Genomic DNA, 138,077 nt, shown 5'->3' with positions numbered 1-138,077 from the left:
TAACATCGGTTGAAGGCCCTGTGCGGTGAGGAGGTCTTGTTCAAACTTGTGCATGAAGATGTTGGCATATTGAGGTGCAAATTTGGTCCCATGGCTGTTCCATGTGTCTGGATAAAAAACTTATTGTCGAAAGTGAAGAAGTTGTGATCCAGAATGAAGCGGATGAGTTGCAGAATTGTGTCTGGAGATTGGCAGTTGTCGATGTTGAGTACTGAGGTTGTTGCAGCAATGCCGTCGTCATGGGGGATGCTGGTGTAGAGTGCCGAGACGTCCATTGTGACGAGGAATGTTCCTGGTTCAACTGGACCATGGGTGCTGAGTTTCCGTAAGAAGTCCATTGTGTTGCGACAGAAGTTTGGGACAAGCCCAGAACATGTAGGTGTGGTTGACCGGGCTTCTTTGGCACCTTTCACATTTATCCTCAACCTCCGGCAAGAACCTGTTCATTCGGGTTCTGGTTAGGTGTGCTCTGTGCACCACCTCAAACTGCATGAGGCTGAGTCTTGCGCAGGAGGAGGTGGAGTTAGCCCTGCTCAGTGCTTCGCTCCAGATACCCAGCCCACTTCTGTCCCCAGTTTGTCTCTCCATTTTCGTCTGGCTTCATGCAGTGGCTGTCTTGTCCTGTCCAGTAGCTTTCCGTAGATGTTCCCACAGTTCTCCCCTTCCTTACTATCCATGTTTATCAGGTCCTCTATTAATGTGGTTCTCAGGGCCCTTGGGTATCCTACTGTCTCCTTGCGGAGAAAGTGCTTTACCTGGAGGTGTCTAACTTCCTGATCTGTCGGTAGTTCCAGGTCTTCCGTCAGTTCGCTCAGTGTCGCTAGTCTGTCCCCCATGTAAAAGTCCCTGACTGTTAGCATCCCCCCGTCCTGTCTCCATTTTTTGAAAGCAGTGCCGAGCATGTGAAACCTGAGGAAGGAGCAGTGCTCCGAAAACTAGTGATTCGAAACAAACCTGTTGGACTTTAACCTGGTGTTGTAAGTCTTCTTACTATCTTGAGGTAGGCTGAGAGTCGACCAATAATTGGTCAACATAGCTGTCTGTCATTTAAAGTTGAGACAAATTCCTTCCAGTCCAGGCTAACAAGCCTGTGGCCTGAGAAGTAGGCAAGATTCTTATTCCCACAACATTTTAATAGTCTGTATTAATAATCAAGTGTTAATAATATGTTCATAATTATAACTGATAGAAACTTTTATGTTCCAAATTACATTTCCAGCCTTTCCGACATATCTTTAATGAATTATTTAAGGATGGCCCAGCGGTTAGTACTGCTGCCTCACAGCGCTGAGGACCCAGGTTCGATCCCAGCCCCAGGTCATTGTCCGTGTGGAGTTTGCACATTCTCCCATGCATGGGTGTCCACCCCCACAACCCAAAGATATGCAGTGGAGGTGAATTGGCCATGCTAAATTGCCCCTTAATTGGAAAAAAAAGAATTGGGTACTTTAAAATTTTTTAATTATTTATTCTCTAATTGTCTCACAATTGAGACTGTCTACTTAACTAATTTGGCCGGTTTCCAATAATACTGATTTAGTTTTTATGAAGATGGCTTCCTTCAATTTTAGCACAAAATGTTTAAGAACATAATAATACAGTGCAAAAATGATAGTTGCACTATAACTAGTGATTTTGAAACTACCAACAGTCCCCGGGGTTGAGGCTAAAATATATATTGTCATTATTGGATTGGATTTGTTTATTGTCACATGTACCGAGGTACAGTGAAAAGTATTTTTTTGCGAGCAGCTCAACAGATCATTAAGTACATGGGAAGAAAAGGGGATAAAAGAAAATACACAATAGGGCAACACAAGGTAAACAATGTAACTACATAAGCACCGGCATCGGATGAAGCATAGAGGGTGTAGTGTTAATGAGGTCAGTCCATAAGAGGGTCATTTCGGAGTCTGGTAACAGCGGGGAAGAAGCTGTTTTTGAGTCTGTTCGTGCGTGTTCTCAGACTTCTGTATCTCCTGCCCGATGGAGAAGTTGGAAGAGTGAGTAAGCCGGGTGGGAGGGGTCTTTGATTATGCTGCCCACTTTCCTCAGGCAGCTGGAGGCGTAGATGGAGTCAATGCTGTAGTTTTTCAATTCCTCCTTTCTCCTCAAACTAAAAAAAAAAGGGAGTTAGACAGTACTTTAGGTGAGCACCAGACCTGCGAGGGGCACTCTTCTGAGTGTGCATTCAAGAAGGCAGCTGATTGGTGACTATGCCCTTGTGAGTGTTTTTATTTTATTAAAGTAATTTCATATTTAAGAGAGTTGGTCATGACAATTGGTGGGCTTGCTGTTCTGCCTGCGACATGTGTTCAGTCATGAATGCTGATGACATCCCTGACAATTACATCTGTGGGAAGTGTATCCAACTGCACTTGCTGAATGAATGAATGGATTAGTTTGAGCAGCAGCTGGGGGTACTGAGAAGCAACCAAATGGCGGAAATGTGTCATAGATTTTTTTAAAAATTTTTTAAATTTAGATTACCCAATTATTTTTTCCAATTAAGGGGCAATTTAGCGTGGCCAATCCACCTACTCTGCACATTTTTGGGTTGTGGGGGCGAAACCCACGCAGACACGGGGAGAATGTGCAAACTCCACACAGACAGTGGAAATGTGTCATAGATAGAAGTTATAGAGACGTGGTCACTCCCAAGGTACAAGAAGAAAGATGGGTGACCGCTAGATGGGGCAGGCAGTCAGTACAGGAGTCCCCTGTGGCTGTGCCCCTCTCTAACAAGTATGCCTTTTTGGATACTGATGAGGGTGATGGCCCATCAGGTGACAGCAGTGGCACCATGGTTGGCACTACTGTACAGCGTGTTAAGGGATGGGTTAAGAGACATTCCAATTAAATGTCTCATTTATGTTAAGTAAGGGCAGCACGGTAGCATAGTGGTTAGCGCAATTGCTTTACAGCTCCAGGGTCCCAGGTTCAATTCCTGGCTTGGGTCACTGTCTGTGCGGAGTCTGCACGCTCTCCCCGTGTGTGCGTGGGTTTCCTCCGGGTGCTCCGCTTTCCTCCCACCGTCCAAAGATGTGCAGGTTAGGTGGATTGGCCATGCTAAATTGCCCTTGGTGTTGGGTGGGGTTACTGGGTTATGGGCATAGGGTGGAGGTGTGAGCTTGGGTAGGTGCTCTTTCCAAGAGCCGATGCAGACCCGATGGGCCAAATGGCCTCCTTATGCACTGTAAATTCTATGAACATCTATGAACTATCCAACAATTGACACTGATATGTAAAGAAGCTTCAGGTGGCCTTTGGGGCATATGATGTGACGATAGAGTTTTGTACAGAGTTGTGTTAAAGGAAAATAAAAGTGTTTGGGAGAAGGAGCAGAACTTTTGATTTTATACAAAAGCAGCTAAACGGCTAAGAGTGGTAGCAGAGGATGGTTGTGCAAATGTGAAGGGTTGAAAGATACAGCTTTTCCAGACCCAACCAAGGAGTGAGTGAGAAACAGAAAATATATATCTGGCTGAACCTAGGATAAAGATGGCTGGATCTGACTATCCCCCCTTATTTTCTGAAAGAGGATCATACAACCAATGGAGAAGTGCAGTAGTTATGTGGACTATGGTAACTGCCTTGGGAAAGAGGAAACAAGGTATGGCATTGGCTCGTTATCTTATGAGAGTAAAATCTGAAGCAAAGTGTTTTCTGAGCTGGAATTGGAAGTGTTAGACTCAGAAGAATGTCTGGAGACTCTATAATGTTATATGGATAAGATTTATCAAAAGGATGACTTGTTAAGTGTGTATGAAGCCTGGTCAGATTTTGATAGATTCCGGAAAACAGAGGATACCTCCATTAAAGACGATATAATGGAATTTAGCAGAATATATAAAAGGCTGCAGAAACACAGCCTGGAATTTACACAGGCTGTGTTGGCATTTAAATTACTGGACTGTGCTAGAGTGAGCAACATGGATAGTCTCCTGGTTTTGACAAGAGTTAAGTTTGCAGATAAGGATGCCTTATTCGATCAGATGACAGGCCTTCAAAAAGGTTTCTGGGCAAACATTCGTTTCCTATGGCTCTGATGACCCAAATGGGTCAGTCAGCAATAAAGCAGACTTTGGAAGATACACTACTGACAGGATGGCAAAATCGTACGGCTACAAACAGATTGCAAGAGTATGGAAGGAGATCGGGACCCGGAAATTATGAGGACAGAAACCCATTTAGAACCTATAATAGGAGGAGGGACATGGAGAATGGAAATAGGCAGATGAACCCCAAAAATGCCAGGGGTATGATTGATGTAATATCACTTACGATGAGACGAGAGTAGAGAGTAATCCAGGCTTTATTAAGCAGAGATGTATTGCCTCCTGCAGCTGCTGCCGAAATGGCTGTAGCTCGGTGAGCACTCACATTTATACTCCGCCTACTGGGCGGAGCCAGCAGGCAGGGCTCTACCCCCATATCTGTAGTACAGGAGCCTTACCGTATTACCTCTCATATACGCATTATACAAACCCCCTGTTAAAAAGGAGTCCAGCAGGGGTGGTGGAAAAACAATTTACATGGTAAGTGTACAGTTTGGTGAAAGTTCACAAATTTAGCCAGTAGGGTGCCTTGATCCTCTGTTGTGAGCACCGCAGTCCCGGTGGTGATGCAGGTGCCGGCTTGGTCGGGGGTGGGGAACCAGCTGGTGCCAGGTCCCTGAGGGAGACTGTGTCTTGGCGGCCGTCGGGGTGCGCCACGTAGGCGTACTGCGGGTTCACATGCAGCAGGTCCGCCTTGTGGAGTCGCATGTGCTTGCGGAGGAGAATGGGTCCTGGAGCTGCCAGCCACGTAGGGAGTGACACCCCGGAGATGGACTTCCTAGGGAAGACAAGGAGATGTTCATGGGGGGGGTATCGTTAGTCGCAGTGCAAAGTAGCGATCGGATGAAGTGGAGCACGTTGGGGAGGACCTCCGGCCAGCGGGAGACCAGGAGAATTTTAGACCGCAGGGCCAGCAGGACGGCCTTGCAGACCGTCCCGTTCTCCCTCTCCACCTGCCCGTTTCCCCGGTGGCTGTAGCTGGTCGTCCTGCTCGAGTCAATCTCCTTGCTGAGTAGGAACTGACGCAGCTCGTCACTCATAAAGGTGGATGTAAATGGGGAAACCAAACAGGGTGAAGATGCTATTGAGGGCTTTGATGACTGGCAGACGTCATATCGGGGCATGGGATGGCAAAGGGGAATCTGGAGTATTCATCGACCATGTTCAGGAAGTACGTGTTTCGGTCGGTGGAGTGGAGGGACCTTTTGAAATCCATGCTGAGGTGTTCAAAGGGGTGGGAGGCCTTCACCAGGTGCGCTTGGTCTGGCCGGTAGAAGTGCGGTTTGCACTCTGCGCAGACATGGCAGTCTCTGGTGATAGCCTGGCCTCCTCAATGGAGTAGGGCAGGTTGCGGGCCTTTATGAAGTGAAAGAACCGGGTGATGCCTGGGTGACGGAGACCATCGTGTGCGCTGGCACATGTACCTCGGTATAGGGCATCGGGGGGCTCGTGGAGCTTACCGGGGCAATACAAAATCTCGTAATTGTAGGTGGAGAGCTCGATCCTCCACCTCAAGATTTTATCATTTTTGATCTTGCCCCGCTGTGTATTATTGAACATGAAGGCTACCGAACATTGGTCAGTGAGGAGAGTGAATCTCCTGCTGACAGGTAATGCCTCCAATGCCACACAGCTTCTACGATGGCTTGTGCCTCCTTTTCGACAGAGGAGTGCCGAATTTCGGAGGCATGGAGGGTGCGGGGAAAGAATGCCACGGGTCTGCCTGCCTGGTTGAGGGTGGCGGCCAGAGCGATGTCCGATGCATCGCTCTCGACCTGAAAAGGGAGGGTCTCGTCAACCGCGTGCATCGTGGCCTTGATGCGGTTGAAGGCCTGGCGGGCCTCAGCCGTCAGGGGGAAAACTGTGGACTGACTGAGTGGGCGGCCTTGTCCGCATAGTTCGGGACCCACTGGGCATAATAGGAGAAAAACCCCAGGCATTGTATAAGGGCCTCGGGGGGGGGGGGGGGGGGGGGGGGGGGCGTGGAAGTTCCATGAGGAGGTGCATACGGTCGGGCCCGGGCCCTAGAACTCCATTTTGCACCACATAGCCAAGGATGGCCAAGCGGTTGGTGCTGAACACGCATTTCTCCCTGTTATACGTGAGTTCAGGTGTTTGGAGAAATTTGAAAAGGTTAGCGTCGTGGTCCTGCTGGTCGTGGCCGCAGATGGTGACGTTATCTAGGTACAGGAAGGTGGCCCGCAGCCTATACCGGTCAACCATTTGGTCCATCTCACGTTGAAACCTCACCGTATTACCTCTCGTACACGTATTGTACAAACAGTGGTGACTACCAGAATGATAAATCAATGTTTTCGGTGTGACTCAATACCATTATGCTTTCAACTGTCCAACACGTTATAATAGAGTGTTTGAAGCGACACATGACATAGAAGAGGAAAAAGATAGTGACCAGAAAGAAGGCGTTGTCCTATTGACAAGCAGTTTTACTCCGGTAATGAGGATGTTCGTTGCAGAATCCTTCAATTGTGCTGTATTGGACAGTGGCTGCACATCTACTGTGTGTGGAATTGACTGGTTAAAATTTTACCTGGACTCTTTGAATGCTGAAAATCATAACAAGGTTAAGGAATTTGAAAGTTCCACAAGTTTCAGGCTTGAAGATGATAATACTCTGACGTCGCTGAAAAGAGTGGTGATCCCTTGCAATATTGCCGGAGTGAATCATTTCATTAGCACGGATGTTGTATCAAGTGAGATACCTTTGCTTCTGAGCAGATAGTCGATGAAGAAAGCACACATGAAACTGGATATGGAACAGGATAAGGCAACAGTTTTTGGAAAGACGGTAGACTTACAGTTTACACTGTCGGGACACTATTGTATTCCATTACTGACAAATAATATTTCAGGTGCAGTTGTTGAGGATGTGTTAATGGCAGTGGGAAATGGGACTTTAGATGATAAAAAGCTTGTTGTATTAAAACTGCATAGGCAATTTGTGCATCCGTCTCCTCGGAGGCTGAAAAATTTATTAAAGGATGCAGGGGTAAGGGATGAAGACTATGCTAAGCTGATAGAACAAGTTAGTGATCGCTGTGAAGTTTGCAGGCAGTACAGAAGGACACCATCACAACCGATAGTAACCCTACCTTTGGCCAGGGATTTTAACAACATTGTGGCCATGGACCTTAAGATCTGGGATGAAGCTAATAATATATTTATTTTGCATTTTGTAGATTTAGCAACCAGATTTAGTCAATCAACTATTGTACGAAGTAAAGAAAAGAGAGTAATTCTGGATCAAATCGTGGAAAAATGGATAGGGACAGGAATGGCCCACAGTCCAAAGTTGTGCAGGTTAGTTGGATTGACCTTGCTAAATTGCCCCTTAGTGTCCAAATGTTAGGTGCGATTATAGGCTTACACGGATTGGGCCAGGGTAGGGGGCTCTTTCGGAGGATTGGTGCACACTTGATGGGCTGAATGGCCTCGTTCTGCACTGTGGGGATTCTCTGTTCTAATTATTGCATTTGAGTGAGAAATGTTCGGGTGAAATATGACCCTAGGTCACTGTCTACCTGCAGTGATTGTCCCCAACTACAGATTACCTCAATCAATAAAATTCCTTACAAAAGTATTACTAATTTGAAGTTACTTATCTATCAGTATTCAGGTTTTAACTATCAAATTAAATTAACTTAAAAGATCCCCCAGCTCTCTCTTTCTTGAAAACTATATCCAATTTGTGGATATTTCTTACTCCGAATCATTATTTCCAACCTTTATTTGTCCTAATCCAAAATTCATTTAACTTTAATTGACCCCCTCAGCAAGTATAGAGTATAAAATACCGATTATTTCTGATTATTTTAAAGACAGTTCCTCTAAGGAGTATATGTCACTGCCTCAATACTTTAAGGAACTTTGCCTCACTCTAGTGACTACATTGATCATTTCATGCCATTTGTCATGTAGTTGCACTTGACTGAGACCTGTCTTTCAATGCATTCGACTAATCTTTGAACCAGCCCATTTTTAAACTGATTTCCCACATATTCTATTGATTACTTCACACAAAAGACATTTTCACACTTGTCTCAATATCACATTCTTGACTCTCGGGTGATCTTTTCAAAAGATCTTGATCATTTGATCATTTCTCCGTGTGTATTCCCAATGCTTCCGATTAGGCCAGACTATCAAATTCAGTGCCCTTAAAAAAAAGTTTCAAGACAAAGACACAAATCACCAAGAGGAATCTGTTAATTTAACTTGTCTCATCTACACTTTCCTTTCACTATAATGTATATCAATATCAAATTGATATATTGGACTACACCCAATATAAATTATTCCACTTTAAGAGTCTGTATTAATAATCAAGTGTTAATAATATGTTCATAATTATAAAAGTTCTAAACTTTTGTGTTCCAAATTACATTTCCAGTCGTTCTAACTCATCTATTAATGAATTACTCATTCTTCAATTGTCTCACAATTAAGGCTGTCTACTTAACTAATCTGGCTGGTTTCCAAGAATACTGATTTAGTTTTTATGAAAATGGTTTCCATCGATTTTAGCAGAAAATGCTTAAGAAGACATGAATTCAAATTATAAAATGATAGACCACAAGACATAGGAGCAGAATTAGGCCACTCGGCCCATCGAGTCTGCTCTGCCATTTAATCATGGCTGATATTTTTCTCAACCCCATTCTTCTGCCTTCTCCCCATAACCCCTGATCTCCTTATTAAACAAGAACCTATCTATCTCTGCCTTAAAGACACCCAGAGATTTGACCTCACAGCCTTCTGCAGCAAAGCGATCCACAGATTCACCACCCTCTGGCTGAAGAAATTCCTCCTCATCTCTGTTTTAATGGATCGTCCCTTTAGTCTGAGATTGTGTCCTCTGCTTCTAGTTTTTCCTACAAGTGGAAACATCCTCTCCACGTCCACTCTATCCAGGCTCACAGTAACCTGTAAGTTTCAATGAGATCCCCCCTCATCCTTACAAATTCTAACGAGTACAGACCCAGAGTCCTCAACCATTCCACATATGAGAAGCTGTTCATTCCTGGGATCATTCTTGTGAACCTCCTCTGGACCCTTTCCAAGGCTAGCACATCCTTCCTTAGATACGGGGACCAAAACTGCTCACATTACTCCAAATGGGATCTGACCAGAGCCTTATACAGCCTCAGATGTAAATCCCTGGTCTTGTATTCTAGCCCTCCCGACAGGAATGCTAACATTGCCTTTGCCTTCCTAACTGCCGACTGAACCTGCACGTTAACCTTAAGAGAATCATGAACAAGAACTCCCAAGTCCATTTGTGCTTCTGATTTCCTAAGCATCTCCCATTTTGAGAATAGTCTATGCCTCCATTTCTCCTTCCAAAGTGCATAACCTCACACTTTTTCACATTGTATTCCATCTGCCACTTCTTTGCCCACTCCCCTAGCCTGTCCAAGTCCTTCTGCAGCTCGCCTGCTTCCTCAATACTACCTGCCCCTCTCCAGATCTTTGTATCATCTGCAAACTTAGCAACAGTGCCTTCAGTTCCTTCTTCCAGATCATTAATGGATATTGTGAAAAGTTGTGGTCTCAGCAAAGCACACCACTAGTCACCGGCTGCCATCCTGAAAAAGACCCCTTTATCTCTGCCTTCTGCCAGTCAGCCAAACCTCTATCCATGCCAAGATCTTACCCTTAACACCATGGACCCTTAACTTATTTAACAGTCTCCTATGTGGCACCTTGTCAAAGGACTTCTGGAAATCTGAATAAATCACGTCCACTGGTTTTCCTTTATCTCACTTCCTTTTGCCTCCTCAAAGAACAGATTTGTCAGACGTGACCTCCCTTTGACAAAGCTGTGCTGACTCAGTCCTATTTTATCATGCATTCCAAGTACTCCGAGATCTCATCTTTAATAATGGACTCTAAAATCTTACCAATGACTGAAGTCAAACTAACTGGCCTATAATTTCCCGTCTTTTGCCTTCCTCCCTTCTTAAACAGCGGTGTTACATTAGCCACTTTCCAGTCCTCTGGGACCCTTCCTGTCTCCAGTGATTCCTGAAAGATCACCACTAATGCGTCCACAATCTCCTCAGCTATCTCTTTTAGAACCCTGGGGTGTAGTTGCTCTAAAACTAGTGATTTTGATACTAACGACATTATGCTTTTTCTTAAAACCTGATACTATCTATAATTTTTTTCGTTACCACGGATGGTGCGCCTCCCTTTTGAATTTTTCTGTGAAGTACATATTCTCTGTATTCTGAAATATCCTCTTAAATTTCCACCACTGCATTTCTATTGACCTATCCCTTAACTTAATTTGCCAGTTCACTTTTGCAAGCTTTGCTTTCATGCCCTCATAATTGCCGTTATTTAAGTTAAAAGTACTACTGTTGGACCTACTCTTCTCTCCCTCAAATTTATTTTAAATTTGAATCATTATGCTACCCAGGGATGCCTTCACAATTAGGTCATTAATTAACACCACTCCCACAACTAACTTTATTATTTCTGATCTCTAACTAAACTGTTTCTACATTCTGCTTTCCTGAAGTTAGGTCATCTCTCGCTATTGTTGTAACACCATATTTAATTAACAGACCCTCCACCTTTTCCTGACTTCTTGTCCTGCCGAGATGTCACATACCCTTCAATATTCAGGTCTAAGTAATCCTGCAGCCGTGTCTCTGTGATTGCTATCAAATTGTATTTATTCCTATTTGTGCCCTCAGTTCATGGGCACGACCTAAAAGCTTCTAAGTGTGGTAACAAACGGCCAACCCAGCGAGGCCATCACTGGTATCTAATGTTAATTTGGGCACTTAATGATGCCCCACAGGTTTCACGCCGGAAAAGACTGTCCCGCCAGCTGATTCGCCTGGACCGTGTTCAGCATCTCCCTGCTAACGACGGGGAGCAGCTGTTAAACTGATCCTGCCGAACAAACCCCAGACAGTAAGCCGCTATGCCACTGCGCAGACCAGGCCCATGTCCCAGAGATGCCAACCTTGCCAGACTGCTGGATGTAGTGGAGTCAACACAGGATACTCTGTTCACCGAAGGGGATCGTAAGGTCAGCCACAGGGAAACCAGTGCCTGGGATGCAGTGGCAGTGGCTGTCAGTGCTGGGAGTGTCACCAGGAGGACCGCCACCCAGTGCTGTAAGAAGCTCATTGACCTCCACTGGACTGCACCGGGTGATTTTGCATCGGCTCCCTGGTACCATTCCCACACAGCGCCTCCCCGACGACACTGTAGTTGACACTGCACACTCCCAGCACAAACCGCACCCATGCTTCAGCACACCCTGGCACCAACCTGCGCACCCAACCCATGGCCCAACAGCGGTGTCCTTGCCTGACTCCCGCCATAGCCCTCCCGCCCCGTGATGCATGAAGCGTGCGGCTCACGATGTCCTCTCTCTGTCCCCGCAGGAGAGGTTGGCCCACAACAGATGGGAAAGGGCCGAGATGAGCAGCAGGGTACCGGACATCAGAATCCTCACCCCCTACAAGGAACGTGCTCTGGAGGTTGTGGGGGCTGCCAAGGACAAATCAGTCACCAACGTCGAGGTTGGCCTGCGCCAGAGGTGAGTACTCACCTGCCCCACCCAGATGACCTGATACATGTGTGTCCTTCATGCCAGACATAATGATCCTTCCCTCCCATTGCCAACATGTCTATTCTCCTGCAGAATCTCCATCCGATGGTGCCAGCTCATCCAGGATGAGCCCCCGCTGCCCATGATAACACTTCGGAATGAGAGCCCCACCCTCCACCAGTGCAGAGACACACACCTCGGTGGGACAATGTAGTAGACAGGGTTCTGTGGCACAATCTGGTGAGCACCACACAGTTGCTGTTGCACATCAGGTGGAGACAGGAACGTCCAGAGGGGACAGCAGTTGGAGGTCTGCTGGATCCAGGACCCAGCTGGGTTCCAGTCAGATGCTGTGCCTCTGAACCAGGTTATCCTGGGGCTGATGCAGTTACCAGGCTGTGGCTGCAATATTGAGAGGGGCATTCCAGCGGGTCCTTAGCTGATTGGAGGAGTCCCAAGGGCTACGGCCTCAGGAGATGGTGCCAGCAATGCATGGCCAACACTGCTCGGGTGGCGATCGCAATGGATAGCCTGGAGCACGACATAAGCACCATGAGTCGTGGTGTCCAAGGTATTGCTCACTCAGTGACAGCCCTGACCGCGGGCCTCAACTGCATGTCCCGGCTGCTGGGGAACGTTTCCCTGACGCAGGTGAACCATGCCGAGGCTGTGGAGCATGTCCCAGTCTCAGGTGGGCAATGCCGAGATGCTGCAGAGCATTTCCCAGGTCGCTGGGGGCCATGTCCCTGTCACAAGTGGACCTCGCTGTGTCGCATGTCCCAGTCTCAGGTGGGCATTGTCGGGGCACTGCAGGGCATGTTCCTTACATTGTGGGAGATCGGCGAGGCACTGCAGAGTGTCGCCCGATCACAGAGGGACATCGCTGATTCATTGACGTACCGTAAATTACCACGAGAAGAGAATGGTGAAACAATCGAGGCTTTATTGCACAAGATGCTGTGCCTCCCGCAGCTGGAACCAGAATGGAAGCAGCACAGGAGAACATACGCCTTTATACGCCGCCTGCTGGGAGGAGCCAGCAGGCAGGGATTTACCGTTGTACCTGTAATATACGGGCAGTGCCATAATACATACAATATATCACGAGTGGTATTTACCACATTCACCCCCTGTTAAAAAGAGTCTGGCGGGGGTGACGAAAACATTACAAATTAAGTCTGTCGGGGCCTTTGACCCTCCACGATTGCCTCAGTCCTGGTGGTGATGTGGACGACGACGTGGTCACCTGCGACTCCGTGAGCATGTTGTCCTCGTCTTCATCATCCCTGAGTGGATGCAGTGGGAGGACGGATCCTGCTGGGGTGGGTGCTGCGGTGAGATTCGCTGGAGGGAGGGTGAGTGGCGCAGATGTGAATGAGGCAACCGGGATGGGGGGGGGGGGGAAGCGGTGTCAGTTCGGGGGTCGTGGGTGGGGACCCAGCAGGTGCCAGGTCCCGGAGGGAGACTGTGTCTTTTCGCCCGTCGGGGTGTGCCACGTAGGCGTACTGCGGATTTGCCTGTAGGAGGTGGACTTTCTCGACCCGGGGTCCAATTTATGGCTCCGCACATGCTTCCGGAGGAGGACGGGTCCAGGAACTGTCAGCCATGTTGGGAGCGGGACCCCAGAGGTGAACCTCCTGGGGAAGGCAAACACACGTTTATGAGGGGTCTCGTTAGCCGCGGAACAGAGGAGCCACCGGATGGAGTGGAGCGCGTCGGGGAGGACCTCCTGCCAGCGGGAGACCGGGAGATCTTTAGACCGCAGGGCCAGCAGGACGGCCTTCCAGAGCGTCCCGTTCTCCCTCTCCACCTGCCCGTTTCCCCAGGGGTTGTAGCTGGTCGTCCTGCATGAGGCGATGCCCTTGCTGAGCAGTAACTGACTGTGGTGAATGTAACTCTATAATTCACACTGTGATATATATATGAGATTGTAAGTGCAGTTGCGTTGCCCGACCACTAGGGGGAGTAGCTCTGGGAATGCTTAGGAGTTTGTACAGAGCTCCACCCTTGGCTCCGCCCACGGCTCATCCCCCTGGACTGCTGTATAAATATCGATGCCCAGAGCCAGCCGACCAGTTCATCGAGAGTTCAGCGTGTAACAGGCTGGCTCTGTAGTAAGCAGATTAAAACCACTGTTCATATCTCAAAGCACGTGTCTAGTGAATTGATGGTCTCATCAATTTAATCTACTTAAGAAACAGTCAGGATCAATCATGGAATCAGCCCTCAAGCCTGAGCGACTGGAACTCGACCCACAGGATGCAGAGGCAAAAGAAATGTTTTCTCATTGGCTCCGGTGTTTTAAAGCCTACCTGGCAGAAGCAAGCACAGCTGAAACAACGGAGGAGCAGAAACTGAGCCTACTGCACGCGAGAGTGAGCCACAGAATCTCTACTCAACTAAACTGTGCCGGTTCGTATACTGAAGCCCTAGCGCTATTCGACAAAGTGTATGTGAGGCCTGTTCATGAAGTCTGAGCACGACACGTGATCACTGCTCGCCGCCAGCGGCCTACGGAATCGCTCGCAGAATTCCTGAGAGAGCTTAAAACTTTATCTAGTGACTGTAATTACCAGGCGGTTACCGCGGCAGAACATAGAGAACTTGCTGTACGCGATGCCTTTGTTGCGGGCCTTAGGTCAAATTACGTGCGCCAGCGACTGTTGGAAAAGGGGGCCCTAAATCTTGAAGCGACTGTTGAACTTGCTACCACTATGGAGGTCTCCTTCCGCAGCCTCACCTCGTACCCCGCGACCCCGTCATGGGCCCCCGACCAGCGACTCCCCCAGGCCTGCGCCGCGCGGCCGCCCAGCCGCAATGCTGCCCCAGCCTGCCACTTTTGCGGCCAGAATCAGCATGGTCGTAGACTATAGTCAGACCATTAATAGGTTTACGCTCCTCGACGCGTACCCCCTCCCCAGGATTGCAGACATGGTAAATCAGATCGCCCAGTATCGGCTCCTTTCCACGGTGGATCTGAAGTCTGCATACCACCAGCTCCCAATCCGCCCGGAGGACCACCACTACACGGCATTCAAGGCCGATGGCCGCCTCTTCCATTTCCTCTGGGTTCCCTGCGGCCTCACTAATGGGGATTCGGTGTTCCAACGAGCAATGGACCGAATGGTGGACCAGTACGGGCTGCGGGCCATGTTCCCGTACTTGGATAACGTTACCATCTGCGCCTATGACCAGCATGACCACGACGCCAACCTCTACCATTTTCTCCAGACAGCTCAGAAACTAAACCTCACCTATAACAAGGAGAAATGCGTTTTCCGCACGACCTGACTAGCTGGTAGTCCGACCCGGACCGTATGCGCCCCCTCTTAGAACTCCCTCCCCCTCATTGTCCCAAGGCCCTCAAACGGTGCTTGGGATTCTTTTCATACTACGCCCAGTGGGTCCCTCAATATGCGGACAAAGCCCGCCCACTCTTTAAGGCCACACTATTTCCCCTGTCAGCTGAGGCGCGCCAGGCCTTCAACTGCATCAAGGAGGACATCGCCAAAGCGGCCATGCGGGCGGTGGATGAATCCACCCCCTTTCAGGTTGAGAGCGACGCCTCAGAGGTAGCTCTTGCAGCCACTTTAAATCAGGCAGGGAGACCAATCGCATTCTTCTCCCGTACCCTCTCCGCTTCGGAACTCCGACACTCGGCAGTCGAAAAAGTAGCACAAGCCATTGTGGAGGCTATTCGTCACTGGAGGCACTACCTCGCAGGTAGGAGGTTCACCCTCATCACCGACCAAAGATCGGTTGCCTTCATGTTTGACAACTCGCAAAGGAGCAAAATTAAAAACGATAAAATTCTGCGGTGGAGGGCCGAACTCTCCACCTATAGCTACGATATTAAGTATCGACTGGGGAAGCTTAACGAGCCCCCAGATTCCCTATCCCGCGGGACGTGCACCAGCGCACAGAACGACCGTCTGAAAGTCATCCACAACGACCTCTGTCACCCGGGAGTCACCCGACTCGCCCACTACATCAAAGCCCGAAATCTGCCTTTCTCCACTGAGGAAGTAAAAGCTGTCACCAAAGACTGCCCGATCTGCGCGGAGTGCAAACCGCACTTCTATAGAGCAGACAGGGCCCACCTGGTCAAGGCTTCTAGACCCTTTGAACGCCTCACGATCGATTTCAAGGGGCCGCTCCCCTCAACTAACAGGAACGTTTACTTCCTAAACGTCATAGATGAGTTCTCCCGCTTCCCCTTTGCTATCCCGTGCCCCGATATGACCTCCCACACAATCATTAGGGCCCTGCATAGTATCTTCACCCTGTTTGGTTTCCCCAGCTACGTACACAGCGACCGGGGTTCGTCCTTCATGAGCGACGAGCTGCATCAGTACCTGCTCGACAAGGGCATCGCCTTGAGCAGGACTACCAGCTACAACCCCAGGAGGAACGGGCAGGTGGAGAGGGAGAATGCGACGGTCTGGAAGACCGTCCTACTGACCCTCCGGTCCAGGAATCTCCCAGTCTCCCATCGGCAGGATGTCCTCCCAGACGCGCTCCACGCTATTAGGTCACTCTTATGCACCGCGACCAACCAGACCCCTCACGAGAAGCTCTTTATCTTTTCCAGGGGCACTACCATGGGGGTCTCACTCCCGGCATGGCTGAAGACACCGGGCCCTGTACTTCTGAGGAAGCATGTCAGGACGCACAAAACTGACCCCCCTGTAGAGAAGGTGCGTCTGCTTCACTCAAACCCCCAGTACGCCTTCGTAGAGTTCCCTGACGGCCGTCAGGACACCGTATCCCTCCAGGACCTGGCACCCGCTGGATCCAGCATCCCCACTATCACTGCAGAGGTACCCCTCACTCTACACCCCACCCAGCCGCCCCCTCGCGCTCCTGAGCCCACTAGCTCGCTACATTTGTTTCGCGCACCCGCACAGGCTAACCCCCAGCGCCCACAGTCCCCAGTCGAACCAGACGGGTATGGAGCTCAGACAAAATCATCCCCGGAGTCCGCCATCGTACCCCAACCCACAACACCCATCCAGCCACCACAAGTTGCTGCAACCCCGGTGCTCCGCAGATCGCAGCAGACAACTCAACCACCGGACAGACTCAATTCATGAAGCACCACCCCCGCCGGATTTGATTTTTTTGTAGGGGGTGAATGTAACTCTGTAATTCACACTGTGATATATATATGAGACCGTACGATTGTAACCGCAGTTGCGTTGCCCGACCACTAGGGGGAGTAGCTCTGGGAATGCTTAGGAGTTTGTACAGGGCTCCATCTCTGGCTCCGCCCACGGCTCCTCCCCCTGGACTGTTGTATAAATATCGATGCCCAGAGCCAGCCAACCAGTTCATCAAGAGTTCAACGTGTAACAGGCTGGCTCTGTAGTAAGTAGATTAAAACCACTGTTCATATCTCAAAGCACGTGTCTAGTGAATTGATGGTCTCATCAATGACGCAACTCTTCGCTCGTGAAAGAGGATCCCCGATCGCTATGGATGTAGGTGGGGAAACAGAACAGAGTGAAGATGCTGTGCAAGGCTTTGATTACCGTGGCAGAAGTCATGTCGGGGCATGGGATGGCGAAAGGGAACCGGGAGTACTCATCAATCACGTTGAGGAAGTAAACGTTGCGGTCGGCGGAGGGGAGGGGCCCTTTAAAGTCCACGCTGAGGCGTTCAAAGGGGCGGGAGGCCTTTACCGGGTGTGCTCGATCTGGCCGGTAGAAGTGCGGCTTGCACTCTTCGCAGACTTGGCAGTCTCTGGTGACGGTCCTGACCTCCTCAATGGAGTAGGGCAGGTTGCGGGCCTTGACAAAATGGAAGAACCGGGTGACCCCCTGTTGGCAGAGGTCATAGTGGAGGGCCCGGAGTCGGTCCACCTGTGTGCTGGCACATGTACCGCGGGATAGGGCATCAGGGGGCTCATTGAGCTTCCCCGGGCGATACAAGATCTCATAGTTATAGGTGGAGAGCTCGATCCTCCACCTCAAGATCTTGTAATTTTTGATCTTGCCCCGCTGTGTATTATTAAACATGAAGGCAACCGACCGTTGGTCAGTGAAGAGAATGAATCTCCTGCCGGCCAGGTAATGCCTCCGATGTCGCACAGCTTCCACAATGGCTTGGGCCTCCTTTTCGACAGAGGAGTGCCGCATTTCAGAGACATGGAGCATGCGGGAAAAGAAGGCCACGGGTCTGCCCGCCTGGTTGAGGGTGGCGGCCAGAGCCACGTCCGATGCATCGCTCTTCACCTGGAAGGGGAGGGACTCGTCGACCGCATGCATCGTGGCCGTGGTGATGTCCGCATTGATGTGGTTGAAGGCCTGGTGGGCCTCAGCCGTCAGGGGAAAAACTGTGGACTTGATGAGTGAGCGGGCCTTGTCCGCATAATTAGGGACCCACTGGGCATAATACGAGAAAAGCCTCAGGCATTGTTTCAGGGCCTTGGGGTAGTGGGGGAGGGGGAGTTCCAGGAGGGACGCATGCGGTCGGGGTTGGGCCCTAGGACTCCATTTTCCACTACGGAGCCAAGGATGGTTGGTGTGGAACACGCATTTCTCCTTATTGTGTGTGAGGTTAAGGAGTTTGGCAGTATGGAGGAATTTTTGGAGGTTTGCGTCGTGGTCCTGCTGATTGTGGCCGCAGATGGTGGCTTTATCTAGGTACAGGAAGGTGGCCCGCAACCTGTACTGGTCAACCATTCAGTCGATCTCTCGCTGGAAGACCGAGACCCCATTGGTGACGCCGAAGGAAACTCTGAGGAAGTGATAGAGGCGGCCATCTGCTTCGAATGCAGTGTATTGGCGATCCTCCAGGCGGTTGGGGAGCTGGTGGTAGGCGGAAGTCTACTGTGGAAAAGACTCAATACTGCGCAATCTGATTGACCATGTCAGATATGCGTGGGAGGGGCTACGCGTTGAGCTGCGTGTTCCGGTTGATGGTCTGACTGTGTTCAATGATCATCCTGTGCTTCTCCACAGTCTTCACTACCACTGCTTGGGCTCTCCAGGGGCTGTTGCTGGCCTCAATGATCCCCTCCCGCAGAAGCCGTTGCACTTCCGACCCGATGAAGGTCCTGTCCTGCGCACTGTACCGTCTGCTCCTAGTGGCGACGGGTTTGCAGTCCGGGGTGAGGTTCGCAAACAGTGAAGGTGGATCGACCTTAAGGGTGGTGAGGCCGCAGACAGTGAGGGAGGCAGGGGTCCGCTGAATTTCAAAGCAAGGCTTTAGAGATGTCATTGAAAATCCAGGCCGAGCAACAGGGCAGCGCAGAGGTGGGGGAGGACGTAGAGCCTGAAGTTGCTGAACTCTACGCCCTGGACGGTGAGGGTCGCGATACAGTACCCTCGGATTTCAACGGAATAGGATCCGGAGGCCAGGGAGATTTTCTGGGTGACAGGGTGCACCGGGAGGGAGCAGCGCCTTACCATAGTGGGGTGGATGAAACTCTCTGTGCTCCCGGAGTCAAAGAGGCAAGTCGTCTCATGCCCGTTGATCTTCACCGTCGTCGTAGCGGTCGCAAGGTTGCGGGGCCGAGACTGATCCAGGGTGATGGAGGCGAGCTGCGGAAGATGTTGGGAGGTCCCGGGCTGATCAGCGGTGGCGGAGGTAGCAGTAGGCAGCAAACGGCCAGATGAGTAAGGGTCCTGAGGCGCGGTCCATAATGGCACCGAAGATGACGGTGCCCACGGGGCGCACATGGCGGGCAGCAACATAGATGCCGGTACCCACGGGCCGCACGTGGCTTGCAATGGGGAAGATGGCGGAAGCCACGGTCTGCACGTGGCTTGCGGAGGAGAAGATGGCGGCGTCCCTGGGTCGCACGTGGGGGGTGTAGAAATGCTGGGCCTTGAAACAGCAGCGACCGACCAGGCTTGACAAACAGAAACGAAGTGTCCTTTCTTCCCACACCCGTTGCAGATCACGCTCCGCGCCGGGAAGCGCTTCCTGGGGTGTTTGCTTTGTCCACAAAAATAACACTTGGGCCCCCCAGAGTTGGCTGGCTGCCGCGCGGCGCAAGCTTGCGGTGAGCTGGAGTCGGCAGCTGGTGGTCCCACGAGGGTGCCGAGCGGTCGGGGGTGTAGGACTCCAGGTTATGGGAGGCCACTTCTAGTGAATCAGCAAGCTGCCTAGTCTCCGCAAGATCGAGCGTACCCCCTTCCAATAGTCGCTGGCGGACGTACGTGGATTTCATGCCCGTGTCATAAGCGTCTCTAATTAATAGTTCGGTGTGTTGGACTGTCAAAACTGCCTGGCAGTCATACTTCCTACCGAGGATCTGTAGGTCCCGCAAGAAATTGTCCAGAGTCTCCCCAGGGAGTTGCCGACTCGTGGCCAGGAGGTGCCTGGCGTAAACTTGATTCACCGGTTTAATGTAATGTCCCTTTAGGGGCGTCATCGCTTTGAGTAGGTGGGCGCATCCCGGATGAGGGGAAAAATGTCAGGGCTCACCAGTGAGTAGAGGACTTGGAGCTTCTGTGGGTCCGAGGGTTTGAAGTTAAAAGCCAGGACAGACAGAATTGTCATCTCTGGTTTGTTGCCGGTGCCACGTGATAGCGAGGCTAGGAATAGGGAGAGAGTGCAGTTGAACACGTGGCTGCAGGAATGGTGTAGGAGGGAGGGCTTCAGGTATTTGGATAATTGGAGCTCATTCTGGGGAAAGTGGGACCTGTACAAGCAGGACGGGTTGCATCTGAACCAGAGGGGCACCAATATCTTGGGAGGGAGGTTTTCTAGTACTCTTCGGGAGGGTTTAAACTAATTTGGCTGGGGAATGGGAACCAGATTTGTAGTCCAGCAACTAAGGTAGCCGATATTCAGGATGCCAAAGCGTGTAGTGAGGCAGTGGGGAAGGTAACACTGACAAAGGAGAGTACTTGCAGGCACGGAGATGGGTTGAAGTGTGTATACTTCAACGCAAGAAGCATCAGGAATAAGGTGGGTGAATTTAAGGCATGAATCGGTACTTGGGACTACGATGTGGTGGTCATCACGGAAATTTGGATAGAAGAGGGGCAGAAATGTTTGTTGGAGGTCCCTTGTTATGGATGTTTCAATAAGATTAGGGAGGATGGTAAAGAGGTGGGGGGGTGGCATTGTTAACTGGAGATAGTATAACAGCTGCAGAAAGGCAGTTCGAGGAGGATCTGCCTACTGAGGTAGGGGCTGTTTAGCACAGGGCTAAATCTCTGGCTTTGAAAGCAGACCAAGGCAGGCCAGCAGCATGGTTCAATTCCCGTAACAGCCTCCCCGAACAGGCGCCGGAATGTGGCGACTAGGGGCTTTTCCCAGTAACTTCATTTGAAGCCTACTTGTGACAATAAGCGATTTTCATTTCACTCATGGGATGAAGTCAGAAATAGGAAAGGAGCAGTCACCTTGTTGGAAGTTTTCTATAGGCCCCCCAATAGCAGCAGAGATGTGGAGGAACAGATTGGGAAACAGATTTTGGAAAGGTGCAAAAGTCACAGGGTAGTAGTCATGGGTGACTTCAACTTCCCAAACATTGAGTGGAAACTCTTTAGATCAAATAGTTTGGATGGGGTGATGTTTGTGTAGTGTGTCCAGGAAGCATTTCGAACACAGTATGTAGATTGTCTGACCAGAGGGATTACTTGGTAATGAACCAGGGCAAGTGATAGATTTGTTAGTGGGGGAGCATTTTGGACATAGTGACCACAATTCTGTGACTTTCACTTTAGTAATGGAGAGGGATAGGTGCGTGCAACAGGGCACGGTTTACAATTGGGGGAAGGATAAATACGATGCTGTCAGACAAGAATTGAAGTGCATAAGTTGGGAACATAGGCTGTCAGGGAAGAACACAAGTGAAATGTGGAACTTGTTCAAGGAACAGGTACTACGAGTCCTTGATATGTATGTCCCTGTCAGGCAGGGAAGAGATGGTCGAGTGAGGGAACCATGGTTGACAAGAGAGGTTGAATGTCTTGTTAAGAGGAATAAGGAGACTTATGTAAGGCTGAGGAAACAAGGTTCAGACAGGGCGCTGGAGGGATACAAGATAGCCAGGAGGGAACTGAAGAAAGGGATTAGGAGAGCTAAGAGAGGGCATAAAAAATCTTTGGCAGGTGGGATCAAGGAAAATCCCAAGGCCTTTTACACATATGTGAGAAATATGAGAATGACTAGAGCGAGGGTAGGTCCGATCAAGGACAGTAGCGGGAGATTGTGTATTGAGTCTGAAGAGATAGGAGAGGTCTTGAACGAGTACTTTTCTTCAGTATTTACAAATGAGAGGGGCCATATTGTTGGAGAGGACAGTGTGAAACAGACTGGTAAGCTCGAGGAGATACTTGTCAGGAAGGAAGTTGTGTTGGGCATTTTGAAAAACTTTTTTTTAAAATAATTTTTATTAAGATTTTCACAAAATATAAACAACAAAACAATATTAACAGAATAACCATTGTAAAAACCCAAGAGCAACACCCACCCCCCTACAAAAACAACTACTAACTCGAAAACAAAACAAAAAGCAAACAACAGAAAGGAAAGAGATAACACCCGCCACATCCCACGAACCCATGTACACACTTCTCCCTCCCCCCCAAACCCACTCCGCCCCCTCCCCCTGCCCCCCTCAACCCCACACCCTCCCACATCCCGGGTTGCTGCTGCTGCCGCTGCCAGCCTATTTCCCTACCGTTCCGCCAGGAAATCGAGGAAAGGTTGCCACCGCCTAAAGAACCCCTGTACTGATCCCCTTGTGATGATATGATTTGCATACCTGTCTGGAATTGGGGCAGAACACCGGCTTACCATTGGCCCTGGTCAGTCATGTGCCTCTCGACCGATTGGCCAAGAGGCTGAGTTAACCACGCCTCCATTACCGAGGTATAAATAGACAAACGCCCGGCGATCGTCCATTCCATTGTAGATGATCGCAGAGCTGTGTTCTAGTTTATAAAAGCCTGACTTTTGTAAAGCACTCGCCTCTCGTACAATTGATGGCACATCAATTTAATAAACTACGACTTTGAAGATGGAGTTCCGGATCAAGCCCGAATGCCTCCGCATCAGCCCGCAAACTCCGAACTCTGCAGAACTTTTCCAACTCTGGCTGACGTACCTCGAAGGGTTCCTGGCATCTACAACCACCCCCCCCCCCCCCCCCCCCCACCCCACCGGCGCACAGAAGCTGCACATCCTCCACTCCAGTGTGGGTATCGACGCCTACGCAATAATCAAAGAAGAAACGACTTATGATGAAGCTATACTAAAGTTAAAGGGACAATTCATCAAACCAGTCAACAGGGTATTCGCCCGACATCTGCTGGCCACCAGACGGCAGCTCCCCGGTGAGTCACTCAACCAATTTTACCGGGCCCTCCATACCCTGGGGAGGAATTGCTCCTGCATCGCAGTCTCAGCTACGGAGCATATGGAACTACTGATCAGAGACGCTTACGTGGCTGGGATGCAGTCCCCCACTATCCGCCAGCGGATGCTGGAGAGAGACGACCTCAGCTTAACTGAGACACTGACCCTCTCCTCCTCTCTGGAGGTCGCTGATCAAAACGCCCGCTTAGAACATAGAACAGTACAGCACAGAACAGGCCCTTCGGCCCTCAATGTTGTGCCGAGCCATGATCACCCTACACGCTTCTATGACCCCAGCCAGGCCTCCTGGCACGCTTCCCAACCGCCATCCGCCGCTCCCGACCTCCCTCAGGCCTGTGCCGCGGGACGCCCCGACAAGTCCGCGGGGCCCCGCTACTACTTTTGCGGGTTCGCAAAACATCCTCGTTCGCGCTGCCCAGCCCACTCCGCCCTCTGTAAGAGCTGCGGGAAGAAGGGCCACTACTCCACGGTCTGCCAGGCCAAAACGGTGGTTGCGGCGCTTCTGGACGCCACGCAACGCTCTCCCCCCCCACCTCCAGGGCCCTGCGATCGGCCTGTGCGCCTCTCTCTCTCCTCCGGGCACTCCTGTCCCCTCCTAGCCACCGCGCAACACTCTTCCCCCCAGGCCCCCGCGCTTGGCCTGCTCACCTCTTTCTCTCCTCCGGGGCCGCTCCAGCGCACCGAGCTCCTCCCAGCTCGCGCCCCGCCGGCCGACCAGCGCGCCTCTCCGGGCCCTGCCGGCCCGCCATGCGGGCCTCTCTCCCCCCCCCCCCCCCCCCGGGCCCCGGCGCCCGACCTGCGCGCCTCTCCGGGCCCTCCCAGTCCCTGCCTGCCCGCCGCGCGCGTTTCGCCCCCGGGCCCCCGCGCCTGGCCTGCTCGTTTCCCTCCCTTCCCCGGGGCCGCTCCTCCCGAACCCCCGGGCCCCGGCACCCGACCTGCGCGCCTCTCCGGGCCCTCCCGGTCCCTGCCTGCCCGCCGCGCGCGTTTCCCCCCCGGGCCCCCGCGCCTGGCCTGCTCGTTTCCCTCCATCCCCCGGGGCCGCTCCTCCCAAACCGCCGGCGCCAGGACCCGGCACCCGACCTGCACGCCTCTCCGGGCCCTCCCGGTCCCTACCTGCCTACCGCGCGAGTCTCTCTTCCCCCCCCCCCCCCCCCCCCTCCCGCCCCTGACCAGCGCGCCTCACCTCCCCCGCTCGCAGCCGCTCCACTCGGCTCGCCGGCACTGCTAGCCCCGCCCCCACCGACCATGAGGGCCCCATGGGCGCCGCCATCGTGGGGCGCCAACTCCACGTGCGGGTCCTGGGCGCCGCCATCTTGGGGCGCCGACTCCACGTGCGGGTCCTGGGCGCCGCCATCTGTGGGCGCCGACTCCACGTGCGGGTCCTGGTCGCTGCCATCTTGGGGCCCCGACTCCACGTGCGGGTCCTGGGCGCTGCCATCTTGGGATCCCGACTCCATGTGCGGATCCTGGCCACCGCCTTCCGGGACTGGCATGCAAGGTTCTTCTAAAATCGACTCGGACGGCGATGACGGACACGGATTTTCTCCACGGTTCGCGGCCATTCAGCTCGACCAGTCACGTCCACGCACGCTCGCCAAAACGATAATGCTCATCCACCTCAACGGCCACGAGACGGGCTGCCTGCTGGACTCCGGGAGCACGGAAAGCTTCGTTCACCCTGACACGGTAAGACGCTGCGTGCTCCCTGTCCATCCGGTAACACACAAAATCGGGTTAGCCACAGGTTCGCACTCCGTCCACATCACCGGGTGCTGCATCGCGGACCTCACGGTCCAGGGGAAGGTTTTTAAAAATTATAAATTCCTTGTCCTCCCCGACCTTTGCGCACCGGCACTCCTAGGACTGGACTTCCAGTGCAACCTGCAGAGCTTAACCTTCCAATTCGGCGGCCCTATACCCCCCCTCACTGTCTGCAGCCTCGTGTCCCTCAAAGTGGACCCCCCCTCCTTGTTTGCTAATCTCACCCCCGATTGCAAACCCGTCGCGACACGGAGCAGACCGTACAGCGCTCAGGACCGGTCCTTCATCAGGTCCGAGGTCCAGAGGTTGCTGACGGAAGGGGTCATCGAGGCCAGCAACAGTCCCTGGCGAGCCCAAGTGCTGGTGGTCCGGACTGGGGAGAAAAACCGGATGGTCATCGACTATAGACAGACCATCAACCGGTTTATGCAACTGGACGCGTATCCTCTCCCCCGTATTTCCACCATGGTAAATGAGATCGCGAAATACAAGGTCTTCTCCACTGTGGACCTTAAGTCCGCTTATCACCAGCTCCCCATCCGTGCAAGTGACCGCAAGTACACCGCGTTCGAGGCTGATGGGCGCCTCTACCACTTCCTTAGGGTTCCATTTGGTGTCACAAATGGGGTCTCGGTCTTCCAACGGGAGATGGACCGAATGGTCGACAGTTAGGGATTACAGGCTACCTTCCCGTATCTTGATAATGTCACCATCTGCGGCCACGACCAGCAGGACCATGACGCCAACCTCCAGCAATTCCTCCGGACCGCTACACTCCTTAACCTCACGTACAATAAGGATAAGTGCGTGTTTAGCACCGGCCGCCTAGCCATCCTCGGCTACGTAGTGTGGAAAGGAGTGATAGGCCCCGAACGCATGCGCCCCCTAATGGAACTCCCTCTCCCCAATACCCCCAAATCCCTCAAACGCTGCCTGGGGTTCTTCGCATACTACGCCCAATGGGTTCCCAACTATGCGGACAAGGCCCGTCCCCTCATTCAAACCACGACCTTCCCGCCGTCGACAGAGGCCTGCCAGGCCTTTAGCCGCATCAAAGCGGACATCGCAAAGGCCACGATGCGCGCCATCGACGAGTCCCTCCCCTTCCAGGTCGAGAGCGACGCATCAGAAGTTGCTCTGGCGGCCACCCTGAACCAAGCGGGCAGACCCGTGGCCTTCTTCTCCAGAACTCTCCAGGCTTCCGAACTCCACCACCCCTCTGTGGAAAAGGAAGCCCAGGCCATAGTCGAAGCGGTGCGACATTGGATGCACTATTTGGCCGGCAGGAGGTTTACCCTCCTCACAGACCAACGGTCAGTAGCCTTCATGTTTGATAATGCACAAAGGGGCAAGATCAAGAATGACAAGATCTTACGGTGGCGGATCGAGTTGTCCACGTACAACTATGATATCTTGTATCGTCCTGGGAAGCTCAATGAGCCTCCTGATGCCCTGTCCCACGGTACCTGCGCCAGCGCGCAGATAGATCGCCTTCGCTCCCTCCACGCGGACCTCTGCCATCCAGGGGTGACCCGCCTCTACCATTTCATTAAGGACCGCAACCTGCCTTTCTCCATCGCGGAAGTCAGGTCAGTAACCCGTGACTGCCACATCTGCGCTGAGTGCAAACCGCACTTCTACCGCCCCGAGCGCGCACACCTGATCAAAGCATCCCGCCCCTTCGAACGTCTCAGCATTGACTTCAAGGGGCCCCTTCCCTCTAACAACCGCAACATTTACTTCCTGGCGGTAATTGACGAATTCTCCCGCTTCCCCTTCGCCATTCCCTGCCCCGACATGACCACATCGACCGTCATTAAGGCACTCCTCTCCGTCTTCTCCCTGTTCGGCTACCCCACGTACATTCACAGCGATCGGGGGTCCTTCTTTATGAGCGACGAGCTGCGTCAATTCCTGCTCGACAGGGTCATTGCCTCTAGCAGGACGACCAGCTATAACCCCCGGGGTAACAGACAGGTCGAGCGGGAGAATGGTACCATCTGGAAGACCATACTACTGGCCCTCCGGTCCTGAGATCTCCCTATTTCCCGATGGCAGGAGGTGATCCCCGATAGCCTACATTCTCTCCGCTCACTCCTCTGTACCGCAACTAATCAGACACCCCATGAACGTCTTCTTGTTTTCCCCAGAAAGTCATCCTCCGGATCCCCTCTCCCGACGTGGCTGGTCACCCCCGGACCCATCTTGCTCCGGAAGCATGTGCGGGTGCACAAGTCTGACCCGTTAGTGGAACAAGTCCAGTTACTCCACGCTAACCCGCAGTACACGTATGTGGAGTACCCCGACGGTTGACAGGACACGGTCTCCCTCCGGGACCTGGCACCCGCCGGCGTGCGGCCTTCCCCCCCTCTGTTTTTTTCCCCCCAGCACCCCACTCAGGTTCCCCCTTCCCCATCCATGGCGTCTCCACAGCCAGCTCGGGTGACGGAGACTGTACAAGGACCATTGCTCCAGGACGTCAGCGGAACCACCACCATCGGCCGACCTGACGTCAACTCCTCCACTGCGGCGGTCTGCCAGAACGTCACGGGCCACAAAAAGACTGATCGAATCGTTCTAAATTTCAACAGCTCCATGGACTTTTGTGTACATATTGCTTCTTGTCTGGGCCAGTGGGAAGCACCCAAATTCGTTAAGAGAAAGGAGGAAAATTTTATCCTCCCGGCTGCTGCTCGTATCATCAGTTCTCTCCACCCCCCCCACCCCGGCTCTCGTTCATACCCCCCCCCCCCCCCTTCTCCGCAAGGGGTGAATGTGATGATATGATTTGCATATCTGTCTGCCATTGGGGCAGAACACCGGCTTACCATTGGCCCTGGTCGGTCATGTGCCTCTCGACCAATTGGCCGAGAGGCTGAGTTAACCGCGCCTCCATTACCGAGGTATAAATAGACAAACGCCCGGCGATCGTCCATTCCATTGTAGACGATCGCAGAGCTGTGTTCTAGTTTATTAAAGCCTGACTTTTGTAAAGCACTCGCCTCTCGTACAATTGATGGCACATCACCCCTCAGGGCAAATTTCACCGTCTCCAATTTGATAAACCCCGCCATATCATTGATCCAGGCTCCACGCTTGGGGGCCTCGCGTCCTTCCACTGAAGAAGCATCCTCCACCGGGCCACTAGGCAAAGGCCAGGACACCGGCCTCTTTCGCCTCCTGCACTCCCGGCTCCACTGCAACCCCAAAAATTGTGAGTCCCCAGCCTGGCTTGACCCTGGATCCCACCACCCTCGACACAGTCCTTGCTACCCCCTTACAAAACTCCCCCAGCGCTGGACACGCCCAAAACATATGGGCGTGGTTCGCTGGGCTCCCCGAGCACCTAGCACGCCTGTCTTCGCCCCCGAAAAACCTACTCATCCTCGTCCCAGTCATGTGGGCCCTATGCAGCACCTTGAACTGTATGAGGCACAGGAAGAGGAGGAATTCACTCTCTCCAGGGCATCCGCCCACGTCCCCTCCTCAATCTCCTCACCCAGCTTCTCTTCCCATTTACCCTTCAGTTCCTCCACCGAGGCCTCGTCTACCTCCTGCATTACCCGGTATATGTTCGAAATCCTCCCTCCTCCAACCCACACCCCCGAGCGCACCCTGTCCCGTACCCCATGTGGGGGCAACAAGGGGAACCCCTCCACCTGCCGCCTGGCAAACCTGCATGTACCGAAACATGTTCCCCGGGGGGAGCCCAAACTTCCCCTCTAACTCCTCCAAGCTCACGAACCTCCCCTCCACAAACAGGTCTCTCAACCTCCTAACCCCTACCCTGTGCCAGCCCAGAAATCCGCCATCAATGCTCCCTGGAACAAACCGATGGTTCCCCCGTATCAGGGCCTCCATCGAGCCCCTCACTTCTCCCCTATGCTGTCTCCATTGCCCCAAATTTTGAGGGTAGCCACCACCACCGGGCTCGTGATATACCTCGTTGGAGGGAGCGGCAACGGCGCTGTTACCAGCGCCTCCAGGCTCATGCCCACACAGGACGCCATCTCCATCCTCCCATGCTGCCCCTTCCCCGTCCATTACTCACTTATGCACCATTGCTGCGTTGGCAGCCCAATAGTACCCACAGAGGTTGGGCAGCGCCAGCCCCCCTATCCCTGCCCCGTTCCAAGAACACCCGTCTCACCATCAGAGTCCCATGTGCCCACACAAATCCCGTAATACTCCCGTTAACTCTCCTAAAAAAGGCCTTCGGGTTAAGGATGGGAAGGCACTGGAACAGGAACAAAAACCTCGGGAGCACAGTCATCTTGATGGACTGCACCCTAACCGCCAGTGACAGCGGTAACATAGCCCACCTTTTGAACTCCTCCTCCATTTGCTCCACCAACCTTGTGAGGTTGAGCTTGTGCAGGCCCCCCAGCTCCCATCCACCTGGACTCCTAGGTACCTGATGCTCCTCCCTGCCTGCTTCAGTGGGAGCCTACCAATCCCCCTCCTCCTGATCCCCCGGGTGCACCACGAACAACACGCTCTTGCCCAGGTTGGGCTTATACTCAGAGAAGCCCCCAAATTCGCTGAGAATCCTCATCACCTCCAGCATCCCCCCCACTGGGTATGCCACATACAGCAACAGGTCGTCCGCATAAAGCGACACTCGATGCTCCTCCCCACCCCGCACCAGGCCACTCCAGTTCCCTGACTCCCTCAACGCCATGGCCAGGGGCTCAATTGCCAACGCAAAGAGCAAAGGGGACAGGGGACACCCCTGTCTCGTCCCCCGATACAGCTGAAAGTACTCCGACCTCCTCCTATCCGTGGCTACACTCGCCATCGGGGCCTCATAAAGCAACCTCACCCACCGGACAAACCCCTCCCCAAACCTTTCCAACACCTCCCACAGATACCCCCACTCAACCCTATCAAAGGCCTTCCCCGCATCTAATGCCACCACTATCTCCGCCTCCCCTTCCACAGCCGGCATCATAATGACATTGAGGAGCCTTCGTATGTTGGTATTCAACTGCCTGCCTTTCACAAACCCCGTCTGGTCCTCGTGAATGACCCCCGGCACACAATCCTCTATTCTTGGGGCTAAGATCTTTGCCAGCAGCTTGGCGACCACGGGTTTGGATGGAAATCAACCCCCCTCTAATCACCGTCTTCAATGCCTCCCAGACCGTCCCCACTCGGACCTCCCCATTATCGTTGGCCTCAAGGTACCTCTCAATACACCCCCGAACACTCCCGGCCACCTCCTCGTCTGCCAGCAGCCCCACCTCCAAGCGCCAGAGGGGACGCTGGTCCCTCTCCTCCCCCAGCCCGAGGTCCACCCAGTGCGGGGCATGATCCGAAATGGCAATGGCAGAGTATTCAACATCCTCCACCCTCAAAACCAGCCCCCTGCTCAGGACAAAAAAATCAATCCTCGAATAGGCATTATGCATGTGGGAGAAAAACGAGTACACCCTGGCCCTTGGCCTCGCAAACCTCCAGGGATCCACCCCTCCCATCTGATCCATAAACCCCCTCAACACCTTAGCCGCCGCTGGCCTCCTACCCGTCCGGGACTTGGATCGATCCAATGGGGGATCCAGCACCGTGTTGAAGCCCCCCCCCCCCCCTCCCCCCATGATCAGGCCCCACACCTCCAGGTCCGGAATGCGGCCCAACATGCGCCGCATAAACCCCGCATCGTCCCAGTTTGGGGTGTAAACATCCACCAACACCACCCACTCCCCCTGCAGCTTACCACTCACCATCACATACCTCCCGCCACTGTCAGCCACCACCCTCAAACGACACCCTCTTTAAATACTTCGCCCACCCATCCCTTCCTCAGCCGAACCTGGTCCGCCACTTTCAGGTGTGTCTCTTGGAGCATGGCCACATCCGCCTTCAGTCCCTTCAAGTGCGCAAACACCCGGGCCCGTTTGACCGGCCCATTCAGCCTCCTCACATTCCAGGTTGTCAGCCGGATCAGAGGGCTCCCTGCCCCCTTCCCATCCCGATTAGCCGTAACCGATCCCCTGCCTGCCACTTTCAGAATGGCGGCAACTCCCCCCCCCCCCCCGCACCCCCTGCATACTCCAGCTCCTTCCTGGCCATTTCAGCAGCAACCCGGTACCACCCCCCCCCCCCCCCCCCCCCCAAGGCTAGGACCCCTCCTAGCCGTGCCCCTCCCTCCATAGCACTCCCATGAGCCAGCTAACTTCTGCTGACCCCGACGACTCTCGCCAGACCTCTGACCCCTCCCCAAGTGGGACTACACCTCCTCCTTTGTGCCCATCAGCAGCACCCCCCCCCCCCCCCCCCCCCGCTCATGCGCGGGAAAATAAGGGCATTTTGAAAAACTTGATGATAGACAATTCCCCGGGCCTGACGGGATATATCCAAGGATTCTATGGGAAGCAAGAGATGAAATTGCAGAGCCGTTGGCAATGATCGTTTCGTCCTCACTGTCAACAAGAGTGGTACCAGGGGATTGGAGAGTGGTGAATGTCGTGCCCCTGTTCATAAAGGGAATAGGGATAACTCTGGGAATTACAGGCCAGTTAGTCTTACTTTGGTGGTAGGCAAAGTAATGGAAAGGGTACTGAGGGATAGGATTTCTGAGCATCTGGAAAGACATTGCTTGATTTGGGATAGTCAGCATGGATTTGTGAGGGGTAGGTCTTGCCTCACAAGTCTTATTGAATTCTTTGAGGAGGTGACCAAGCATATGGATAAAGGTAAAGCAGTGGATGTAGTGTACATGGATTTTAGTAAGGCATTTGATAAGGTTCCCCATGGTAGGCTTATGCAGAAAATAAGGAGGCATGGGATCGTGGGAAATTTGGCCAGTTGGATAACAAACTGGCTAACCAATAGAAGTCAGAGAGTGGTGGTGGATGGCAAATATTCAGCCTGGAGCCCAGTTACCAGTGGCGTACCGCAGGGATCAGTTCTGGATCCTCTGCTGTTTGTGATTTTCATTAATGACTTGGATGAGGGAGTTGAAGGGTGGGTCAGTAAATTTTCAGACGATACGAAGATTGGTGGAGTTGTGGATAGTGAGGAGGGCTGTTGTCGGCTGCAAAGAGACATAGATGGGATGCAGAGCTGGGCTGAGAAGTGGCAGATGGAATGTGAGGTTGTCCATTTTGGAAAGTGTGAGGTTGTCCATTTTGGAAGGACAAATATGAATGCGGAATACAGGGTTAACGGTAGGGTTCTTGGCAATGTGGAGCAGCAGAGAGATCTTGGGGTCTATGTTCATAGATCTTTGAAAGTTGCCACTCAAGTGGATAGAGCTGTGAAGAAAACCTATGGTGTGCTAGCGTTCATTAGCAGAGGGATTGAATTTAAGAGCCATGAGGTGATGATGCAGCTGTACAAAACATTGGTAAGGCCACATTTGGAGCACTGTGTGCAGTTCTGGTCGCCTCATTTTAGGAAGAATGTGGAAGCTTTGGAAAAGGTGCAAAGGAGATTTACCAGGTTGTTGCCTGGAATGGAGAGTCGGTCTCACGAGGAAAGGTTGAGGGTGCTAGGACTTTTCTCATTAGAACGGAGAAGGCTGAGAGGCGACTTGATAGAGGTGTATAAGATGATCAGGGGAATAGATAGAGGAGACAGTCAGAGACTTTATCCCCGGGTGGAACAAACCATTATAAGGGGACATAAATTTAAGGTGAATGGTGGAAGATATAGGGGGGATGTCAGAGGTAGGTTCTTTACCCAGAGAGTAGTGGGGGCATGGAATGCACTGCCTGTGGAAGTAGTTGAGTCGGAAACATTAGGGACCTTCAAGCGGCTATTGGATAGGTGCATGGATTACAGGAGAATAATGGAGTGTAGATTAATTTGTTCTTAAGGGTAGCACGGTAGCATTGTGGATCGCACAATTGCTTCACAGCTCCAGGGTCCCGGGTTTGATTCCGGCTTGGGTCGCTGTCTGTGCGGAGTCTGCACATCCTCCCTGTGTGTGCGTGGGTTTCCTCCGGGTGCTCCGGTTTCCTCCCACAGTCCAGAGATGTGCAGGTTGGGTGGATTGGCCATGATAAATTGCCCTTTGTGTCCAAAATTGCCCTTTGGGGATAGGGTGGAGGTGTTGACCTTGGGTTGGGTGCTCTTTCCAAGAGCCAGTGCAGACCCGCTGGGCCGAATGGCCTCCTTCTGCACTGTTAATTCTATGATAATCTATGATTAATCTAGGACAAAGGTTGGGCACAACATCGTGGGCCGATGGGCTGTTCTGTGCTGTATTTTTCTATGTTCTTCAGTGACTGCTCTGAGGTAGGCTTTGAAGCAGGCTAGCCAATGGTCGAAGGTAGACGTGGCGTTGGCTGCGTGAGGGCTCAGCTGCAGGCGATCAGGCTTGATAGGAGATCCATCTTTTCAAATCTTGTGCAATAAATTGATGTGCCGTCAATTACCACGAGACGAGAACGGTGAACCAATCAAGGCTTTATTGCACAAGATGTTGTGCCTCCCGCAGCTGGAACCAGAATGGAAGCAGCGCAGGAGAGCATACACTTTTATACGCTGCCTGATGTGCGCAGCCAGCAGGCAGGGATTTACCATCGTACCTGTAATATACGGGCAGTACCGTAATACATGCAATATATAACGAGTGGTGTTTACCACATGCATCAACATCATGATGCAGGGAGCCGCCAGGGCTGGCAGAACCAGATGGCGCAGGGGCTTCTGGAGCTCACTCAGCCGCCCCTTCATCCCAAGGTGATCCCCAGGGCCCTACAGGCACCAACCGAGAGGAGGGAGCTCACTGAAGGATGATCCAGACCTGCCCTACGGGGGGATGACAGCGGTCACCAACTCTCCTGAATCCTCCCCTCCTGACAAAGGCATGTCTTGGGGTCAGCAGGTGGAACAGGGTGGCACAGAGAGGCATGTGCCACTGCCAAGGTGACCGTGACCCTCCGGCCTCAGGGCTTCCAGAAGACGCCTACCAGGGGCATCAAAGGCCACAGGGCCTGATAAGCAGCATTCTGCCTCCACCCTTGATGTGCATCCTGTGGCCAAACCTAGACGGGTGACAGAGCATTGAAGGCTAAGAAGGTTGAGGAGCACTGAGAGGGCCCACGGGGGGGAATGGGGGAGGGAGGGCGGCACCATCGGCTGCCAGGGACAGTTAGGGTCACGATTGCACTCCATTAAAACACGAGACATGAGAATCCTCTGTCACGTTATTCTGCACTGCGGACTGGCTTCCATTCCCCGCCCCCGTTCACCCTTCCCCGACCCCACATCCTCGAAGAGGGACATGCGGAGCCCCTAGAGACAACAGGATAACAGCCATGGCACCAGGCATAGCCTAGCCCAGCACTAACCAACACATAAAAACACTCCAGGTCCGCCAGCAAGCACACCATCGAGCCTGTACCTTTCCAACCCCATCCAGAGCAACACACCATAAGAGGATGATTATTCCAGCCCCAACCAAGAGGGAGGAGCTCCTGGGTGAGAGGAAGAGGCACCATTAAGACACCCAATGATTAGGGGCACTGGGAGGGAAGGCTGATTCCCTCCTCCCTGGAACAAATACAGAAACCCCACCCCCAAACCAGGATAAGAACCAACACAAATTTCACTCGGGTGAAGAGAAGGAAAGGAGAAGAGAACCCCCAGAGAAGGGCACACGGCCGAGCTCCAAGCGGCCAGTCGCAGAAATGATATCCAGAGCAACCTCCCTCCTTAATAATCCAACCACTGCAGTAGCTCAGGGGAGGAACACGAAGAGAGACCTAAATAAAGGGAATGAAAACTCAACCCCAAGAAAGAGACAGAAGGAACCCTTTCCTCCTCAAGGTACAAACTCTACCAAGGTCAAAGGTGGATGAAGATACAGATTCTTAATTTAAAGAATATACAAATCCAAAAGAAAACCCCAAAATGGGTTAGCTCCAATTGTGGGAGAGGGTGGGGGTTGGGGGCTATCCTCAATCCCAATAAGGACTGAACTAACCCTAACAACCACCATATTCACCCTGCCCCAGCTCCTCTTGTCTTCTTTACAAACAAGGCAGGGGGTGACAAAAAACACTCCATTTCCCCAACCATAACGATTATAAGACACAATGACCAAAAGGATTAAAACTGTGCACAAATCACACTTGATGCAAAATGATCCTGTTAACACAGGATAAAAGGATAAGGACAATCAATGGCATAGGCCATTCACATTCCGTACTCCCCTATAGGAAAAAGGCAGCAATAAAAAGTCAACAACATGACTAACAGGGTGTTACAATCAGGATAATCAAAGAACTGCAGGGCAAATTGCAGGATAACGATGTCTTCCATGTCTCATGAGAAGGAATGGATAAGGTATAATCATCAAGCACTCTCCAGGATCTCTCAAGGATTCCATTGAGCAAAGCACTTAATGCCATCACTTCCACCATGCTATCTTCCCGATGCCGAGGTGGTCGGCAACCTAGGCCCCTTGCTGTGGGAATGACTTGACCCGCTCGGCCATCTCCAACCCCTCGTGGTGAGCATCAAGAACAAGACAAAATATCGGTGTGCTCTACTGACCCCTGGCCTCACAGGCAGGATATGTTGTGCTCCATTGAATCAAATGCACCCAGCCTCCAAATCAAGATTACCAAAGCATGGCCGCCAAGTCTTTTTTAAAAAATAAATTTAGAGTATCCAATTACTTTTCCAATTAAAGGTCAATTTAACTTGGCCAATCCACCTCCCCTGCACATCTTTGTGTTGTGGGGGTGAGACCCACGCAGACACGGGGAGAATGTGGAACCTCCACATGGACAGTGACCCGAGGTCGGGATCGAACCTGGAACCTCGGCAGCATGGCAGTCAATTCTTGAACTCAATCAGGAATTCATCTCCCATCTCTCGCCAAAGACCAGGCCCATGGGGACATCCCGCCTGGTCCTCATCACCTGAACCCGTCAGGATACCCAACACACCATTCAGCAGGATTAGACGGCCCCTAACCAGGGACCGGGCTCTTTCGAGTGCAGGAATCCCCTTGTGCGCATTCACAGCTCTTCTAAATGTACCCTGCAATCCCTCAAAGTGAGCAATAGTGACCTTCACCGCAGATCCAATATTGTCATTCAAGGCAACATCTTTGAAGGCGGCCCTCATCCTTTGAACACAGCACTGCCAAGGCCACTCAGCAGTAACTCGGCCTCTACCAGCTGGGCGCCACCCCAGCTCACTCTTGCTGCCACAAACAAAGGAGGAGTTTATCATATTAGCATTTTATCTCGGCTATTTCTCACAAAAAGACTGATCAGGGACTTCCAGGCGCAAGCCATGTAGTCCAAGAAATGTATGTAATGTGCATCAGGAAGAAACAACGGAGTAAAAGATGAGTAGAGCTGGAGCTTGTGAAAATGCAACTGCCCCCACGCTCACATCGCAGAATCCCCCCCCCCCCCGCCCCCTAAGTTCTATGTTCTGACCACTTTCTGAACAAAGAAATTTCTCCTCATTTCACGATTAGATTTATTATAATTATCTTGTATTTTTGGTCCCTGGTTCTGGATGTTCCCACAAATAGAAACATTTTCTCCACATCTGTCGAATAACCTAGTCATAATAAGGACTTTTATCAGGTCACCTCTAACTCTTTTCTAAAGATAAAAGCCCAATCTGATCTTTCCCGGTAGCAGGAATCGATCCATTTTGGTACCATCCTTGTGGTACCAAATATTTGATATTTTGCATTTTCTCCATTGGTTCTCTGCCCATTTTATGGTATGACGAACAAAACTATGCAGAGGACTCATTACAGCCTGACCGGAGCCCTAGACAATTCTCCTAGACAAGTGTAATATCACTATTCTTGAATTCTATATCCAAACTCCTGGAAATAAATCCCTGCTTTTATTGATTTGTTTACCTGCATTCCTAAATCCCTTTACCTTTGTACTTTATTCAGGTGCTTATTTTCGAAGGTTCCTATAGCTGCTGCCAAAATGCACCACCTCACATTTATTTATGTTGAAGTCTGTTTTCCATTTAACTGCCCAGTTAGCAAGTTGTCAAATTGTATTATGTTATACTATTACTCAATGTTAATTATACCTCCACTTTGGTGTCATGAGCAAATTTTGACACTGAGACAAAAGTCTAAGTCCATTGAGCCTAAGTCCAAATCATCGATGTAAATTATGAATAACAGTGATCCCAGCACTGATCCTCGTGACACATTCTAACTTCCTCCAGTCCGAGTATCCACACTTTACATCTATTCTCTGGTTTCTGAGGTTTTTATTAGGCATTTTGCGATCAATCCAGCTATTTGTCCTCAGGCTCCAACTCCCCTAAACTCTGATAGGAACCCACCAACTAATACTCTACCAAAGAGCTTTTGAAAGTGCAAAAGCCAGGAACATATGTTAAATATTTATACATCACAAGCTAGTCTGCAGTTGGAGTCTTGTGTCCAATTCTGGAAGCAAGAAAGGACATGAACTTGATGAACATGAATTTACATTGATTTTAATATCTTTAAATGGTTTTCGGCCACAATGTCCGGCCCCGTGGAAAATTCCACACCCCATCCCGGGTGTTGTGATGTCACACTGGCACGCATCATTACTGGATTTTGAAAATGAAAACTAGTCGTGATGACCATGCCGGAGGTGCCTGGAGGGCTCAGGGGTGAGGGCCGAGGCTGCGCAGTGCCTGCAGGCACCCAGACAGTGCTCCCTAGCTGTGGACACCATCGGAGGTAACCTCTCCATTGAGGGAGGGGAGATTCCCCTCTTGGGTGGTGGTGGTGGAGGGTGTAAGTGGAGAGTGTCCCCTGATACTTCCTTGGTGGGGGGAGGTCGACATGAAGCATGTGCCGGAGGGGGGTGCTGGGAGTTAATTTTTTCCACAGATCTCTGTGTAGCTGGGCTTGCCAGCTCTATCAGGCCCCACTCTACCAGAATGATGGCGCCCCTCCCCCACCCCCATTTTTCTTTTGACAGATTGTCAGAAGATCTGGTCAGGAAACCTGGCTGTGTTTCTGGAGAGAAACACATAGAACATTACAGCGCAGTACGGGCCCTTCGGCCCTCGATGTTGCGCCGATCCGTGAAACCATCTGAAGCCTATCTGACCTACACTATTCCATTTTCATCCATATGTCTATCCAGTGACCACTTAAATGCCCTTAAATTTGGCGAGTCTACTACTGTTGCAGGCAGGGCGTTCCACACCCCTACTACTCTCTGAGTAAAGAAACTGCCTCTGACATCTGTCCTATATCTACCACCCCTCAATTTAAAGCTATATCCCCTCGTGTTGGTCATCACCATCCGAGGAAAAAGACTCACACTGTCCACCCTATCTAACCCTCTGACTATCTTATATGTCTCGATTAAGTCACCTCTCAGCCTTCTCCTCTCTAACGAAAACAACCTCAAGTCCCTGAGCCTTTCCTCATAAGACCTTCCCTCCATGCCAGGCAACATCCTAGTAAATCTCCTCTGAACCCTTTCCAAAGCTTCCACATCCTTCCTATAATGTGGTGACCAGAACTGCACGCAGTACTCCAGGTGCGGCCGCACCAGAGCTTTGTATGGTGGTTTTCAGTCCGAACCTAACACTTGGCCGCTTTGGGGGGAAAATATGGCCCCATATTTTAGAAATGTCAAAGCCTCAAAGAAGGTTGGTGAACAGAATTACTAGAATGAACCCAAGGATGAGGGCGACATGGTGGCACAGTGGTTAGCACTGTTGTCTCACAACGCCAGGGATATGGGTTCAATTCTGACCTTGGGTGAATGTCTGTGTGGAGTTTCCACTTTATCCCCATGTCTGCATGGGTTTCCTCCGGGTGCTCCGATTAATAATAATCCTTATTAGTGTCACAAATAGGCTTATATTAACACTGCAATGAAATTACTGTGAAAATCCCCTAGTCGTCACACTCCGGCGCCTATTCGGGTACACTGAGGGAGAATTCAGAGCGTCCAATACACCTAACAAGCATGTCTTTCGGGACTGTGGGAGGAGACCAGAGCTCCCGGAGGAAACCCACGCAGACACGGAGAACGTGCAGACTCCGCACAGACAGTGACTCAAGCCGGGAATCGAACCTCGGACCCTGGCACTGTGAAGCAACAGTGCTAACCACTATGCTACCGTATCACCCTAATTCCTCACATAGTCTGAAGGTATACAGGGTAAGTTGGAGTGGTCAAGCTAAATTGCCCCTTACTGATTGGAGGTTAATTGGAGTTGCAAGGTTACGGGGATAAGATGGGGGAATGGGCCTGGGTGGAATGCTCTTTCAGAGGGTCGGTGCAGCCCCAATGGGCCGAATGGCTTCTTTCTGCATGTAGGAAGTCTATAATTCTATGAGGAACTATCAGCTATTTGCAGAAACAAGAGAAGTTGGGATTGTTCTTCTTGGAGCAGAGAAGGTCAAAAGTAGATTTGATAGATGTATTCAAAATCATATGGGGTTTTGATGGACTAAATAAGGCAAAACTGTTTCCAGTGGAAGAAAAGTCAGTAGCCAGACGGCACAGAATTTAAAATTTAATTTGGTTTTTCATATTTTGTACAATAAAGGCAACAAAGTAACAAAAGAATATCAATGCAGAACAATGTACAGAACAAGAGTTATAGCAAACACAGGAACAAACAAGACAGGGTAAATTCAGAACAGTATGCTTAAGAAACCGGCACCTCTAGTTTGTATAACAGATTAATTCAACAACAGATTAACAAATTGAGTGTGGTAAAGGAAGAACAGTTCAGTTCACGGCACATGCTTTAGGTATTGTGATATCAAGACTAACAAACTGAAGTGAAATGAATTAACTCATGGAAGTCACAACAGGATTATGTCAGCCAAGGCGGAGTCTGTGAATGTTAAATGGGGGTTCCAGACTTTACGGAATTTACGGATTTGAAAGGATCACAGATGTTAGGAATTCCATAGGGATTAATTCCATAGTTAGCCTATTTCATTTTTGAATTGAAGGATATTTGACACTCATCCAAGAGTTCAGGATATTCCTACGCGCTGCAGTAGTCAGAATATTGCACAGCCTCTTTTTGTTAGAATCAATAATTCTCCCATCTGAATCAGGAACACAGGTTTAGACTTTAAGGCTCCATCAAAAATCCTCTCCAGCTCCTGACTACACCAGACCAATGGAATTGGATCCTAATGCAGGTCCATAAGCAATGTATATAATCATCCTCGACTACCAGGCACTTTAGGCACATGGGGGATATAGCAGAATTAAACATGTGTCTTAAACTAGGTGTTATGTGCAGACGGTGTAGTATCTTGAACTGGGTCTCCTTCATTTTATTGCAAACTGAAATTTTACAGGCGGAGTCCCATATCTTCTCATCAATATTGATTGCCAAATCCTTTTCCCAAGATTGTAAAGCGCCCAGCGTGATAATGCAGGATCTAGACTGAAGTGTCATAGAACTTACTAATTTATTGTTTATGCTCCATGGTATTTAGTATTCTTTCCATCAGGGGGAACTTGAGTTGTCTTATTCTGGATAAAATCTCTAAATTGTAAATACTTAAATAGGAGCATCTCAGGATGTCAAATTGCTGACATAGCTGCTCGAAGGATGACAAGGGAGCATCTCTGAACAAGTCTCCCAGCCTACTAATACCCCTATCTCTCCAAGTGTCAAATCCATGGTCGATTAGACCATGTGGGAAGTTTGGACTGCCTTGGATAGGTCAGAGAGCAGAAGTCAGTTTAGATTTTCCTTCCTTTTTAAAAAATTTAAAGTGTCCAATTTTTTTCTAATTAAGGGGCAATTTTAGCATGGCCAATCCACCTACCCTGCACATCTTTGGGTTGTGGGGGTGAGACCCAGGCTGACACTAGGATAATGTGCAAATGCCACACGGACAGTGACTCGGGACCAGGATCTAACCTGGGTCCTCAGTGCCGTGAGGCAGCAGTACTAACCACTGCATCACCGTGCCACCTCTTAGATCTCCCTTCTAATCAATGAATCAATCTCCACGCTCTGAGTATATTAATAATAGGATTCTGACACTTAGCAGAACTGCCTTAAAGTCAACATTGAACAACAAGACTTGTAGAGGGTAAACTGACTGGTCTACTTAAATATCGAGCCAAATAGATGAAGGGTACGTTCCAACCCAAACCCTTATAAACATTAAATAAGAGGCCAGCTGATATAGCCTAGTATTAGGGACACCCAAACCCCCCTTAGCCCCCAGCAGCTGGAAAGTGACACTTCTCCTTGTCTAAGATAAATAAACTAATCATTCCGTTGATTTCCTTAACAACTGTAGCCGACAGTAGTATAGGCAACATCTGCAGGGGCTACAACAATCTGGGCAACACGTTCATTTTAATCAGGGAATACTTCCCAACACAGACACTGGCAGAGCTGACCAATGCGTTAAATCCCACTTAATAGACTCAACCCAATCGAGGGAAATTGGCCCCATATAACTGCCTGAAGGAAGGGGTAATTGAAACACCCAGATAATTAAATCCCAAGGGGGACAATCTAAAAGTAATATTAGTGAGAGCAGAAGGTTTACCTCTTAGCTCACCCACCAGCAGAGCCTCAGACTTCGTAAAGTTAATCTTGTAACCGTAGAAGGAACTGAATCTATTCACCACTTCAATAGTGGTGGGAATCGAGATACCCAGGTTGAACACAAACAGCAGCACGTCATCCGCATAAAATGTGACCTTGTGCTGCCTCTCCCCACATTCTAGTCCCAACATTAGGGGACCTTTTCCGATAGCCTTTGCTATGGCTCAATATTCAATGCAAACAACAAGGGGATAGAGGACACCCCTGTCTAGTCCATCTCTGGAGCCCAAAATTCTTTAACCTTAAGCCATTCGGGAGGGCACCCACCACAGGCCTATAATACAACAGTTGAATCCACTAAATGTAATCTCTCCTCATCTAATCTTTTTAATGTATACACCAAATAATTCCATTCAACCCGGTGAAAAGCTTTTTTAGCATCCAGGGAGATCACCAACCCATTCAGTGCCCATTTCTGAAAGCCTGAATCAGATTCAGCAGTCTTTAAACATTGTTACTGGAAATTCTACCCTTAATAAACCCAGTCTGCTCTTCCCGAACAATCGTCGGAAGGACATCTTCCAACATTCTTGCCAGAACTTAGACAACAACTTCAGGTCAACATTTAGGAGAGAAATTAGTCTGTATGAGGCACATTGCTCCGGATCATTACCTGTTTTCAGAATCAAAGAAATATGAGACTCACAAAGTGTCAGCGGCAACAGCCCTTCCTCAAAAGAATGATAATGCGCCCACCAACGGTCCAAGAACAATCTTTAAACTCTATTTAGAAATTGCATCCAAACCATTTGGTCCCATGGCTATGCCCGGCTGAAGCTCCTCAAGCAAGAATTCCAGGAAGACTGGAGCATGATCTAGAATGCTGCCTATAGAACAGGAAGATTCCAAGTGTCGGATAGTTCTTGACACAGAAATAATGTATTGTGACACTGATGGGATGCTGAGAAGAACATAAAGTCTCGATCCCTAGGGTGTGGAGTCCTGCAAGCATCCACATACCTCACCCCCTCACACGTCAAGGTCAATGCCTTAGCTTGCAGTGTGGGAGAATTCCATAACCACGAGCTTGACTACCAAAGGATTCAGGCGGAGATTAATGCAGCCAACCACGCAGGAGTTAACCGAAATCTGTAAAGTCCAAAGTAACCTCAGTGATAACCTCCGAAGAGTAGTTCGGAGATCTGTACACATTCATCCTCAGGACAATGTCTCCATGCACCAAACTTCTAATGATCTCACATCTGCCTCTACCTTCAAGGGGATGTTCTTGTTGATCAGAATTACCACCCCCATGCTATTCAATGAAAAAGAGGCAAGAAAAACTGCCCCACCCATTACCATTTCAATTTTAAATGCTCCTTATCATCCAAATGAATTTCTTCCAACAAGGCCATGTCCACTTTCTCCTTCCTAAGAAAGGAGAAAAACCTTTTCCTTTTGATAAGATGATGAATGCCCTGTACATGCCAGGAGCAAATTTTAACATTACCTGCCATCATTACATAAGCCACAAAATAAGAATAAGACAGGATTTTCGTACCACATTTGGACATGCACCATGACAGTCCTCCAGCAACTCATTTTCCACCAGAGGCACCAAAGCATCCACAATATGTTTCATGGTTACAAGACCTGTCTGTACCAATGCAGGGTAATGCCAACAACACAGAGCCCCCATTATAATAATAAAAATGCAAAAACATCACGCCCACAATAGTTCTAAGGGGACATTCCTCAATAAGACTGAGGTCATATTGACATTACCACCAGGATGCAATATCCTCAACAAGGAAGAGAGAAAAATATAATAATAATAACCTTTTATTGTCACAAGTATGAAGTTACTGTGAAAAGCCCCTAGTCGCCACATTCCGGCAGCTATTTGGGTAAGCTGGTATGGGAATTAAACCTGCGCTGCTGGCCTTGTTCTGCATCACAAACCAGATGTCCAGCCCACTAAACTAGGGAACAGATTTTAGTAGCCAAAAAGAGGTAGCCAACCCGCCACAAACTTAACCCTCCACCCCTCCGGCAGACCGATGACTTGGATATTCTTTCTCCGACCTTGGTTCTCCACATCTTCCAGGATTTTGACATACCACACAGCTGGTTTTCCAAGGATTGAATTCTAGCTTCCCCCGAGAAAATGACAAATTCGATGTTCAGGATTCTCTCCTCTGCATCCTCAAGCCTTTTATAGGTATTATGCAACTCGGTCTCATGAACAGATAGGCTTAGAGTCAGAACGGTAAGTCTCTGATCAATAACACAGATTATGTTGACAGTCATCATTCTCACTGCCTCTGAGAGAGCCTTGGTGAGCGCGGGTGGAGAGAACACCTGGGGATCAGGCCGCCATATTAAAATCTGCCTGCGCCCCTTTATCGCCATATTGATATTTTGCAGCATTTTCATACCAATACTCATCCAGAAGTCTTCCAGGGACATTATATCAATCATTACTTCAAGGATTAGGCAGATGAGAGCTGGGCAATTTTGATAAATGACGGATGAGAGTCCACGGAAAAGCGATTATTCCCACATCCGCACCACGTGGTCTCCTAGAGGACACAGATTTAAGATAATTGGTTAAAACAAAAGCAGAGTCAACATAGGGAAACTCTTTTCTTTTACACAGTGAGTTGTGATCTTGAATGTACTGCTATGCAAGGTGATCAAAACAAATTCAAAAGTATCTTTCCAAGGGCAATTGGATAAATTGCCAGCACAGCCATGAGTGCTGTGTCATTCTCTCATTCAGGGCAGGATCCTCCGGCCCCCCAGCAGCGTGTTTCTCGCCGGCGCGCTGTTCGCTGTGGTGGGATTCTATCTTCCTGCCACTTGTAATAGAATTTCCCATTGAAACCATCCCACACCCCCGGGAAACCCGCAGGAGGGTAATGCTGCTGATGGGAAAAGTGAATCCTGATGACCGGAGAATTCTGGCCTCGGTATCACTTGTGCTGGGGGCGACAGTTAATTTTCATGTATTCTAGTTTACTGACTATACCATATACTCACATATGATTTTCCTGACTTCAATAGGCAGGTCAATAAACAGTGAATCATACTGTTACCTAGGCTATTAACTCCGAGAAATATTTATTGAACATTAACCAAATAAATATGTAGTATTAGGTACAAACAGTCACCCACCTTACATTGACAACATACTTTATTGTTCTCCTTGGAATATAAATCAACAAAGGTGTTTCTTCTGGATGAACATTCAACATAGAGCTGATGCTCGATACACAGACCTTTACATTTGGTGGAGCTCTTCACTGCTTTGAGATCTTTGGACCGCCCTATCACTTTAGATTTGGACCACCCTATCACTGTAGATTTTACCTTTTGAAAATGAAGCCACTGCAAACATTTCCCTTCTATCAAATGAAGGTAGAAGCCTGTGTACATGCTGCAGCCTCACTAGCCATTCTTCCTCTTCTTCCAAGAAGCAAAGATGGAGAGAAACTTTAAACATACCACCTGTCATGGGAATGTCATTTTAAGAAATGCTTGTCTTCTCAAGTGGCTACAGTGATGACTATGTGAAGGCTGGGCTCTGGCTCTGCTTTTTACTTTAGTTTTAGGCTGGAAGCTGTTTTTGGCTCTGTGTTTTAGTTTAATTTTCAGTTGGAGAGCCGCATTCAAACCAAAGAGGTGTATTTTGGTCTCTGCATGCTAAAGAATGTCTGCAGATCACTTGATGATTTCAAAGTAATACCTGTTTCTGTAAGGAATGCAAACCTACTGTTTGGATGGATGTTGTTAGGAAAGTTACTAAGGGTTACCAAGAGAGTACTGTATCTTTTGGGGGGTATCAGTGTTGGTTTTTGATAAGATGTTTACTGTGTGTTTATAAAATGTTAACTGGATTCATAGAATAAACATTGTTTTGTTTTAAAATAATTTAGATCTCTGTTGCATTATTGTATCACACCTGTAAAGTGGACCCTTGTGCTCTCCATAACCAAAATCTATTAAACGTTGTAGGTTAGGTGAACTCCATGATACAGTTTGGGGTCCCTAAATCCTGGCCCATAATACACCATATTTGCCTCTTTCTGAAAAAAGTTTTGTTTTATGTGTATTTTTATTTGATTTTTCAATTTTTTTTACAAACATCGCAACAAAATATGAAAAAGGAATAAACAATACAAAACAGGTACAGTACAGAAAAAGAATTATTGCAAATACAGGAACAAACAAGGCAGGATAAGGAGTCCAGGGCCACCCGAGCTGTGTTAACCTCCTTCAACAATTGCTTGTTAGGGATCTTCCTATACATCTGCTCAGCATCAGCCAAACTGACATCCATCTGACGCTGGCTCCCCTGTATTCTATGCCTTTTGTCGGTTGTGTAAGAAATACCCAGCCCCCTGGCACAGGCCTTACAAGTCTCCCATAAAGTGGAAGGAGTGACATCAGAAATAGTTAACTGAATATAAGATCTCAAACTTTGTCTTAAAATGTGTGGTATAAGATGGATCCCTAAGAAGGGAGGCATGAAACTGCCATGATCTAGACTGGGTGGGCGCACCCTCAAGAACAGATTGCAGGAAACGGGAGCAACATCGGAAGTTACAATACTGCCTATAGAACAAGAAGAGACCGAATGTAGGATTGTCCTCGGCACAAAAAAAGTAGATTCTAGTGTGACATTGAAGGAGGGCTGAGAAAAAAAGTGAAATCTCTAACCCTCCACACCTCCAAATATTCCACCTCCTCACTCACAGAGGCCAGTGCTCTAGCCTGTAGGGTGGGGGGTTTGTAGTGACTGGAAGCTTGTCCATCAACTGGCTTAGATGACAATTCAAGTCACCACCCACAAACAAATTAGCTGAGGCCAATTCTGCAAGGTCCAGCAAAGCCTTAGTGATAAACTCCGGCGAGTAATTCAGTGGGCCACACACATTCATCATTGCGACAGCATATCCGTATACTAGCCCTCTAACTATCATATACCTGCCACCCCAATGCTTAACACAGTTCTCTACCCTCAAGGGGACATTCTTGTTGATCAGGATTGTCACACCCCTGCTACTCATTGAAAAAGAGGCAACCAATCCCGCCTTGATTTTAAGTGCTTCCTCACATCCAAGTGAATGTCCTGTAACAAGGCTTACGCCCACTTTCTCCTTCTTGAGACAACAGAGAAACTTTTTCCTTTTTATAGAATGATGAATTCGCTGTACATTCCACAAGCAAAGGTTAAAATTAGTTCCTGACATTGCATAGACCACCAGAAGAAAAGTAGGGTAGGATTTTCACACCACTTTCAGGCATGCAGTATGATACCCATCCCCCATCCCAATTTATATCAGAGGCACCAAAACGTCTCCCAACATATTCCTTTCGTGGATATACCCTGTCTGTACCGATGCTAGATTTAGTTGACAGGATAGAGACCCCAATATAATAATTAAACAAAATAATCGCGACTGCAATACTTCTGAGGGGACATTCCTCAATCAAACTGAGGACCCATAGGACTAACACTATGGTCATATTTAGAATATAGAATATACAGTGCAGAAGGAGGCCATTCGACCCATCGAGTCTGCACTGACCCACTAAGCTCTCAATTCCACCCTATCCCCGTAACCCAATAACCTCTCCTAACCTTTTTGGTCACTAAGGGCAATTTATCATGGCCAATCCATCTAACCTGCACGTCTTTGGACTGTGGGAGGAAACCGGAGCATCCGAGGAAAGCCACGCAGACAACATGCAGACTCCACTTAGACAGTGACCCAGCGGAGAATCGAACCTGGGACCCTGGCGCTACGAAGCCACAGTGCTATCCACTTGTGCTACCGTGCTGCCCTATCACTACAAACAGAATAAAACCTCCTGAACAAGGGAATAGGAGTCAAATCTCTCTCCTGCATTTTAAGCCCACCGATGAAGACCTGTATCCATAACCCATCCCCCAGCAATGGCACCACTTGATTTGGCCATGATTAAGACAGGGATAAAAGGAAAAGATGACGGATAATGAGCATCTGGCACAGCTACCATGTATAAAGATATTAGCAGTCCCCATGTATAAAGATATTCAGAGTCCCCAAAATGCTCAAGGACAAGAATAAGACATTCATTACAGTGCTCAATTATTAATCTCTCCCTTTAAGCAGGATAAATGACAAAATCAGACAAACAACACCGCGATAGGGAGAAAGTCAGGATTTGAGCTTTTGAGGTTCCTGAACTGCAGATTATCAGTCCAATCCCATCTCCCTCATGGATTAAATAAAGGTCATGGCAGAAGTCAGATTATCGAAAGACTTAACAGAGTCATCAGATATCACTCTCAGGGTCGCAGGATAAGCTGCCTTAAGTTGCCTTCCAACTTCATCTAAACCTCGATGCATCATTTCCAGCATTCAGAAATCGTTCCCCCATTTCATCAAGCCTTTTATTGGTATTCTGCAATTCGTTATCATGAGCACTGAAATTTTGTGTCAACAAGCTGATTCTCTGATCAATTTCTCGGATAATGTTGGCAGTCATCATTTTCAGCACCTCCGAGAGCATCGGTCAAGAGACCGCTCGAGGGGACTTCCGGCACATTCGGCAGCTCCCGCTTTAAAAGGACTTGTGGGCTCTTTTAAGGGCCCCAAACGGCACCGATTCGACGATTCCCGGTGGATAAAAGGGTCTGGAGCAAAACCCCCCAGGATCTATGGTTTGGACTCGAAGTGCGGCGAGGAGAAAAACGGCAGCAGCTCCCCTGGAAAAGCGGGGGAAGGTGGACAAAATGGTGGCCGGTGGAGCCCCTGAGGAGTGGAGGCAGTGGGCTGAGGAGCAGCAGACGGCCCTTCTGCGCTATTTCACGGAGCTGAAAGGGGAGTTGTTGGAATCCCTGAAGGTGACGACGAGTAAGCTGCTGGAGACCCAGACAACCCAGGGTGCAGCGATACTCGAGTTACAGCAGCAGGCCTCTGAGCGCGAGGAGGAGGTTTCGGCCCTCATGGGGAAGGTGGAGATACACAAGGCGCTTCATAAAAAGTGGCAAGATCGGTTTGAGGAGATGGAGCTTCGGTCACGGAGGAAGAACCTGCGGATCCTGGGCCTCGAGGAGGGGCTGGAGGGGTCGGACCTGCCGGCCTATGTGGCCGTGATGTTGAACTCGCTGGTGGGGGCAGGATCCTTCCATCTGCCCCTGGAGCTGGAGGGGGCCCACAGAGTACCGGCCAGGCGGCCTAAGGCGAATGAACCCCCGCGGGCGGTGCTGGTGCGGTTCCATCGGTTCAGTGACCGGGTGTGTGTTCTCCGATGGGCCAAGAAGGTGAGGAGCAGTAAGTGGGAGAATTCGGTAGTGCGTATCTACCAGGACTGGAGTGCGGAGGTGGCCAAGCGGAGAGCTGGGTTTAACCGGACGAAGCGGTGCTCCATGGAAAGCAGGTGAAGTTCGGCATGTTGCCGCCTGCGCGCCTGTGGGCCACCTACAAGGACCGGCATCACTACGTTGAGTCCCCGGAGGAAGCATGGGCCTTTGTGCAGGCTGAAAAGCTGGACTTGAACTAGAGATTGGGGGCTGTGGGCGTTTTTCTATTCTATTCATGTATCATTGTTTATGCTGTAGCGGGTTATTCTGTTTGTTTTTGTTTTTTCTCTCGCTTTTGGACGATGTGGGTTATGGTTTTGTGTTCTAAGGGGGGTACTGGGGTTTGTGGTTGATCTGTGTCTTTGTTTGTACGGAGTTGGTGGTTGGGTTGGGACTGCGGTTTGGGAGCTGCGTTGGTGGGGTGGGGCAGTGTGAAAGCGCGGGCTTTTCTCTGGTTTCCCGCGCTGCGGAACGAGGGGGTGGAGCTGGTGGTGAGGGGCGTGGCTATTAGACCGGGTTTCCCGCGCTGAAGCGGTGCCCAGGAGCTGATGCAGGGGGAGAGGGGGGACCTCATATCGGGAGGGGTCGGAGTTAGAACGGGAGCTGCCGTGGTCAGCAGAAGTCAGCTGGCTCACGGGAGTATAGTGGAGGGAGAGTCGCGGCTAGGAGGGTTCCTAGCCTGGGGGGGGGGGGATACCGGGTTGCTGCTGGATTGGCCAGGGAGGAGTTCGGGGGGGGGTCGGGGTGAGGTTCTATCGCCGTGGGAAACGGGCCGAATGGGTGATGGCCAGGGGCGAGCAGTCGATGGGTTATGGCTAGTCGACGGGGGAGGGGGGGCGGGGTGCCCCCTGATCCGGCTGATTACGTGGAATGTGAGGGGGTTGAATGGGCCGGTTAAGCTGGCCCGGGTGTTTTCGCATCTGAAGGGGCTGAAGGCGGACGTGGCTATGCTCCAGGAGACCCACCTGAAGGTGGCGGACCAGGTCCGTCTGAGGAAGGGGTGGGTGGGGCAGGTTTTCCACTCAGGGCTCAACTCGAAGAACCGGGGGGTGGCGATCCTGGTGGGGAAGAGGGTGGCGTTTGAGGCGTCTGAGGTTGTGGCTGATAGTGGCGGCAGATATGTGATGGTGAGCGGTAAGCTGCAGGGGGAGAGGGTGGTGTTGTTAAAGTGTACTCCCCAAATTGGGATGATGCTGGTTTCATGAGGCGTATGTTGGGCCGCATTCCTGGCCTGGAGGTGGGGGGCTTGATCATGGGGGGGACTTCAATACGGTGCTGGATCCCCGACTGGATCGTTCTAGTTCAAGGACAGGCAGGAGGCCAGCGGCGGCCAAGGTATTGAGGGGGTTTATGGACCAGATGGGAGGAGTGGATCCCTGGAGGTTCGGGAGGCCGAGGGCTCGGGAGTACTCCTTTTTCTCCCATGTGCACAGGGTTTATTCCCGCATTGGTTTCTTTGTTCTGAGCAGGGGACTGGTCCCGAGGGTGGAGGAGGCCGAATATTCAGCTATCGCGATTTCGGACCATGCTCCGCATTGGGTAGATCTGGAGATGGGGGAGGCATGGGACCAGCGCCCGCTTTGGCGTCTGGACGTGGGGTTGTTGGCTGATGAGGAGGTGTGTAGGAGGGTTCGGGGATGTATCGAGAGGTACCACGTGGTCAATGATACTGGGGAGGTCCAGGTGGGGATGGTGTGGGAGGCTCTGAAGGCAGTAATTAGGGGGGAGCTGATCTCCATCTGAGCCCATAGGGAGAGGGGGGAGAGGAGAGAGAGGGAGAGACTGGTGGAGGAGCTGTTGAGTGTGGATAGGAGGTACGCGGGGGCCCCGGAGGAGGGATTGCTGGGGGAACAGCGTAGCTTGCAGGCCAAGTTTGATTTATTGACCACCAGAAAGGCGGAGACACAGTGGAGGAAGGCGCAGGGAGCGGTCTATGAGTATGGAGAGAAGGCGAGCAGGATGCTGGCGCACCAGCTGCGTAAGCGGGACGCGGCTAGAGAGATTGGTGGAGTGAAGGATAGAGATGGGAATGTGGTGCGGCAGGGGGCAAAGGTCAATGAGGTCTTTAGGGACTTCTATAGGGAACTGTACCGGTCGGAGCCGCCGGCGGTGGGAGGGGGAATGGAGAATTTATTTGGACAGGCTCTGATTTCCAAGGGTGCAGGAGGAGCAGGTGGAGGGACTGGGGGCGCCGATCGAGTTGGAGGAGCTGGTCAGTGGGATTGGCCACATGCAGTCGGGGAAGGCGCCGGGACCGGATGGGTTCCCGGTTGAATTTTATCAGAAATATGCAGACCTGCTGGGCCCCCTGTTGGTCAGGACCTTTAACGAGGCATGGGAGCGGGGTGTTCTGCCCACGACGATGTCTCGGGCACTAATCTCCCTGATCCTGAAGCATGATAGGGCCCCTTGCAGTGCGCTTCATACAGGCCGATTTCACTGCTGAATGTAGACGGCAAGTTGCTGGCGAAGATCTTGGCCACTAGAATAGAGGACTGTGTGCCAGGGGTGATACATGAAGATCAGACGGGTTTTGTGAAGGGGAGGCAGCTGAACACTAACGTGCGAAGGCTGCTAAATGTGATAATGATGCCGGCGGCAGAAGGAGAGGCGGAGCTTGTGGTGGCATTGGATGCGGAGAAGGCCTTTGACAGGGTTGAGTGGGGGTACTTGTGGGAGGTGTTGGAGAGGTTCGGGTTTGGGGTGGGGTTTATTAAATGGGTGAGGTTGCTGTACGAGGCCCCGATGGCGAGTGTAGCGACAAATGGGAGGAGGTCCGAGTACTTCAGGCTCCACCGTGGGACGAAGCAGGGGTGCCCCCTGTCCCCCTTGCTTTTTGCGCTGGCAATAGAGCCTCTTACCATGGCTCTCAGGGAGTCGAGGAGGTGGAGGGGTTTGGTGCGAGGGGGGCAGGAGCACCGAGTGTCTTTGTATGCGGATGACTTGCTGTTGTATGTAGCGGACCCGGTGGGGGGAATGCCGGAGGTGATGGAGATTCTTGCTGAGTTCGGGAGTTTCTCGGGATATAAATTGAACCTGGGCAAGAGTGAGCTGTTTGTCGTGCACCCGGGAGATCAGGAGGAGGGGATTGGTAGGCTCCCGCTAAAGAGGGCAGTGAGGTACCTGGGGGTTCAGGTGGCTAGGAGCTGGGGGACTCTGCACAAGCTCAATTTTACTAGGTTGGTGGAGCAGATGGAGGAGGAGTTTAAAAGGTGGGACATGCTGCCGTTGTCGTTGGCGGGTAGAGTACAGTCCGTTAAAATGACAGTGCTCCCGAGGTTTTTGTTTTTGTTTCAGTGCCTCCCCATTTTCGTTCCGAGGGCCTTTTATAGGAGGGTGAACAGCAGCATTCTGGGATTTGTTTGGGCGCATGGGACTCCGAGGGTAAGGAGGGTCTTTTTGGAGCGGGGCAGGGATAGAGGGGGGCTGGCGCTGCCCAACCTCTCTGGGTACTATTGGGCGGCTAATGTCTCGATGGTACGCAAGTGGGTAGTGGAGGGGGAGGGGGCAGCATGGAGAAGGATGGAGATGGCGTCCTGCAGAGGCACGAGCCTGAAGGCACTGGTAACGGCCCTGTTGCCGCTCCCTCCAACGAGGTACACCACGAGCCCGGTGGTGGCGGCTACCCTCAAATTTTGGGGGCAGTGGAGGCGACACAGAGGGGAAGTGGGGGTCTCGGTGGAGGCCCCGCTGCGGGAGAATCACCGGTTTGTCCCAGGGAACATGGATGGCGGGTTCCTGGGGTGGCACAGGGCGGGCATTAGGAAGTTGGGAGACCTGTTTATTGACGGGAGCTTCGCGAGCCTTGGTGAATTTGAGGAGAAGTTTGAGCTCCCCCCGGGGAATATGTTCAGGTACCTTCAGGTCAAGGCGTTTGCTAGGCGACAGGTGGAGGGGTTCCCTTTGTTGCCCCCGCGGGGGTTAAGGGATAGGGTGCTTTCGGGGGTGTGGATTGGGGATGGGAGGGTGTTTGACATCTATCAGGTAATGCAGGAGGTGGGGGAGGTGTCGGTAGAGGACCTGAAGGCTAAGTGGGAGGTGGAGCTGGGGGAGCAGATTGAGGAGGGGACATGGGCGGATGCCCTGGAGAGGGTGATCTCCTCCTCTTCATGTGCGAGGCTTAGTCTCATCCAGTTCAAGGTGCTGCACCGGGCCCACATGTCCGGATCTAGGATGAGTAGGTTCTTTGGGGGCGAAGACAGTTGCGTCAGGTGTTCGGGGAGTCCAGCGAACCATGCCCATATGTTCTGGGCATGTCCGGCACTGGAGGAGTTCTGGAAGGGGGTGGCGGCGATGGTGTCGAGGGTGGTGGGATCCAGGGTCAAGCCAGGTTGGGGACTAGCGATATTTGGGGTTGGGGTGGAGCCGGGAGTGCAGGAGGCGAAAGAGGCCGATGTCTTGGCCTTTGCGTCCCTAGTAGCCCAGCGGAGGATCTTGCTGCAGTGGAAAGATGCGAGACCTCCGAGTGTGGAGACCTGGATTAATGACATGGCGGGATTCATTAAGCTGGAGAGGGTCACGTTCGCCCTGAGGGGGTCGGTACAAGGGTTCTTTAGGAGGTGGCAGCCTTTCCTCGACTTTCTAGCTCAACGATAAGGTACTAGGTCAGCAGCAGCAGCAACCCGAGGGAAAGGGGGGGGGGGGTTTAGGGGGATAGTGTTTAAGTTAATTTGCTTATTGTTAATTTATTCTGTTGTTTATTGGGGTTGGGGGGGTGTTTGTTATATGCGTTGTTACGGGTGCCGGGGGGTGTTTATTATTATTATTGTTATTGTTATTATTATATTGTTTTGTTGATATATATTTTCCGGGGAGGGGGGAGAGGGCGAGTGCCGGGGAGGGGGGGCGAGTGCCGGGGAGGGGGGTGAGAGCCGGGGAGGGGGGAGAGGGCAAGTGCCGGGGAGGGGGGAGAGAGCCGGGAAGGGGGGGCGAGTGCCGGAGAGGGAGGGGGTGAGAGCCGGGGAGGGGGGAGAGGGCGAGTGCCGGGGAGAGGGGAGGGGGCGAGTGCCGGGGAGGTGGAAGAGGGCGAGTGCCAGGGAGGGGGGAGAGGGCGAGTGCCGGGGAGAGGGGGCGAGTGCCGGGGAGGGAGGGGGTGAGAGCCGGGGAGGGGGGAGAGGATGAGTGCCAGGGAGAGGGGAGGGGGCGAGTGCTGGGGAGGGGGAAGAGGGCGAGTGCCGGGGAGGGGGAAGAGGGCGAGTGGCGGGGAGGGGGGGGAGCGGGCGAGTGCCGGGGAGGGGGAAGAGGGCGAGTGCTGGGGAGGGGGAGAAGGCGAGTGCTGGGGAGGGGGAACAAGTGCCGGGGAGGGGGGGGTGAGAGCCAGGGAGAGGGCGAGTGTCGAGGAGGGGGGAAGAGGGCGAGTGCCGGGGGAGGGGGGAGAGGGCGAGTGCCGGGGAGGGGGGGGATTGCGAGAGCCGGGGAGGTGGGAGAGGGCGAATGCCGGGGATGGGGTAGAGGGCGAGTGCCGGGGAGGGGGGAGAGGGCGAGTGCCGGGGAGGGGGGCGAGTGCCGGGGAGGGGGGAGAGGGCGAGTGCCGGGGAGGGGGGGGCGAGTGCTGGGGAGGGGGGGCGAGTGCCGGGAAGGGGGGGGAGTGAGTGTCGGGGAGGGGGGAGAGGGTGAGTGCCGGGGAGAGGGGCGGGGGTAGAGGGAGAGTGCCGGGGAGGGGGAGAGGGCGAGTGCCGGGGAGGGGGGGAGAGGGCGAATGCCGGGGATGGGGTGCGAGCGCCGGGGAGGGGGGAGAGGGCGAGTGCCGAGGAGGGGGGGCGAGTGCCGGGGAGGGGGGGCGAGTGCCGGGGATAGGGGAGAGGCCGAGTGCCGGGGAGGGGGGGCGAGTGCCGGGGAGGGGGGAAAGAGCGAGTGCCGGGGAGGGGGGAGAGGGCGAGTGCCGGGATCGGGGAGAGGCCGAGTGCCGGGGAGGGGGGGCGAGTGCCGGGGAGGAGGGAGAGAGCGAGTGCCGGGAGGGGGGAGAGGGCGAGTGCTGGGGAGGGGGGAGAGGCCGAGTGCCAGGGAGGGGGGGGCGAGTGCCGGTGAGGGGGGAGAGGGCGAGTGCCGGGGAGAGGGGGAGAGAGCGAGTGCTGGGGAGGGGGGAGAGGCCGAGTGCCGGGGAGGGGGGGCGAGTACCGGTGAAGGGGGAGAGGGCGAGTGCCGGGGAGGGGGGGAGAGAGCGAGTGCTGGGGAGGGGGGGGCGAGTGCCGGGAGGGGGGGTGAGTGCCAGGGAGGGGGGTGAGTGCGAGTGCTGTGGAGGGGAGGGGCGAGTGCTGGGGAGGGTGGGCGAGTGCCGGGGAGGGAGAGAGTGCCGGGGAGGGAGCGAGTGCCGGGGAGGGAGCGAGTGCCGGGGAGGGGGGCGTGCAGGGGAGGGGGGCGTGCAGGGGAGGGGGGCGTGCCGGGGAGGGGGGGGCAAGTGCCGGGGAGGGGGGGCAGGTGCCGGGGATGGAGTGAGTGCCGGGGTGGGGGGGGCATGCCGGGGAGGAGGGAGAGGGCGAGTGCCGGGGAGGGGGGCGAGTGCCAGGGTAAGGGGAGTGGACGAGGGAGGTCATCCGCCTGGCCAGGTGCCAGCTTCCAACAGACGCGGCCATGCAGCCCTTGGCACCTGACTGCGGGGGGGGGGGGGGGGGGGGGGGGGTATGGGCAATGATGACATGTCGTAGTTTCCCCACCCCCACCCCCTGCAGGCCGTTATGTTTGCTGATCAGCCAGCGATGTTGGCCGCCGTGGCGGTAGCGGCACTTCTACATGTTGCCCTGGGGGAGGAGGAGGACCATGCCAGGGAGGCTGCCGTAGAGGAGTGTGCTGCAGAGGGCAGGTGGCAGCCGCCCAGGCTGGGGGGCATCCCGCCCGACAGGAGGAGGAGGAAGAGGAGGAGGTGGTTGCACCACGGTGATGGAGACGCCCAAGCAGGCCCCGTATGAACCGACCCGCTCGTCGTAACAGGACCTCACGGACCGGGTATGCAGGAGGAGACTCCGGATGAGCCGTGAAACCGTGGTACACATCTGCCACCTGATGGCACACCTGGCACCGCGTGGCACTGGGGGAGGACACCCTCTCCCCGTGTCCGTCAAGGTTACGGTGGCACTGAACTTCTATGCCACAGGTCGAGTGGGGACCTGTCCGGCATCTCGCAGGCATCAGTGCACCGGTGCATCCGTGCAGTGACAGACGCCCTTTATGCCTGCCCGGGCTGCGCACTTCGCTCCCATGGTCCAGGGCACGATCGATGGGATGCACGTCGCCGTGCGGCCACCTGCAGATAACAGGGCCATTTTCACCAATAGTTGGGGGACCTATTCATGAACATTCAGGTGGTCTGCGAACACCGCATGATGATCCTGCACATCTGCGCCCGGTGCCCGGGAAGTGTACATGATTCATACATATTGGCGCAGTCTTACATCCCCGGCATGTTCGAGGGACGCCACCCCTGGCTGAGTGGCTGGTTGCTGGGCGACAGGGGTTACCTGTTACGGTCGTGGCTGATGATGCCTATACAGAGGCCGCTGACTGACGCGGAGAACAGCTACAGTGATGCCCATGCAGCGAGAAGGGGTGTGATAGAGAGGTGCTTTGGCATGCTAAAAATGCGTTTCAGGTGCCTAGACCTCTCTGGAGGAGCCCTCCAGTACCCGCCAGAAAAGGTCGGCCGCATCATTGTGGTCTGCTGCATCCTGCACAACATAGCCCAGCAGAGGGGCGATGTGCCGCAGACAGGGGAGGGGGGAGTGGAGGAACAGCAGGACGAGGTGCAGTCCTCCCCAGATGAGGGAGATGGGGGCAATGGTCAGGACAGATGGGCTGGACATGGGCGGTTGACTGCCCACCGTTACCGGTTGGGCCAGCGGGCACGGGACAGGCTGATAGCCGCCCGGTTCACTGACTAGGGGGGCATGAGAATTGCCGAGTATGAGCACAGACCACACACCACGGCACCAGCCAACCACCCTCACTCCCCCCACCCACCCACCACCAACACCCTCACCCCCCCACCCACCCACCACCAACACCCTCACCCCCCCACCCACCCACCACCAACACCCTCACCCCCCCACCCACCCACCACCAACACCCTCACACCCCCACACACCCACCACCAACACCCTCACCCCCCCCACCCACCCACCATCAACACCCTCGCACCCTGCCACCCACCCACCACCAACCACCCCCACCCCACCCGCATGCACACCACCCCTTCATTGCACATCCACCGCGGCACAACGGGCTGGGCTCACACGGTCGCTGGTGGAAGCGTGTCTATTGCAGGCCATGGAGGATGATGACTACACGCTCTGCGATGAGCTCCTGGCTCCACATCGTTGGACAATGTCTGACCCATGGCCACAGTACCACCATCCACCCGGACCATCCCTGCATGTGGCCGTGACACTGCAGCGCACGGTTCCATCCTCTGCCCAGGGGGATGGCAAGGGTGACCCGGGGGTAGGAGGGGGCACACTCACCTGGGGTCGACATAATACCACCCCTCACACACACTCTGGCGCTCACCTCACACCACACCCCCGACCACTTCGGACAGAGCACAAAGGCAGATTAGTATGTGCGAAAGTGATTTTAATGACAAACAGTCCATAAACGTGCCCTAGCCCCTAAAACACGTCCGTGGCCTTCACTCGTGCCAACTTACTCAGTGCCTAATTGTTTGGCCTTACCAGCCTTTTGACTACGTCTAGGTGGTTTCCCCAGACGGTACAGCAGAACTGGAGGTGGACGCCTGTGATTCCTGCCCTGTGATTCGAGATCCCTTTGGCGGCCAATTCCTGGGGCGGCCCGGCCTAGATGGGCCAGGCTGCGGCTCGGGCGACTGGGATGGCAAGCTGCCAGCCCGACCTGCCCGCTGCCCACCAGATGCACCTGGGACAGAAGGGGGGGGGGGGGGGAGTCCGAGGTGTCGCGGTGCTACGGGGCCTCCCCTACAGGGGGACCCGTGACGGGCCCCAGCACCTCCTCCTCCCTTGGGGTGTGGGTGCGAACGGACCGGCCATCCAACTCCTCCCCGACACCTGGTGCTGCCAGTCCTGGAGGCCCGCCCTGGTATCAACAAGTGTCTGCAAGGTTGCAGCCATGGAGCTCAGGGAGTTGGCCATCCCTGTCTGTGTCTGGGCGACATCGGCCAGCACCTGGGCAATGGTGCTGATGCCCTCAGCAATGGCCTGCTGAGACTGGGCCACTGCTTGCAGAGACGGGGCCATTGCCTGCTGAGACAGGGCCACAGCGTTGAGCGCCTCTGCCATCTGCCGCTGGCTCTGGCTCATGGCTTCCTTTGAGAGGGCAGCCATGTCCTGGGCCATGGACGCCGCCTGCACGGAAAGCCCCAGGCCTTGCATACTGCTCACCATGTCTGACACCGAAGCACCCATTTCCTCCACCGCGGATGCCACCCTTGCAGTTTCGGCCTCGGTGGCATGGTGACATACATGACCAGCACCACTCCCAGCTCCTAGACGCGGGTGGACTCCTCCACCTGCGTCTGCAGCCGCTGCAAGCCGGCCGTCACCCCCTTTGATCGTCCCTGGTTTGGTGACTGCATCAGGTCTATGGCTGGGTGTGGTAACTCCAGGAACCCGGGACCCGTCTGGGCGGCAGATGTTTGCTTGCGCCAGGATGCCCTCCAACCTCCCGGCCCCTCTGCTGCTCCTACCTCCACCTGCTGTACCGGTACGGCTGTGTTGTGCACACCAGTGAGTGTACCAGACGCCTCATCACTAAAGTGCCCAACCGAGGTGAGTGTCTCTGCGATGGTGGAGGGTGTTGGAGATAGCAGTGGCGTTGTGTCATTAGCATCGTCCAACTCAGAGTCCATGGTACTCTGGGGTGGCGCCTCATCTCCACCCGCCCGCTGTGTGTCACTGTCCTGTCTTTCGGTGTCATATGTGTGTCGGTGTCCTGGGTAGTGGTGTCCTGGGTAGGTGTGTCCTGGGTAGGGCTGTCCTGGGTAGGGCTGTCCTGGGTAGGGCTGTCCTGGGTAGTGGTGTCCTGGGTAGGGCTGTCCTGGGTAGGGCTGTCCTGGGTAGGGCTGTCCTGGGTAGGGCTGTCCTGGGTAGGCCTGTCCTGGGTAGGGGTGTCTGGGTAGGGCTGTCCTGGGTAGGGGTGTCCTGGGTAGGGCTGTCCTGGGTAGGGCTGTCCTGGGTAGTGGTGTCCTGGGTAGGGGTGTCCTGGGTAGGGCTGTCCTGGGTAGTGGTGTCCTGGGTAGGGGTGTCCTGGGTAGGGCTGTCCTGGGTAGTGGTGTCCTGGGTAGGGCTGTCCTGGGGAGGGGTATCCTGGGTAGGGGTGTCCTGGGTAGGGCTGTCCTGGGTAGGGCTGTCCTGGGTAGTGGTGTCCTGGGTAGGGGTGTCCTGGGGAGGGGTATCCTGGGTAGGGGTGTCCTGGGTAGTGGTGTCCTGGGTAGGGCTGTCCTGGGGAGGGGTATCCTGGGTAGTGGTGTCCTGGGTAGGCCTGTCCTGGGTAGGGGTGTCTGGGTAGGGCTGTCCTGGGTAGGGGTGTCCTGGGTAGGGGTGTCCTGGGTAGTGGTGTCCTGGGTAGGGCTGTCCTGGGTAGGGCTGTCCTGGGTAGGGCTGTCCTGGGTAGGGGTGTCCTGGGTAGGGCTGTCCTGGGTAGGGGTGTCCTGGGTAGGGCTGTCCTGGGTAGGGCTGTCCTGGGTAGGGCTGTCCTGGGTAGTGGTGTCCTGGGAAGGCCTGTCCTGGGTGGGGATGTCCTGGCTCGGCTGCGACGGGGGCCTGTGGCTGCACCCCTTGTCGCTGGGTGTCACACGCCTGCGTCGCCACACTCGCATGAGATGGGGTGTCATCTCCGTGTTGCTTCAGGCCTGTCCCAGTCTCGTGGCCGCCATGGGGTGTCCTGCGGGTGGTCGGCATCCGCGGGGACGGGTGCCTCGACGTTTGGTCCTGCAATACACAATACAGCATGCATGGTTAGACACGCAGGCGGTGAGCGGGGGATATGGGGGAAGGGGGATATGGGGGAGGGGGGATATGGGGTATATGGGGGAGGGGGATAAGGGGGAGGGGAGATATTGGGGAATATGGGGGAGGGGGATATTGGGTAATGGGGAGGGGGATATGGGGGAGGGGGGATATTGGGGGAACAGGGACGGTCCGTGGGGGGTCTCACATGGTGGTGCGCCCCCGACCTCTGCATCGGCAACCTCCCGGTCCTTGGGTCCGCCTGCCATTTCCAGGGCCGTCTCCTCATGAACGGTGAGTGGTCTCTCATCAGCTGTGCCCCCTCCGGTCTTCTCACGCTCCCTGTTGTTGTGTGCGCGCTTCTCCTGCGGGGGGCGGGTGGGTGGGGGGCAGGGATAAAGAGCAACAGTGTTAGGCAGGGATATATATGCAGGCCAGAGGTTGTGCGTATATTGGCATAGGTACGCAGCACATTAGGGATAGGGTTAGGATTGGTTGCACCTGGGGGTGTGCCGCACATCGGTTGGGGGGAGGGTCCTTACCCTGGCTGCCCTGACGAGGTCATTCAACTTCTTGTGGCACTGGGTGCCTGTCCTTAGTGTCACAGCCACAGCGCTGACGGCCTCTGCCACCTCCCTCCACAGGCGTTGGCTGAGGCATGGGGTGACCCTGTGGCCATGTCCGGGGTACAGGGTCTCCCTCCTCTGCTCTACTGGGTCCAGGAGCGCTTCGATGTCGCGCTCCTGGAACCTCGGGGCTGCACGGCGGACGGATCTCCGGGGGGGGGGGCGGCGTCTTTTGTGCTGTGACGCTGCCTGGCGTCAATGACGGCGCGCATCCGTGGCGGGTGGCGCCGCCGCGAATGGCGTCACGCCTCTACTAGCCCATTCCGGGCTGGAGAATTTGCGCCATTTGGGGGGGCCTGACGCCAGAGTGATCCGCACCGTTTTTGCCACTGGGTTCCGGCCATCGCGCCGATTATCAGAGAATCCCGCCCTTAGTTTATTAAAGATTGGGCCGCCATTTGTAAAGCCTACCCTCATGGACAAAAGTAAAAATGGAACCCCCCACTCCACTTTCACCTCTCCCCCACGCAATCCCCCTATTTGGCACTGGTCCCTGGCAATGCTCCCGGAACTGCTGCTGACACAGCCCGCTGGAACTGCCCGGGAACTGTACCTGGCACTGCCTGTGCATGATACTCTTCCCCTGGGCAATGCACTCATGTGATCTCCTCTGATGGTCTGTCCGCCAGGTGCACACTATGACAGATTGGGCTCTGATCACTCTCTTCGATTTCGGCCAACAAAGGGGCGGATGCCTTGGTAGCTGGGCGGGTCCTTGGTGGTCATTGACCTTGGCAGTTGTGCTTTCTGGCCAAGGGAGTGACACCGATCAGTCTGTGGCTGTACCGGTTGCTTGATTGGAGTCCTATTGTCCTGGGAAAATGGGCCATTGAAATGTAAACGAGCGGAGGTTTCGGTCAGGTCTGGTTACCTGTGTTTTAGATACACATAGGCTGTGTATCTGTCTGAGTCCTGGATTGGCCATAATTCCCATGGTCCTTTGCAGGTGGCCACCTTAGATGGCTACAGCCCCTTCAGGGGTTTCTACCTCCACTTGATGTGTATGTGGAGCAGGAGCATGTGTATGGTGTTCCCCAGATAGTCTGCCAGGAATCTCTTCACTAAAGTGCCCATCCGAGTGAGTTCCACCGGGATGGTAGAGGGTGTTGGAGACGGCTGTGATGACGGAAAATCGGTGTCTTCCCCAGACTCGAGCTCTGGGGTATTACAAGATATGGGTCCAGTCGGTGTCATTGTCGTCGCTGGTCAACACCTGGGGTTGATAATCTAGCCCATTGTATTGAGAATTGCTGATGCTGGATTCGCCGTTCCTCAGACTGTGTTGACGCTGAGGCAAGATTCATGGAGTTCCACGACAGCAAAACTGGACCGATTCAGCGCCTGTGGAGGGGCTAGCACCAATGCCACCTGTTGCACAATCGATTCCAATGATAAAGGGTGTGGGATACGCCGGGACCGTGATTGACACTCGGGAGGCAGACAAGCTGCAGCCTCATATACACATTACACTCCCCACACTCTCTCATCCCAGCCAACACGCTGGAGCGTGCCCATTGGCTGGGGCCAGAGGACACCTGAAAAGGTGCCCGGGGGGGGTCACCCATATGACCGGTGGCCCTAAGCTCACAGTGAGCAGTCAGAGGCATGCGCAGCTGCATGGCCGCCTTGCAGGCCACGGCAATGATGTTGTGTGCCTGTCCATCCTGACCCCACAGTCCACCTCCTGGCCACCCCCCACTACTCCCTCGGCGTTGGCAGAAGCCCCCTGGGCAGCGGCACAACTGTCAGCAAACTATGGCGATGTTGGACGCTTCCCATACACCCTTTCTCCCCCTCATCAGCCACAACGCCGGTTTCACGATTTATAAAAGCACAGTCAACCTCACCATCGGGAATTCAGCCCATCGGAGGTAGAGAATCATGGAGGTCCTGGAGAATACTTCTCGAGCCCGCTAATTATATGCAAACGGTGTTTACTGTACATGCGTTCTGGAATGCATTGACGCCACTGTCGTGGCAACAGAGAATTGTGATTTTGCATGAAATCAGCATCAGAACAGATTCTCCACCCAATTGCATTTCGCGATTCCAGTGTCAGCAGAGAATCCCACCCCTGGCAGTGCCAACCTGGCGATGCCCATACCAGCTGGCATATGCCACTTGGCACCAGCTCACCCAAGGTCCCTGAGGTGATGGGGTTGAATCCTAAAGCCTGAGGTACCTCGAGAATCTGCACATTAGAGTAAGGCTTACTACCTCACTCTAATATGCAGATTTGCCAAAAGGTAATCCCGCCCCATTGTAGGCGGGATTTAACTCGCAACATTGTGGACATCGGATACGCTTGCCGAAGTCAGTTGAGATTTGGGTGGATCCCGCGAGGTGTTAAGTCTGACGGGAAGCCCGTGAGAGTCCTCTCCTGTCATTCACCGACCACACCGCGCTTGGATTTTTCCGGCCCTTCCAGTAGGTAGGATCTTCCTGTCCCGGAAAAGGCGAACTCCTGTGGTGGGTTCCCTGGCCTGCGGGACAGGCAATTCACTGTAAATATCAGTGGGACCAGAAGATCCCGCTGTTAGCCAATGGTGAGCTGCCACTGCTGCCGGCAAATCCTGCACATAGCTTGTCAGACTAAAGGTCATTTCAAATTAAATCTTTCCTTTGGAATATGTATTTTATTGTCAAGGACTAAATATACTTACCAGACAATAATTGACAGTAAGGTTTATAGCAATTACTAAGCCATTATTTATGACTCTTACAAATTCATTACTAACATTATACTATCATTGTCTTTGAGATAATGACATCAAAGTGTCTTTTGATGGTGGTACTTTATGTTAAAGTTTAATAATGTTAACCCTGACATACTCAGGAGCCTGATATAATTTAGCTTTTAAACATTAATCAAATCACCAGACAAGATAAACCATGATACAGTACAGTTAATTGCTCTTTAGACTGAAGCTCGTACTAAGGCAGTTCATGGGGTGTAACACTATCTATATTTATCTTCAGTGATTTAATTTTTAGACAAATTGGGCAATTGTCTTTTAGATGTCAAGCAAATGTGTACTTTATTAATGAAAAACTTAAATTTAATAAGACAGTATCTTTTGTGTTAAATAAAACAACCTGTAATTTGAAGCAATGTGTGGAAAAAGTAATCCATTATGCATTTAACACATTTAGTTCAATTTCTTATAAATATAATTAGAGCGTGACACAGTAATTACATAGGATTGGTCATGGACTCATACAACTGCATGCTCTTTAGATTAATGCCAGGACTACTGAGTAAATGGCTGGCATAAACAAAAGGGAACAATTTGTTTTTATACAAAATAAATATCTGGTAGCACTTTTATCAAAGACGTTGTGCTGAGGTCACAGATCACAACTGTGAAGGGTGAACATTTTATGAATGTCATTAGCTCCTGAAATTGCTGCTTAACCTGTCAGGGTTGCTATAGTATATAATATATTATCCATTATTAAATTTTTTCAAAGTTCTTCTTTGCTGTTATACTTTGTCATTAAAAAAAATGCCATGGTGCATCTCAAAAATAATGAGCGGGGTTCTCCAACTGGGAGACTACGGGTGTGATTCTCCGCTTGCTGACGCCGATTTTGTAATGGGCAATTGGGCGGAGAATCCCTTTTTACGACCGAATCGGGGGCGGTGTCAGTTTTCAGATGCTCCACACCCTCCAAAACAGCATAATCAAGGAGTACGCCCCACGCCGTTGGGACGGCCTCAGGACGTTACCTGATGCCCTCCCCTGATGCTCCGCCCCCGATGGGCTTATTTCCCGACCGGGCGGGGCATGTGTGGTTTCAGTGGTCGGGAACCCGGCGTGGCGGCTGCGGACTGCGTCCAGCGCCGCCACAGTCGGGCGGGAGCTGGGCTACTGGCCGGAGGGGGGGGGGGGTTCTTCGGCGAGGGCTGGGGGTACTGGTGGGGGGTGGCCCACGGTGGTGAGGGGGTTTCCAGGGGGGGCACTATCTGGAAGGATGGGTCCGTGCATGGCTGGTCCCAAGTTGTACGCGCGACTGTTGCAGGTTGTCGCCAAGCGCATGCTCGGCCACGGGACGCAGCAATTCTCAGGCTGTTTATATCGGGAAGGTTGTACATTTTACATGGCGCAGCTGCTAGCCCCTCACCAATCGGAGGATCAGTGCTGGAGCCTCACCTGTTTCTAACACCATGGATCCTCCGGACATAGCCCCAAAATCGGAGAATCCAGCCCTATGTTCTTTCACCGGAGCTGAATTGCACAGGTTTAACCATCCCCTTGGGTTGTAAAGCGGGATATTATTCAGTGTTCCACACCTTGCAAAAATAGGCATAGCACAGTCCCCGCAGGGTCCCACAGGGTCCCACAGCCGGCCACCAGCCAACCCCCCCCCCCCCCCCCCACACCATAAATTGGCCCCAACCTCCTCCCTACCGTATACCAGTCCCACCCTCTGGATTGCCTGGGTGCCCCCCCCCCCCCTGCACCCAAATACAGGGTGATCCAACCTGCCCCTCCCAGGGACCCCTGTAATAGGGGGACCCCCCCCCCAACAGGGACTCCTATAATAGGGAGACCTCCTCCAGAATTCTCTTTCTAAATGGACCCCCTCCACAGACCACTCCCCCACAACGACTCCCCCCCCCCCCAAAAAAGAGAGACCCCTGTCTAGAAGTTAGAGAGCAGTCCAGACAGGGTCATTGGGGAGCATTACTGCCGTAACACATACCTTGCAGGTCTCAGTGTCCATTCTTTGAAGGAGAATGGCTGTTCTTGCTTCTGGTTCCCACAGATCAATTGCTGCAAGCTAGTCATAGGTTTCAAGTAGTGGACTGTGATTGACGGCTTGTTAAAAACGTCTGCAGCTTTGATTCATTTATATCCTTTCACGCTTCAGTGGCCTAAGTGGTGGTACCCCATGTTTGTAAACATTGACCACATCAAAGAGAGGTAAGTGCAGTGAAATGGCACACTTGAGTGATTGGGGTGCACTTTGTGCTTGTAATGCACTTACATAAGGCTATCATTCATTACCAAGCTGCCAATCTTCTAGTCTTCAAATAAGCTTGGCACAGATGATTGTTATAAGATTCAAGCATTGTGATTCATGTGTGGGATGTACCTTTTGTGTTATGATATAGAATCATTGGCTCTCTCCAGTGTAGAAGCAGGCTATTCAGCCCATTGAGCTTGCACTGACCCTCTGAAAGAGCGCTCCCTCCCAGCCTATCCCAATAACCCCTTGAACTAACCTACACATTTTTGGACACTGGCAACTTTAACATGGCTAATCCACCTGACCTGAATTGAGCTCCAGTCCCTGGCACTGTGAGGCAGCAATGCTAACCACTGTGCCACTGTGCCGCCTTGGTGATATGGTGATTCTCATCATTGTCCAGCTTCAGAGAGAAAACGTGGATGCCCGGGTGCCAAGCATACTACAATATTGAGTTTAGTGATCCACATGGACACATGGGTGCCATTAGTGACATTCTCGAGTTTGGGGGGTGATGCGACCATCAATTCACTAATGACACGAGTGGAAGTAAACTGTGGCTTTAGTCAACTTACAACTGAGTCTGCCTGCGACCAGAAGAACTGAGGGCAGACTCACAAAACCGCAGCACTTTATACTTCCGGTAGTGGGAGGAGCCATGGGCGGAGCCATGGGCAGAGCCAAGGGTGGAGCCCTGTACAAGCTCCTCATCTCCCCCTGTGGGCAGAGCCGCGCAACGGCTCACAGATGGAACCCACAGGGACACAGTGATACAGTGTGAATTATACGCATTATACATTCACCACATTCACCCCCTGTAAACAAATCAAGTCCGGCGGGGGTGACGGGTCTACAGATTGAGTCGATCCGGTGGCCGAGTCGTCCGCTGGGATCGGCGGAGCACCGGGGTTGCAGCCACTTCGGATGGCTGTGTGCTGACGTCCGGTGTGGATCTGAGCGTGGACTCCAGGGGTGGTACGTTCAGAGCTTTGTTCCAGACCGGTGCGACAGGCGAAAGGGGGCGCAGGAAACCTGTAGGCATGGGGGGTCGGGTGGGGTGTAGTGTGAGGGGTACCTCGGCGGTGGTGGTGGTGGATCCTGCAGGCGCCAGGTCCCGGAGGGAAATGGTGTCCTGTCGGCCGTCAGGGTGTTCTATAAAGGCGTAGTGTGGGTTTGAGTGTAGCAGTAGTACCCTCTCTACCAGTGGGTCCGTTTTATGTTTCCAGACGTGCTTCCGGAGGAGAACCGGGCCGGTGTCCTCAACCAAGATGGAAGTGAGGCGCCCGTGGTAGTGCCCCTAGGGAAAACAAATAATCGCTCGTGAGAAGTCTAATTAGTGGCCGTAGACAGGAGGGACCTAATTGCATGAGCGCGTCGGGGAGGACCTCCTGCCAGTGGGAGGTCGGGAGATTCCTGGACTTTAGCGTCAGTAGGACGGTCTTCCAGACCGTCACGTTCTCCCTCTCCACCTGCCCGTTCCCCCTGGGGTTGTAGCTGGTAGTCCTGCTCGAGGTGATGCCCTTGTCGAGCAGGTACTGACGCAGCTCATCGCTCATGAAGGACGAACCCCTGTCACTGTGGACGTAGCTGGGAAAACCGAACAGGGTGAAGACACTGTGCAGGGCTCTGATGACTGTATGGGAGGTCATATCGGGGCACAGGATAGCAAACGGGAAGCGGGAGAACCCGTCTATGATGTTGAGGAAGTGCACATTACGGTTGGTTGAGGGGAGTGGCCCTTCGAAATCGATGCTCAGTCGTTCAAAGGGTCGGGAAGCCTTTACCAGGTGGGCCTTGTCTGGTCTATAGAAGTGCGGTTTGCACTCCGCGCAGATCGGGCAATTCCTGGTGGTAGCTTTTACCTCCTCGGTGGAGAAAGGCAGATTTCAGGCTTTGATGTAGTGGGCGAGCCAGGTGACCCCCGGGTGGCAGAGGTCATTGTGGATAGCCTGTAATCGGTTGTCTTGCATGCTGGCGCATGTGCCGTGGGACAGGGCATCTGGGGGCTCGTTGAGCTTCCCAGGACGGTATACGATATCAGAATTATAGGTGGAGAGTTCGATCCTCCACCACAAGATTTTATCGATTTTTATTTTGCCCCGTTGCGAGTTGTCGAACATGAAGGCAACCGATCTCTGGACGGTGATGAGGGTGAACCTCCTACCTGCGAGGTAGTGCCTCCAGTGCTGTACGGCTTCCACAATGGCTTGAGCTTCTTTTTCGACTGAGGAGTGTCGAAGTTCTGAAGCAGAGAGGGTTCGGGAGAAGAAAGCTACTGGCCTCCCTGCCTGGTTCAGAGTGGCGGCGAGAGCGACTTCTGAGGCGTCGCTCTCCACCTGAAAGGGGACGGATTCATCCACCGCCCACATGGCGGCTTTGGCAATGTCCTCCTTGATGCAGTTGAAGGCCTGGCGGGCCTCAGCTGACAGTGGGAAGAGTGTGGTCTTAAATAGTGGGCGGGCTTTGTCCGCATACTGGGGGACCCACTGGGCGTAATAGGAGAAGAATCCAAGGCACCTCTTGAGGGCCCTGGTACAGTGAGGGAGAGGGAATTGTAAGAGGGGGTCCGGGTCAGGCCCCAGAACCCCGTTTTCCATGACGTAGCCAAGGATGGCTAGCCTGGTTGTGCGGAAAACGCATTTCTCCTTGTTGTATGTGAGGTTGAGTTTCTGGGCAGTTTGGAGAAATCGGTGGAGGTTGGCGACGTGGTCCTGCTGGTCATGGCCGCAGATGGCGACGTTATCCAAGTACGGAAACGTGGCCTGCAGCCCGTACTGGTCCACCATTCGGTCCATTGCTCGTTGGAACACCGAGACCCCATTCGTGATGCCAAAGGGAATCCGGAGGAAATGGAAGAGGCGGCCATCTGCCTCGAACGCCGTGTAGTGGCGGTCCTTCAGGCGGATTGGGAGCTGGTGATGTGCAGACTTCAGATCCACCGTGGAGAAGATGCGGTACTGGGCGATCTGGTTGACCATGTCTGCAATCCGGGGGAGGGGGTACGCATCGAGGTGCGTGAACCGGTTAATGCTTTGGCTGCAATCAACCACCATCGGAACTTTTCCCCTGTCTTGACGACCAGCACCTGAGCTCTCCAGGGGCTATTACTGGCCTCTATGACTCCCTCACGTAGGAGCCGCTGGACTTTGGCTCTAATACATACCCTGTCCTGCAGGCTATACCGCCTGCTGCGGGTGGCTACTGGTTTACAGTTAGCCGTTAGGTTCGCGAAGAGTGGAGGGGGGTCGATTTTTAGAGTCGCTAAGCTGCATATAGTGAGAGGAGGTAGGGGTCCGCCGAAGCTGAGTGTTAGACTTCTAAGATTGCATTGAAAATCGAGCCCGAGTAGGAGAGGGGCGCAGAGGTCTTGGAGTACATACAACTGGAAGCTGGAGTAGTTGGCGCCCTGTATCGTTAATGTCGCAACCGTGCGCCCTTGTATTTGGACCGAGTGCGACTCCGAGGCGAGGGAGATAGTTTGCCGTGCTGGAAAGATAGGGAGCGAACAGCGTCTTACCAGGTCTGGATGAACGAAACTCTCGGTGCTCCCGGAGTCGAAGATGCACGGTGTTTTGTATCCGTTGACCTGAACGGACATCATTGAGCTTCTGAGGTGCTTTGGCCGCGACTGGTTCAAAGTGACTGCGTTGAGTTGCAGGTAGTCGGTGGTTTGATCAGCGGTGCTGGAGCGGCCCCGTGATGACTGTCCGCGGAGGTCGTAGTCGTCGATATGAACATTGGGTGATGGCCAAGATGGTGGCCCCCGTTGATCGCACGTGGTGGGCGATGAAGAAGATGGCATCCAATATGGCCGCCCCCGTGGATCACACGTGGCGGGCGGTGAGGAAGATGGCGCCCAAGATGGCGGCCCCCATGACTCGCACATGGCTTGTTGAGGCGGAGTCGGCAGACACACGCTGCCACATTGCGGGGTCTGCGGGCCTGCGAGTTGGAGGGGCGATTGTTCTGGATAGCGGTAGAGTTAGAGGATTTAGTTTCAGCCAGGCATACCTTTGCAAAGTGTCCTTTTCGACCACAGCTGCTGCAGATCACGTTGTGGGCCGGACAGTGCTGCCGTGGGTGTTGGGGCTGGCTGCAGAAATGGCACAGACTCACAAGACCGCAGCACTTTATACTTCCGGTAGTGGGAGGAGCCATGGGTGGAGCCCTATACATGCTCCTCATCTCCCTCTGTGGGCAGAGCCGCGCAACGACTCACAGATGGAGCCCACAGGGACACAGTGATACAGTGTGAATTATACGCATTATACATTCACCACAGGGGGACCAACATTGAAACAGAGAAGTGTCAAGGTGCTATTAATATTCAGTGAGAAATGAGCTGTCCCAGATGAACAATTTGTTATTCACATCCAGTGCCAGAAAAGTTCTAGTTCCTTTGAAGCGAGTACCATTGTGATAGATGAACTCCTGTTACTATTGTTTGCTCTGAAGGTGGTGCTGTAACTATTTGTTCCATGGCAGCATGGTAGCATTGTGGATAGCACAATTGCTTCACAGCTCCAGAGTCCCAGGTTCGATTCCGGCTTGGGTCACTGTCTGTGTGGAGTCTGCACATCCTCCCCGTGTGTGCGTGGGTTTCCTCTGGGTGCTCCGGTTTCCTCCCACAGTCCAAAGATGTGCCGGTTAGGTGGATTGGCCATGATAAATTGCCCTTAGTGTCCAAAATTGCCCTTAGTGTTGGGTGGGGTTACTGGGTTATGGGGATAAGGTGGAGGTGCTGACCTTGGGTAGGGTGCTCTTTCCAAGAGCCGGTGCAGACTCGATGGGCCGAATGGCCTCCTTCTGCACTGTAAATTCTATGATATCTATGATAATTGTTAACTCATCCGAAATGCTCCTAAAGCTGTATTGTTTTAACTCCAATTGACAGACGAGTGTTTTAGGACTCTGATCAAAATGTATCACCAGGGCAGAGCTTGCATCTCACATGCTACGCCCAGTTAATCTAGGTCCTCATACCCTAATCAAGAGGCTAGAGGCGGCCATCAAAAAGTAAGTGATTGTAACATTTTTTCTGCAGCCACAAGGAGCTGGGCTGCTCATCCTCGCTGCACAACAAGGCTACAGTCCACTGCTGCCCCAAGCTTACAGGAAGACTTTGACAGGTATTACACAGGACCGCATTAGAATTTTAAAAATGGTAACAAATTGCATTAAAAAGTGGTTAGAAGTGAGGAAATAGAGAGTAAGTGGATGGAAGTGGGTAGGCCTGTACCTCAGAGATCTGGGGCTGGATTTCCGATTTTGAGGCTATGTCCTCATGGCGGGCTGGGAACGGTGGCGTTTTGCTGGGTTCAAGCATCAAGTCAGCGTAGAGTACCCAGCTCCAGCTGCTGATAAGGCCCAGAGAATTGCCGGATCCGCACGTCATTGGCCTGCAGCGGCCGTACCGTGCAACATGGTGCTGGCCGTTCGCGGTCCCAGCCTGCAAAGTAGTACCCCCCCTTTGGCCGGTTCACGCGCCCCTGACCACCGCCCAACAGTGCCCCCAGCCTCTGGCAAAGACCCCCCTGCCCACGGATCAGCCCTCCCGACTGTGTTCCTGACCGATGCCGTTGGGAACTCGGCTGGTCGGGGGAGGAGCATCGAGGGGTGGGCCTCAGGCAATGTCCTGAGGCCAACGATACGGTGCGTGGGTAGTCTCTGAGTACGCCGCTTTGGAGGGGGCAGAGCATCCGAAATGTGTAGACAATACTGAAATAGCAGGAACAATTAATAATTATAAGAACCAAAGGGAACTGCAATATGGATAAAATAGTGGAATGGGGAAAATTTGGCAGATGTGAATACAAAGAAATGAGGCAGAGGAGATTAGTTCCAGTGGTTATAAATGTTTTTTTTAATTGGGTTTTTGGACAAAGTATAATTACCGTTATGTACACAGAATAAGAAACACATACCGTATATACTCGCGTATCATGCGATCTCGCGTATCATGCGACCCCTAAATTTTCGTCCCCAAAACATGATTTTATGCTATATCTCATGTATCATGCAAGTCACTTTTTTGGAAATTAATGCCCAAACTAAAACTTCCAAATGGTATCATTGTCTGTGGATTCTGCAGAGTGGATTCTGTTGAGAAAGCTGTTCGCGAATCGAACAGCTTTCCAGCTGGCTTTACTAGCGTCGTTCTGCCACTTGACGTTTCCATTCATAAAAACGGCAAGTAAAACACCCGCGAATTCTGTATCGGAAAAAGACGGCCATGTATTCAATAAACTACCCATATGATCAGGAATACTACTCTTCAGATTTTGACCACAGCATTCTGATGGGAAGATGTTCAGCCACTTGATGTTTCCATTCATGTTTTTATGAATGGAAACGTCAAGTGGCTGAACATCTTCCCATCAGAAAAAACAGCAAGTAAAACACCCGCGAATTTTGTATCTCGCGTATCATGCGACCCCCCAAATTTAGGTTACAATTTAGGTCTTCAAAAGTCGCATGATACGCGAGTATATACGGTATATATATATACACATATTTAGAAGAGAAGGGCACACCCCAACATAAAATACAATAAAAAATGAAATAGAATAACTGGTAGGATATTGTGCACCAGCTCGACAGCGGCAGCTCTGTACACCTGGCCAAAATTATTTACACCACGTAAGTAGGTGACTGTTTGCTGGGGGGGGACAACATCGTTAAGTCACTTTAAAAAGTTTTTTCACGAGTTTCATGCCGTGCCTGCGGCAGCATGCCTCTGATTCGTTCCCCCCGACATTAATTGATCCCAACCATCAGGTGCTTGTACCTTTTAAACACCTTCCCAGCACTTATTCCAAGTCTGATTGGGGGGATGGTAGCCAGGAAGGCAGCCCCACAGTTCTCAGAGGGAGCCCTCAGGTCCAAAAAGGTCACCAACCTCGCAAAGGTGGTGATGGCAATGCTAGTGAGTGCCAGTTTGCTGCACAGGTGGCACTGCCAGGTTGCCACTGCCAGGGTACTCAGGTGGCACCAGCAATGCCATGACACCATCTTGCCCAAAGAGCATGCAGCTGGGTGCCTCCAATCACCATGAAGACCCTTATAAGTGCTGTTCCATCTGGTCCCCGTTTGTGGGAACCAGTACCAAATACCACTCATCAGAGGTCTCTGAGACAAAAGGGATGAATGCCAAAGTATGAATGCCAGATAGCTTGGGAATTTGAAAATTAGAGTGCGCGCTCTAATATGCAGATTTGCTAAAAAGTGAACATTGCAACGTATTGCGAGACCTTGCGAGGCATTGCGAGCCGGGTAGATCCAAGGAGCCCACCTGGGTGGCCTGCTGCGTCCACCACAGATCGCACTGCAGAGGGGGCAATGTGCTGGAGGAGGAGGATGAAGGCCAGGCCTCATCCAATGAGGAGAATGGGTTAGATGGAGTAGATGGGCAGAACATGGAGGCCAGGCAGGCAAGGGAGGATGCATGACGTGTGAAGGGAGGCGTGCATTGGACCCTTTGATCGCGTTCAGGTTCACCAACTAGGAGGGGAGGTAGAGGGAGGGGACTGGCCAGGGACATGGACATCACATCCCAACCCCACACTCTCTCACTTCCCTCGGGATCACCCCCCTGCCTACACCCCTCAATGATACATACCTGCCGCACTACAGGTGAGGGCCCTGGGTTGGCAGTAACAGCGGGCCTGGTCCATGGGACGGAGCGTGATGACAACCCTCTTTGCGATGATCTCTAGTGCTCCGCATCGTATGACTGTCTGCCTCATGCCCATGGTAGCACTTTCCACCTGGATGATCCCTGCATGCGAGCTGGCCATTCTATCACACGGTCCCATCGAATCGCTGGGGAAACGCTGGTGGGGATGGTCGATGGGGGGGCAGGACCTGCACCATTTCCCCAGCCACCCCCCCCACCCCCAGTCAGCCCAGATCAGCTCACCCCTTACATCCATCAGACAGAGCACTGGAACGGTTGTAACAGTGGTAACAGGTGTTTATTGTGAACAAATATATACAGTCTGTGCCCTAGCCCCTATAACTAAACTGTGCCTTGCACCCGTGACAACTTAACTGATGTCTAATTCTGGCCTTACCAGCTCTAACACTACGTGTTCAGTGGTTCCCAAGACAGTACAGCAGGAGTGGAGGCAGCCTGCTGTGACTCCTGCCCTGCGTCAAGGGTTCCCATTGGCAGGTGTCTTCTGGGGAAACTGGGCCTGGATGGGCCCGGCCGCCTCTAGGATGTCCCAGGTGGCATGGTGCCACCCCGTTCAGCCCGCTGCCCACCAGATGTACCAGGGACGGGGGGGAGTCCGAGGTGCGGCAGTGTTCTGGCACCTCCCCTGCGGGAGTCACCGGCACGAGCCCCATCACCTCCTCCTCCCTCATGGTGCCAATGGACCCCGGGATACTCCATGGGATGGGGGCGGGTAAAAGCACAGTTGCCCCCTGAGGCTCCCCCGCTACCTGGCGCTGCCAGTCTTGGGCCTGCTCTGGTCTCGACTAGGGTCTGCATGCTTGTATCCATGGAGCACTGGGAGTGGACCATCTCCATCTGGGACTGCGTCAAATCACACTTCAACTGTGTCACTACCTTCTGGGTCTATGTCACATCAGACAGTGTTGTGAAGATGCCGGTGTTGGACTGGGGTGGGCACAGTGAGAAATCTTACAACACCAGGTTAAAGTCCAACAGGTTTGTTTCGAATCACTAGCTTTCGGGGCACAGATCCTCCCTCAGGTGAATGAAAAGGTGGGTTCCAGAAACACATAGAGAGACAAAGTCAATGATGCAAGACGATACTTTGAATGCGAGTCTGTGCAGGTAATTAAGACAGGTAATTAGTCAGACAGTGACTACGCCATCTGCCTCTGGGACTGGGTCATCGCCCTCTGTGTCTGCGCCACGTCGGCCGGCACTGGGGCAATGCACCAACGTTCCCAGCCATGGCGTGCAGTGACGGGGCCATGCTGAGGAACGCCGCTGCAATGTCCAGGTGGCTCTGGCACATGGTTGCCTGTGATTCGGCAGCCTGTCCTGGCCTCGGCCAGCACCTGCACAGAATGCCCCAGGTCTTGGACATGCTGATCCATGGCGGAAACCGTTGCCCCAAATGCCCCACCGCGGACACCATCCATGTAGTGTTGGCCTGGGTGGTGCGTATGGTCGGCATCATCTCCTGCTCCTGGATACAGTTGAACTTCTCCACCTGCGTCTGCAGGTGCTGGGTGCTCGCCGACAACCCCTCATGCAGTCCCTGGCTCTGCGACAGCACCTCCACAATCAATGGGACTGTGTGTTCCAGAAGCCATCTGGACAGCAGCTAGTCCCTGGGTTCAGCCTGCTCTCCGACCATCCGCCCCCTCAGACGGTCCTACCTCCACCTGCTGAACCGGATCAACTGTGGTGCGCACCAGAGAGTGTCCCAGGAGACGCTTCACTAAAGTGCCCAACCGAGGTGTCTCTGAGACGCTGGAGAGTGTTGGAGACAGCTGTGATGGAAAATCACCATCATGCTGCAACCCGACCTCGGGGGGTCTCCTGAATTGCAGGCGGAGGGTTGGTGTCTGAGCTGCTTTCCACGTCGCTGCTCGGCTCACTGGGGATCTCCAGCTGTGGCCCTTGCTGGGGGCGGGGGGGGGGGGGGGGGGGGGAGGGGGCGCCAGATGGACCCACCCCATCTCCTGCAAGTCCTGCAAGACATAAGACAAAATGCATGATTAGACCATGGGCCGGGGTGGGAGTGGGGTTAGGGGTGGGGTGGGGGGGGGGTGTTGGTAATTGAGGGTGAGGGTGGTGGGGGGTGCCAATGGGGTGGGGTGAGGCTGGTGTAGGGTGAGGGTGGTGTGGTGGGGGTTGAGGGGTGAGGGTGGTGGGTGATGAGGGTGGGGTGGGGTGAGGGTGGTGTGGTGGGGTGAGGGTGGTGTGGGGTGAGGGTGGTGTTGTGTAGGAGGAGGGTGAGGGTGGTGTAGGGTGAGGGTGGTGTGGGGTGAGGGTGGTGTTGTGTAGGGTGAGGGTGGTGTAGGGTGAGGGTGGTGTGGGGTGAGGGTGGTGTTGTGTAGGGTGAGGGTGGTGTAGGGTGAGGGTGGTGTGGGGTGAGGGTGGTGTTGTGTAGGGTGAGGGTGGTGTAGGGTGAGGGTGGTGTAGGGTGAGGGTGGTGTGGTGGAGGGTGGTGTTGTGTAGGAGGAGGGTGAGGGTGGTGTAGGGTGAGGGTGGTGTAGGGTGAGGGTGGGGTAGGGTGAGGGTGGTGTGGTGGGGGTGAGGGTGGTGTGGGGTGAGGGTGGTGTGTAGGAGGATGCTGAGGATGGTGTAGGGTGAGGGTGGTCTGGGGTGAGGTGGTGTAGGGTGAGGGTGGTGTGGGGTGAGGGTGGTGTGCTGGGGGTGAGGGCGGTGTGGGGTGAGGGTGGTGTAGGGTGAGGGTGGTGTGGGGTGAGGGTGGTGGGTGATGTGAGGGGCAGGGTTAGTGCCAGGGGTATGGTGCTGTCTACTCACTCTGGCCACCCTGAGGAGGATGTGAAGTTTCTTCCGCTACTGCATGCCAGTCTGGACGACGTTGCCCACGGCGCTGACCAACTCTGGCACCTGCGCCCAGGCATGACCAACGGCGCCGGCTGTTAGCCTCCTTCACAGGTCAGGGTACAGGATCATCCTCCTCTCCTCCATGGCGTCCAGGAGGGTCTCCAGTTCCACTTCAGGAAGTGTGGAGCAGCTCTCCTTACAGCCATCTTGTTGGCTGGGAAAAGTGTGTGTGGGTAATGAAGTGTGTATATGCAGGTTCAGCTTGTCAGCCTCCTGAATGTCAATCGCCCGGCGAATCCGGCACCATTTTTCATGAGAATCGATTGTGTTCCACATGGCGCCGGTGCCAGCCCATTAATAATAGCGGAATCGGTGCAATGTGTGCCAATTTTTCTGTTGTGAAAGTCCATGGATTCTCCATTGCCGTCAACACTTAGGGAGAGATTCTCTGGGCGGGATTCTCCAATAATGGGGCTATGTCCCCACTCCAGCATCAAAACGCGGGCGTTTCACTCTGGACTTTCCTGAAGCAAGTCCAGAGTGATTCTCCTACCTGAAGGGGGCCAGCAGGGTCCTGGAGTGCTCCTCGCAGCTCTGCCTGCCAATACGCGGACCTGCACTTCCGGGCGGTAGTCCGCTCATGCGCACGGCGACATGGCGGACTCACACCGTGGAGCGGCCACAGAAATATAGCCCCCCCCCCCTTGAGATTGCACGCGCCCACGGATCGGTGTCCCCCAATCGTAATCCTGGCCATCCGTGAGGCCCCCACCGGTGAAGGATCCCCTCACCCCCCACTGGGGCAGCCGTGGACTGACTCCGCAGCCACCACTGGTCGTTCCCGACAGGCAAAACGTGGTTAGAACCATGGCGTTGGGAACTCGGCCAGTTTTCATCAGAGAATCGCCGCGGGGGCCAATGTCAATGGCCCCCTATCTGCGCCGTGTAGACTGTGCGCGCTCGATTCACGGCGATACCCCGGACCGGAGAATTACGGGAGCGGTGTTGTGCTGTATTTCGGCGTCAAAGCCCATTCTCCACCTCCGTGTCGATCGTGATTTTGGTGCGGAAGCTCGGCGAATTCTGCCCACTGTTCCCTGATCACCAATTGGGTGAAGAATACCTTTTTACGACGAAATCAGGGGCGGCGCCTGTTTGATACAGGTTTTGCATGCTCCGCCCCCTCCAAAATGGCAGCATCGCGGCACTTCTCACATGTCGTTGGGACGGCCTCAGAGAGTCACTCAAAAACCCTCCCCCGATGCTCAGCCCCCAATGGGCTGAGTTCACAAGGGCACGGTTCACTTCTGGTCCCAGTCGTGCGGGAACTTGGCGTGGCAGCTGCGAACTATGTCCAGCGCTGCCACAGTCAGGCGGGAGCAGTGCTGCTGACCAGGGTGGTTTCCGTGAGGGCTTGGGGGACTGGTGGGGAGTGTCCAGGGGGTGGCGAGGGGGTGTCTAGGGGGGCACTATCTGGAAGGTCGGGTCCATGCACGGCCGGCGCCATGTTTTACAGCGTGACCGCTGCATGTCGTCGCTGTGCACATATGGTGCCACGGACCCGGCCATTCTCCGGCTGTTAAATCTGTGGACGCCGGGACTTTTATATGGCACGGTTACTAGCCCCTCACCGGTCGCAGCGTGGGTGATGGGCGCCGCTGATTTTTTCCACACAAAATGCCACAGATCCTCTGCACTTAGCCTCAGAATCAGAGAATCCAGCCCAGTATATTTTTCCTTCAACTATTAGGCCACAATTTAAAATAAATCACTTTGTTTTATTAGCAGGCACAAAACTAATGTCAATGTAAAAATTATGGAAGGATTGTATTCAAATTGTTACCTTAATTTTACAGACTGAACTGACATGAAATGAAATCTGTTCGCTGACATTTTGTTCATACATAATGGCAGCAGACAGAAGGCATAGCAAACCATCAGTATTATCTACTAGAATCTGACGTGTCTGTATTACGGAATCTAATTCAGCAAATGTATTGATTTTAATACTTAATTTTTTTTACTTCACTCTGTTAGTTACGGTATATAACTCCTATGAACACATAATGCAATGAAAGAATATATAATTCGTGCATCTGAATTCAACAATTTGTTTGCAGAGCTGCTGCTTCGCTGATATACCAAGCCCAGAAATAGATTTGGTAAAATAGATTATTTGCCCATCAGAACTTGTTTCAGTGCTTCAGATTCACATTTTTCTTCATAGAAAATATTCTTCATGTGAGAAAAGATCAACTCGCCTTAATATACAAATAATCAGCCTCTCACAGTGTGCTGTAAATTGCACATTGAGTAAAGAATACATTTTCAAAATGAAACTCAATGACAACTATAGCATTTTCAGATAACTAAGTATAGCCAGCATTTCTCAGAGTTTATTTCCTGCCCCCTGTAATTTTACAGATTTTTAAAAGTTGTGTCATTCCTTTATAAATGCTGTTTTTGATGCATCCCTTGTGGCTGAAAAGTAAAACCATCAGTTGGAACCTTGCCAAGGAACAACTCATGAATTAATTCCCCAAGTAATATCTTGAGAAAACATACTTAAAATGTGGATCTGGAGTTTAAAAAAAAGGGAAATGAATATCAGCTGTTTAAACAAGAAATTAGGATTTGGCAAATATTTCCTTTGAGGAGGAGATTGCAAAGAATTAAAACCTGGAAACTAGTCAAATTAATTTGGGCTTTTTAGTTATCAACAAACATACTGAATTAAATGGAGGAATTGCTGGTAACCTTAAGATTAATGCATGTTTTATATTGAGTTTGATATTCAGTAAAGATAAACATAAATTTCACAACCCATTTTCAACTGTAAAGCTACCAGGGTGATTGAAATTCAGTTAGCTTCCTCAGATTTGATATGAATTCAGCCCTTATCTGGGGAGTTGTTGAGCTTTGAGTAGGGTTGACTCCTTGAGTGAGTGGTCTATTTGAAAAATGGCATTCACCAGAAATGTTGATTGGGAAGACACAGGCTATATTTTCTCTCCATGAAAATGAATCGACATTCGGGCTGTTCTCCAATACTCCCTCTCAGCACTAGACCTTATTCGGAGTGCTCAAATGGGGTATCAGTCCTATTGTGCCTGGAAATGCTCTCTGAATGGACCTATCGAAGAATGTAAAGGCTCATTTTCAGCCCAATGATGAAGATGTCCAAGCTATTATCATTGAAATATTGCTCGAGGTGTTGCAATGCTGCCCAAATCAATCATGATAGCAGCAACAAATGGGCACCATTATGAGACAACGCTGACCACAAATTCAACCTGAACATCCCTTTCTCTGTCCATGCTAGTTCAGGCCACAACGTCAGATATCAATGGTGGAGCCATGGCTCAATTTTGCACCTCCATTCCTCTCCCCCACCATCCCTTTTCTCCCTGCTCGTTGGTATCACCAGAGAGCTGCCTGAATGGCCTGAATTCCTCTAATGAGAGCTAGGGAAAGGCCTCCTATCCCGACCAGTTGATGATAGCTTTGGCCCCCAGTGGTCTCCCGAAGCTTTCTTTGTTCTTCCTCAAACTTGATCCCATTCAGCACTGCCTGGTTCTATCCAGGAGCTATGAGTCGGCCTTCGCTTCGTGCTTTTCCAGTAGGTGTTTAGCATGAATATATGTATAATCCATGACCCAAGAAACAATGCGCTTGATCCCCATGCTTTCTCCAAAAACATTTAGTGGAATACAGGTGTGACTGTCAGAGAATTATAGCACAATTCGAATAATTAAAAATTTCCAGAATTGGATGAATAGTCCATGAATCATAGAAACATAGAATTTACAGTGCAGAAGGAGGCCATTTGGCCCATCGAATCTGCAGCAGCCCTTGGAAGGAGCACCCTACTTAAACCCATGCCTCCACCCTATCCTCATAACCCAGTAACCCCACCTAACCTTTTTTTTGGACACTAAGGGCAATTTAACTTGGCCAATCCACTTAACCTGCACATCTTTGAGAGAAAACCGGAGCACCCGGAGGAAACTCATGCAGACACGGGCAGAACATGCAGACTCCGCACCGACAGTGACCCAAGCCAGGAATCAAACCTGGGACCCTGGAGCAACTGTGTTGAAATGTTACTGCATGGTAGAGGTGAGATTGCATTTATCTTTTGTAAGATGACTTGAATGATATCTTTATTTGAATATGTAAAGAAACGTTTCATATAACCATTTTTTCAGGAGAGCAGAACCATAAGTAAAGCCATAAAATGTTTGACACAGGTTGAGCATCTCAATTTATTCTGAAATTGGTGAAGAAATTAGAGTATACTTCAGATATGCAAGTCTGCACGTTCTCCCCATCTCTGCATGGGTTTCCTCCGCATGCTCCGGTTTCCTCCCGCAAGTCCCAAAAGATATGCTTGTTAGGTGAATTGGACATTCTGAGTTCTCCTTCAATGTACCCGAACAGGCACTGGAGTGTGGCGACGAGGAGATTTTCACAGTAACTTAATTGCAGTATTAATGTAAGCCTACTTGTGACAATAATAAAGATCATTAGATTATTATTATTATATGCATCTGAAGTAGTCAGACAGGGTGTAGTGAAAACAGGTGTGGAAGTGAGGCCCTATTGTCTGCCCTATTATCCAACTATTGATTTCAATTGGTAAAATATTGGGTGGATTCCTTAATGGAATCTCCTCATGATTTTTCTATATTTACTGTGCCCAAGAGATCCAATGCGCACAGCAACAGGAAAATCTGCCCCCAATGAAAGTTCATTTCTAAAACTCATGAACATCTAAATAAACCTCTTTGAGCTGTGTGGGAAGGCAGACTGGTGTTTGCAGAAGGACAAAACTAGTACTGAGAAACAGTCAATGATCTAATATGAATCCTTGTCATTAAAAGGGTGTTTTGCACTCTCACAATTTCACCTCTTATGGGATTCGAGAGGTACCATTCGAGAGGCTTTGAGCATCTTGTCTTTTTACTGTGGGTTGCATTTCATCTATTTCTTCTAAATGATATTTCCTCCTGTAGTAAATCCGCGATAACAAAGTGATGATAAACATCTCCATTATGAGAAGCTGCTGGTTCATATCTGGAAAAGATTGAATCGTAATTGTTTAAGTTAAATGACTAATTACAATAGGCCATTTGTGAAAAAATATATAGAATTCTTAGGGCCCTTTTGTGTGGCTCTCTCTGGCAGCATGGAAGATTGCTAGCAATGAGCACAGGTTGGCTTTTTAGGCTACAATGTTAGAGCTCTATTTTTGACCTGATGTTAAGGCTGGAGAGATCCTAGAGAGAGGAATGAACAGAGATTATGTGTGTGAGAGAGAGGATGGGCAGACAGAGGGTGTGAGAGAGAGAGGGGGTTAATGGGCAGAGTGAGAGAGAGAGAGAAATTAGCAGATTGTGTGTGAGAGAGTCAGAGGCAGCAACATTTCTCCAATGTCAAACAAGTCTCGGAGGAAAATATTGGGGTGGCCTCGGCCAGCAGTATTCCTCAGTCCATGCCTGGTAGCAAGAGTTCAACGGTTGCTGTGTGAAGTCTGGTGTGCTGGTGGGAATGAGGACGGGAGGTGGAAGTGGGGTTGGGAACTGGGGGTGGGCACAGGGTGGTTGGCCCAGACTGAGCTGACAGGATCAGGTACAGGCCCGTACAAGAATTTTTCCAGCACACCTGAATGGGAGGCGATGGGATCCGGGCCAGCATCAGGATTGGGTGGTCCTGACTCCTGGCAAAGGTGGGTGGAAGCGGGGAGCAGGGGATAGGGGTAGAATGTGTGAAATGTAGACTGCTCCGCCGGTCTAGCCAGCACCGTCACCTCCGCTCCTCTGGTGAAGTGTCCCTCACATTTTCCCCAGAGTACATCACCCTGGCAGTAACAGAGCAGAAGGAAATGGCGGCAGAGGAGGAGACAGAAGTAGCAGAGGAGGGTGGCAGCGACAGAGGTATAGGCAGTGAAAATAGAGGCGACAACCACAATTCATGGAAGAAGAACCTGAAAAAGGACAATATAATTCATAAAGCACAGGTCCTTTCACTAGCAGGTATGTCTTAATGAAAAAGCTGATAATTTGTGTCCTTGGCCATTGCAAATTATATGTCTATGAGCTATTTTCTGGTTTCCTTTCTCTGTCTACAGAGTCCCACAAAGACATAGGGAGCAGATGGCATCTCTGCATCTCCAAATCCCAAAGGTTTGGGATAATGCTGTTGCAAGTGACAGCAGTGCTGATGATGTTCCTCTCAAGCATTCAAGCAAAGAGTGCATTAGAAGACGTGACTGTGGCCAGTATACATGTTCTCCAACCGCAACTCATTGGGTGGAATTTTCATTTTTTTGTGATGTGTTGTCTCAGGCAGGAAGAGCAGAGGGCAGCTCGCCAGTGACCTCGCTGGTTCTACCCACCAAATCTTAAACACTCTGAAAAGAAAATGCTAATCCCAAGACATCATACTGGAAGAATTGTAGGTGCCCCAATCTAAAAAAAAACTAACAAGTGCTGTAGGATGACACTGCTGCCTCAAAGTACCAGAGACCCAGGTTCAATTTCGGCTTTGGGTCACTGTGTGGAGTTTGTACATTCTCCCCGTGTCTGAGTGGGTTTCCTCCAGGTGCTTCAATTTCCTCCCACAGTCCAAATATGTGCAGGTTAAGTGGATAAGCCATGCTAAATCGTCCCTTAGTGTTCAAGGATGTGCAGGTTAGGTTATGGGGATAGGATGGGGTGGACAGGGGAGTGTATATAGGTAGACTGCTTTTTCGGAGAGTTGGCGCAGACATGATGGGCTAAATGGCTTCTTTCTGCATTGTCGGGATTCTATGATTCTGTGACTCCCCCAAACGGACACAGGACCCATCCCACAGACATGGGACCCCCCCCCCCCCCCCCCCGGTTTTCAGGTGGAGGGTGGGGCATGTAATTGAAGGAACGGGACTGCCTCTGGTTCCCTGCCCGCAGTTTTTAGGCTGGTTTTGGGAAGGCTGAAAATGAAAGGGCTTAGGCTTTGGATGGGAACTGTGGTGTGGGGGAGGGCATCTTCATCTAAAGGCCCCCCCCCCCCCCCCCCCCACAAACTGGCCTCTGCCACACACCTCAATCGGCCAGTTTCCATCCCGCCAGGCCTTCATTGCCCTCTCTGCCCTGGGACTCCATAAACCTACTGTGCTGTCAAGTCCCGGGTCTTGGGCTCAGGTTCCTCTTCAGTCTGCTGCATGTCTTGTTGCTCCAGGGATTAGAGAGCTGCCACCCAATCAGATTGAATGACAGCTCTCGAAGACAGGATTTTCTCTTGAGTAAGGGGAAGTCCCAACTACAGCCAGTTGACGTCCATTCGAGCGTAAAATGGCAGAGGGGCAGTCAGTCGGCAGGGATGTGTTCACTGCCGACACTTTGGACCATGGCAAAGAAAACCCCACCATCCGAAATGTTCAGGCCCCTGTTTTCCCTCTTCCCTCCCATCATCAGCATCTTCAACCCATCAATTGAAGACGAAGGGTTGAATGAGGAGGAGATCTCAAAGGAGCTAAGCAGGCTGGACAATTACATCACGGGGAAGATCATGAACAGGAATTCAAAATCAGCCAAAATCAATCAGCCATCTGGTGTAATGTGCAGTTATTTGTGTTTGCTCCCCTTTTTCCAGCAATAAAATTAGTGCAGATTTTACTAAAACCTTTATTCTGAGTTTTGTTTTCTGGGGTCAATTCCACAATTTAGCTGTGTATAGTTGCCATTTTTCTCAATACATTTTGCAGAGCTTTTAGACAAACTTTTATTCTGAATATTTGTTGGGGCATAACTCCAAATCTACAGAATCAGACTTAAAACCATAGGATCATAGAATCCCTACAGTGCAGAAGGAGGCCATTCGGTCCATTGAGTCTGCACTGACCCTCTGAAAGAGCACCCTACCTAAGCCTATCCCCATAACCTCACCTAACTGTTGGACATTAAGGGGCAATTTAGATTGGCCAATCCGCCTAACCTGCACATCTTTGGACTGTGGGTGGAAACCGGAGCACCCGGGGGAAACCCAGGCAGACACAAGGAAAACATACAAACTTCACACAGTCACCCAAGTTTGGAATTGAGCCAGGGTCCCTGCTGCTGTACGGCAGCAGTGCTAACCACTGTGCCACTGTCTGCCCAATCCCGAGTACCTTCATCCACACAAATACATGTTGGAAGACGACTGTGCACTTCCATAATTTTACACATGCTGATGCTCATTCGAGGTGCACCAGCAATAAAATCCATCAAATGAACTGGAAAAGTAACCAGTTTGGACAAGCACCGGTATCACCAGTATTACTGGCACTCGCTACTGGAACAGCAGTTCTGAACGGTTCTTATTTACCCGTTCAGAAGAGGATCTGGCTGGTGCCAGTATCTCTGGAACTTCTTCCTGGGTTGCACCAGTGAGGAAAAAATACCTTTGGTTGCGCAGTGAATATTATAAAAAATGTTTACATACCCATTTTTAAGCAGGACTGTATCATAAGCAAAGTCAAATGACAATGTCTATCTGTAAATAAATATGTACCTTTTATTCTAACCACACTGAACCACTTAGGGTTGCAGGAGTGCACAGGACCAGTAAAGATCATTGTTGTAGAATGGCGGGAGGGTGAGCTGTGAGGAGGATGCAGAGATGCTTCAGCAGGATTTGGGCAGGCTGAGTGAGTTGGAATATGCATGGCAGATGCAATATAATGTGTATAAATGTGAGGTTTTCCCCTTCGGTAGCAAAAATAGGAAGGCAGATTATTATTTGAATGGGTTTAAATTGAGAGAGGTGAATACTTTGGTGTCCTCGTGCATCAGTCACTGAAAGTAAGCACGCAGGCAGTAAAGAAGGCAAATGGTATGTTAGCCTTCATAGCGAGGAATTTGAGAATAAGAATAGGGATGTTGTACTGCAATTGTTTCGGGCATTGGTGAGGTCACACCTGGAGTATTATGTGCAGTTTTGGTACCCTTATCTGAGGAAGGATGTTCTTGCCATGGAGGGGATGCAGCAAATGTTTACCAGGCTGATTCCTGGGATGGCAGGACTGTCAAATGAGAAGAGACTAAGTCGATTAGGATGATATTAATTGGAGTTTTGAAGAGTGAGAGGAGATCTCATAGAAATTTATAAAATTCCAACAGGGTTATCCAGGGTAGATTCAGAAAGAATTTTACCGATGGCGGTGACGTCCAGAACTAGAGGTCATTGAACAAAGAACAAAGAGCAAAGAACAATACGCACATGAACAGGCCCTTCAGCCCTCCAAGCCTGTACCGGTCATGATACCAACCTTGGCCAAAACCCTCAGCACTACCTTGTGCCGTATCCCTCTATACCTATCCTATCCATGATTTGAGGATAAGGAGTAAACCTTTTAGAGCTGAGGTGAGAAGACATTTCTTCACCCAGAGTGGTCAATCTGTGGAATTCACTACCATAAAAAGTAGCTGAAGCCAAAACGTTGTGCAATTTCAAGAAGGAGTTCGATCCAGCTCTTGGAGCGAAAGTGAGGGGACGGCTGGATCAGGGTTTTGAACTTGATGATCAACCATGATCGGAATGAATGGCGGAGCAGACTCAAAGGGACGAACGGCCTCCTCCTACTTCTATTTTCTATGTATGTTTCTATGTATCGATCTGATATCACCTAAATAAACTTGACAAGTAATCTACATGCTGCTTCCTCAACCAGGAAGTAAGTGGTATGAAAGTGATGGATTTATGTTTAACTGTGTCAATGGTAAAGCCAAGCTGGCGAGCTGGAAACCTTTGTTTCATGGTGTTATAGCACATTTCTCAAATTTAAATTAAAATTATATAATTTTTGGGGCAAGTTATGGCGTACAGTAGATTTAAGATAAAATCTTATCTAAGCAACGTACATCCTCCTCTGGCAGTGGGTGAAAATGGAGGTGCACAGGCAATGCCGCCTGACAATGCTGTTATGTTGATAATAGCAGCTTGCAGTTGAGTAAGAATGAATGAAATCTGTATTAAAAAAGCAGAAAATTAAAATGACCGAGAGCAACATAAACCATGAGAATGGGGGCCACATTGTAGGCTTTAACAGTTGGTAATTTCTTGAAGTTGTTAATTTGACTTTTCATGCTGATTTGTCAATTAATTAACTGATTAATAAAACTGACTCAGATGAGCACAGGGTGATTATTACAAGTTCAGGTCTGCCTCGAATAATCTCTTGGGTACAACAATGTTGCCCAATCTAAACTTCAGCAATAGAGCTGCCTATTTATGTTGCATACTATCTCCTTAACACGTACCCTCATTCATACTTCACCTGTCTTTTAAAAGATAGACTGAAACATTTGGTGGGACAAGGTCAGATATGAATTGCTAGGCCGCTTTAATTCACAGATAGAAAATGAACATTAAAAAATGATATTCAAAGAAAATTCCTATTAACTTAGAATCATAGAATCATTACACAGAAGGCTATTCTGCCCATTGACTCCATGCTTGCTCTCTATAGAGCAGTCCTATTCCCCAGTTTTATTCCTATAGCAAGTTTATTTCCCTCAAGTCCATCCAATTTCTGTTTGAAATCATTGTTCATCTAAATTTCCACAACTCTCATCGGCAGAAAGTTCCAAGTCATTGCCACTCACTGCACAAGAAGGTTCTTTTCACATTTCCTCTGTATCTCTTGCCCAAAACCTTAAATCTGTGCCCCTTCATCCTTGTACCATCAGCCAATAGCTTTTCCTTTTCTTTGTCTCCCTTATCTAAACCTATCATAACCTTGTACACCTCTATCAAGCGTCCTCTCAATTCCCTTTGTTCCAAGGAGAACAGCACTTTCTTCAACCTAATCTTTTCACTAAAATTCCTCATCTGTGGAAACATTCTACTTGATTCTCCTCTGCATCCTCTCAAGGACTCTGACATCCTTCTTGAAGCCTTGTGACCTAAACTGGATGCAATTCCCCAGTTGTGTCCCAACCAGAGCTTTATAATTGTTTCGCACAAATTCCTTTGTACATAGTCCCTCAATTATGAAACCTTAAATCCCATATGCTTTTCTAACTATTCTCTCAGTATATTCTGCCATTTACAAAGATCCATGCACATAAATCCCCTGGCCCCTCCAGCCCTGAGCACTCTTTAGAACAGTGGCATAAAGTATATATGGGCTTTCTTTATCTCTTCAGTCAAAATGCACCAGCTCACATTTCTCTGTATTAAATTCCCTCTGCCATTTGTTCTTTGTTTCTGTGCTCCCAGCCAGGAAAAAGGTAGGCTTGCCAATTCTGGTTGAAGTTATCTCTGGCAGTTTGATCACTGACATTTTGCCATGTTCACATCTGTTTATAAAGAAAGGGCATCATTGGCCGTAAGTATTGAGTCTGCGTGTGAAAGCCCAGGAGAGTTCAAGACATTTTGTTTTCCTTTATGTCTCCAGTTCCCTGGATAGGACTGGGTATTTCCACATCAAGCAAATAAAAGAGGCTCGATGGAATTTTACATTATAAAGTTTCATAAAAGTATCAGTTAAAGGAAGTATTTTAAAAGTAAATTTAGAGTACCCAATTTATTTTTTTCAATTAAGGGACAATTTAGCGTGGCCAATGTACCTAGCTTGCACATCTTTTGGGTTGTGGGGGTGAAACCCCCATGCAGCTAATGTGCAAACTCCACATGGACAGTGACCCAGAGCTGGTATCGAACCTGGGACCTTGGCGCCGTGAAGCAGCGGAGGTAATCCACTGTGCCACCACGCTGCCCTAGTTAAAGGAAGTTTAAGATTTTTGATTATTACTTTTGAACAACATAAGTAAATGCTTAATCAAGAATTGTAGAGATATTTATGCAAATAATTCAACCTTGAAACACTGCTATCTTAGTCCACCTGTGTGCTATTTTCCTTTAGTTGTACACAGTAAAACACAGTGAACAGCCTATATAACCCTGAGTAAAAATAGTGAGGTTAGTAGTAAATGTTATCCTATTTGGTTGGCAATCCCATTCATGTCCAACATGAGATGATTCATCTCCACTCATAGGAAACATGTGCCTACAGATTCTGTCCCATGAGGTTCAAACGAGCCTGGTACCAAACATTCTTTTCAAAAGAGAATACGCAGTGGCGAGTAGCTGTAAAGTACTGAATCCAACCTTACCTGATAAAGAGTGAATTTAGGGATTATCTTCTGATCTTTAAGTTCACCTTTGACTTTGTTAAAAACAATCCCAATTGGCCACAGTGCAACTATTGTGGACACACCAAGGGAAGTGTTAATCCATATTGCAGGTCCACTTGGAGACAGCTGTCAAATAAGAAATCTAAACAGTTATGTTCATTGAAAAAACATCTAACTATTGTCAACGTAGGCACGTAGAGCCCAACCCACCTCCCACTATTCCTGGAGATGAGAGGAAGAGCCCCTAAAAGAGGTTCGCGTCTGGTCCCAAATGGAGCATGATGCGCCCAGCCCGAGGCACTGGGTGCAATCTGATTAACTCCCTCACTGCGTGTGAACCAGACTGGCATATTTTAACTCATTTAAGCATGCATTTCCGGGTTTTAGCTGGGTTTCCTAGCTCCTGCAATTCACCACCCCCACTGGCGCAACATGCGACCAGCGGAAATCATTACTGGTCTCCATCAACGGAGACCAGACGTGATGACCACACTGCGGGATTCGGAGGTCATTGGAGCCCCCGAGTGGTCAGGTACAGGGCAGAGCAGTGCTCTCGCACCCTGGCAGTGCCACGCAGGAACTGTGAGGTTGGCACTGTCTGGGTGCCAGAAGGGCACTAGCAGGGTGCCAAGGGGCACTGTCAGGGTGCTGGGGGACAGTCCCAAGGTGTCATGGGGCACTGCCAAAGGGTGGGTCCTGATAGGGGGCATGGCCATGAAAGGGAGTAAATTGGGTGGGGGGACCTGAAGAAGGGGCATGAAGGGGGAATCTGAAGGAGGGGTGCATGGAGGAGGCGGGCCTGAAAAGGGGTGTGCTTAAAGGGGGTCCTTAAAGTAGGGGGTCTTAAAGGGTTATGGAGACCTCATAGCAGGATGCTGGTCACTTGGGGGGAGGAGTGCTGGTACCAGCGATTGGGGGGGGGGGGGGGGGGGTAGCCTAATGCTTATGAGTAAGTTGGGTCTCTGTCAGTGAGTAGGAGGTGGGAGGGCAGGGGGGAGTGTGTGCTGTCGGTTAATCTGGAGATCGGGGTGCTGAGCTAGCCTAGCCAGTTCATAAGTCATGGACATTTTTTTCCCAGCAGGAATCTCCCCACGCTAACTGTGGGTAGATTGCAATGGAAATCGCACCAGCATAGCCAGCAAGATTCCCATCAGTTTTCCCTCCTGAAATGATACTTAGGGCTTATTCTCTCGCCTCCCAGCCTCGTGCTTCCCGATAGTAGGAGGCAGCACACTGTTTGTTGGTGGCGGGATTTTCTGCACCCGCTACTGCCAATGGAGATTTCCATTTAAGCTGCCCCACACCCCCGGGAAACCTGCAGATGGGGGGTGCACTGCCAACGGGATCAGAAGATCCTGCTGCCAGCAAATGGTCAGAAAATTCTGGCCTAAGTCATTCTTTGGAAGAATTCCACCCCAAGTATGATGGTATAGATAGGTAAGTCCAGTCTCCTTGGGCGGGATTCTCCCCTACCCGGCGGGGCGGACCGTACTGGCGCAGAGGAATGGCATGAACCATGTGGAATCTTCCACACCTTCAGGGGCTAGGCCGGCACTGGCGGGGCTGGCGCTGTGCCAGCTGGCAGGGAAGGGCTTGGCGCCGCGTCAGCTGGCGCCGAAGGGCCTTCGCCGGCAGCAGGAGTTGGCGCATGCTTGTGGGAGCGCCAGCTTGTGCTGGCGTCATCCCAGCGCATGTGCAGGAGGGTTCTTCTCTGCGCCGGCCATGGTGGAGGTTGACAGCAGCCAGTGCGGAGGGAAAGAGTGCCCGCACAGCACAGACCTGCTCGTGGATCGGCAGGCCCCGATCGTGGGCCAGGCCACCTTGGGCCTCCCGGGCCAGATCCCCCTGTGCCCCCAGAGGACTCTGCAGGCTGCCCACAGAGACAGGTCCCGTCAGTACGGACCTGTTTTGATTTACGCTGGCGGGACTGGCCGAAAACGGGCGGCCACTCGGCCCATCGCGGAGCAGAGAATTGCCAGGGGGGGGGGGAGGCACTGCCAACGGTCCCCGACCGACGCGGCGCAATTCCCGCCCCCACCATAACCCTGGCACCGGAGAATTCGGCAGCTGGCATCGAGTATTTCTGAGCTCCAGTTGGTACTTAACCATTGATGCTGGTGGAGATCAGTAACCTATTATATAGTATTTTTTACTTTGTTTGCAGGATGTGGGCGTCACTGGCTGTGCCAGCATTTGTTGCTCACCTCTGACTGCTCTCCATTTCAGAGTACTTCTGAGAGTCAGCCACACTGCTGTGGATCGGGAGTCACATGTAGGCCAGACCAGGTAAGGACGGCAGATTTCCTTCCACAAAGAGCATTAGTGAACAAATCGGTTTTACAACAATTGACAATGGTTTCACAGTCATCATTGGACTTTTAATTGCAGATTTGTGTTGAACTCATCTGCCATGGTGGGATTTGAACCCAGTACCCCAGATCTTGCCCTGGGCCTCTGGATTACTAGTCCAGTGGCAATACCACTATGCCACTGGACATGGATATGAACAACAGCTTTGATCACACACTACTAATCATTGGCTAACGTTCAATGATGTGGCACTCTTAATGATGAGAGTCATTTAGAGTTCGAAGCCAGTGTTCTGGCAGCACAATCCTCTCTTCAGAACACTTCATTGAACATTACGTTATAGAGGCACTGAGAACCATAGAATGAAAGAAAGTTTACAGTGCAGAAAGAGGTTATTCAGTTATTCATCAAGTTTCAGCTGGGCAAAATAGAGAAAAAAGAAGCTAGCCGTTTATTTTAAACCCACTGTCCAGCACCTGGGACGGGATTCTCTGACCCTCCCCTCCGGGTCAGAGAGTCGCCGGGGGGCAGCGTGTATCCCGCCCTTCCGCTCCGATGCCGGCTGCCGAATTCTCCTGCGCCGGTTTTTTGGCAGGGGTGGGGATCGTGCCGCGCGGTTGGGGGCCGTTAGCAGTGCCCCCCCCCCGGCGATTCTCTGGTCCCCGATGGGCCAAGCGGCCGCCCGTTTTCGGCCAGTCCCGCCGCCGTGAATTACACAAGGTCTGTACCGGCGGGACCTGGCTCTGAGGGCGGCCTGTGGAGTCCTCGGGGGGGGGGGGGGGGGGGGGGGGGGCGCGGGGGAATCCGGCCCCGGGATGGGGGCCCCACGGCGGCCTGGCCCGCGATCGGGGCCCACCGATCTGCGGGTGGGCCTATGCTGTGGGGGCACTTGTTCCCTCTGCTCCGACCTATGTAAAACTCCCTCATGGCCGGTGCGGAGAAGAAACCCTCTGCACATGCGCAGGAATCACACCAGCGGTTCTGGGAACACACTGGCGCTCCTGCGCATGCACCAACTCGTGCCGGCTGGCGGAGGCCCTTCAGCGCCAGTTGGGGCGGCGCCAATCACTCCAGCGCCGGCCTAGCCCCTGAAGGTGCAGAGGATTCCGCACCTACCAGGCGGTCCGATGCCAGAGTGGTTCATGCCACTCTTTGGCGCCGGTACGGCCTGCCCACCAGATACCGGAGAATCCTGGCCCTGGTCTGTAGACTTGCACGTTACTGCACGTAGGATGCAGAGGCAGGTACTGTTTAAATGAGTTGGGGGTTTCAACCTCAACCACCAACTAAGGCAACAAATTCCAAATGCCCACCATGCTCTGGGTGAAAAAACCTTTCCTCAGGACCCTCTAATCCTTCTACCAACCACCTTAAATCTATGCCCCTGGTAATTGAGCCCTCAGCTAGGGAAATCCAGTCTTTCCTGTCTACCCCATCTAGGCCGCCCTAATTTTGTACACCTTAATTAGTTCACCCCTTCGCCTTCTTTGTTCTAAGGAAAGCAACCATAGCTTATCCAATCTCTCCTTGTAGCCGCAATTTTCAAGTCCTGGCAACATTCTTGTAAATCTCCTCCGCACTCTCCCCAGAGTGATTATGTCTTTACTGTAATGTGGTGATCAGAACTGTACACAAAATGCCTAACCAGTATTTTATATAATTCCATTTTTTTTTGCATTCAATACCTCACCCAATAAAGGAAAGCATTCTATCTGCTTTCGTGGTAACATTGTCCACCTGTCCTGCCACCTTCAAGAACCTGTATATGTGCACTCCAAGGTCTCTCACTTCCTCAATCCCTCTCAATATCTTTCCATTTATTGCTTTGGTCACCATCTGTAAGTGCATCACTTCAATCCTACTTCTCTGGATAGAATTCCATTTGCTGCTTCTCTGCCCACCCATTAATATAATTGTGGAGTCAACAGCTATCCTCAACTTTTATGTCATCTGCAAATTTCCCAGTCTCCCATATTTAAGTCTAAATCATTAAATAATGATGTGATTTTTTTAAAAAAGAGAATTACATCATAACCCAGAATGAACTTTGAAAAATGAACTGCTTAGTCAGCAGCTCAGAAAAAGGGCAAGTTTGACAATTTCCATCCTGTAATAAAACTTGCCAAGTTATCACCAACATTTTTATTTATCCTACTCAACTATTAGCATGTAGCTCAACAGGGAATAAAGAACGTACGTCATCCAGACTGAATGTCCCATTCACCCAAAGGACTAATGTGAAGAACATTAGGACTGGCCGCAGGAAAGCTAGCTGAAATGTTCCCAATTTCAGCATGAACATCAGGCGCCTAAAAAGAAAGAGTCACACGTTAATATGTTTAGGCAACAGTTTAAAATGTCAAATATAGGTCTTCCATTCACTTTTAATAGATTTAACAATCTTATCATTCTGTGGGAGGCCATGGCATTTATTTGTTGCTGCATTAAGTTTAGATGCTCAAATTCAAGTGCCAATCTAATTATTATATTTTTGCAAGCTAATGGCAGGATAAAGGGTAAACTTGGAAACATTACGCGGTATTCTCTGAAAATGGGGCTATGTACCCATGCCAGCGGGAAAACTGGCGCCAACCACTCCGGCGTCTAAAGCCCCTTGAAAGTGAGGAATTCTCCAGTTTCTCGGGGGCTAGGTTGACGCCGCTGTGGCAAGCGCGGACCAGCCGGCGTGATCTCGCGCATGTGCGGACCGACCACCGTATTTCCGCACATGCGCAGACCGGCCTGTGTATTTCCGTGGATGCGCGGGTGTTCCCTTCTCCGCGCCGGCCCCCGGCCAATATGGAGGAGACTTACAGGGGTGTGGCGCGGAGGAAAGAAGGCCCCCCACGGAACCAGCCCACCCACAAATCGGTAGGCCCTGATCGTGGGCTAGGCCATCGTGAGAGCCCCCCCCCCCCGGGTCGGATCCCCCCGTGCCCCCCCCCAGCACCGCCCCTGAACACTTACCTGCCAGGTCCCGCCGTGCGTGAGGTGAGTAATTCACGATGGCGGGACTAGGCAATAGGTTTAGAAGTAGGCCATTCAGCCATGGAGCCTCCCCTTTCATTCAATATGATCATGGCTGGTCCTCTATCTCAATGCGGCGGCTTGCGCTGGTTTTGACGCCGGTATCAAACTTTGTCTAATCGCATTGATATTTTCTAAGTGTCTTATTATCACATCCTTTATAATACATTGCAGCATGTTCCCTACTACTGATGTTAGGCTAACCAGCCTGTAATTTATTTCTCACTTTCTACTTTTTTAAGTAGTGGGGTTACATTTGCTATCCTCCAATCTGCTGAGACTGTTCCAGAATGTATCAAAATTTGGAAGAGGACAACCAACACACCCACATTTCCTATGGCCACCTCCTTCAGTACACGCGGATACAGATTATCAGGCCCTGGGGATTTATTTCCTTCAATTCCTCCTTCTCACTAGACCGTTGGTTCCTTGCACTTCTGGAAAGTTATTTGTGTCAGCTTCCGTGAAGACAGAAAAAAAACATACGTAGATTAAAGTCACCCATAATTGCTGTAGCACCCTTGTTACATACCTTTTCTCGCCGTATTGAACAGCACTCTGCATTTTAAAAGGGGAAGCGAGAATTAGACAGTCAGCTGGAGGGGCAGGGCCTAACGAAAATGATAAGGCCGAGAATTCCGAGACTTCACCAATATAGGCGCACCCCCCCCCTCCCCCAAGCATCGGGACAGTCCCCCTACCCTCACAGGCATAATGTATTCCATTGTCAAATAAACTAGAGACGAGAAGAAGAGTATTGATTCCAATTCTAAAGCCCTAAAATGTCTTCACCGTCAAACATAATAGCATCTCATTGCATTAGTGTGATGTTTCCATTTACAGAAAGCAGCTATAATTTGTAGCTCATGCCCAAAATGGTGGTGAGACAAGGTTCAACACTTGGCCAGGATTTTGGAGAATCCCGGCCTGTGTATTTGATTTTCAGAAAGCTTTTCTCCGACCCGGCGTGGGCTCGGAGAATCCCGGCCACCATATCCACTTGGTCTCCCTTATCTATTCTACAAGTTACATCCTCAGAAAACACCAGTAGGCTTGTCAAGCATGATTTCCCTTTCATAAATCCATGTTGATAAATCAGTACTTAATTTTAATTTCAGCAATTGGAAATAGGAATAAGTGTAGATCATTCAGGTCTTTAAGCCTATTCTACAATTTAGTTAGATCGGGGATGGATAATATGTATCACAACTCCATTTACCTATCTTGATCGTATCTTCCTTAAAATCTCAGTTTTGCAATTTTCAATTGATCAAAAGTGTTTTTTGGTGAACTATCAGGGAACTGCGTTGATATCAAGAAGTCTCATGTCAGAACTGCAAGAGTTAACAAAGGGAGCACTGTCTCATCCCATCATTGTAGATTGGGTTATGGTCCAGATTTCTAACTAAATTGATCAAACATTTGTCAGTTAGCCATTTATATCCCTCATCAACTCTAACTTCAATAGCTTACAATATACAGTATCTGCGTAATTCAATGCCCACCGTAGGGGAGGGGCAGGGGGGATGGCATGTGGTCCCCTAGTTCAAATGCATCAATACTTAATCGAGGGACCCAGCATCAGGAGGGAGGACAGCTGACAGCCACTCACTGCCTTTCCTGCCAACCCTGTCAGCCCCAACCCCCCTGACTCCAACCTCATGATACCTCCTGCCATCACTCGCTCGTGGCCTGTTATTCAGAAAAGATAGTAGGCCTTGGTTGGGTGTTGCACTTAAGGCAACCACCTATCGCTGGTGGCTCTGCCATTCAATTAAGTTCTCAGCCTCTGACTGGCCATCAGCTTTTGCCAGGCGGTACTTATGCTCCCAGGGTCCGTGATCCTGGGAAAGTCCCACCAGTGCCCAATTAAGTGTCCGAGTCGCACTTAATATTTACATACATAAAATTTACAGTGCAGAAGGAGGCCATTCGGCCCATTGAGTCTGCACCGGCTCCTGGAAAGAGCACCCTACCCAAGGTTAACACCTCCACCCTATCCCCATAACCCAGTAACCCCACCCAACACTAAGGGCAATTTTGGACACTAAGGGCAATTTATCATGGCCAATCCACCTAACCTGCACATCTTTGGACTGTGGGAGGAAACCGGAGCACCCGGAGGAAACCCACGCACACAGGGGGAGGATGTGCAGACTCCGCACAGACAGTGACCCAAGCCGGAATCGAACCTGGGGCCCTGGAGCTGTGAAGCGATTGTGCTTTCCACAATGCTACCGTGCTGCCGTAATATGATGAGTGTTCGATAAAAGAGGCGACTGAGGGTTCTCGCTGGCTCTCCAGAAGGTGGATAATACAACCTGTTGTCTCCATTCCCATTGTGTCAGTTTCAGGAATGGCAGATTCCTCCACAAATATCTTTTTCTCAATTAAATCTATGCTCACCTTGAAATCTTTGCAAAAGGCAAACACAGGCAGCAGCAACAACAGGGTCCTGTACTAATTTTGACAGGAGTATTGTGAAAGCGTTCCAGGAAAGCCTCATCACCTCCAAATTCTTCTATCATCATTCGCTGGAATTTATGGATAACAATTGCAAAATACCTAGAGAAATAATAACAAATTAATCAAGATATTTACCCTACAACGTATAATTCACTTAAATGACTTTGCAGTCTTCCTAAATGCATAATTCTGGATGTTTTAAAATGCCTTTCATTTACCATCACCACGAATTTCTTTGGACATGTACACCATTTCTCTGGGGGTTGCTAATGTTCTCCTGCTGAACAAAATGTCTAGTTGAAGGAAACTTGGTAATTAATAGGGAATTATAAAGAACTCTCTGAATTTTTGTTCCACTTGGATTGGTGCCGTCAATTGTGAGTTCTTTGGGAGGTTTCTCCCCTATCATTATCACGGGTGTTACTAATATTAATTAAGGTATGATATTAATTGAGACAAAAAATTAATTACGCTCCATCAAAAGTGCAAATCTCCCTTGTCAAGACGAGTCAGAGCTACTTTGTTAAAACAAAATAGGTAATATAAGCATAATGATGCGTGTCCCCTGTGTGATGGGGTGTGGATTTGCTGCTGTGATTTCTGAACACCATTGAATTGTCAATCTCATTAATTTTACTGTCAGGACATGCCAAGCCGAAACCAAATGTTATCCTCAGGTTCGAGGGGAAATTGGAATGACATTCATCAAGAACTTAGTATTATATATTTATTAGCAGCTGGGTCCAGAGCAGCTGTAGCACATATCTGGGAAAAGGTTGTCTGCTTGATTGGCAGAGAACCCGGGGAAGAAAATGAATTGAATTTGCATTTTGCCATGAATGTTAGAACATTATGAACATGTTGTTACATGAGGAATTATTGTGTGTTCTTGCACTCCGAATGAGGATCTATAATTGTAAGGAGCATGCGTTGGAGAAACACCCACCCCCGGTCACATCCTGACCCCATTTCATGTGGGTAGAATCTTCTGGGATCAGAAATTCCCATGAGAGGTCAACGGAATTTTTCCCATGATAATCCCCATGGTTAGCGGGATCAGAAAATTTACCCCTCACTCACAGAACAAGACTGTGAATTACTTCAAAGATATGTCACCAACCTATTCCTGAATCTATCAACCATTATAATCTAATTCATGATGAAGAAATTATATAAATGACAATTGTACTCATCTGCATTCTCATTTCATCTTAGGTGTTGTAAAGTGAGATTGTTGTACATTTATTGATAACTATGGGCGTGACTTATCGGCCTTGCTGCTCCCGACTCGGTACACAACCAGGCCTTAAATCTCATTAGAGTTACATCTCGCAAGGCTTCAAGATCAGTTTCCCACCCATTGAAGTCAGGATTCAAATTTAGATCTTGAAGTGAGCAGTCACACTTGAATATGTCCAAACCAGATCTACCCAGCACCTCAGAGCTAACACTTCACCTCAGCAAGCCTAAGCTAGTGCTGTTTAGACTGGTTTCCATAAACATGGATCAGGTGTACTGACACTTGGAGTTGGGGGGCCTCCCAGGAGTTCGGGGGCCCCGGGCGGTCGGGATGTGGGTAGGGTGGTACCTGGCACCCCTGATGTCAGCCGGGCACTGTGGCACTGCCAATCTGGGATCCTGACAATGCCAACTGGGTGTCACCCTGGCAGTGCCAGGATGCTCAAGTGGAACTGCCAGGCTGACAGGGACACTGCCAGGGTACCCAGCATCTTGCCAGGGATCAGGCTTGGGGGTGAATCATCCCTAATGAGGTGGGGTGCAGGAGGTTTAATTACCCCCTTGTTGCGGGGGGGGGGGGGGGGGGGGGGGGGGGGGTGGCGGGGGGTCCAGAGGCCGCAGTTGGATGGTCTAGAGATCATGGTGAGCGGAGCTTGTTAGTGCAGGAAATGGAACTAAGTGCAACCTTGGCAGGGCATTCCTCATCGTGGCCCAGAAATTAAACAGAGTCCCATTTAATACCAGGTTGTTCTCAGAGCTGCCAGCGCTGGGAAACACCCGGCGAAAAGTGCCCGACACGGAACACTATTTCCATTTCATTTCCGTTAAATCATGCCCTCTGTCTTTATTTTTTGTACTTTAAAACTGTCACCAGAGACAGGATGGAAATCGATGTTAAACAGTTCCATCTCCAGTGACCATGAAAATAATTTATTTTTGTCCAAAAATGAGGGCGGGGTTCTCCTTCCAGCAACGCCAGAATCGGGAATCATGATCAGGCGGAGAATCGCTTTTCAGCCGAAAATTGAGGCTGGCACCGGGCGCCAACAGAATGCCATGCTCCGGTGCCTGGACAGCGGAATGAATGCCTTCCAAGCCGCACGCCGGCATGGGCATGCTAATTGTACGGTAAACACCCTTGGCATATCATTAACGGCCCCCAACCCGGCAATTTGCGGGCCCCCAACTTTGCCTCTGCCAGGAGGAATTACGATGACGTGGTTCACTTGTGGTATTTAACATCGGTAAATAGGTACAGTGGCTGCTGAGGGAGAGAGAGGGGGTGCGAAAAGCGTCCAACATCGATACAGTGTGTCGACAGTTGTGCCGCTGTCCAGGGGGCTTCTGCCAGTCAGTGGGGGAGTAACACAGGGATGGTGGGGCGGGGGGGGGGGGGGGGGGGGGGGGGGGGGGGGGGGCAACCAGGGGGTGGGCCGTGGGATCAGGCACGGACCACTATTTCCGCAGCCTGTAAGGCAGCCATGCGTCTACGCATGCCACTGACTGCCCACTGTGAACTTAGCGCCACAGGTCATATGGTTGCCTCCTCAGACCACCCTAGCCCTGAGGTACCCTCTGGTCCCAGCCGAACTATCAATGGGTGCTCCAGCGCATCCAGTACCATCTTCTTGGCTGGGATAAGGGTGTGTGAGGAGTGGAATGCCTTTATGCAGCTCCTGCTTGTCAGGCTCTCCAGTGCCGATCCCGACCCCGGCAAATCAAATGCCAGTGTTCATTGGAATTGCATCAGTTCCACATGGCGCTTGTGCTGGCCCATTAGGATGTCCTGAATCACTCCGGGAACGGCCCCTCTTTTGGAGCCGTAGAACCCAAGCGATTCAGTCCCAGCATCAGCACTTAGTTTCTGAATCGGAAAATCCTGAGATGTTTGATCGGAGAGCTCTTGATTCTTTTCTGTAGACTGCATATAATTTCAAAGCATTTCCGCTTTAATATAGAAAATTAAAATTTAATACCAAGAGAAATAAAAACGCTAAAAGGAATACATACACTGCTGTTGTCAAATCTGTGATCATTGATGCCAGAGGAATCCACATCCCAACACAAGATGTAGACGCTATCACCTGAAGGAAAATTATAAAGCCACTGTTACTTTTAAACATTTTAAAACTTAACATTCTTAAATGTTGTAAAATGTTTCAAATGGCCTGTGTGAAAATACAGTGATTTCCAGAATCAGTATTTGTGAGTGTGAAAATATCTGATGCTGTCTAAGGCGCAGTGAATTTGGCTGTTTTGTCAGATTTTAAATCTGTAGCTCACATATTTGCTTTAAAATATAGGGACTGCTTATTCTTTTCCAAAACATAATATATGGTGTTGAGCACTTATGTGAAGGACATGTCAGGAACTAACACCAAAGAATTGTAATATCTATACAAATGACACATATGTTTCAAATTTCTCTATCGTTTGATTTAGTGCAGGTATTACCTGCTTAAGTAAACGTGTTAATATTTTGCTAAAATGGTTGAGGAATTACAGACAAATTACACAAAATGCTGGTATTCCTCAGAAATTCTGCTGTCACAGTTCTGAATCAGAGTTTCAAGTTACGTCAATATAATTTATGTTGGCAGGTGATTTTTCAATATCAAAACCCCTGGGTGAAATTGAGGAGTCTAACAAGATAGAAAAGGGGAGATGTTTGAAATCTCATGGAAAATTGAAGATAATATCTGAGGAACAGGAAGGGTATGAATTTCTCAGCTGCATATTGTAGAGAGTACTTACAGGCGCAGCCCCACTGATCCACAATATAGTCGCTCTCCTGTTTGTGGCAGGGACCTTTCTTATCAGGTAGATAACTTCCTCAAAATACACAAGATTTGCAATGACAGCCATTAGAGTGAGGACACTGTACAAGATGATAGCGGGCACACTTAAATCTGTGGAAAGAAACAATGTTAGATTCTTAAATGAGCTATTTCCATTGTCACTTTGACAAACAGTTTCCTAAGTGTATTGATAATATTTCTTTGCATCTGTGCTTGGAAATATACTACATCAAAGGGAAGGTAGGCTTGGGGTGAAGTTTGAAAGGGAAGTAAATGAAGTGGGCTGGCCAGGTGGGAAATCAAGAGTTTTCCGGAGTGGTTCTGTAATGTGTGATGGATGGAGGATTTTAGGAATATTGGCTTCTAAATATTCGGATAATTTAAAGGTTAAAAGCCTGGGGTTGTAGTGTGTTTGACTGCAGTGATCATGTTTTTTAAAGAATTTTGTTTTGTAATGACCTGGGAACTTCTAGAAAACAGCAGGTGAAATGCTGGAGTGATGTCATGCCGACGCCATTTACAACACGTGTTTTTCAAAGATATGTTTATGAAGGTTCAACATTTTGACAAATAATGCAACAAGACCACAAGAAGGATATAGCACAGCAAGCAAATAAGAGGCTCAGAAAACATGGATAATGGAGGGGACAGGAGGAGCAGTATAACTAGTTTGATCCAATCATTAGACGTAACTTGATGCCTCTATAAGTCCAACCAGAGAACAAGGGAGAACTAGGGTAAGGCCATGAAAATGTGGTAAAATGGTACACACCTTCCCACAGAGTGATTGCTCGGAGTTACCACGAGAGTTCAGGATAATTTTTGTGCACTATATTCGGGCGAACGCCAATATATATCTCCCTCAACTCCAGCATTTGTATTTGTTTTATTGTCATGTGCACCGAGGTACAGTGAAAAGTATTATTCTGCGTACAGTCCAGACAGATCGTTCCATCATGAAAAAAATATATAGGGCATACATAAATGCACAATGTAAATACATGGACACAGGCATCGGGTGAAGCATGCAGGAGGGTAGCACTACTCAGTAGAGAAGATGTGTGAAGAGATCAGATAAGTCCATAAGAGTCATTCAGGAGTCTGGTAACAGCAGGGAAGAAGCTGTTTTTGAATCTGTCAATGCGTGTTCTCAGATTTTTGTACCTCGTGCCCGATGGAAGAAGTTGGAAGAGTGAATAGCACGGGTGAGAGGGTTTTTTGATTCTACTGCCTGTTTTCCCAAGGCAGCGAGAAGTGTAGACAGAGTCAATGGATGGGATGCGGGTTCACGTGATGGATTGGGTTGTGTTCATGTCTCTCTGTAGTTTCATACGGTCTTGGCCCGAGCAGTTGCCATACCAGGCTATGATGCAGCCAGATAGGATTCACCGCCAGAGAAACCAATGACACACAACAGCTTCCCCTCCTCGGATACCAGACCCACTGCACCCAATTACAGACTCTTTATACCCACCCTTAAATAAAAGGAAGGTGGGACCATGTGATGCGGGCGCGGGAACTCGCTTTTCCACAGGTTCTAACACTGCTCACTTATAACCCGCCACTTATCCTGGTTACCCAACACTCATCTGCCTAATTCTTGAATTGATATTATGATCCGGGAAGACTTCTGGATGAACATTGGTAAGAATATGCTAAAAAATATCAAGAAGTTTGGTAATAAAGGGGTGCAGGCAGATTCACTGGGGATGGAACTGCCATTTCAATATGGCGGCTTGATCCCGTGAAGTCTCTCAAACTGGCGCTCTCCGAGGCACTCTCAGCGGCGGTGAAAATGACATTATCCTTATTCTGATCAGAGGCTTGGCGTGCTGACTCAACACTTTCTGGGCCTGGTTCTACAAGGAAGCAAGGATTTCCTTCTTTAAGGACTTTATTGTGGCGATACAGATAAAGCGTCGATGCTTCAAAGACTTTCAAAGGCACCTTAAAGCGGCTGGAGTGGATGTTATCTTTTATTCTGCAATCCAGAAAGTTACATCTGATGACTCCACAAAGTTTTTCGATAATCCCACTGCTGACATTAAGACTGTGAAAGACAAAGATTTGGACTGATGGTCTACAACTCGGACAAACTCAAAGCTTTAACCTGGACTCTATCCGTTTTATGGTGTCGCTTATTTAAATTTGTTGTCTCTTATCCTGTATAATGGGAAATACTAAGAATGGACCATTAAATAAAATGACTTCTACTTGAATGTTTTTAAAATAAATTTAGAGTACCCAATTCATTTTTTCCAATTAAGGGGCAATTTAGCATGGCCAATACACCCAACCTGCACATCTTTGGGTTGTGGGGGCAAAACCCACGCAAACACGGGGAGAATGTGCAAACTCCACACAGACAGTGACCCAGAGCCGGGATCGAATCTGGGACCTCGGTGCCGTGGGGCAGCAATGCCAACCACTGCACCACCATTCTGCCCCTCTCCTTGAATGTTACAGGGACTCTTATTAGCTTCTTAGCTTAGTCATGGTAGAACATAGAACATAGAAAAATATAGCACAGAACAGGCCCTTCGGCTCATGATGTTGTGCCGAACCTTTGTCCTACATTAATCATAGATTATCATAGAATTTACAGTGCAGAAGGAGGCCATTCGGCCCATCGAGTCTGCACCGGCTCTTGGAAAGAACACCCCACCCAAGGTCAACACCTCCACCCGATCCCCATAACCCAGTAACCCCACTCAACACTAAGGGCAATTTTGGACACTAAGGGCAATTTATTATGGCCAATCCACCTAACCTGCACATCATTGGACTGTGGGAGGAAACCGGAGCACCCGGAGGAAATCCACGCACACACAGGAAGGATGTGCAGACTCCGCACAGACAGTGACCCAAGCCGGAATCGAACCTGGGACCCTGGAGCTGTGAAGCAATTGTGCTATCCACAATGCTACCGTGCTGCTCTTAAGAACAAATTAATCTACACTCCATTATTCTCCCGTAATCCATGTACCTATCTAATAGCCGCTTGAAGGTCCCTAATGTTTCTGACTCAACTACTTCCACAGGCAGTGCATTCCATGCCCCCACTACTCTCTGGGTAAAGAACCTCCCTCTGAAATACCCCTATATCTTCCACCATTCACCTTAAATGTATGTCCCCTTATAATGGTTTGTTCCACCCGGGGATAAAGTCTCTGACTGTCTCCTCTATCTATTCCCCTGATCATCTTATACACCTCTATCAAGTCGCCTCTCATCCTTCTCCGTTCTAATGAGAAAAGTCCTAGCACCCTCAACCTTCTCTCATAGACCTACTCTCCATTCCAGGCAACATCCTGGTAAATCTCCTTTGCACCTTTTCCAAAGCTTCCACATCCTTCCTAAAATGAGGCAACCAGAACTGCACACAGTACTCCAAATGTGGCCTTACCAAGGTTTTGTACAGCTGCATCATCACCTCACGGCTCTTAAATTCAATCCCTCTGCTAATGAACACTAGCACACTATAGACCTCCTGTACAGCTCTATCCACTTGAGTGGCAACCTTCAAAGATCTATAAACATAGACCCAAGATCGCTCTGCTGCTCCACATTGCCAAGAACCCTACCGTTAACCCTGTATTCCGCATTCATATTTGTCCTTCACAAATGGACAACCTCACACTTTTCAGGGTTAAACTCCATCTGCCACTTCTCAGCTCAGCTCTGCATACTATCTATGTCTCTTTGCAGCCGACAACAGCCCTCCTCACAACTCCACCAATCTTCATATCGTCTGCAAACTTACTGGTCCACCCTTCAACTCCCTCATCCAAGTCATCAATGAAAATCACAAACAGCAGAGGACCCAGAACTGATCCCTGCGGTACGCCACTGGTAACTGGGCTCCAGGCTGAATATTTGCCATCCATCACCACTCTCTGACTTCAATTGGTTAGCCAGTTCGTTATCCAACTGGCCCAATTCCCCACTATCCCATGCCTCCTTACTTTCTGCATATGTCTACCATGGGAAATCTTATCAAATGCCTTACTAAAATCCATGTACAGCACATCCACTGCTTTACCTTCATCCACATGCTTGGTCACCCCCTCAAAGAATTCAATAAGACTTGTGAGGCAAGACCTACCCCTCACAAATCCGTGCTGATTATCCCTAATCAAGCAATGTCTTTCCAGATGCTCATAAATCCTAACCCTCAGTACCCTTTCCATTACTTTGCCTACCACCGAAGTAAGACTAACTGGCCTGTAATTCCCAGGGTTATCCCTATTCCCTTTTTTGAACAGGGCCACGACATTCGCTATTCTCCAATCCCCTGGTACCACCCCTGTTGACAGTGAGGACGAAAAGATCATTGCCAACGGCTCTGCAATTTCATCTCTTGTTTCCCATAGAATCCTTGGAAATATCCCATCAGGCCCGGAGGACTTGTCTATCCTCAAGTTTTTTAAATGCCCAACACATCTTCCTCCTTGACAAGTGTCTCCTCGAGCTTACCAGTCTGTTTCACACATATGGCCATTCTCATTCATAAATATTGAAGAAAAGTACTTGTTCAAGACCTCTCCTATCTCTTCAGACTCAATACACAATCTCCCGCTACTGTCCTTAATCGGACCTACCCTCGCTCTAGTCATTTTCATATTTCTCACATAGGCATGGGAACCTGGATTGTAGTTTTGGGGTGCGAGAGATTGAGAGTAGAGAGGTCAGGAGCACAGATTTGACTTCGCAGGAGGGCGGCAGTGTTCAGGTCGGTGGTTTGAAGTGTGTCTATTTCAATGCCAGGAGTATACGAAATAAGGTAGGGGAACTGGCAGCATGGGTTGGTACCTGGGACTTCGATGTTGTGGCCATTTCAGAGACATGGATAGAGCAGGGACAGGAATGGTTGTTGCAGGTTCTGGGGTTTAGGTGCTTTAGTAAGGTCAGAGAAGGGGGCAAAAGAGGGGGAGGGTGTGGTGCTGCTAGTCAAGGACAGTATTACGGTGGCAGAAAGGATGCAAGATGGGGACTCTTCTTCCGAGGTAGTATGGGCTGAGGTTAGAAACAGGAAAGGAGAGGTCACACTGCTGGGAGTTTTCTATAGGCCACCTAATAGTTCTAGAGATGTAGAGGAAGGATGGCGAAGATGATTCTGGAAAAGAGCGAAAGTAACAGGGTAGTTGTTATGGGAGACTTTAACTTTCCTAATATTGACTGGAAAAGGTATAGTTCGAGTACATTGGATGGGTCGTTCTTTGTACAATGTGTGCAGGAGGGTTTTCTGACACAATATGTTGACAGGCCAACAAGAGGTGAGGCCACTTTGGATTTGGTTTTCGGTAATGAACCAGGCCAGGTGTTAGATCTGGAGGTAGGTGAACACTTTGGAGACAGTGACCACAATTCGGTGACCTTTACATTAGTGATGGAAAGGGATACGTATACCCCGCAGGGCAAGAGTTATAGCTGGGGGAAGGGCAATTATGATGCCATTAGACATGACTTAGGATGTGTAGGTTGGAGAAGTAGGCTGCAAGGGTTGGGCACACTGGATATGTGGAGCTTGTTCAAGGAATAGCTATTGCGTGTTCTTGATCATTACGTACCAGTCAGACAGGGAGGAAAGGGTAGAGCGAGAGAACCGTGGTTTACCAAAGAAGTGGAATCTCTTGTTAAGAGGAAAAAGGAGGCCTACGTGAAGATGAGGCGTGAAGTCTCAGTTGGGGCGCTTGATAGTTACAGGGAAGCGAGGAAGGATCTAAAGAGAGAGCTAAGACGAGCAAGGAGGGGACATGAGAAGTCTTTGGCAGGTAGGATTAAGGAAAACCTAAAAGCTTTCTATAGGTATGTCAGGAATAAAAGAATGACTAGGGTAAGAGTAGGGCCAGTCAAGGACAGTGGTGGGAAGTTGTGTGTGGAGGCTGAGGAGATAAGCGAGATACTAAATGAATACTTTTCGTCAGTATTCACTCAGGAAAAAGATAACTATAGTGGAGGAGAATGCTGAGACCCAGGCTATTAGAATAGATGGCATTGAGGTGCGTAGGGAAGAAGTGTTGGCAATTCTGGACAAGGTGAAAATAGATAAGTCCCCGGGGCCTGATGGGATTTATCCTAGGATTCTCTGGGAAGCCAGGGAAGAGATTGCTGAGCCTTTGGCTTTGATTTTTAGGTCATCATTGGCAACAGGAATAGTGCCAGAGGACTGGAGGATAGCAAATGTGGTCCCTTTGTTCAAGAAGGGGAGTAGAGATAACCCCGGTAACTATAGGCCGGTGAGCCTAACATCTGTGGTGGGTAAAGTCTTGGATAGGATTATAAAAGATACGATTTATAATCATCTAGATAGGAATAATATGATTAGGGATAGTCAGCATGGTTTTGTGAAGGGTAGGTCATGCCTCACAAACCTTATCGAGTTCTTTGAGAAGGTGACTGAACAGGTGGACGAGGGTAAAGCAGTTGATGTGGTGTATATGGATTTCAGTAAAGCGTTTGATAAGGTTCCCCACGGTCGGCTATTGCAGAAAATACGGAGGCTGGGGATTGAGGGTGATTTAGAGATGTGGATCAGAAATTGGCTAGTTGAAAGAAGACAGAGAGTGGTGGTTGATGGGAAATGTTCAGAATGGAGTTCAGTTACGAGTGGCGTACCACAAGGATCTGTTCTGGGGCCGTTGCTGTTTGTCATTTTTATAAATGACCTAGAGGAGGGCGCAGAAGGATGGGTAAGTATATTTGCAGACGACACTAAAGTCGGTGGAGTTGTAGACAGTGCGGAAGGATGTTGCAGGTTACAGAGGGACATAGATAAGCTGCAGAGCTGGGCTGAGAGGTGGCAAATGGAGTTTAATGTGGAGAAGTGTGAGGTGATTCGCTTTGGAAAGAATAACAGGAATAAGGAATATTTGGCTAATGGTAAAATTCTTGGTAGTGTGGATGAGCAGAGGGATCTCGGTGTCCATGTACATAGATCCCTGAAAGTTGTCACCCAGGTTGATAGGGTTGTGAAGAAGGCCTATGGTGTGATGGCCTTTATTGGTAGAGGGATTGAGTTCCGGAGCCATGAGGTCATGTTGCAGTTGTACAAAACTCTAGTACGGCCGCATTTGGAGTATTGCGTACAGTTCTGGTCGCCTCATTATAGGAAGGACGTGGAAGCTTTGGAACGGGTGCAGAGGAGATTTACCAGGATGTTGCCTGGTACGGAGGGAAAATCTTATGAGGAAAGGCTGATGGACTTGAGGTTGTTTTCGTTAGAGAGAAGGTTAAGAGGTGACCTAATAGAGGCATACAAAATGATCAGAGGGTTAGATAGGGTGGACAGCGAGAGCCTTCTCCCGCGGATGGAGGTGGCTAGCACGAGGGGACATAGCCTTAAATTGAGGGGTAATAGATATAGGACAGAGGTCAGAGGTGGGTTTTTTACGCAAAGAGTGGTGAGGCCGTGGAATGCCCTACCTGCAACAGTAGTGAACTCGCCAACATTGAGGGCATTTAAAAGTTTATTGGATAAGCATATGGATGATAAGGGCATAGTGTAGGTTAGATGGCCTTTAGTTTTTTCCATGTCAGTGCAACATTGAGGGCCGAAGGGCCTGTACTGCGCTGTATCGTTCTATGTTCTATGTTCTAGGTGTAAAAGGCCTTGGGGTTTTCCTTGATCCGACCCGCCAAAGATTTTTCATGCCCTCTTTTAGCTCTCCTAATCCCTTTCTTCAGTTCCCTCCTGGCTATCTTGTGTCCCTCCAGCGCCCTGTCTGAATCTTGTTTCCTCAGCCTTACATAAGTATCCTTCTTCCTCTTAACAAGACATTCAACCTCTCTTGTCAACCATGGTTCTCTCACTCAACCATCTCTTCCCTGCCTGACAGAGACATACATGTCAAGGACATGTAGTATCTGTCCCTTGATATGTATGTATCTGCCTTTCTGCAGCTTTTATACTATCTCTAACTAACAATGCCACCCCCCCCCCCCCCCACCACCTCTTTTACCATCCTCCCTAATCTTATTGAAACATCTATAAACAGGGACCTCCAAAAAACATTTCTGCCCCTCTTCTATCCAAGTTTCCGTGATGGCCACCACATCGTAGTCCCAAGTACCGATCCATGCCTTAAGTTCACACACCTTATTCCTGATGCTTCTTGCGTTGAAGTATACACACTTCAACCCATCTCCGTGCCTGCAAGTACTCTCCTTTGTCAGTGTTACCTTCCCCACTGCCTCACTACACGCTTTGGCATCCTGAATATCGGCTACCTTAGTTGCTGGACTACAAATCCGGTTCCCATTTCCCTGCCAAATTAGTTTAAACCCTCCCGAAGAGTACTAGAAAACCTCCCGCCCAGGATATTGGTGCCCCTCTGGTTCAGATGCAACCCGTCCTGCTTGTTCAGGTCCCACCTTCCCCAGAATGCGCTCCAATTATCCAAATACCTGAAGCCCTCCCTCCTACACCATTCCTGCAGCCACATGTTCAACTGCACTCTCTCCCTATTCCTAGCCTCGCTATCACGTGGCACCGGCAACAAACCAGAGATGACAACACTGTCTGTCCTGGCTTTTAACTTCCAGCCTAACTCCCTCAACTCGTTTATTACCTCCACACCCTTTTTCTTTTTTTAAAATAATTTTTATTGAGATTTTCACAAAATATCAAAAACAGAAAATATCAACAAGAAAACAGTATTAACAACAACCAAAAAAAAGAAAACACAATAACAGCCAAACCAAACCCCCCCCCCCCCCCCCCCCCCCCCCCACAGTAACTACAAAAAGAAGAAATAGATAAGCACCCGGCATATTCAATAAACACATGTACCCATTTCTCCCTTCCCCCGAAACAAACCCCCCGCCCTCCCCCCCTCCCCCCGGGTTGCTGGTGCTGCCAGCCTATTTTCCTACCGTTCTGCCAGGAAGTCAAGGAAAGGCTGTCACCGCCTAAAAAAACCCTGTACCTACCCCTCAGGGCAAATTTCACCCTCTCCAATTTGATGAATCCCGCCAGATCATTGATCCAGGCCTCCATGCTTGGGGGCCTTGCATCCTTCCATTGGAGCAAGATCCTCCGCCGGGCTACTAGGGACGCAAAGGCCAGAACACCGGCCTCTATCGCCTCCTGCACTCTCGGCTCCACTGCAACCCCAAAAAGTGCGAGTCCCCAGCCTGGTTCGACCCTGGATCCTACCACCCTCGACACCGTCCTTGCTACCCCCTTCCAAAACTCCCCCAGCGCTGGGCATGCCCAGAACATATGGGCGTGGTTCGCTGGGCTCCCCGAGCACCTAGCACACCTGTCTTCGTCCCCGAAAAACCTACTCATCCTCGTCCCGGTCATGTGGGCCCTGTGCAGCACCTTGAACTGTATGAGGCTAAGCCTCGCACAGGAAGAGGAAGAATTCACTCCCTCCAGGGCATCCGCCCACGTCCCCTCCTCAATCTCCTCACCCATCTCCTCTTCCCATTTACTCTTCAGCTCCTCCACCGAGGCCTCATCCACCTCCTGCATGACGTGGTACACGTCCAAAATCTTCCCCCCTCCAACCCACACCCCCGAGAGCACCCTGTCCCGTACCCCACATGGGGGCAGCGGGAACCTCTCCACCTGCCGCCTGGTAAACGCCCTAACCTGCATGTACCTAAACATGTTCCCCGGGGGGAGCCCAAACTTCCCCTCTAACTCACCCAGGCTCGCAAACCTCCCATCCACAAACAGGTCCCTCAACTTCCTAATACTTAACCTGTGCCAGCCCAGAAATCCACCATCGATGCTCCCTGGAACAAACCGGTGGTTCCCCTGTATCGGAGACTCCATGGAGCCCCCACCTCCCCCCTATGCCGTCTCCATTGCCCCCAGATTTTGAGGGTAGCCGCCACCACCGGGCTCGTGGAATACCTCATTGGAGGGAGCGGCAACGGCGCCGTTACCAGCACCTCCAGGCTCGTGTCCACACAGGACGCCATCTCCATCCTCTTCCATGCTGCCCCTTCCCCGTCCATTACCCACTTACGCACCATCGCTGCGTTGGCAGCCCAATAGTACCCACAGATGTTGGGCAGCGCCAGCCCCCCCCTATCCCTGCCCCGCTCCAAAAACATCTTTCTCACCCTCGGAGCCCCATGCGCCCATACAAATCCCGTAATACTCCTGTTGACCCTCCTAAAAAAGGCCTTCGGGATAAGGATGGGGAGGCACTGCAGCAGAAACAAAATCCTCGGGAGCACCGTCATCTTGACTGACTGCACCCTGCCCGCCAGCGACAGCGGCAACATGTCCCATCTTTAAAACTCCTCCTCCATTTGCTCCACCAGCCTAGTGAGGTTAAGTTTGTGTAGGGCCCCCCAGCTCCTAGCCACCTGGACTCCCAGGTACCTAAAGCTCCTCCCTGCCCTTTTCAATGGGAGCCTACCAATCCCCTCCTCAGATCCTCCGGGTGCACGACGAACAACTCACTCTTACCCAGGTTGAGCTTGTACCCTGAAAAGCCCCCAAATTCCCTGAGAATCTTCATCACCTCCGGCATTCCCCCCACTGGGTCCGCCACATATAGCAACAAGTCATCTGCGTAAAGTGATACTCGGTGCTCCTCCCCACCCCGCACCAGGCCCCTCCACTTCCTCGACTCCCTCAACGCCATGGCCAGGGGCTCAATTGCCAACGCAAAGAGCAAGGGGGACAGGGGACACCCCGTCTCGTTCCCCGGTACAACCGAAAGTATTCCGATCTCCTCCTATTCGTGGCTACTCTCGCCATCGGGGCCTCATATAACAGCCTCACCCAACTGACAAACCCCTCCCCGAACCCAAACCTTTCCAGCACCTCCCACAGGTACCCCCACTCAACCCTATCAAAGGCCTTCTCCGCGTCTAATGCTACCACTATCTCCGCCTCCCCTTCTACCGCCGGCATCATTATAACATTCAGAAGCCTACGTATGTTGGTGTTCAGCTGCCTTCCCTTCACAAACCCCGTCTGGTCCTCATGAATGACCCCCGGCACACAGTCCTCTATCCTTGTGGCCAAGATCTTTGCCAACAGCTTGGCATCCACATTTAACAGCGAGATCGGCCTATATGATCCACACTGCAGGGGGTCCTTGTCCTGTTTAAGGATCAAGGAAATCTGCGCCCGTGACATAGTCGGGGGCAAAGCCCCCCCTCCTGTGCCTCGTTAAAGGTCCTAACCAACAGGGGCCCCAGCAGGTCTACGTACATTTTATTAAATTCGACCGGGAACCCATCCGGCCCCGGCGCCTTCCCCGACTGCATGCTCCCTATCCCTTTAACCAGCTCCTCCAGCTCAATCGGCGCCCCCAGCCCCTCCATTTGCTCCTCCTCCACCTTCACACCCCTTTTCTTACCTACGTCGTTGGTACTAATGTGCACCACGACTTCTGGCTGCTCACCCTCCCCCTTCAGGATCCTGAAGACACGATCCGAGACATCCCTGGCCCTGGCACCCAGGAGGCAACATACCTTCCGGGAGTCTCGCTCGCGACCACAGAATCTCCTATCTATTCCCCTAACCATTGAATCTCCTATTACTATTGCTTTTCTATTCTCCCCCCTTCCCTTCTGAGCCCCAGAGCGAGACTCAGTGTCAGAGACCTGGCCGCCAGGGCCTTCCCCTGGTAGGTCATCCTCCCCAACAGCATCCAAAACGGTATACTTGTTTTGAAGGGGAACGACCACAAGGGATCCCTGCACTGTCTGCCTGTTTATTTTCTTTCCCCTGACTGTAACCCAGCTACTCTTGTCCTGTACCTTGGGTGTGGCTACCTCCCTGTAACTCTTCTCTATAACCCCCTCTGCCTCCCGGATGATCCGAAGTTCATCCAGCTCCAGCTCCAGTTCCCTAACACGGTCTCTGAGGAGCTGGGGTTGGGTGCACTTCCCGCAGGTATAGTCAGCGGGGACACCAGTGGTATCCCTCACCACCCACATCATACAGGAGGAGTATGCAACTGCCTTCGCCTCCATCCCCTCTTACCTTACAGAATATAGCTGCCCTGTGGACCAACTGGACCTCCGCCCACCGGCTCTGCTCCCAGTCAGCTGCACTCTCTATAAACACCTGGCTCCCTTCTCGCTCTTTGCGGAAATGAAATGAAATGGAGCACCTTGCTCCCTCCTCACCTAACTCCCTCAGTCACCAAACTCTCATGATAGCACTCAAGACGGGAAGGGCCCAGCGCCCCACATGGAGGTTGGACGGTGCCTTACTAGCTGACAAGGCCTTCAGCGAAAGGATAGCGCGGGCCATAGCGGAGTACACGGAGAACAACCAGAACGGGGAGGTCTCACCCTCCACGTTCTGGGAAGCGCTAAATGCCGTACTAAGAGGGGAAATCATTGCCTTCAAAGCGCAAAGAGATAGGGAGGAAAGGGTGGCTAGGCAGAAGCTGGTCGACTCCATACTGGAGGTAGACCGTAAATACTCCGAGGCCCCGACCGTAGAGCTCCTGGCGGAGAGAAAAGAATTACAAAGGAACTTTGACCTGCTCTCCACCAGGAAAGCAGTGCACCAACTCCGCCAGGCACCCGGGGCCCTGTACGAACACGGAGATAAAGCCAGCTGCCTGTTGGCACACCAGCTGAGAAAGCAGGCAGCCAGCCGAGAAATTGCGCAAATCAGAGGTACCAGAGGCACGTTGGAAACGGAACCAGAGAGGATTAACGAAACCTTCAAGGCCTTCTACCAAGAGCTGTACACCTCAGAGCCCCCAACGGGGAAGGCTGGGATGAACCGGTTTCTTGATGGACCGGACATACCAGTCGTGCGAGAGGGCAGAAAACGGGATCTGGAAGCACCACTAGCACTGGGAGAGATCATGGACAGCATTAGCTCCATGCAGACGGGGAAGGCGCCGGGACCGGACGGATTCCCGGCGGACTTCTACAAAAAATTCGCGACAGCGCTGGCCCCGCACCTGCGGGAGATGTTCACAGACTCGCTAGCTAGGGGCACACTGCCACCCACGTTAGCACAGGCCTCAATCTCGCTGATACCTAGGAAAGACAAAGACCCAATGGAATGTGGGTCAGACAGACCCATATCTCTGCTGAACGCAGACACCAAAATACTGGCCAAAATCCTAGCCAAAAGGCTAGAAGACTGTGTACCTGAGGTGGTCACAGAGGACCAGACGGGCTTCGTCAAAGGTAGACAGCTTACCGCGAACATCAGGCGCCTGCTGAACGTGATAATGTCCCCCTCTGGGGAGAGAACACAAGAGGTGATCGTCTCCCTGGATGCAGAAAAGGCCTTCGACAGAGTCGAATGGAAATACCTCATAGAGGTACTGGAGCGGTTCAGGCTTGGAACAGGGTTCACCGCTTGGGTAAAGCTCCTATACAACGCTCCCATGGCGAGTGTACGGACCAACAATACCAACTCCCAATACTTCCAGCTGCACAGGGGCACCAGACAAGGATGTCCACTGTCCCCGCTGCTGTTCGCACTAGCAATCGAACCGCTAGCAATCGCGCTCAGGGCAGCAAAAAATTGGAAGGGGATCCGAAGGGGAGGCAGAAAGCACAGAGTCTCACTCTATGCGGATGATCTGCTCCTCTATATCTCGGACCCACAAAGCAGCATGGACGGAATCATTGCGCTCCTGAAAGAGTTTGGAGCCTTCTCGGGCTACAAACTCAACATGAGCAAAAATTAGATCTTCCCAGTACACCCGCAGGGCGCGGGGGGGGGGGGGCAGCACTAAAGGGGCTGCCGTTCAAACAAGCCCGACACAAATTCTGCTACCTGGGGATCCAACTATCCCATGACTGGAAAGGGATCCACAAATGGAACCTCACCAGCCTGACGGAGGAAGTTTAAAAGGACCTGCAAAGCTGGAACACACTCCCGCTCTCCCTCGCGGGGAGAGTCCAGACGATCAAAATGAACGTACTGCCCAGGTTCCTCTTCCTGTTTAGATCCATTCCGATCTACATCCCCAAGGCCAATTTCAAAGCGCTGGACAAACTTATCATGGCGTTTGTATGGGGGGGGGGGGGGGGGTAAAAAGGCTAGGATCCCAAAGAAGGTCTTACAAAAAACAAAATCCAGGGGGGGGCTAGCCCTCCCGAATCTACAATTCTACCACTGGGCGGCAACAGCCGAGCGAGTAAGGGGATGGATCCAGGAGCCAGAAGCTGAGTTGGTGCGTGCGGAGGAGGCCTCCTGCATGGGGACCTCCCTCCGGGCCCTCGCCACGGCAGCACTCCCATCCCCACCCAAAAAACACTCCAGCAGCCCAGTGGTGACAGCCACCCTCCAATCCTGGAACCAACTGCGGCAGAAATTTGGCCTGACCAAAATGTTGGACAAGGCTCCCATCTGCAACAACCATAGGTTCACACCAGCACTGATTGACGCCACCTTCAAAAGGTGGAGGCAGGACGGGGAGACACTGACAGTCAGGGACCTATACACGGACGACAGGATCGCAACACTGGACGAACTGACAGAGAAATTTCAGCTAGCTGGGGGGAACGAGCTACGGTACCTGCAGCTCAAAAACTTCCTACGAAAGGAGACAAGGACGTACCCACAACCACCATGACAGACACTACTGGAAGACCTACTGGACGCAAGTATCCTAGAGAAAGGGAACTGTAGCTACATGTATGACCGACTGGTAGAAAGCGACGACACCGTACTGGATGCAACAAGAAGGAAATGGGAGGACGACCTGGGGATGGAGATAGGGTGGGGACTCTGGAGCGAAGAACTGCATAGGGTCAACTCCACCTCCACGTGCGCAAGGCTCAGCCTGACGCAACTAAAAGTGGTACATAGAGCCCACTTAACGAGAATCCGTATGAGCAGGTTCTTCCCGGAGGTGGAGGACAGATGTGAACGGTGCCAAAGAGGCCCGGCCAACCACGCCCACATGTTCTGGTCTTGCCCCAGACTTGTGGATTACTGGACAGCCTTCTTCGAGGCTATGTCCAAAGTGGTGGGGGTGAGGGTGGAGCCATGCCCGATAGTGGCGGTCTTCGGGGTTTCAGACCAGCCAGATCTATTCCTGGGGAGGAGGGCGGACGCCCTTGCCTTTGCCTCCCTGATCGCCCGCCGTAGAATCCTGTTTGGCTGGCGGTCAGCAGCACCGCCCAGAGCTGCAGACTGGCTGTCCGACATCTCGGAATCTCTCCAAATGGAGAAAATCAAATTCGCCATCCGAGGGTCAGACGACGGCTTCCATAGAACGTGGGAGCCATTCATGCAACTGTTCTGGGACCTGTTTGTGGCCAACGTACAAAAGGAAGAATAGTCGGGTGGCCAAGAATCAGGGGAAAATGGACGGGAATCGGGGGAAGGTAGCCGGGGGGGGTTACGGGTTTGTTATGGGGGTTTGATGGCAAGCTAAGGCCCAAAACCAAACTATAAATAAATGCCTATAAACATGTGCCTCGGCCATATTGGGGAATGTAAAATATGTATGCTGGCTAAAGGGGGCGGCCACAATTGTTGTTATAAAGATGCTTACCTGTAAATATACATGTTAAATTTTTGTGTTTTCTTTTTTTCTCTCTAATAATTTGTAACTTGTCATATATAAAACATGAAAACTCAATAAAAAACATTTATAAAAACAATGATAGCACTCAAATGCACCAAATTCAGCACTCCCTCAGTCACCCAACTCTCACGATAGCACTCAAATGCACCAAATTCAGCACTCAGTGCAAGCAAAGTCTGCACTGTAGCTGGATCCCTTTTATACTGTGAATCTAGCCTCTGTAAACTGGCCTAATCCAATTAACTAATTAACAAGTTCCAGCTGCAAGTGCCTACAAGTAGAACCTTTGTTTAAAGCTGATTGAAAATTCACCTTCTTCTAAATCAAACAGCAACTTTTAAGTTAATTAACTAAATAAAAGACTAGACTTTAGATAAAAATGAACCCTTATACTCCCTCAGTCACCAAACTCTTACGATAGCACTCAAATGCACCAAATTCAGCACTCAGTGCAAACAAAATGTAGATGTGTCATGTGCTCAGTATCCATTGTTTTTTCTTACTATCTGTATCTTAACCATGGCAGAAGCAAATTGTTCCATTGCTGGAGGGTGAGTGATGGATGCAGGTCTTCATGGATCGCATTAAAATGCAGGAGAGGCATTTGATTCCCATTCCTTTGTTGGCTTTCTTTCCCTTCTCCTATGTCCGCGTGGGTTTCCTCCGGGTGCTCCGGTTTCCTCACACAAGTCCTGAAATTCTCCCACTGTGTACCCGAACAGGTGCCGGAATGTGGCGACGAGGGGCTTTTCACTGTAACTTCATTGTAGTGTTAATGTAAATCTACTTGTGACAATAAAGATTATTATTATTTCCTCAGACAGAAGCCAATGGGACTCTTCCAGTCGGCCTTCCAGTCTGTGGAGAGATGCTGTCATCTCTTCCTGATGCTCACGACTCTGCCTTTGCAATTCCAGCAGCTCTGGGACAACTGGACCTAGGAACACGTCATCAGCCAGGGGCTCAGCAGAGTCCTGGGCTCCCGCATCCCTCCTGAGTGCTGGATCCCTTGGATACCTCTGCCTCCACCTACTGTGGATCTTTGATTGTAAGGTGCTCACCAGTAAGTGACCCCAAAAACTACTGGGTAATCCCACCGAGGTGTGAGTATCTGCGCTAGTGGAGGGTGTGAGTGACAGATGTGACGCCTCCGAGACCTTTCCCTCACAGCTGCTCACGTCCTTCATCTCTGAGGGGCCCGAGGATGGTCTAGGCTGGTCAACTGATTGCCCTGCAAGGGAAGGGAGATGGCATTAGTGCATCACAGGGACAATTGATGGGACAATGTTTACTCATGTGAGGCTGTAGGAATGACTGCATGGCTCGAGGGTTCTCATTTTTGTCTGCGGCCCCCACTTCGCCCTCTGCACAAGCTCAGTTTGGCTCCTTTACAGCAACTCAAGGGTTCTCTCTTTGAAGGGGGTGAGGCAACTGAGCTCATGCCTGACTCCGGCTGGCTGCTCCTTCTCATGCCCATTATGCTCGAGTTTGTCTTGTAATGAGACAGACGGGGAGAGTGTAGGTGGGAGTCCTGCGAGTTCAGGTGGCATGCATGGAACTTGACTGGGAGCAGGGATTTGAGGAACAGAGTAGATCCTGAGGGGGACCATGAGGGTTGGGAGAGGGGGGTCACATGATTGCTCTTGGCTACCTGCGAGGTGGCTGGGTGAGAGATCACCTGAGAGGTGTGAGGATTGTGTGAAGGGGTGCAGACGGAGACTGGAGGAGGCAGGCTTACCCTGGCTGTGTGAAGAAAGTCATTCACTTTCTTGAGGCAATGCTACCCCGCCCTCTTCTGCAATGAGCGTGCACTGACAAAGGCTGCCACAGTCTTCCAGGCAGGGGTGATGACCTTGCTGGATGGACGTCTGTGTGACTGTGGATAGAGGACACCATCCAAGAGTTTAGTCAGACCTCCCACTGTGGATCGTGGTGCTGGCTTATTGGCAGCCATCCCTTCTAATGGGTCTGGAACAAGTGCTAGGGAGATGTTTATATGGAGCTTCCCACTGACTGCAGAGATTAAGTTGCCATGGGGACGAGCGAAACAGCAAGGGAGGACCATGAGCACAGCGTGATTCTTGTGGAAGGAATGTTTTTTTAAGCAGTTCAATATTTCGTCACATTTCCCGTCGGAAGTGATGGGATTCGCACCGGTTTTCTCACTGGAACCGAAACTTTGCCGAATTGTTTGACCTACCTCTTTCACCAAACGTTTGGTCATCTGACCAAGTATCCTCGTGTGACTTGGTGTTGTTTTGTTTTAATAATTAATAATCTTTATTGTCACAAGTAGGCTTACATTAACACTGCAATTGTTACCGTGAAAAGCCCCTTGTCGCCACATTCCGATGCCTGTTCAGGTACACAGAGGGAGAATTCAGAATGTCCAATTCACCTCACATGCACGTCTTTCGTGACTTGTGGGAGGAAACCAGAGCACCTGGAGGAAACCCACACAGTCACAGGAGAGCGTGCAGACTCCACACAGACAATTACATTCTTGTGAAGCTACATTGGATGTTTTATTGATTGAAGACACTGTACTAATGTAGGTTTTTATTGATTGCTGCATATTTATCATTTTTGTGATTTTATTCTCAAATATTTAACAAACAATACATTTACGAAAACCTCACAGGATCAAAACGAACACCTCATATCAAAACCAAATGACAATCGTCGAACTGCACTCCAAAAAGATAATTCATTGTATGAAGTACTTTCAGATCAGATAAATATTACATAAATGCAGGTCTGATTTTTATCCCTTCTTATTGAGAAAGATAGACTCCTTCTATGAATTTAAAGTTAATATGAACCACATTTCCTGGTGATGTTGTGTAATCGCTGGCAATACTTGTGTTGACACTGCAATGCTATATTTGGGATGTGGATGAAATATTTTTAATGGATGTGTAGGCTGCCCAGGAACACACTTTTGGCATTATTTTATAGAGCAACTGAAGCAGTGAGCTCATCAGTGACTGTATATAGAACTCAGAAATGTGGAACTGTATGAAGAAGCAGATTGCAGATGTGCTGAAACGCTTATTGCCTATTAATTAATTCAACTCTCTACACTCTCGGTGTAATTTGCTTTGTTTGTTGTAAAGCAATATTTTCTTCCTGCAATTCTTATGTTTCTCCTAGCCATTAAGAAAGCGAGTACATAAGCTGTCCCAAAGGCTTTTGCAATTTTGTTTTACAACCAGATGTTACAAATTTTGGGAATCATTGCTGGAAGCAATATTTCTTTGAAAACTGTTACAGAAAAAGTATGTTGACTTCTAACCATTTAAAAAACTAATTCTAACTCATTTGCTGTGTACTCACAAAAACATTTGACCTTCCCCTCTCTGATGCTGAATGACCTGCGCTACTGTTTTATCCTCTTATGTCCCCCATCTCGGCACAACATTGAATTCTTCTTCCATCACCTTCGCCTCTGTATTCATTTTTTTTCGACAGGAGTCCTCCCCCCGACCAGTGCCTCCAGTGTTCTCCCTCCTTCTGGACCCCCTCCTTCTAGCCTCTTACTCTTGCTCTCGCTCTTTTCATTGAGAGCTGTCGGTGTGACATCTTAATTTCTCTGCTCCCCTCACTCACTCTAAGTTGTCTCCCTCTTAGCTTGCTGTACTCTCTTCACTCAGGTCTAACCCTGACATTGTTCTCAAACCTGCTGACAAGGGTGATGCTGTTATTGTCTGGTATAAGGCTGTAGCTGAGCACCAACTTTCAGACACTTAATTCCTGCCGACCCTGGCCATGGTCCCACCACCATTGTTTCCAGGACTGCCTTTGACCTCATCTCCTCTGGATAACTTTCCACCACAGCTTCCGACCTCATAGTGCCTGGACAGCCCGCTTCGCCCTGTTACCCAAAATCCACAAACTGGACTACGCTGGTAGACCCATTGTGTCAGCTTGTCCCTGGCCCCCTGAACTTGTTTCTTCCTATCTTGACTCCCTATTTTTTTCTCCCCTTGTCATCTGCATTTGAAAATGAAAAATGAAAATCGCTTATTGTCACGAGTAGGCTTCAATGAAGTTATTGTGAAAAGCCCCTAGTCGCCACATTCCAGCGCCTGTCCGGGAATCGAACCGTGCTGCTGGCCTGCTGGGTCTGCTTTAAAAGCCAGCGATTTAGCCTAGTGAGCTAAACCAGTACAATTTGTGATTCTTCTGATGCCCTTCCCCATTTCAACAATCTCCAGTGTCCTGGTCCTAACCCCCTCCTCTTCACTATGGATTTCTGATCCCTCTACACCTCCATTCCCCACCAGGATGATCTGAGGACTCTCCTCTTCCTCCTTCAATGGAAATCCCATCCGCCACCACCCTCCCTGCTTGGCTGAGCTTGTTCTCTGAATTATCAATCTCTAATTTAACTTAGCTTACTTCCTCCAAATAAATGGTGCGTCATGGGCTCCAGCCGTGTTTGTCTTTTGGTAGGGTACATGGAACATTCCTTATTCCAATCCTACTCTGGTTCGTTCCCACAAACTTTTTCCGGTACATCAGTGACTGTATTGGTGCCAATTCCCACTCTTGCCCAGAACAGGAAAAATTCAGCAATTTTGCTTCCAATTTCCAACTCAGCTTCACAAAGTCCAATTTCCAATTCCAACATTTCCCTTCGCTGACTACTGTGTCTCCATTTCTGGTGATGGACTATCTACTAATATTCACGATAAGCCCGGCTCCCACAGCTACGTCAACGACACCTCCTCACACTGTTTCCTGTTAGGATTACCTCCCTATCTTCCAGCTTGGCTGCCTCTGTGCATCTGTACTGACAATGGTACCTTTCAAAATGGTGCTTCTGTCATGTCTTCCATTTCCTGAGCCGAGGAATTGCACCTCCCCCTAGCCACCCCCCCCCCACCCCCACCCCAACCCCCACCCCTCCCCACTATGGTTGACAGGTCCCTCAACTGTGTCCAACCCATTTCCCACAGTTCTGCCTTCACTGGTCCCCCTCCTTCCCAGATCCATGATAGGGTCTTCCTTGTTCTCATTTTCCATCCAACACCCAGCCTCCACATTCAAAGGGTCATCCACCACCTTTTCCACCAGCTCCAGCATGATGCCACCCCCCCCCCCCCCCCCCACCTCCCACCCCGCCCACTCCCTCACCTCCCCAGCCGTATTCTGAAGGGACCATTCCCTTTGTGATACCCTGGTCCGTTTCTTTATCACCCCCACCACCTCATCTCAATTGCAGGGGGTAGAACACCAGCCCCTTCACCTCCGCCCTTCTCACGCTCCAAGGCCCCAAACAATCAATCCACGTAAAGCAGTGATTTACCTGTACTTCTTTCAATCTGGTCTATTGCTGGCATTGTCAAACTCGGGGGTGCGATCCGTGGGTGGGTCGCGGGCGGGTGTCGGTAGGGCCGCGGAGCCGTTCCGTTGTGGCTCTCCCAATCGCGCACATCTGCGCGCAACAGCCGGCTGTTAATAATGCCGGCTGCAAGCGGCCTTCAAAATGGCCGCTAACATGTATAAAAAATGCGGTCGCACTGCGGATGCGTGCCAGATCATCGGCGAGCATGCGCAAAACTATGCGCATGCCCACCGATGATTGGGCACGCATGCGCAGTGCGGCCGCTTTTTTAAAAATGGCTGCAGCTATTTGTTTTACAAGTTCGGGGGGTTTTATTGACTTTATTCATTTATTTTATTCATTTTATTTTTATTTTTTTTACAAGTTCGGGGGGGGGGGGGTGTTTATTTGATAAAATTTGATTGGGAAAAAATGCAGAACTTTGGACAGATGGCGACTCCATACTTTCCGACACCGGAAGGCTTCACCTTCATCCAACAGCTTCCACTGGAGGAGGGTGTACGAGGGCCAAAGGGACCCAAAACCATTTCCTCCAATTTTGTCAGCAGCAAAAAAGGTAAGAGAAAATGGTGGGTCGCGAAGGTCGGCTAGGTTGGGTCCCAAAGGTTGGCCGGTTGGTAAAAATGGGTCCCCGGAAAAAAAGTTTGAAGAACACTGGACGATTGTATTTGCTGTTCACAATGTGGTCTCCTCTACGCTAGGGAGACCAAACACAGACTGTGTGACCACTTTGCAGAACACCCCAAGAATGACTCCAACCAATAGATGCTCCACTATTTTAATTCACCACGTTGTTCCCATGCTCAAATTGCTGCCCTCAGTCTGCTACTTCCATCACGTTTGCTGATGCCCAACTCAAGCGTGAGGAACAGCATTTCATCTTCCAATTTGGCAGCTCACTGTGTTCTGGACTCAACATTGAAATCAAAAACTTCAGTGTTGCATTAACTCTGCCCTCCATTTTGATTAATTTTTGCCATTTTTTACCTTGTTTTCATGTTTTCACACAAAGCTGTCCTTTATTCTGCCATTTGTTCTTACTCTGGATCCTATATATCCTATATCTCCTGTCATTTCTACTCTGCTGGCTGAAGAGATGGTGTCAGGGGGAGGGTCTCAGATTCCTGGGACGTTGGGACTGGTTCTGGGGGAGGTGGGACCTGTAAAAACTGGACGGATTACACCTGGGCAGGACTGGAACTGATGTCCTAGATGTCCTATTTGCAAGAGTAGTGGGGAGGGTTTAAACTAATATGCCAGGCGGATGGGAACCTATGCAAGGAGTCAGAGAAAGAGGGAGCAAGGACAAAACAAAAGGTAGAAAAGTGAACAAGAAAAGTGATAAGTGGAGAAACCAAGGACAAAATTCAAACAGGGCAATAGGGAGAAGCATTGGGAGCAAGACAAACAATGTGAAAAAGACAAACTTAAGGCTCTGTGCCTTAATGCACGGAGCATTTGCAATAAAGTGGATGAACTAATCACACAGATAGATATAAATGGGTATGATATAATTGGGATTACAGATTATTGGCTGCAGGGTGACCAGGGATGGGAACTGAATGTCCCAGGGTTTTCAGTATTTAGGAAGGACAAGCATAAAGGAAAGGGTGGTGGCATGGCACTGCTGGTTAAAGAGGAAATTAACACAATAGTGAGAAAGGATATTAGTTTTGACAATGTAAAATCTGTATGGGTAGAATTGAGAAATACCAAGGGGCAAAAAACATTAGTGGGTGTCATATATAGACCCCCAAACTGCACTGGTGAGGTTGGGAATGGCATTAAACACAAAATTAGAGATGTATGTAATAATTATTTAGGGGCAGCACGGTAGCATGGTGCTTAGCATAAATGCTTCACAGCTCCAGGGTCCCAGGTTCGATTCCCGGCACTGTCTGTGCGGAGTCTGCACGTCCTCCCCGTGTGTGCGTGGGTTTCCTCCGGGTGCTCCGGTTTCCTCCCACAGTCCAAAGATTTGCGGGTTAGGTGGATTGGCCATGCTAAATTGCCATAGTGTCCTAAAAAGTAAGGTTAAGGGGGGGGTTGTTGGGTTACGGGTATAGGGTGGATACGTGGGTTTGAGTAGGGTGATCATTGCTCGGCACAACATCGAGGGCCGAAGGGCCTGTTCTGTGCTGTACTGTTCTATGTTCTATGTTCTATTATGGGCGATTTTAATCTTCACATAGATTGGGCAAATCAAATTAGCCACAATGCCGTAGAGGAGGAATTCCTGGAGTGTATAGGGATGGTTTTCTTGACCAATATGTGGAGGAACCAACTAGAGAGCAGGCCATCTTAGACTGGGTACTGTGTAATAAACAGGGAATCATTGCCAATCTGGCTGTACGGTGACCCCTTGAGGATGAGCGACCACAACATGATAGAATTTTTCATCAAGATGGAAAGTGAAGTAGTTGATTCGGAGACTAGGGTGCTGAATCTTAATAAAGGGAACTATGAAGATATAAGGCGTGAGTTGGCCTTGATAGATTGGGGAGAGTTATTTAAAGGGATGACAGTGGATAGACAATAGCAAACATTCAAGGAACGCATGGGATAACAACAGCAACTGTTCATTCCTGTCTGGCAGAAAAGCAAAGGGGGTAAGAGGGCCAATCGATGGCTTACAAAGGAAATTGGAAATAGTATCCGATCCAAGAAAGAAGCATACAGATTGGGCAAGAAAAATAATGAGTCTGAGGATTGGGAGCAGTTTAGAATCATCCATCGGGTAGGAGATACAAAAGTCTGAGAACATGCACGAACAGACTCAAAAACAGCTTCTTCCCCACTGCTACCAGACTCCTAAACGACCCTATTATGGACTGACCTCATTAACACTACACCCCTGTATGCTTCACCCGATGCCGGTGTTTATGTCGTTACATTGTGTAGCTTGTGTTGCCCTATTATGTGTTTTCTTTTATTTCCTTTTCTTTTCATGCAGTTAATGATCTGTTGAGCTGCTCGCAGAAAAATACTTTTCACTGTACCTCGATACATGTGACAATAAACAAATTCAATCCAATCCAATCCAAGGGACTGATTAAGAAGGGGAAAGTACAGTACAAAAGGAAGCTTACAGGGAACATAAAGACTAACACTAAGAGTTTCTATAAATATATAAAGAGAGATAGGTAAAGAGAAATGTCGGCCACCTGCAGACAGAAACAGGGGAATGCATAATAAGGGACAAAGAAATGGATGAGCAATTACATACATACTTTGGTTCTGTCTTCACAAATGAGGACACAAATCAGATTCCAGAAATGCTGGAGAATGAAAGGTTTAGTGGGAGGGAAGAACTGAGGGAGATCAACATTACAGAGAAATGGTGCTGGGAAAATTGATGCGATTGAAGGCGGATACATCCCCACGGCCTGAGAATCTGCTTCCCAGAATGCTTAAGGAGATGGCTCTGGAAATAGTGGGCGCATTGGTGGTCATCTTCCAGGATTCTATAGACTCTGGAACTGTCCCTGCAGATTGGAGGGAAGCTCACATCACTCCGATATGCAAAAAGGGAGGTAGTGAGAAAGCAGGGAATTATAGACCAGTAAGCCTAACATCGGTAGTGGGGAAAATGCTTGAATCCATTATCAAGGACTTTACAGCAGAACATTTAGAAAGCAGTGGCAGGATCAGTCAGAGTTAGCATGGATTTACGAAGGGAAAATCATGCTTGATAAATCTGTTGGAATTCTTTGAATTCTACTCTCTTCAGCTCTGAAATAAGTCACATTGAGCTCACAATATTAACTCTGTTTCTTTCATCACAGATGCTGACCAACCTGCTGAGTTTTTTCAGCACTTTATGTTTTTATTTCTCTTTTTAACATGTTTTTCATGTTCGTTTCTAACACTACCTTACATTCACAATCCACCAGTTAGGCATCAAAATGTGAAATATAAACGTTCACCTCAGTTGTAAGCTCGGAGCAATAATTAGGTGTGAAGGCCCAAACCCGCCCCAAAGTTTATTTTCTTCACACACTTTTTACCCCCTTTGGGAAATGATTAAGGGACCAATTATTAGTCCATTTGAAACTCGTCTTGAACACTCCTTCCACAGCTCACAAATGCTGGAGTGTGAATCGAAGCCAGAGGTTGTGGCTCAGAGATAGGCCACTGCCTATTGAGCCATAAGACCTCAGGTCCAAGGTGAAGCACTGCCTCCTCCAGGTTGCAGTGTTTTGATCCAATTCAGACAGACTGCATTTACACAACTGAAGCTAGGTGCCAAACAATACCACCTCATACTGACATTGCAATTGCAGATGTTACAGCACCTTTAAGTATTGTACGTTACAATACTAACAACATAGAGAAGTTTAGTTAACCTTTCCTTCACCTGCTGTAACAACTGCAATAGTCGGCAGCAAAAGCTGCAACAGACAGATTGGGTTTGTTCACATTTTAAAATTCTTCAAACGACAGAAAAGAATTAATCACAGAACTGTTCAAAACTAAAATAGTAAAGGCTGTTGTTGCTGGGGGCTAAACGCTTTTGTTGCTCAGGGATCACTGGTGTTACTAGGGGCTAAACGCTGTTATTACTGGGGATAAACACTGTTGTTGCTGGGGGAATAAATGTGTTGTTGCTGGGGGCGATAAACGCTGTTTTTGCTGGGGGATAAATGCTGGTGTTACTGGGGGATAAATACTGTTGTTGCTGGGGGATAAACGCTGTTTTTGCTGGGGGATAAATGCTGGTGTTACTGGGGGATAAATACTGTTGTTGCTGGGGGATAAACGCTGTTGTTGCTGGGGGATAAACGCTGTTGTTGCTGGGGGATAAATGCTGGTGTTACTGGGGGATAAATACTGTTGTTGCTGGGGGTAAACACTGTTGTTGCTGGAGGATAAACGCTGTTGTTGCTGGGGGATAAATGCTGGTGTTACTGGGGGATAAATACTGTTGTTGCTGGGGGATAAACGCTGTTGTTGCTGGGGGATAAATGCTGGTGTTACTGGGGGATAAACACTGTTGTAGCTGAGGGATAAATGCTGTTATTACTGGGGGTAAACACTGTTGTTGCTGGAGGATAAACGCTGTTGTTGCTGGGGGATAAACACTGTTGTAGCTGAGGGATAAATGCTGTTATTACTGGGGGTAAACACTGTTGTTGCTGGGGGATAAATGCTGGTGTTACTGGGGAATAAATACTGTTGTAGCTGAGGGATAAATGCTGTTATTACTGGGGGTAAACACTGTTGTTGCTGGAGGATAAACGCTGTTGTTGCTGGGGGATAAACGCTGTTGTTGCTGGGGGATAAATGCTGGTGTTACTGGGGGATAAATAATGTTGTTGCTGGGGGATAAATAGTGTTGTTGCTGGGGGATAAACGCTGTCGTTACTGGGGGATAAATGCTGTTGTTACTGGTAATTAATGCTGTTGTTACTAGGGTATAAACGCTGTTGTGCTGGGGGATAAACACTGTTGTTACTGGGGGATTAATGCTGTTGTTACTGGGGGATAAACACTGTTGTTACTGGGGATTAATGCTGTTGTTACTGGGGATAAACACTGTTGTTGCTGGGGAATTAATGCTGTTATTACTGGGGGATTAATGCTGTTGTTACTGGGGAATTAATGCTGTTGTTACTGGGGGATAAACACTGTTGTTGCTGGGGAATAAACACTGTTGTTACTGGGGGATTAATGCTGTCGTTACTGGGGGCAAACACTGTTGTTACTGGGGAATTAATGCTGTTGTTTCTGGGAGATAAATGCTGTTGTTACTGGGGATTAATGCTGTTGTTTCTGGGGGGTTAACAATGTTGTTACTGTGGATAAATGCTGTTGTTGCTGGGGGATTAATGTTGTTACTGGGGGATAAACGCTTTTGTTGGTGGAGGGTTAATGCTGTTGGTACTGGGGATAAATGCTATTGTTACTGGGGGATTAATGCTGTTGTTACTCAGGGATAAATGCTGTTGTTACTGGGGGAAACGTGTTGCTACAGTGGGATTAGTGCTGTTGTTTCTGGGAGATAAACGCTACTGTTACTGGGGGATTAATGCTGTTGGTAGTGGGGGATAAATGCTGTTGTCACTGGATGATTAATGCTGTTGTTATTGGGAAATAAACTCTGTTGTTGCTGAGGATAAACGCTGTTGTTACTGGGGGAATAATGCTGTTGTTACTGGGGGATAAATGCTGTTGTTACTGGGGGATTAATACTTTTGCTACTGGAGGATTAATGCTGTTGTTATTGTGGGATAAATGCTGTTGTTGCTGGGACATAACGCTGTTGTTACTGGGGGATTAATGCTGTTATTACTGTGGGATAATTGCTGCTGTTACTGGGGGATTAATATTGTTGTTACTGAGGGATAAAGGCTTTTGTTGCTGGGGGATTAATGCTGTTGGTACTGGGGAATAAATGCTGTTGTTACTGGGGGACTAATGCTGTTGTTACTGGGGGATAAAAGCTGTGTTACCGGAGGATTAATGCTTTTGTTACTAGGAGATAAGCGCTGTTATTGGGGGATTAATGTTGTTGTTACTGGGGGATTAGTGCTGTTGTTACATGGGGATTAATGCTGTTGTTATTAGGAGATAAACGCTGTTGTTGCTGCGGGGCAGAATGCTGCTGCTGGGAGATAAACGCTGTTGTAGCTGAGGGATAAACACTGTTATTATTGGGGATAAACACTGTTGTTGCTGGGGGAATAAACACTGTTGTTGCTGGGGGAAATAAACACTGTTGTTGGAGGATAAATGCTGGTGTTACTGAGGGATAAATACTGTTGTTGCTGGGGGTAAACACTGTTGTTGCTGAGGGGATGAACGCTGTTGTTGCTGGGGGAATAAATACTGTTGTTGCTGGGGGATAAATGCTGGTGTTACTGGGGAATAAATACTGTTGTAGCTGAGGGATAAATGCTGTTATTACTGGGGGTAAACACTGTTGTTGCTGAGGGGATGAACGCTGTTGTTGCTGGGGGAATAAATACTGTTGTTGCTGGGGGATAAATGCTGGTGTTACTGGGGAATAAATACTGTTGTAGCTGAGGGATAAATGCTGTTATTACTGGGGATAAACACTGTTGTTGCTGAGGGGATGAACGCTGTTGTTGCTAGGGGAATAAATACTGTTGTTGCTGGGGGATAAATGCTGGTGTTACTGGGGAATAAATACTGTTGCAGCTGAGGGATAAATGCTGTTATTACTGGGGATAAACACTGTTGTTGCTGAGGGGATGAACGCTGTTGTTGCTAGGGGAATAAATACTGTTGTTGCTGGGGGATAAATGCTGGTGTTACTGGGGAATAAATACTGTTGTAGCTGAGGGATAAATGCTGTTATTACTGGGGGTAAACACTGTTGTTGCTGAGGGGATGAACGTTGTTGTTGCTGGGGGAATAAATACTGTTGTTGCTGGGGGATAAATACTGTTATTGCTGGGGGAGAAATGCTGGTGTTGCTGGAGGATAAACGCTGCTGCTACTTGGTGAGATAAATGCTGTTGTTGCTGGGGGATAAATCCTGGTGTTACTGGGTGATAAATACTGTTGTTGTTAGATAAGGCCAGTTTAAGAGGGAGGCAGCGGTAATGAAAATTGTTCAGGTGAGGGATAGGGCAGGGAAGTTGGTCGTGGCTCCGGATCTGATTAACAAGGTTTGTGAGGAATTTTATGAGAGATTGTACAGGTCAGAGCCACCTGGGGGAGACCGTGAGATGCAGTAATTTCTAGATGGGTTGGAGCACCCGAGGCTAGAGGGGGGGGGACAGGGCTACATTAGAAGGAGCGATAGTGGAGCAGGAGATAAAGGATGCGATTGGGAGGATGCAGCCAGGGATGGTGGCAGGGCTGGATGGGTTTCCGGTGGAATTACATAAAAAATTCAAGGATAAGCTGGCACCCCTGATAGTGGCGATGTTTGAAGAGGCGATAGGGAAGCGGGTATTGCCACAAACTTTGGGGCAGGCATCGATTTCCCTGTTGCTAAAAACAGACAAGGATCCGACGGAGTGTGGGTCGTATAGGCCCATATCACTTCTGAATGTGGATGCAAAAGTATTGGAGAAGGTACCGGCAGGTAGGCTGGAGGAGTGCCTCCCAAAGATGATAGGTGAAGATCAGACGGGGTTCGTGAGAGGGAGGCAGCTCTTTTCAAACGTTAGAAGGGTATTGAATGTTGTTATGACACTGGCAGAGGGTAAGGAAACAGAGGTGGTTGTGGCATTGGACGCTGAGAAGGCGTTGTTCCTGGGGATTAATGCTCTTGTTACTGGTGGATTAATGCTGTTGTTACCTAAGGCTGGGTGGATTTACTTGCGCCAATCGGGCAAAGTTCAGCAGGTACATTCCTGCTTTTATCCACATGAGTCACAAGAAGAGTTTAACTTATTTAGAGAAGGGAGGCTGGTTATTTCTGTGCAGAGCTGAAAGTTCGCTCAGGCAGCCCCCGGGATTTCTCTAAATCCAGCCAGAGTGTCCACCCCCAGCCCTCAGACCCCATCAACCCCTCTCCTCTATCCCCCCTCATTCATCCATCACCCCACCCACCAAAAAAATCTATCCCCCCCCCCCCCCCCCAGCAATCCACACCCCCTCCCCTCTATCAGCACCCCCTCCCCCATAATTCATCCATTCATCCATCACCACCCCCATTTGTCCATCCCTCCCTCCCAGACTTCAGCTCAGGACCCGCTCGCTGCTGTTCCGCTACTTTGGGATCTGTGCGAGTTTCTGATCCGTTTTCCATGGACAGCTGCCCAGATTGGGGACTGGGAGAGGTCGCAGCATCTTCACTTTCTGTCCCAGTGGCTCATTCACAAACCCCAATTTTCCTGGGGTTATTGCCGGCCAGGATTGAATGAAACTCCATTCGTTTACTTACTGGTTAAAATCTCCACTGCTTTGGGCGGATCGGAGCCGCAGTAAAGGTCCAGGCTGTGGTTTGCCGCCTCAGTCATCTCTGCAACACTCCCACTGACTGTGAGGGGAAATCAGAAAGCGGATTGAGTTCAACAAGCGCCGCTTCCCAGAGCAGCCGGGCTGGAGCTGCAGTGAGGGAGCTGCTGCAGCTCTCCCACACTTTCAATCACTGTCGCCTGTCAGAAGTTCCTCGGGTGACAAAGGGTCAGAACTGTAAAGCAATCTCCAGATTACAAACTGAAATATCAACCCCGCCTTTCCCAGCAACTAACTGAAGAAACGTGAGTCAGCCAACACATCACCGGGAAAGCACAGATGATCCAGTTGAAATATCTCTCAATTCCCCAAAGTTAATGCCAACAGTTTGCCTCATGATTTATAAAGCTAATTGTCACAACAAACTCAAAAACAACTTTGACTATGACCGGTCTGTCATAATATACACCAGTATATCATGGTGCAGACACACACACTGATTGACACACAGCAAGACCAATCAACACACACACAACACCGCAGCCAATCACCAGTTAGAGCACATTCACTATAAAGACAGAGGGCATCAGTTTTCCGCTCATTCGGGATGCAGCCTCCCAGAAGGACAGAGCTCACAGCTTGCAGCACAGATCTTCACCATGTGCTGAGTGCATAGACTGGTTAGGATAGGCATAGGTCTTTAGTTTAATCTAACATAGTGTCGACCCACAGTGAAAGTATATTCAACAGTTTCTAGCTTAATAAAATAGTGTTGTACTATTTCAAGCGTTGGTAGCCTGTATGTGTTATTGCTGAGGTAAACGCAGTCTCCACGGATCCAGAGTACCCAACACATCACCGTCAACCTGTTAACTTTCAGGGAGTTGAACTCAGGTTCAACAAAACCCAGACAGGGAGTGGGAAAAGATACAGTGAAGTAAGTGAAGGAGGTGAATTAAGTGACCGACTAGGGCCTCGTTTTTCTTCGATGGCTCAATATGAGTGAAAATGAGTCAGCACGGTGGCGCAGTGGGTTAGCCTTGCTACCTCACAGCGCCAAGGTCCCAGGTTCGATCCTGGCTCTGGGTCACTGTCCGTTCTGGAGTTTGCACATTCTCCCCGTGTTTACGTGGGTTTCACCCCCACAACCCAAAGATGTGCAGGGTAGGTGGATTGGCCACGCTAAATTGAGTGAAAATGGGTTGGTCTACGGTCACCAACTAAATTTTCACAAGTGCTCCTTTATGATTTGATATTTAGATTTATTGTCACGTGTACCGAGGTACAGTGAAAAGTATTGTTCTGTGTACAGTCCAGACAGATTGTTCCATACATGAAAAACATAGGACATACAATAAATATGCAAAGTAAATACATAGACATTGGGTGAAGCGTACAGAGTACAGTGCTACACAGTAGAGAAGATGCATGAAGAGATCAGTTCAGTGCTGATAAATTCATGCTGTTATTACTTCATGCTGTGGATGCATGTCATACCCGGCAAAGACATGTCATATTAGTCGATTGGTAGTACAGAACCTGAGTATTGTTGCAAAAAGAGACAGGTTGCCAAAGTTTTTTGTTGCACACTCATCAGGACAATTTGCAAGATCAACAACTGTAAAGAGAACAACAATCTATGAGAAGGGAATACTGATTGGTTGGCAAGTGGACTTCTTACCATTTAAATATGGTGCCGGAACCTTTAATGACATGAGATAATGGTGAGCTTTGCAGAGCTCCTCACTGAACCATAATTAATGAACTGAACAGCAGTAGATCACATGTGTTCAGCCATCGCGCCACCCAGCGGAAATCATGCCACCATTCCCACCCTACACCGAACTTTGCCTCTTGGGAAGATTCTTCCTAATAAAGCAATATGTGGATAATCAATCAAAGAACACCACCAAATGTGGTAAATAAACCACAATTGTGAGAAATTACATAGTGGAGCAGCCATGTTTGTCTCTTTTAACCTTTAAATGCCATTTGCAGAAGTGGGGACACGGGAGAAAGGCATCTGCCTGAGAAAGATCCGAAAGCGACATCATAAACTGTTCAATCGTATCCATTTTTGGGTTAAACAAAACAATAAACTGACCTCCTGGTGACAAGGCTACATGAAACTGGCATTGTGACCTGCAGAAAGTACAGCACTTCGAGCAAGTCCTGCAAATAGCTTTGGGCTGTAACATTTAACTATAGAGGGATACGGCACTAGGAAGTACTGAGGGCTTTGGCCAAGGGTGGTATCTTGACTGGTACAGGCTTGGAGAGCCGAAGGGCCTGTTCCTGTGCTGTATTGTTCTATGTTCTTAAACTGCACTTCAAGAGTGAAGAAGACTTTCCATTCAGGCCTATAAGGTACCTTCTCCAAAACAAGACAACCATGTGAATTACAAACTATTATTTTTTTTAAGTAACTTGTAAAAGTGCACTATTCTCTTCCAATGTACTTTCCTTAAATGTCTTTGTGCATGGGACTGTGCAAATGAGTGCCGAAGGATTAGATTTCAGGATGAATGCTTGAATAAATAATGGTCTTTGTTTAAATCTACAAAAGTTTGTTACTGGTTATTCAAATCATTCACACTCTTGGGGGTTAAAAAAATAACCCACATACATCTTCCTCGCTAAAGTTCACAAATTAGGGAAAGTTGGGAAGGAAAAAGGTATTTCATCAATTCTCTCTCACCCCGTCTTTACACCTGGCTTTGATTGTAAGTTTATATCCTTTTGTCCTAGATACCTTCACCATTGTTAAAAAGTTTCCATCAATTCCTTTCAGAATCCTAAAAAATCTAATCAAATTGGCACTTAAGCTTCTATATTACGAGAAAGGGTTCGTTTTTGCAATCTCTACTCATAATCTAACCTTTGAAACCCTAGAAACATTCTAGTGAAACTGCGCTATACTCGTTTCAGGGCTAATAAATCATTCCGAAGGTGTGGTGCCCAGAATTGTACAAAGTGCTTCAGATGTAGTTTAGTTGGGGCTTTGTAGCAAAACCTCTAACAAGAAAAGCTAACATTCCATTTGTCCTTTTAAATGTTTTATGCAAGGCAACTACCATGTTAGTGATCTCTGTATATGGACCCCTATATTTCTTTGGATCTCCATTGATCCTGGATTTTCACTATTTAAAAAATACTCAGTTCTATCCTTTCTTGGCCCAAATGTATGACCTCATATTTATCTGCATTGAAATCCATCTGCCACAGTTTGCCCACTCACAATCTGTCACTGTCTCTTTGTCATTTTATACTCCTGTCTACATTGCTTACAGTGCCACCTGAGCCATCAGCAAACCTGAATATATGGTTCCTAACTACATTACCTAAGTCATTCTTCAAAAATTCAACTAGGTTTGTCAATAATAATCTACCATTTACCAACCAGGTTCACTATCCAATCAGCTAAAAGTCCTCGAAGTACTCACTCAATTGCTCGGTCGTACAGAACTTGAACACTGCTGAAAAGAGAGACAAGTTGTTGAAGCTTTCCAGATTGCACTCATTTGGACAAACACAAGAACGCCAAATTTCAAACAATCACAATTTAACTGTAGGAGATTTGCAGATTTGCCTGAGATACCAGACCTTTTGAGATACCAGTTTGCAGATACCAGACCTTGTTTATGAATGTATGTTGCTCCGTTCAAGCATAGGTGAGCCACATCACAAGCTTGACTTGAGGAGAGCAAGATTAATCTTAGTCTGATGAATGACCAAGTAGAGTCAAAATCCATTAGGAGTGGTCAACCAGGTATGCACCCCCATGATAATACTTTGTCTCAGGTTTACAAAAAAAAAGTGTTCTCCTGCTAGTTCTCTCATGTGCTCCTTCATGTGCCAGAAAGGAAGCAAGACTGAGCAGCTTTTGCAGCAGTTCAAGAGGTAGAGCCTGAGGCAAATCCCACTCAGGACAAAGATACACTCAACCCCCAAAGTTCCCCGGTAAATACTACAGCTAACCACCCCATACACTTCTGCCAGTTAGAAAAAGTAGGAGGCTAGGTTTAAGGGAACCAACCCCAGGAAAGAATGGGTGCTCATCAATATGATGAGTTGCACTTTAAAAAATAAATCATTTTTATGGGATGTGGGTTTCTATGGCTAGGCCAGCATTTGTGGTCTTTAGTAACTCTGGGGAAGATCGAGGTAAATGAACGCAACTTTATTTAAATTATTTACAAAATTCTGCTCAAGGCACCAGATCACTCCCAGCACAGTCCTTGTTTGGAGAACTAACCACCCAGGCCCTGCTTTGGGCCAACATTTATCTTAGTTCATAACAAGCCACAGGTGGGTGGCCACCGCAACCTATCTGGGGAGCTCTTACTCCACGAGTCCCACTGGGAGATCAATGATGGTTTTCCTTGGTCCTCGTGGGAGTTAGGACACCCCTCCCCCACGAAGCCCAAAAGTCACCTTTCAGCCGCCAATGATGGTGGCTTTCTTGTGGCGCTTTACGCGCGGTTGCATTTCCGCCTGTGGCACCTCTGGTATGGCGGAGTGTATCAGTTTGCCGACTGCCTCTTCAACTGTCCTGGCCAACAGTTGAAGAGTCACTGCCGGACCTCAGTTCCAGACATGCCTCCGTTCACCGATAAAGACTCTTCTGCGTCCATCTCAGATTGTTGGGCTGGGCGCTGTGACCTGGACGGCTGAGTCCCCACGCTCCGGGGTGGTGCCAGGTGTGGTGGAGGTGCCACTACTGCCGATCGAGTGTCCTGAAGTATGGATTCTGGCTTCTTCAGGTGGTCCAAGTGCTTCCTGTGGACTTTCCCCTAAACCTGGACTTTAAATGAAACAGGACCTGTTTGTTCCAGCGCTACTTCTGGGAGCCACAATGCTCCATCACCAAAATTTCAACATATACCGCATCCCCAGTGTGAATTGTTGATCCTGGTGTCCTTAAATCATGGTGCCTCTTCTGCATTGCCTGCTGCACCACTATTTTCCTGCCAAGATATGAAATGTCAAACTCTACCCATGTGGCATCGTGCAATAACTAAAAAGGAACCATGCCAGCCATGCATCCATGGACACCGTGTATTGCTTCTTTAAACATCTTTTGAAGGTCTAGACCACTCTTTCCGCTAAACCATTGAAGGAGCGACGGTCCGGGGCAGTCCGAATATGTTGCATACCATTCCTCTTCATAAACAGGCCAGATTCCTCACTAGTGAATGGCATCGCATTATCCATCACCAGGACCTCAGGGATCCCATGTGTGCTAAAAGAGTTCCAGAGTTTCTCTATCGTGGCCCTGCACATTGGGGAGGTCACCTTGCACACCTCTAGCCACTTTGAGCTGGCATCCAAGATCATGAGGAAAATGGACCCCATGAAGGATCCCGCAATATCCGCATGTAGGCGAACCCATGGGTGTCTTTGCTATTTCCAAGGATGGAGGGAGGCTGTCGGTGGGACTTTCTGATGCTCTTGGCACGCTGGGCAGCTACATACAACCCTCTTTATGACCCTGTCAATGCCGGACCACCAAACATAACTGCAGTGCAACATTTTCATTGTAGATTCCCTCGGATGGCCACGATGCAAATCCTGTATAAGAGTGTCCTGACCCTACGGGGGACGGGATAACCATATGAGTTTGCCACAATATGATGCTGTCTTCTAGACTGAGCTCAGCGAACCTCTGGGTGAATGACCGGAGGGTTACCGGAAGGGCCTTCTTTTTCCCGCTGCTTAACAGCATGAGGTGGAGCCAATTCTGGGTTGCATTGTGTCCACACACCCACCTGAGCAGTCATCATCAGTAAGGTGTCCATTAAGTTGAGAATCACAATTACCTCATCTGCCACTGGTGAGGATGGGGCACTCACCGGCATTGGCCGGTGGCTGAGGGTGTCAACATGGGCAATGTGGGTACTGGTCGGTGCCCAAATAAGTATTCGTATGCAGCAAGCAGGAGCGCCCAACACTGGATCCTAGCCTATGTGTTTGGTGGGATTCCCTTATCCTCCTCAACGTGGCCGAGCAGCGGCTTATGGTCCATGACAATAAAAAAATGTTGCCCATAAACGTACTGAGGTAATTTCTTTATACTATAAATCACTGCCAAGCCCTCTTCCTCTCTTTCTCTACCTGAACGTTACGATATTCTGCGTCCACCAGGGTCCTAGATGCAAAGGCAATTGGGCGCTCCATGCCATTGTCCCATGCATTGGCCAGCACTGCCCCGACGCGTTAGGGTGAAGCATTGAATATAAAAATTAGAGGCCTAGCCGGATCAGAATGCATTAGAAGTATGGAGGACAAATGCTTCTTAACAGCAATAAATGTTTTGTCCTGTGATATGCCCAGCAGTTTTCCTGGTCCTTCCTTAATAGCACATGCAGCTAACAGAGTGGCCAGGTTGGCAATAAACTTCCCATAGTAGTAGACCAAACCCAAAAATGACCGGAGTTTAGTGGCGTTCTTCGGGGTTGGGTCTCCTTTTGTAGCACAAACCTTATCCTTCATCGGGTGTAGGCCATCTCTGTCCACTCTGTAACTGAGATAGGTCACTGCTCTAGCACAGAACACACACTTGCTCCTCTTCAGCCAGGTGCCTCCAAGGGAAAACCACCAGAATACTTTCTGCAGGTATGCCATATATTCCTTCTCTGCGGATCCTGTAATGAGCACGGCTCCAGATACCTTTCATAGACACTGTAGATATTCTCCCATCACCCGCTGAATAATCGCCGGGGACGACGAAACCCCGAATGGGAGGTGGCTTTACTCAAACAACCCACAATGAGAGTTGATGATTGCGAAGTTCCTGGACTCCAGGTCAAGCTGCAGCTGCAAATGAGCATGGCTCATCATAGAATTTACAGTGCAGAAGGAGGTCATTCGGCCCATCGAATCTGCACCGGCTCTTGGAAAGAGCACCCCACCTAAGATCAACACCTCCACCTTATCCCCATAACAAAGTAACCCCACCCAACACTAAGGGCAATTTTGGACACTAAGGGCAATTTATCATGGCCAATCCACCTAACCTGCACATCTTTGGACTGTGGGAGGAAATCGGAGCACCCGCAGGAAACCCACGCACACATGGGGAGGATGTGCAGACTCCGCACAGACAGTGACCCAGCCGGGAATCGAACCTGGGACCCTGGAGCTGTGAAGAAATTGTGCTATCCACAAGGATACCGTGCTGCCCAGCTTCGTGAAAGAGCATTCTCCAGCAAATCTGGTGTACAAATCTTCTACCCGGGTAACGGCCCAGAGGCAAAGCCCTGTTCACGGTGGTAGACGGTTTCACTGGGCTCCATTACTGCCACCTCAGGCGTGGCCCATTCTGCCAACTGAACCAGGGGTATGACCCCCACCCCCAGATCCTGCAGGTGCCGAAGCTCCATATCGACGTTCACAAACAGCATGTATGGGACAGGCCTCGCCCTGAAATATTGGGGTTGAGCAGCAGCATCCACGTTGATATGTGCTTTGGCTCCCTTTTTCTGCCCAGACCCTCCTGGAACACTTTGGAGTATTTACCCAGCACATCTTATAGGTCTCTGGTGCCCATTCGAAAGATCTGCTGCTAGTTGAAACAGAGGACTCTTAGCCAGTCTCACCACAACAGATTTGGACCCTCCACCAAACAAAGGAACGTGAACCTACTGCAGTCCGTACATTACCGGAGTCACGGTGGTCCCTGAAACCTTCAAAGGCTCCACTGTGTAAGTCGTCAGTTGTGCTGCGGTATCGTATAATGTCAGTGGCATGACCCCTGCACAAAGCTGCCGAAATGTGCGGAGGTTCATAATGGAGGACTGCACCAGTGTCCTTTTCCATCGTCACTGGATCACCATTTACCTGCAATGTGATTCATATCGGTGCAACCTTCGGAGCCGTGACACAGTTTAACTGCATTAAACAGTCCTCCTCTGGACCATCCACGTGCAAAGCCCTGGTCTGTGGTCACCTCGGTGGATGGCGTGGATGGCCTTCTCTTCACCGAGATTGGCAGCCCTGACCATCACAAGTTCGCCGACCACACAGTTGGCAACTAGACTGGTTTTTCCCTTCATTCTCGGGAGAGTTATCCCATCGGTTAGCGGTAGCGCCCCAGATTTGAACTCCACTGCAGACTTAACTCTGGATCTGTCCTTTTGGACGATGCCTGGTCAGACTGGCACTGTCTTGTGATGCAGAGGGAGTTCGAAAGCAAGGGCGAACAAAACTATGGACACCATAGTCCATGGACCCCTGCAGCTCCTGCACACCTTTTTCCGCGTGCTCTTGAGATAAGGAATGATCAATGGCCCATTTCAAATTAAGGGTGGTTTCCACTAACAGCTTCTTCTGTGTGGCGTATTGTTAATGCCACATACGAGCCGGTTCCTCATCATCCCAGAGAGGGATGACCCGAATTCACAGTGTTCAACCATTGGTCGCAGGCAGGTCAAGAAGTCTGTGACTGACTGGCCAGGAGACCGCACCGCTGTATTAAAACGATACATTGCAAAGGTACAGAGGGCTTTGGGTCATAATGTTCCAAAACCAAAGCGACCAGGTCATCAAAGGACATGGAGCCCAGGACAGCTGGGTATGTCAGACTCTTTATGATCCCAAAGGTCTGGGTCCCGCAGGTGGTCAGGAGGAGGACTTTCTTCCGATCTTCCCCCAAAATCCCATTTGCCTGGAAAAAATACCTCATGCGCTGCGCATACTGGTTTGAGTCTTCCGGGCCTGCGTCATAGACTTCCAACTTTCCGAACAA

General features: G+C 50.3%; 1 protein-coding gene across 1 annotated transcript; it reads right to left on the bottom strand.

Annotated features, from left to right (window-relative positions):
- Positions 1-79,855: 79,855 nt before the first annotated feature.
- Positions 79,856-129,718, bottom strand: slc51a (solute carrier family 51 subunit alpha). Its single transcript, XM_038802236.1, has 8 exons — positions 129,318-129,718; positions 99,573-99,727; positions 98,829-98,902; positions 95,520-95,678; positions 92,284-92,395; positions 87,756-87,902; positions 85,500-85,605; positions 79,856-80,691 (listed from the first exon to the last, which is right to left on the bottom strand). Exons 1-8 carry the CDS (start codon positions 129,391-129,393, stop codon positions 80,528-80,530), a joined length of 993 nt encoding a protein of 330 aa, XP_038658164.1. The 5' UTR covers positions 129,394-129,718; the 3' UTR covers positions 79,856-80,527.
- Between the last annotated feature and the right edge of the window lie 8,359 nt (positions 129,719-138,077).

The sequence above is a fragment of the Scyliorhinus canicula genome, chromosome 7, assembly GCF_902713615.1.
Source record: "Scyliorhinus canicula chromosome 7, sScyCan1.1, whole genome shotgun sequence".
Classification (NCBI taxonomy): domain Eukaryota; kingdom Metazoa; phylum Chordata; class Chondrichthyes; order Carcharhiniformes; family Scyliorhinidae; genus Scyliorhinus; species Scyliorhinus canicula.
This window is presented reverse-complemented; position numbering and strand designations above follow the sequence as displayed.

What these genes read in the sequence shown, in the direction of transcription:
- slc51a (XM_038802236.1), bottom strand. Translation starts at nt 129,393, where the DNA reads ATGACTGAGGCGGCAAACCACAGCCTGGACCTTTACTGCGGCTCCGAT. An exon ending in AGCAGTGGAGATTTTAACCA is followed by an intron (nt 99,728 to 129,317) that starts GTAAGTAAACGA and finishes TTCTTTCCACAG; the next exon opens with ATTTAAGTGTGCCCGCTATC. An exon ending in GGACATTCAGTCTGGATGAC is followed by an intron (nt 87,903 to 92,283) that starts GTACGTTCTTTA and finishes CTTATTTGACAG; the next exon opens with CTGTCTCCAAGTGGACCTGC.